This window comes from Parasteatoda tepidariorum, chromosome 11 (assembly GCF_982258835.1).
Source record: "Parasteatoda tepidariorum strain Cologne lab strain chromosome 11, Ptep-v5.0, whole genome shotgun sequence".
NCBI lineage: Eukaryota > Metazoa > Arthropoda > Arachnida > Araneae > Theridiidae > Parasteatoda > Parasteatoda tepidariorum.
Genome location: NC_141765.1, coordinates 83894093 through 83997530, shown reverse-complemented (window position 1 = coordinate 83997530; position 103438 = coordinate 83894093). Strand labels below are relative to the sequence as shown.

General features: G+C 28.7%; 1 protein-coding gene across 1 annotated transcript; it reads right to left on the bottom strand.

Annotated features, from left to right (window-relative positions):
- Positions 1-32126: 32126 nt before the first annotated feature.
- Positions 32127-91086, bottom strand: LOC107446430 (tetratricopeptide repeat protein 38). The gene is made up of 13 exons (XM_016061070.4): positions 90385-91086; positions 84335-84412; positions 84034-84115; positions 80571-80748; positions 78229-78402; positions 76464-76539; positions 72519-72638; positions 68990-69049; positions 58540-58657; positions 54534-54699; positions 45881-46037; positions 41853-41926; positions 32127-34608 (listed from the first exon to the last, which is right to left on the bottom strand). Exons 1-13 carry the CDS (start codon positions 90409-90411, stop codon positions 34554-34556), a joined length of 1365 nt encoding a protein of 454 aa, XP_015916556.1. The 5' UTR covers positions 90412-91086; the 3' UTR covers positions 32127-34553.
- Between the last annotated feature and the right edge of the window lie 12352 nt (positions 91087-103438).

Sequence of the window (103438 nt, the reverse complement as noted above, 5' to 3'; positions counted from 1 at the left end):
GGTTGGAAAAGCTAAATCTTCTTTGTAGTTAACTACAACTACTTTATTACAATTGTAGTTAACTACAGCTACAACTACTTTTTTTTTAAAAATGTAACGACTACAAACTACTTTCGAAATGTAGACACTACTTAGCTACTTTTAGAAGACAAACTCAACTGGAGAACTTCATTTTCACCTATACTCAAAATGATTTTGAATAAAAAAATTGGCCTGGTTGAATATGAGATGATAATAAGAAGTTTTAATTCTTGTTTATATGGAATAGTTTTTCTTTATTCTAAAGCACTTTTTTCTAATTTGTTATTTAAACTTTCTAACTCTATGCTTTTCTCGACCGTGATTTAAGAAATGCGAGGAAATTATCAAATATTTGTGATTTAAATGATCAATGCTTTTTTATATCCTCTAAGAAATAAAGTACAGTATGACAAAACAAGAAACGGACCACCCCGAATAACCTTTAATCTAATGATCGGATCTTCACGCCCTAGGACTCAATCTTAACAGCTCAAAGGCGATGACAAATATTCTAATTAATTAATTAATACAGACGATATTTCAGGTTACGAAATCAGACACAAAAACGTACTTTTTAGTTCCTGTGAAATCGAATTTTAGGAAAGTCAGAAGCGTTTGATTTCTCAGGAACAACTTGACCGATTTCGCACCGATTTTTCCGAGCATCAAACGTAGATATTATTAACGCTAGGCACACAGAGGCAATTTCAATGCTTACGTTGACGGGCCCATGAAAGATTTGCACCAATCACTCAAACCACTGGTCAAACTTACCAGAATACACTTTCCCTTTCATTTATTTTCTCTATTTAATTTGTAACTCCACCTGTGTATTACATTATCCATGATGCATATTTTTAAAGTAACTCTTCCTTCTTTCCCTTTTAAAAATAAACTGAAAGTGTTTATTCTCTTAACGGATTTTTGCTTCTAATGGTCAGCACTTTTTTACAGTTTTAGTCAGTCGCCCCGATATTAACAGCACTGTTAACTGAGCGGAGCTCACCCTGGTATTAACAGCGCTGTTAACTGAGCGGATTGTGTCGCGAAACTTGTTTTGAGTGGCCTACGTGGCCACTCTTAAAATGCAATTGTTCTGAAAAATAAATAAGATGGTTAATAAGAATATTTTTAATAATTAATTTTAAATACTTAATCAGTAAATATTTTATTGCCACAGTTTCTGATAAACGATTATGTTACTTTGAACTACTCTTGGAATTGAGTACCTTAAAATTATTTCTTCTTTTTTTTGTACTTTATTTATTTCCTTATACTTTATTTATTTTACATTTTACCCTAACTCTACAAAATCTATACTTTTTACTCGTTAATATTTTAAAATTGTGTTTTATATTTAAGAAAATCGTATTTTATGTTTAAGAAAAATAAATTATGATAGAAATAATTTAAGGAAAATTAGGCCTTTTAAAAGTGTTACACAATTAGTGTTGTTATCAACAGACTAAGACGGAAGTATGTCTAGATTTTCGGCATTTTGAACACTTTGCACCAATTAAGCAACAGTTTTCGCTTGAAAGAGGCGTGTCTCTAACCTTTTGACCCTATTGTTGAACAAATGAGGTATGCTGCCGATAATTAATGAATTCTAAAGGGCGTCTTTTAACTTTCTCTAAAAGTTTCAAAAAAATCGTTTCTCACTGTCTAAAAAATGAAATGGAAAAAAAAATCGACTGATACTCGTATTTTAAACTAATTGCATTAGGAGGGAAGGAAAAAAATAGCTTTTATAATCTCATCTTATAACCGTCATTAAACAGCTGATACAATCGTGAGTTTACGACTACCAATGTTCAACTCCGCTGCCTTGTAGTTTTGAGCCTAATCCAGAAGACAAGAGAACTTCTGCATTAAGTACTGGGATAAATTTGCCTTCTTGGAAGACTTTTTGAAGGAGCTAACCCGCATTTGCACTGTATGGGGAGGAAAACCACGAAAAGTTACGGTTAGCTTGATGGCAAGGGGACTCTAGCCCATGATCCGCCTTTGTTTTAAGTCAGCACTGTTGTAGGTGTGAGGTGGGTGCGGAGTTAATATCGACCAGCTAAAGCGGAAATTCGAAGTCGGGTTACCTCATTGGGAAGTGAGTGTTCTATCCGCTGAGATACCACGGCTCTAGCTTTTATAATTTACAAATAAAAGAGAAAGTTATAATTTTTTATGTCCCCAAATAACTTTTGATCTAATGATCGGTTTCTGACGTACCAGAACTCAATCTTACTGGTTTGAGGGTCTGACCTCAAGCATGTCAATTAATTAGTGCAGACGAGCTACAAAATTAATAATGCCAATTAATTAGTTTAAGTTACAAACACAAAAACCTACTTTCTCTAAATAAACATATCTGTTTTCGACAGACCCTCAAAATATGAGGACAATCTGGAAAACATGGTTTCCAATAGTCAACATCTGGAGAGCGAACCTTTAATATTAATTTTTCACCTTATTTTGAAAACATTTTAAGCGTATTGATTATTTGTTTGCGTTTTATTTCTAAACTTAAAATGCACTAATTAATTAGCATATTTGATCCTCGTAAATGAAAATCCGATCATTAAATCAAAAGTTATTCAGGGTAATCCATTATTTATTTTTCGCACAGCACATTGGGCGAAATTAAAGAAAAGGTGAATACTTTAATAACTTACTTATTAATTAGATTCCAACGTACCAGGATATGATCTTAATGGTTTGAGAGCTTAACCCCAAATACTAATTTACGTATTCAGACACAAAGATGTACTTCTTCTGAATAAGCATATTTTTTTCGACTCATTTGGATTTACGACCATCAAAACATGAGGGGGGATAGCTGCAACTGCAGACTAGAAAATAGGGTCCAAATAGTTTGATGAGGATCGGTAAGGATCCCTTAATGCTTATCCCTTATTGTAAGGCCCTTATTGTGAATTTCACTTATTCAGGGGTGATAGTGAGTCCAAGTCAAAATTACGGAAAATTTCTTGAGTAAAAAAATTTTTTAAAAAACGGTTTAAATTGAAAAATTAGAAAAAAATTTAAACAAGGTTTTTTTTCCTTTTTCTCAATATTTCTTAGTTTACTTAAAATGTAATTAAAATTTTACACATACCTATGATGACCTGGAGAAGTAATTAAAATTTACAAATATGTCTTTCTTTCTTGAGTTTCTGATTATAACAACTATTTACTGATAAAAAATGAATATTAATCATGAATATAAGCTTATAAAGTATCTCTCTGACTCTCCCTTACGAACAAATAAAATAAACTGTGTAAAAGTTCCACCTTTGAAAATTTGATTTCCGGAAACTTCTGTGATCAATGATTTTTTGAAACGTCTGGACCTTCGATCTCCGGAAACTTCCGGATCACTGTTAGCGAAAAATCCGGAAATCCGGATTTTTTCCGGAGCACAATCAGCCTTGCTTATTGTAGGTATCTCTAAGAGGTTTAAGTTTTTTATTTCTCAAGAATCAATTCTCTTCAAATTTTGGATTTTGTCATTCGAAACTGCTTGGATTAAAATAGTGTAAAAATGTGTATACCTTGCAATTCAGAAAACTTTCAAACTTTTTAAATAATAATTAATTATAAAAATAAATTTTACCATCGAACTCTTCTTAGATAAAAAAGTTTTACGACTGTGTGTAAAAAGTTTCCGACCTTCTTAAAGTATTCAAGAGATATGATGAAATACACAAAAAGTAAAATTAACATTAAGGTGTCCATACGTTTGATCGCTCTACAGAACAAACTAATGCTACCCTAGTTTTCAAACACTCCATTAAAGCTACTCACATTTTTTTTCTCTTTCATTTTAGCTATGGCAAAAAAAAAAGAAAAAAAAAATTTCTTTTTATGGCACTTAAGAAACAGAGATTTTAAAACTTTTCTTACTTTATTTATTTGTTTACATTCTTTTATTTTTTTTCATTTGGCGTCAGTTAGTTTGTTTATGTCGGATGAAAATCGAAATTTCGTTTTCGATAAATTTTGCTTTTTTTAACAATCAGGACGTGGAGTCAAGCTCGTTATTGCTGACTGGTTCAAAACTACACTTGAAATGCGTGTATGAAAGTAGTCGGAGTCGTAATGGCTCAGGGGATAGAGCCTTCCAACCAGGTGAACATGGTTAGAATCCCAACATTGGCTGGTCGATACCAATTCCACATCCGGCTTGTACCGACCACAGTATTGACGTAAAATATCCTCAATGGTAGACGGATCATGGGTTAGAATCCCTTTGCCAGCAGGCTAACCGTGGGAGGTTTTCGTAGTTTTCCTTTCCATGTAACGTGGGTTAGTTACATCAAAAAGTCCTCCTTGAAGGCAAATTTCTCTCAATGCTTGATCCAGGAGGTCCCTTGTCTTCTGGAACGGGTTCAAAATTACAAGGCTACGGAGTTGAACATCAGTACTCGTGAGCCCAAAAAACTCTCGTCGACTCTTCAACAACGGTTATAAAAGTAGTCGGAATTTTAATTTCAAGAATTACCTCATCACAAACAGACGCGAAAACGAGTTAAGTAAAAGGATTTAAATTTTTAGTTTTATTTTATTTTAAATTTTATATAGAGTTCTAAATTTTATTTCATGCTTTGAATTTTATTTCAAATTTTATCTCATTTTAAATTTTAAATCGAAATTTAAATTTTAAATCAAGTTTTATAGTTTCTTTTGAGTTTCGGATTTTACTTTAAATTTAATTTTAAATAAAATTCAAAACTTGACATGGCCTTTAAAATTTTATTTAGTTTTACTTAAATACCGCGAAAGCTATTCTGTCTTACCTTATTTATTTTTTTAGTATTTGAAACAGAATTTACCTAACTTTTTCCGACGCAAACAAATTTACGCAAAATTAACTCTTTGGAGCAAATGGGACACCGGCGTCCCTTATATATATTTTTTTCTGAGTTTCTAATTACAAGCAAAAATATATTTCCGGAAAACAATCTAATAGTTACTAAATAAATCTGTTAGATTATTGGAATTATATTTGTACTAAAATATAAGATCCAAAAAAAAGCAGCTTGAATTTTTTTTTCCATTCATATTCGAAAATTTATCAATAATTGATCTTGTAAATTAAAGAAATTTCAATTATGAATAACTGTTTGGTTTTAGATCTAAATAACTGCAAATCTGAAAAATTATTGTTTAGAAGTAAGCCGTGTTTGAAAGACTTTAACGCGAAAAAGGGCATTGGTGTTTCATGCTGTATTTCATAACCATAAATTATTAAAATGCTAAATGTAATATTTTTCACTTATTTTGACCTAAATTAATACAAAATAATAAATAAAAGTATGAAAAATATGTTAAATAAAAATTCTGCGTCAAAGTGTTAAACTGAAAAATGAAAGGAAATAAATGAATTATATAATGTTACATAAAGATAAAAAAGACTAAGTGAAATTATTGAAGACAGAAATATAGTTTAAAAATGAGTGTTGATCAGGGTTTTGTTAGGATATTTCTAACCTTCCGTTCATAAATACCATTGTAAACAGACACTAAACCTTTCATGTCTCTTTCATATGTAATTTAAAATTTAATGTATAGGAAAAGTGAATATAAGTAAACGTAGAGCAAACCATGAAGTTTCAAATGCTGAAAGAAAAAATTCTCAAAATATCAAAATGCAAACAAATTACGACAAGAACTGAAATTATTTGTTTGCAATTTGATATTTTGAGAGAATATTGTCAGCTTTAGAAACTTCGTAATTTACCTAGGTTTGCCCGAGCTCATTATTTTTTCTAAACTTTAAAATACAAAGGATTTGAAACTGAATTTTCCATGAAAAAATTCTCCTGCGATATAGAGACTCTTCCTGATCATTGTTAAATCAAACGGCCCTACCCGAATAACTTATGAACGAATCATCGGATCTGTACATTCTAGGATGGTTTGATGTAGTGATCTCAAATATGCAGATTAATTAGTGCAGATGATATTTTAAGTTACGAAATCAGACACAAATACGCACCTTCTAGGAAAAAACATACTTTTTTTTTCGACGGATTCAAATTTCTGATCCCCAGAATATAAGGGGTAGCCGCTATCTGAGAAATATGGTCCCAATAGTTTTGTCAGGAGAGTGGTTCAACGTTTAGATCCCTTAATATTAATTTTATTACTTGAGAATTTCACTATATATCCAGAACTTCTTAAACGAATTAAAAAAAATTTGCACTTAATTACAAAATTCGTTTATCTAAAAACAATTCCAGGCAAAGTATAACTTTTAGTAAATTTTAATTATTTTTTATAATTTTTTTTTCATTTTATTTAATAATAGACCATACAATTTTGAATTGTAAGATGCACATTTTTTACATCATTTTAAAGAATGTAATTTTACATAACAAAATACAAAATTTGAGCAAAATCAGTCGAATCCTGAGAAATCGAATTTAAAAAAATACAATTTTATTAAAATTCGCTTTGTCAAGAACTGTTCTACCAATTTTGTTCAAATTTTGTATTTTGCCATTTGAAGATTATATAAAAATTTCATTATATAAAATCGAAAATTATATAAAATCCAAAATTTTTTTGACTATAAAATAAAATAATAAAAATTTATTAAAAGTTTTATTTTGCTATCTCACATGGAATTATCTTTGTATAAATAAATTTTATCATCGTTCAAAAAGTTTTTAATTTGTTTAAAAAGTTCTCGATTTTTCGTGAAATAAGCAAAAATTTAAATTAGCATAAGGGGTCCAAACTTTGGACCGCTCTCCTCACCTAACTATGGGGACCATTTTTCACAGAGTGCCGCTACCCTCTATATTTTGAAGATTAAGAATCCAAATATGTGGAAAAAAATATATGTTTATTCAGAGAAAGTACATTTTTGCGTCTGATTTCGTAGCCTAATTAACAGTTAGCACTAATTAATTAGCATATTTGAGGTTACCCCTTCGAACCATTAAGATAGAGTCCTAGAATGTGAAGATCCGATGATTAAATCTAAAGTTATTTAGGGTGGTTCGTTTATTTTCTTTGCGCACTGTATATATCAAACAATAATTGGATGTATAATAGTGAATAATAGTGAAATAATAGTTTTTATATAATTTAGTAGTGAAGTCTTCAGTGATAAAACAAATCAAATTAACATAGAATTGATACTTACGGAGGAAATATTAGATTTACAATCGCAGATAGTTTTAAAAAATTTAGAAGTTAAATTTCCCCGTTTTATATTTCAATATACAAAATGGAATTCAGAAAGGTACTGAAACGGAAGATATCTGAAAATTAATTAATTATTATTCAGAATTCTCTTCAAAAACACACAATAATGTCTAATATTCTCTCATGGTTAATTCCTACAATATGTTCAAAGGCTTTCCTGATAAATGTTATGCATTTTTAAATTATGACTAGAACACGCATATAAATAATGAATGTTATTTTTACCGTTACCTAAAATGCAAAATAACGTCTAGAAGAAATTGTAGTTCTTCAAAGTTTCAATAACATAACGAACTATTAGTTTTGCATAATACTTCTAATATTGTTTTCGTGAGTTACCCTCGTAACAAACTGGCATGAAAATATTGCAATCATCTACAATATTCAATAAGATTATATACAGAAATCACCGCTACGAAGTTAATTTGTAAATCTTCCCCCAATTCGTGATTAGCCTAGGGAAGTTGGCCATTGTCAACATCAGTTCATTGCCACTCACCTATATCTGGTAAAGACTATTACGTCATATCGGCCATGTCAAGGCTTTTCTCATATTGGTTAAATACGTGCATTTTACTTATTTCGTCACATTTTACTACAAAACATTTATAAGCAGCATTTATTAATACACACCTCAGTTTAGAAGAGAGAACACCATTAGGAAGGTTTTTTTCCCTTACTTTTTTTACATAACTTGACAAAATAGACCATAAAAAAATATTTATTTTTTCAAATTATAAGTTAAAACTCTCTTGTAAATGAGAGAGATACAACGCATGAATACGGTCTTGGAATGCGCCTTCCAAAATCAAATATGGTATTTTAGGAGAGAGAGAGAGAACTCTCGTTAACTTTTTTAAAACTGAACAGCACAATGTGATTAAAACTCGGGTGAATATGGTCTTGGAATAATCCTTTAAATAAATTAAATGGCATTTAAATGAGAGAGATACAATGCATGAATACGGTCTTGGAATGCGCCTTCCAAAATCAAATATGGTATTTTAGGAGAGAGAGAGAACTCTCATTAACTTTTTTAAAACTGAACAGCACAATGTGATTAAAGCTCGGGTGAATATGGTCTTGGAATAATCCTTTAAATAAATTAAATGGCATTTAAATGAGAGAGATACAATGCATGAATACGGTCTTGGAATGCGCCTTCGAAAATCAAATATGGTATTTTAGGAGAGAGAGAGAACTCTCGTTAACTTTTTTAAAACTGAACAGCACAATGTGATTAAAACTCGGGTGAATATGGTCTTGAAATAATCCTTTAAATAAATTAAATGGCATTTAAATGAGAGAGATACAACGCATGAATACGGTCTTGGAATGCGCCTTCCAAAACCAAATATGGTATTTTAGGAGAGAGAGAGAACTCTCGTTAACTTTTTTAAAACTGAACAGCACAATGTGATTAAAACTCGTGTGAATATGGTCTTGGAATAATCCTTTAAATAAATTAAATGGCATTTAAATGAGAGAGATACAATGCATGAATACGGTCTTGGAATGAGCCTTTTAAAATTAAATATGGTATTTTAGGAGAACTGTATTTCTTAAACTCTCGTTAACTTTGTAAAAACTGAACAGCACAATGGGATTAAAACTCGTGTCTATGAGAAAATGTAACGCATGAATATGGTCTTGGAATAATCCTTTAAATAAATTAAATGACATTTGGTTTAAACAGCTTTCAATATAACTACTTTAAAATTGATCATCATAATGTAAATAAACTCATGTTAAATGAAAAAAGTACAGTGCATGGAAATGCTTCACTTAACACTTTCTCAAAATGAGTGATGTTTATAAATATTTTAAAATTAAATGGATGGTTGACTGAATATAAACAATAACAAGCTTCCTGAAACCGGAAGAAATTTTGAAAACTTCCGGTGTATCCCTCCGCTTGTATTATGCTTACGAGGTGATATGTGAACAGTCTTAATATTCTAGATTATTGTGATTTATGTTTAAATTTAAGTGTTATTTTACCACTCATAAGAGTTTTTTGTAAATTATTAATTCTAACAGGTTGTGAGCCCAAAACAAATTTAACAAACAGCATAAATAAATCGTTTGCCATGTTTTGAGTGCTATCCCTTATTTGGCTATATTTGTGTAAAATAGTGCCGTTTGTTATAGTAATAAGCATAGCAAGCTTGCGGAGTGTTCCAAATTCTTTTGTTGTTGGTTTCGTTGAAAGTTAAATTGAAAAAACGCGTAACATTGAAAGCACTATAAGTATAATAGTTTTGGATGGCGAGTTTTTTCAAGCTCAGGTGTAAAAATCAGTCGGAAGTAGTAATCCAGAAGTCTTAAGACGAATTTTGACCCCCAGCGACATTTGCGCTTTACACGGTCAACAATCTATAGCATAATGCATTCAAAGATAAAAAAGCCATGGAGATAGCCTTGAAATGAGCTTTTAAAAACTTTGTATGACACTTTTCAAAAACAGCATACTCTCAACAACAACTTTAAAATTTAATAACATAGTTATTGTTTTTTTAAATTACTTAATTAATATAGGTTCATTTAGTTAAAGCAATTTACCCTCAATAGGCATCCATTTTGCTGTAAATATTGTTAAAAATGAGTCCTTGCCATCACAGAATTTTATTAATTAACCAACACCGCCGAAACCGAAAATGGAAGAAATGAAGTATTTTCAAGAGCTTTACTTTTAACATAGTTGTGAAGTGTCAAAAGAATGTAATAGTGAACTTTATTTTGCTCTTAAATAAATAATAAGTGCAATAAAATTAGCATACGGTTAACCTAAAAAATATTGGATTGATTTCTATTTGATTGAATTAATTGATAATTTAGCCAAATTTGCATATGTTAACAGCTAATTATTTTATTTATTTTTTGCTCCTAAATTACATTTGTCAAAGATATGTTGATTACTTTCAGTAGACCAGGGCAATGTGAGGCTTATGACTACATTACTAAAAAACAATAGTGAAAAACCTTATTCATTTATAAAGATCATTAATATGAAGATCATAATATTTTATAAAGTTCATTAATATGAAGATCATAATATTATAAAGATCATTAATATAAAGATCATAATATTATGAAGATCATTAATATAAAGATCATAATATTATAAAAATCATTAATATGATGATCATAACATTATAAAGTTCAATAATATGAAATATATGTTAAATTTTCATATAAATATTCATTATGTACGTTTATTTTATTCAAATCAACATAGCTTAATTTTCCAATATTTTTCCGGTTGACTTTATATGAATTTTATTGCACTTATTATTTATTTAATAGCAAGATAAAGTTATTTATCATATTCCTTAAACATTTTACAAAAAAAAAAAGAAGGAAAGAAAAAGAAAACGGTAAGGGTAATTCTTGAAAATACTTCGTTCTTCCCATTTTCAACCGCGAAAATTGATTTTTGTCCTAGTGTACACCGGGCAGCGGACGGTGCACGGATTATTATTTATTTTATAATTAATATGAATTTTGCTTACATAGGCTTAGACTCAAAATATTTTTCATTGTAGAGATTGTGAGAATGATCTGAAACAAATTGTTCAAAAATAGTGCCACAATTCTATGTATCATGCGAATAGTCTTAATTACTAACTTCACCGTTCCGCGATAAAACACTGATATGTATTTCACCGGTCCTTCCAGTATATACGGTTGACTGGATTAACCAATTTAAATTTAGTTTAAAACTTGTGGAACAATCTAAAAATAAGCACGCATGTTAAGATATATATATATAAATATATACACAAATTAATAGAGTTAATAATGAAGAGAAATATGGATAAGTTCAAAATTTGAAAACAGAGCAATAAAGATTTAAAAATATGAAGAGCCCAGAATCTATTTAACTGATTTCGTTCAAATGTTAGATATCGTCATTATAAATTGTGTAGGGGTGAAGAGGGTTTTCCTGACCTTTAATTTTTTTTTTTTTTTTAATGTAAGATATTAGGTTTTATTCTGAGACACCAAGCATAAAATACAGCTATAATACTGTAACCCAGTCACTGCAAACAGAAAACACCTATTTTCCAGACTGGAATCGTCATCAAGTTCTTTGTTAAATGTTAATAGTTTTATCTTTAACCATTAATAGTTTAATAGTTTTTTAACATTAATTTTTAGTTTTATTAATAGTTTGACCATTAATAGTTTAACCCTTCATAGTTTAACCCTTAATAGTTTTTATCCTATTCTTCTCAATTCAAGTTTTTTACCTTTCGCTCAAGATTACTCGACATCTAATAAACCTATCAAATTAAACCTATTAATTTTAATCTATTATTAAGTAAACTTATTAATTTGCCTATTAAACTTATTAATTACTGCCGTGCAGTTGAAAAATCAACGTAAGCGACAAAAAATTCAAAATTGAGATTTTTATATATTTGGGATCTTTGTATACTAAGCTACATATTGCAGAAGAATTTTTTTCAAAAATAAATTTTGTTTTATCAGTTTTTTGAAATTCTATTTTAGCTTTCATAGCATTAGCAATAGAAGGAAAATGGTTATCAAGCCACTTTTCTCGGAATCAATCACGAAGCACTTGCGTTGTTTTTTTAATTGTACGGCATGCTACTTATATTCATACTAGCAAGTGAATATTGATAAATATATCTTTTGAGAAGTTCAAAATATTTTTTTTTATAAAAATCTGAAAAATTTGTTTTTTTTTTTAATTTAAAAAATACTTTTTATTTTTCAATTTCTTTGAGTTAATACTGTTTTAAAAAGAGCATATCTGACTGTGTTTCAAGACGAAAGTGAGTTATTACCATGTTTTTATAACTTTAAATTTTAGCTCTAAAGAAAATAGAATTATAAAGGTTCTCTGCATTGTTTCAAAGTGTTTATTGCCATTAGACTTTTATTAAAAATTACATTTTGCATTGAATTAACTTAGGATAAATAAGTTTCAACATTATGTTGATATTTATTTTCATTCCCATTAATCCTTTGTCGTAGAATTTTAATTAAACGTATTTTCATTATTTTGTATTAATTTAGGTTAAAATAAGTGAAAAATAAATTATGTTTAGCATTTTAATAATTTATGGTTATGAAATACAGCATGAAACACATGTGTCTTTTTCTGCGTTAGAGGTAGAATCTTTCAAACACGGTTCACTACCAAACAATATTTTTTTTTTTCAATTTGCACTTATATGCAATTATTTCGATCTTAGAGAAACAGTTATTCTTCATTGAAATTTCTTTAACTTGCAAAATCAATAACTGATGAATTATAATTGAATAGTATTTTTTTCAAATTTCATGTTTTTGGATTTCACATTTTAGCACAAATGGTTTCTGTTAATCTAACAGTTTTTTTAGTAACTATTAGACAATTCTTTATAATTAAAAAATACCAAATGATATTTTTGCTTGTAATTAGAGCATCAGGAAAGAAATTAATATAAAAGGGGCACCGTTGTCCCATCTACGTCAAAGGGTTAAATAATTCCAAAAATATTGAAACGGACTAATAAACTTCGGACAAAAAGTTTTCGCAATTTAGTTGAGTCTGTAAATTCGAATATAAAAAGTCGGAATTCATGAAAATCAAATATTTTTATTTTAAAAAAAATATCTTTTGGATTCCGATATTGGAACTTAAAGTATATTCAGCACTAAGGTCTACCACTAAGGTACAAAGTCTACCAGCATCGAACCATTAAGATTGCATTTTTCAAGAAAGGTACCCTATTTGTTACTTTCAAATCAAGCTAAATTTTTATACTGTTATTATTTTTGGTAACGAATTCAAATATGTAAACAAAAATTTATTTTTCATTGGTTGCAGAAATATAAATTATGGAAAAACAATAAGATCGGGAAAAAAAATTTGAAAAGAATTGCAGAAATTTCGCCAAAATGATAATTCGCGACAAATAATGAAATTGGAACATGCGCATAAATAATTAGTTTCATACAATTTCTCGTAGAAGTTCTAATTAAACTATTAATTGATACTAATATTTAACTCAAAACAACAGAATTTTTGTTCTATTTTTTTAATTCAATCTTTTAGTTTTAGCCTTTTAAAACGAACATATTTAAGGTTTTAATTAAGGAGAAAAATTTTAAATTGACTTTTTTTTTAACCATCTAATAGCATTCGTAGACTTGGCGCGCCCTATATTTGACTTCCATAAAAAATTAAAATTTATAATATGAAACAACAACATTGCGCCGAAGCGATATTCGGATATTAATAATCACTAATTTAATTTTAATTTGAGAAAATTAAATTATTAAATACGATAAAAAGTTAGAATTAAAGTACTGTATACATTTACCATATTGTAATGGAAAAAATTTTCAGAAAATAATTCATTATCTTATACTAATTATATTCAGAGTTTAGTTGAGAGTTTTTACTTATAAAGTGAATTAAAATTTATTTCATAATTTAAAAAATATGTCGAATTTAACATCTACTGTTATTTTTTCTGGTGAGTGCGCCCTCAAATCTCGTTCACTCCCTGCACTGAAGGGGTTGTTATTCACGCCACTGCAGCAAACAATGCTCTTTGTCGGCGAAATGAATTTAAATTAGTGACGCAATCAAGGTAAATATTGTAATTTCTTCATAATTTGAACACTAATACTTAAGGACAATCAATTCCATATCTATTATCAATTCCATATATTATCAATTCCATATTTAGCTTTATGAATAAAGTTTAAGGTAATTGTGAACGTTATGACCTAAAAAAAAAAAAGAATATATTTAAAATATTTAATTAGAGGAATGAAAATTTTAAATCGCTTTATCATTAATAATCTTAAATTAGCGTCGACAGTTAAATTCGCAATCCTTGAGCTATATCTAGTCTAGTTATGAATTTATTTCTGATGTATATGTATAAAATGAAAAAGATTAAAATAAATCGAATTATGGTTTACTTTAAAGTGAAATTTTAAAAGAAATATTATAAACGTTGAAAATGGTTATTATGGAAACATATTTATTTTTTAAAGAATTTTGTTTTTCTGATTTAAAAAGAGCGATAGAAAATACTAATAGAATATTTTATAAATGCTTGTTTTTTTATAATTTGTCCAATATATTGTTATTCGAAATTTTATATTTTCTTTTTAAAAAATGCCTTTTATATTTAATTGGTATTTTATTTGAAACAATATTAGAAAGGCAACCGTAAGATTAAATAAACTATGAATTATAGGTTGGATCTAAATATAATTAGAGGTTTCAAAACTCATCATTGGTTATAAAAGGGTTAACTCGCAAAACCCTTCAAACTCTTCCACGGAACCTTAAGGTTCCATGTTCCGTGAAACACCATTTGGGAACCGCTGATCTAGAGTATATAATGCCGCTATTATTAGGCGCATTGTTGCTGATACCGGCTGTTGAGCCATTCTAACTCAACTCATAAATAAACTGAGAACTTATCAAACAGTTCCATTCAATTAATAAGTTAAAATATAATAAGAGTAAGTTTGCATATAAATAAGGTTAAAAGAGGTCACTAAAAAAGGATGAAAATATTGTTGCTATTGCTTGAAGGGAAAAGTCATTCATCAAAATCGTCAAAAGCTCGGGGTCAAAGACTCCAGATCATATATATATAAAAAAAATAGACCAGTTCATGTCTTAAATTGTGCTTAACGAGGGATTGGTCACTCCAATGAGTTCAGTATAAATTTTGAAATAAAACATTAAGTTTTATTTCTTTCATGCTACTCATTTTAAATTTAAGTTATTAGTTTAAAAAGGCGAAAGAAATTCCTCCTATATTTACAGTTGAATCATTCATAAAAATAAATAAATAAAATAAAAAAAATTCAAATTTTTTTTTGTTATGTTAAAATAAAATAAAATTAATCAATATTTTTGTATTTTTAATCAATATTAGAAACAAAAGCTACAATGATTTAGTTCTGCGATTAGGAAAAACATATTATAACTCATGAGCTGTGAAGTCATTTCTGAGAGACAACTCCAATACCGACTCACTTACACTTCCCTAAAATTTTCATAATTGACGAAATAAATTTTACAAAATATATTTATACAAAATACTGATATTGAGTAATAAGTAAAGATCTGAATATCAGTATCTCACTCTATCAGATACATAAACATCTCATTACTACAACATGGTTTAATGAATACTCATAAACTCTACGAAACTATAACAATGATACATTATATTCATTTTCAAATATTTCTAATTAAATTTTTATCTTAGAGCGATTCTTTTGTTATGTGTGTTACTTTTACACGACATATTTCAACTTTAACACTCATTATAATAAACTTGTGAGATAATTTTAATGTTTTTCTTAATTTGTTGTTAAATGTACATGTGTTTTAAGTTTGCAAAAAGAAGATAGAAGGTGCAAATTAATTTGATGTAGATTTGTAAAAAAATCTGAGATTTCGTTATGTGTGTTACCTTTTATAATGCTAGATATTTGAAATTTTGAATATATTCATATAATTCTGTGAAGTATAAATAAGTCAGTCGTAATAAGTCAGTTTATCAAAAATGCATTAGTAACCTTCAATTTTCTTCATTGATTGATGTATTTATTGCTTACAGTAAGTAATACATGATTATTTATTTTATTTTTAGATGGCTTTTGTATTTATTTCTTTTTTAATCAGAGAAATTGATTATTTAACTAGCTTTCTTAGCATGATGACTTAAAATGCAAATAATTCCTCTTATTATAATTAGATATCTAATATTAAATTCATTAGCAGGTAAGATTATACTGATCAAAGAAGATAAGTAATTGTTTTGAAAATATTTTATGTGAAGAAGGAAAGAAAGATTTGGTCATTTAATAAACAATAGTCTTAAAATTGGGTTCAGACAATAGAAGCTTAAAATTTGTGGTTTTTGAGTTTCTGTTTTAAATACATACAATATACATGCTTATTCTGCAATTTGTATTTTGATAAACAATTTTCTTAGTTTTAATATTTATTCTTAGAAGTATATTTTACCTGCCGGATAGTAAAATTTAAATTTTCTACAAACTGATCATCCACTTTATCGATCATCCACAGACTGATTCAAATAAATCTTGCTTTTACAAAATGTAATATAGAACAATATTTTTATTAGTACCGAAGAAGGTAAGTAAATTCTTTTTTATTGTTTAAATAATAGATACTAAATTACAATGAAGAGTACATGAGTTAATTTGAATAACATGCCTTTGTACTAAGACTTATTTAAATAAATCAGTCAAAGTATTTTATTCATTGTTAATGCATGTTTATCTGGAATAATATTAGACCTATTTGTTGATTTAAAAATTATTTTGGGCAATAGATATTGATTAAATGAAGGCTCATTAAATAAAAATAGCTCTTAAAGAATATAATAAATTTGACCATTATTTTTGAATTTATCAGACTTATAAGTTAAAACTCAGAAAAATGTCTGTAAAATCTTTTTAGAATTTCTTAAGCAATTTTGCTCATATTTTGAAGAAAAAAAATTTTTTTAAAACAATTTAATATCTAAAGTATGATTATGATTTATTCTATAGAAAATCTAAAATAAAACGTATGTTAAATATCTTAAGTTATTTAGTTCACATAAACCTATATTTTAAAGATATCTTCAGATTATACTTTGAAAATTTTCTTCAGATTCTATTTTGAAGATTTTCTTCAGATTCTATTCTGAAGATTTCCTTCAGATTCTATTCTTAAGAATATCTTAAGTTATTTGGCCCACGTAAACCTAAACCTTAAGAAAATCTTAAGATTATATTTTGAAGATTTTCTTAAGATTTTCTTCAGATTCTATTCTTAAGAATATCTTAAGTTATTTGGCCCACGTAAACCTAAATCTTAAGAAAATCTTAAGATTATATTTTGAAGATTTTCTTCAGATTATTTTCTTAAGATTTTCTTCAGAAAATATTCTTAAGAAATTCTTAAGAATGAATGGGCCAAATAACTTAAGATATTCTTTAGAATTTTTTTTAAGAAATTCTTAAGATTCTTTTTAGTGGGGATGGATTGATCTTTTCAATTAAAATCTTTCATTTTGGTTAATAAGTAATGCTAATGATGTATTAGGCATGAGTTGATTAGTTAGCTTTGCAAACAAATCAACTTTTTTGTATAACAACACTATTGTTAAATTGATTTTAACTTTTGCTCCCCTCTAAAGATTTTGTACTACACACCTATCCCATACAAAGCACTTCTGCCATGTGATATGGTAAAATATTTCCAAATGAATTTCTTTTTTATATTTTGATTGACAAAAGATGAATTAATTCAACCATATATTTATTTTTAAATTCTTAACTTGGTTTATCACTATAGAAGGCTTCTATTAGTTCATCTTCTGAAGTAGAATCATTTTGAAACAGCTTTTGAAACTGTCTTAAAATAAAAGTGCAGACATTGTTTTACCTTTGTCTTTTGCATCGGAGAATATTGTAAATGAAGAAAAAGTATCGTCTAAGGAAACAGCTGCTGTGAATAACGGAACAGAGGCTAGATAGCATAATGCTGATTGAAATTCGTTTTGGTATTCAAAAGAATATGCCATTGCAAAGTCAACTTGAACTACCCTGATTTTAATGCAAGATATGTTCTTTTGGAAGATATCACCTCGGATTTTTTTAACTCTTACGTATTATTGAAAGTCTCTTAGAAACATTGTTAGATAGTTCTTTCGTTTCATTGACAGTTTTCTTCCTTAATAATCCAGACAACCAACTCTTGTTTCAATGCAAGCATAGTATAAACAATCTCACTTCTGGAGAAAATTCATTTATTAATAACTAAGTTCTTCTAAAATACTCAGTGGTGAACCTTTTACACAGAGACCGATCAAGACAAGCCCAAAAAATTTTCCTGCCCCCTAACAAAATATTTTGAAATTACATTTCTGAAGAGTTGTCCTAACAATAAAAAGAATCTATAGAACTGCATGATTCAAGAAAAACATTCTGAAAAGGTTTGAAAGCAGACAATTGACAGGAGATTATTCTTCTGAGATAAAGTTTACGCATCTAAATATTAAAGGAAAGTATAAAATGTTGTGTGAAAATAAAAATAAATTGGTGACCACAAACAAGTGAAATCAGTGATTTTTGCTTAAGTCACTGATTAGCTGAATTATTTTAAACATTGCAGCCTTCAATCTACAGCCTTACATATTTGTTAAGAATAAGCTTTTAGTTCTAATCATTTATAAGAGACATTGCGAATACGCATTCTCGTTGTATTTGCTTAAGCCGTTGGAGAAAAAATTCCACCCATTAAAACTCAGCTGTACTTTCGAATTTGATAAGTGCAATTTTTGCACGCGTTATCACAATATAAAGAAAATTTAAAATTAAAAAACGCCTTTTTTTGAGAAAAACTGTTTTAAAGTAATATTGTAGACTCTTTACTAATCTTTGAGGCCCCCCAGAAAGTGTGGGCCCTTGGCCCGTGCCTATTGGGCCTAGGTGATTATCAGGCCCTGCTTTTACATCATTATCATTCTGTTTTGAAAGTTCAAGTCTAACTTTTTTTATTTCTTACCTTTGAAGTGCAGAATCCGATGCTCTTTTCTTTTTCTCCCCATTTTCTTATTCTTTTAACTCCAAAAAAGGACATTATTTTAAACTTATCCATTTTATTATAATTCAGCAAATGCAGTCAAAATATTCCACTAAATCATAATCATAAAACAAATAGAAGTTTCGGAAAACAATTTCCAAAATTATCGTCTTATCATGCTTTTTTTTATTAATGCTTATACCGACCTGATTTTACAAAAAGCCTCAATCTTACAATTCCTTATTTGCGGCATTGAAGTTGGGCGGCGGTTATAAAAATTTTACTAACATGATTTCAATTTCTTATTGAAAATAAATAAAGTGTATAAGTACCTCTAACATACATAACAGTAACACGCGTAACTTTTTGTTACGTGCGTTACCTTGAATGAAATTAATTCTTAAAATTTAACTATGGGCAGTTTCAATTCGAGAATTTTTTCCGTTGAATATTTTGCCTCCTTAATTTATAAAACAAAAATTTTAAAATTTTCTATCTTACTAAAGTTTTTACAGATATAAATGCAAAATTATGTTACGCGTGTTACTGGGAAATTAGATTATCTTGATTAATCAACTTTTAATGATTCAAAAAAATTTAGGCCATTTTTTTTGTTTTTACGATAATTTTGAATATTTAGTCACTCAGGACGCCCTTAGCAAAATTAATTTGTTTTTAGAATTTATGAAACAAAAGATAACTTATAAATAATTTAATTATTAATATAATAAATAATTCAATCAATCAATCAGAAGCTCAAAAACGTTCATATGTAATAAATTAAGTTTGAGGTAAGTTATGGTTTTCAAAAATATTCATTTAAGTAATATTTTTGTTCACTTAATTATAAATATTAAATAATTTTCATAAGATCAAAAACCTTTTTTCTTCTTTTAACCTAAGGACATAACAACTTGAATCGAACCGGAGTCGGAGTCAAACAAATTTATTCCAGACCGACTTCACAGCCCTCTATAAACAACTGCTTCAGAATAATTTGGTATTTTCGAGATTAAATAATTTATTCAGTTAACTATAAAAGTATAATAGCAATGGTTATATTTATTGCAGTTATACTAACGCTCTATACATACAGTTGACGTTTCTTTCGTTTTTTCTAAATTTTGGTTTTATGCATGCGTATATAAAACCAAATAATCTTGTTAAATGCATATGTATTTCTGGCCTGTACTTGTTTTTCATGCCTGCTTTTAAAGTTGTGTACTATTTTACCAAAAGTAGTTGCATTAATTCATTTTAAGTACTCTTACTTAAATCATTACTTAAAATATGCTACGTTCCTACATATGATGGAGAAAAGTATCATCACAAGAAAACCCGATATTAAAAATGTATAGTTACGCCATCTCTTGAATACTCAGAGAACTACAAATTGCCAAAAAATAGCAATGATTTTTTCTCCCTGCGGAAATGATTTTAGGATTTGAATTTTAATTTCTTCCATGTCTCATTTTCATGCAATGCAAATGTTTATATAATAAAAAATTATTTTTCAAAAAATCATTAAGCTAAAATACGAACGCGTTATTAAATATTTAAAAAACAGAATTAACTAAAAAGGAATCGTTTAAGTTTAGAGCATACGTAAGATGTATATCGGGTCAAAAATGCGCGCCGGGCATAAAACTTTGTCTTAATATCGTGATTAATTCTATCTGTAGAAGTGGACAAGAAGCCATTAAGGAAATATGCAGTTATATAATTTAATTAAATGGTATAAATTTATTTCATTGGAATGTAAAGTGGGAAATCGTTACTCACGTTTAACGTTAAATCCGAGTTGTACTGTAACTTGACTTGATTTAAGCAAAACATATATATATGTATGTTTTGTTAAAATCAAGTCAAGTTACAGTACAACTCGGATTTGTTGTTGTTGTAGTTAATTTACGTCGCACTAGAGCTGCACAATGGGCTATTGGCGACGGTCTGGAAAACATCCCTGAGGACGATCCGAAGACAAGCCATCACAATTTTGATCCTCTGCAGAGGGGATGGCACCCCCGCTTCGGTAGCCCAACGACCTGCACGCGAAGTCGAGCACTTTACGGTATACGGTACGGTACTTTGCGGTATAGAATAGTTTTACGAGGACCCATACCGCACACCCTCGGTCCCTACGCAGACTGATCCAAGTGGTCTCCCACCCGCACACTGACCGCAGCCAGTGATGCTTGACTTCGGTAATCTTCTGGGAACCGTGTCTTAACGATCAGTCTACTACGGGACACAACCCGGATTTAACGTTAAACGTGAATGACGATTTCCCACTTTTAACGTCTTTTCAACTGAGCTCCCTTTTATTCAATTACGTATACTTTTTCCGGGACGTGGTAGCCAAGTGGTTAGACATTGGACTTCGTTTCGAAGGGGCAGGTGTTCGATCCTCGACTCCGATAAGACCCACCGAGTACATGCGATATACGTGCTCGTAAAATCCTGTGGTCGGTCGATGAACAGTACCATGGATACAGGGATCTGGAGAAAATTTCCTTCCCCTTCAGATCTATGTATAAATTGAGGAAGTGGCTTCACAAAATTGTGATCTCAGAAAAGAAGCAGAAAATTCATCAACAAGTTTTAAACTTAACTCAGTTACTGTTTAAATAGTAATACTAAATAATAATAAATAGTAATAATAAAATAGATGACTTTACAAATTTCCTGATAATTGACTTTTATTTACTGAAATTTTGAAAAAATAAAATATTTAAATAACAAAAAAAATTAAAAAAATAAATTCCTAATTTCATAAAATACTAATTGCGTGTTTATAGAGAAAACTTATTCCATTTTTTATCTATCAATTAATCCATTCATTTAGAAGTGTATAAAAAATTTTAATTAAAAGAAATTTTTATAATTTTTTGTGTATAATTTTTATCTACTTCATATATGCTAATAAGTATTGTTTCGTTACCTTTTTTCAAACATTAAATTGATTGAGACCAAAACAAAGTCGAATAGATTAATAGCTCAATTGTTATGAAAGTTTTTAGCTGTAGAAATTCCTTTTCCCTAGTCTAGACAAGTGAGACTTTATTTCACGTATATTTTTTTACGTTAAATCAAATACAATCAAAATAAAGTTGATAGGACAGATAGTTTTTGAAATATAAGTCGTGTGCATAACATGTAATAAGTAAAAAATATCATTTTCATACATGAAACCCTCATTACTTCTACATTAGTCTTACCAATTAAATAAATTATTAATCAAATTTATTAGTCTAAATTATTAATTTTGATTTTGGTCATATTCGGTTCCATCATATAACATATTGTCTGTATAGGATAGGTCACTTATTTAATTATTAACGCTTTGTTGACCAGTAATTTTATGCAGAAACCATGATGACACCAGCTATTATTTTGTATTTGAATATGGAAATAAAATAAAAACATTTGAAATAAGCTCCAATAACTTTTATTTATACGGAATAGAATGAAATTAAACTTTGGTCTTGATGTGCAAAGCTTTTGCAATATTCTATATCATCATGGGTGTCATAAATTGAAATAAATGATTCAATTGCCATGACTCATCATCGGTCAATAATATTTTGGGCATGGAAAGACGAGTTAACTCGTAGCCAGACGACAATGTGTTAAGCACTTATGAGGGCATAAGTGCGCTTGTCGATGGAAGGTTTGCCATGTTTTGTCAAACAGCAGTGCTGTTTAGAAGTGACAGGGTGATATATTTTATTTATTTCTTCTTTTTACTACTGTTTTAAGTAAACAAAATAACTTTTGATGTTGTTATAGCTTACATAAAACTAAAAACTAAATACAAGTTTATTTTTAATTTTTTTTCTTATTATTATTGCTTAAAGCATTTGTTATATTTTAAGTCTTAGGCCATGAATCACAATAAGTACATGGCAACAGATGGTTTGTACCACGATTGTTTAGGTTGGATTGGCCAATAGGTGTGGATTGCATTAAAGATAGTTTTAAGTTAATAAGTATTATATTCTCACACAAATTTTCATTTTGGAGGTAAGTGAAAGGACATACAGAAAAAATTAAAACGAAAGAAATGAAATATAAAGAAGCTATCAATTTTAAAATAGAACTTTTTTAAAAAAAAACATTTTTTAAGTTTATTAAAGAAGTAAAAAATTTATTATTTTATACTGTCATCAATATCAACCAAAGTATTAAAATTTTTCAAAGCTGTTTCAATAATTTTTAAACGTTTTAAAAGTTGGATGGTAAAAAGAGCCCCAAAAGATCATTATTTATAAAATTTATTAACTGTTTTAGGAAATTAAAATTATAAACACATCAGATTTCCAACTTTCTATTCATAGCAGATAGCAAAAATTTCCCATTAAAAAGAAGTTTTTCCTCCCTTTTGTAAATCAGAAGTTTTATACAAAAGATCATTGTGAATTTCTGTATAATTTTATATTTTAAACTATAATCATCATAACAATCATTTTACAATATTAAGTTTTTATAATAAATACTTTTTTTCATTTTTCAAAAATCTGCTAATGACAATCTCCAAACTAAAGTCTTTTAAAGTAGTAGATCAAAATTAATGTAAGATAGTTTTTGTTTGCTTGCTTCTATCCTATTTTTACTCTCTTAAAAAATAAAAAATCCATGTATGTAATGTAATAATTTTTGTATTTTGAAACTATTGTATAAAGAAAAGTAACAATATATTTAAGTCATCTACACATAACATGACATATTTTCATCAGCAGTGTTTAGTAAAAAAATTAAATATTAATAATTCTAACAAATACTAAAAAAATGCAAAATTGCTACTCATAGTGTAAATAATTTACAACGTACCAATGTCAAAAACTCCTTTCTAGACGACTTACATAATTCCTTTTGCAAAAAAGAAAAAAAAAGAGTTTAATAACTACATCAAATACCTTCAAAATCATTTAAAGTGAAGCTCAAGTATTCAAAAATTTGAAAAAGAAACTACACTAAACCTTTTTTTTTTTTTTTTTTATATAAAACACATTCACCATTAAAAAAAATATCATTGAACAATTTTCTACGTATATAAATTGTTTTCACACGAGATAATTTATATTTATTAAAAAACATCCCACAATCAAAGATATATTACCACTCACATAAATAAGTTGAGTTAAATACGTCCTCAGAATAGGCTGTCTTGATATGTGACAACACACTAAAAGTGTCTTTTCTTCAACCTAACATTAAATTCCAGGATTTTTAGAAATGTTTGCGTGCCAAATTAAAGGGGGATACTCAAATGCAACCCTAATATGTTCTAAACAATCTTCCTTGTTATCTTATATATCATAGAAGCAGTTACTTAAGAGAGAAGTAACCCAGGTACCTTTAAAATTAGGATGAAAGTCCTAAGGCATCAAAAAGAACAGTACCGTAAACCGGGGCGAGTCTACCCATTTTTTCAGTTTGCCAACTTTCAAGTGGTCAAACTTTTGTAAATATTAAAGAAAAAAGGCTTTTAATAGGTATTTCGGAATCGCTATTTATCCCTCTTTAGAACTGTGAAATCGATTTTAGAAAATATTAACAGTTACGCTGTTACTGTATATTTTTATAGAACTGCTGACAAATCTCTCGTATGGGGCGAGTCTACCCACTCGACTAAAATGAATGTTAACATTGTAAATAATCAAATTTTACTATTAAATTGTTATTTTAGTTACTATATAGGATATTTAGGAAGTAAAATTCATAACTTTATTATATATTCCATTTTTTTATTCATAAAACAACACAAATTGAATGTTTGATAGATTATCACATTTTGATCACAGTTTTGTTTTTATAATCATTAACATTATAAAATAACATTTTTTTCTGATTATTGTTGATAAAAATAAATTTAAATTAATATTGTTACTGTTTGGCCATATAATGTTTGTTAATATTGTTACTGTTTATCCTTTGGAAAGCTTTTTCCATCTCAGGTGGCATTTTTTTGTAACATTTAAATCCATTTGTTTTGCGAATATAATTTCGAACCATCTCTAATAATAAATAATAATTTATTTAACTTGCATTAAATAAAAAAAGTTAATTTTGTAATATAAAAATTGAAAAAAATAGGTATAATAAACATATTTTATATTTACATTTATATTTAACCTATAAATTTTCTTATTAATAATAAATCAATGCAGAAATTTATTTATCAAATTTATCAATGCAGAATTAAAATAATATACTCAAATTCATTTAAAATGACTTAATTTTAATATAGACAAAGTTCTAAATTATATTATTATGCTTTATTAAAACTAAATACGAATGGGTAGACTCGCCCCGCGAATTCTGGCTTTTTGTTTACAACAGCAAAACTTACATTCTTTTTGGTTTTTTTCATATAAAATTAATGTAATCTTAGTCTTAGATAAGTTTATCATTTAACCAAAGTGAAAATAGTAATAATAATAATATACTTACGGAGCACCAACTAAAAGTTTGCTGATTTTCATTACAAATCTCTCAAAAGACGTTTGAACAGGTCGGTTAAAAAGACACCAAATAAATAAAAACGGATCAAACTACCACAGCGCCATCTTCCTTAGAGTCAGAACTAAGTCCTCCGTCGGTAAAAAAATTTTTATTTGCAATTTAAAATAGTGAAAATTAAATAAAACTAAAATGGGTAGACTCGCCCCGGTTTACGGTACTATACATTATTTTAAACGTTATAGTATCTTCAACATTTGGAATGATAAATAGGATAAAATATTAAAGATAAAAAGAATAGAAAAATAAAAATTTAATTAAATTGGACAAATTCCGCTTTATACACTAAAAAAAGAAAAAAAACATTAAATAATATGCACAGTCAACTTTAGGATCATTTTTTAAATATTGAATTTTGTCAAAAAAAGGAAACCCCAAAACCCATGCCCCTTGCTTCAATTCACACAGTTTTACATTTACTCATCTCTTTCCTGTCCACAGCTTTTACTTCCCATCGCTGACAACGTGGGAACCACGTTGAAAAGGCCTAAAGTTAAAAAAATTATTAAGCAGATGGAAACACTGTGCCAAAAGGATGTTGAACCCAAACTTAAGCATTATCTTTTCACACTAATCACCAAAGATTCTCGAAAAATTAAAAAAAGGCATTTTTTAGTCATCAACTTTTTGTGTGTCCAACATGCCATGGATAAACTTCTTATTTTTCCTTAATTTATGAATCCTACTAAACCATTTATTGTCATATTTAGTTTACACTTAACCTATTATTGTTCATTAAGTTCTCTTTCATAGAAAATACTTCTACTTAATCAATTGTTTATCCATTGGTGTCATTTATAAAATCTAATACTATGTTGCATTTAACATTATAAAAAATTAATTGTAATAAATAAATTATAATAAATAAAGTGCAATAAATAAATTATAACAAATAAATTATAATTAATAAAACCTAAATAAACAAATGAGATCCTTGAGTCAGGAGGCAAGCCTAATCATTGATTTTGAGTTGTGTTTAGAAAAGATTAAGAACCCCCCCCCCTGCCTTCGAAAAGCAGCATTTACAAAAGTATCTTCATTTTAATCAATCCTCATTCATTTTGTTAATTTAAGTTGTTATACAGTTTTGTTGTTTAGTATGTTTAATAAGAGTAAAAACAGTGATTAATTGAACAATATAATTGTGAGGAATGCAAAATAAAAAACATGATAAAAAAATATGTTTATTATGTTCAATTTGTGTAACATTTAATCCTAGAAATACAACAGATTTTCATACACATGAGCAACAAAAATAAAAAACATTTAAACCATTAACACCGAAAATTTGACAATTTAACTTATATACAAACAGCAAATCAACTGCTTTATAAAGTTGAAAAAAAGAACACAATTTTTATCACAATTTGAAATGTAGTACAATTGAAAGTCATTTCACAGTAAATATTTTCAGCATATTAAAAAATAAGATAAGTGAAACACAACTATTTTTGTTATACTTTTTAAAAGTGATGAAAATAGTTTTTAAGCATAATATAAACTGTAATTATTCCATCAACATAATCACTTAGGAAATGTATTAAACTGACTTAATAAGTTTGTGTCACTTAAGCTCTCCCCCAAAAAATATCTATTAACTGAAAAACGTTGAGCCCAAACTCAGTTCAGGGCACATATTGGTTGCTTTTCCAAAGGAAATACTGTACTTGGCAGGGAAAATTTTGTACAAATTTTCCCAAGTAGTTAGAAGGCTGAAATGACAAGAGTTGTAAATGAACTTTTTTAACTCTAAGAAATTTTCTTATTCTGATAGCCTTCTTGCAAAGTCCATTCACTGTAAATCCAAAATCATAACAGATGGAAATCTGTCATACACCTGCGAGACTTAGAAAGTAACTTTTAAAACTCTCATAATTATAAGAAGTCCATAATAAAAAAAAGGTAATCCTTTTCATTCAATTTTTAATTTTTTTCCATAGTTAATCAATAAAAAAGTGTATAATGTGGAAAAATTTATTCAATCGTTCCTTTTCGACGTTACCTTCATTCTGAAATTTAAAAGATAAATTCCAAGAATAATAAATTCCTTAGGAGATAAATCAGATAAAGTGTAGGCAATGTTGGCCCTTTATTAAAAACAAATTCTGGTAAATGACAGAAATAACTAAATTACTTAGGAAGAAGAAGTATGCTATATTTTTACTGACAAAGGAGAACTCAACCAAAAAACATGTTAACATAGCATTACAGCCCCTCATAATAAAAATACAGTTTTACTCATATTGTAAAATTGTCATCTATTTTTTTCCAAAATTTGTAAATAAAACAGCAAAGCATGTAGAAAATGTATATAAATATTAAAATTGAATAAATGAAACTGCTTTATACTTCAATTAGAAAAGTTAGTTAACATTATTGGGTAGTGCTCTTTTTAATCTGGATCTCTGATATATATTCATACCCATACTTGACAATTAATGTACATTTATTTTAAAATTAAAAACTGAAATATGCAAAGAATTTACTGAATTGCATATGTGTATTTGTTAATGTTGTCCACAATTTCATGACTTATTATCAGAATTTAAAATTATGAATGTTTAAAATATGATCTAGTACAATAAATTCTGTGACCCTACTAACAAGGGAAACTAGGGAAGTGTGACTCGCCAATTTCGAAATAAACTAGTGGGATGTATGCCTTATGAGGAATAATTTTAGGGGGCAACATTCGTTTTGGCTCATAGAAGGTCCTGTGAGAGATAAAAATAATTCAATATATAGAAAAAACGGTATTTTATTACTTCAATGCAGACTATTAGTTATTGTAATTGTCTCATACTCAAATTAATTTGATAATTAATTAATTTGCTAATTGATAAATTAATTAAAATTCGTTTCGGCCCATAGAAGGTCCTGTGAGAGATAAAAAATAATTAAATATGTAGAAAAATCGGTATTTTATTACTTGAATGCAGACTATTAGTTATTGTAATTGTCTCATACTCCAATTAATTTGTAATTAATTGGATAATTAATTAATTTGCTAATTAATAAATTAATTAACATTCGTTTCGGCCCATAGAAGGTTCTGTGAGAGATAAAAAATAATTAAATATACAGAAAAATCGGTATTTTATTACTTCAATGCAGATTATTAGTTATTGTAATTGTCTCAAAATCCAATTAATTTGTAATTAATTGGATAATTAATTAATTTGCTAATTAATAAATTAAATAACATTCGTTTCGGCCCATAGAAGGTCCTGTGAGAGATAAAAAATAATTAAATATACAGAAAAATCGGTATTTTATTACTTCAATGCAGATTATTAGTTATTGTAATTGTCTCATAATCCAATTAATTTGTAATTAATTGGATAATTAATTAATTTGCTAATTAATAAATCAATCAGAAAATTTATTAATAATTACCACAAAACTAATTAGAATTTGAGACAATTACAATAACTAATAGTCTGCAATGAAGTAATAAAATACCGATTTTTCTACATATTTTATTATTTTTTATCTCTCACAGGGCCTTCTATGGGCCGAAACGAATGTTTCGCCCTAAAATTATTCCTCAAAAGGCATACATCCCACTAGTTTATTTCGAAATTGGCGAGTCACACTTCCCTAGTTTCCCTTGTAAGACACAAGCAATTTACAATCAAAATCCATCATCGAGTCCAAAAAATGTAATAAGGGTATAACTGCAAAACTGAAAATAATGTATTATAAAAATAGTAAAAGCATCAAATGTAACCACTATACACTTATTGTATATAAAAAAATATTAAATGAAACAAAAGGAAATTTGTTGATGCAAGTTAAATATCAAATGAAATCCCACAATTCATTTGAGATGAAATAAATTATAAAGTAACTTTGAGATGAAATAAAGGAATGCTGCACAGAATGTTACAATGAGAGAGAAATAATATTAGCTTCCATTCAAATTTGTCACATATAATTGTTCTGGTGAGATTTAGTTCATCAGATATTGTGAGAGTTGACTTGTAATACACAAAATTTTAATTTTGACAGTATATATCTTAATGAACTTCTTGCGATCATTATTAAGGAAATTATAAAATTAAATGATTTTATGTGAAATTTATAGTATAAAGTAATGCTCATAAAAATGAAGAAGAAACCTGTATGCAAATAATTGTTTTCTCTGCATTTAATGAGGTTATTTTTGAAAAACCAATTAGATACTGTTTAAGATATTTTTAATTTCATGATTTCAATTTTGCAAATGGAACTATATTTCACCAAAATAAGTAATTTATGATATCATCTGTAATTTTTTTTCAGTTTGAATTTAAAAAATTTGAAAGTTTAATACATTTTAAGGGCTATATTGTGTACAATATAAAATAAATTAACTTTGTAATGATTATTTCATCCAACACTTAAATTTAAAAGGTTTTTGCTAAATTTCAAATTGTAGTATAAATATTTCTCAAAATTCATGTTAAAAAAAAGATGGTACATGGCCAAAATGAATTTTTTTAGTTCTTTAATAGTTTCGTTATAATCAGAAAAACAAAGAATACTCATTAAAAATAAACTACCCAAAATAATTTTTTAACCTAATGCTCAATTTTGAACAGTTCTAAAAATGTGGGAACATAATATTGATTACAATTTCAAGCTCTTACAAAAAGTGAAACTAAATTTATTTCACAGTAAAAGTTTTAGAAAAAATTTATATGAATATAAATTATTGCATAAGTTTTTTTATAAATAAATTAAAAAATTACTTTTTTAACAAGGACAAATTACAGATATCCACACTGTTAACTGAGCAAAAGTAACACCGAAAAAAAAGGAAAGCTTCTAAATGTTTACAAATAAAAATAAGAGATAGAATGGTTACTGAACAATATTCTCGAAATAGCTACACCAGATATTTTACAAGCTGAAAAACTTTTAGAAAAAGTAATCTTGTGTATCGAGGCATGTATAAATATAAAGATCGAAAGAGCCCTTTTATTTTAAAAGAAAATAGATTAAAAAATGTAATTTCATTTATCCATTTTTAAAATTATTTTTTAAATATTTTAAAGCATTTTATAAACTTCATATGGAATATATTGCAACAAAATGCTATTTTCTCATACATGAAGTAGTGAACAGTCTAAAATGCATAATAATTGGAAAGCTGATAATTTTCCCTTTAAGTTTATTGTCTAGATTAATCTAATGTTTTGAAGCTAAATGAAAAAGTTATTGTATTGTTAATTTTTTAGATCAAAATTAGTGAATACTTAGGGCATTAACACAGAATTTTAGAATATTGATAGTTAACGTTATTGCTTCCACCCTTTGAAAAATGCCCATTTACAAATATTAAATTGTAACCTGAATGATTTAAAGGATATGCAATAAATATGCTTTAAATGAAGAGCAATAAAATCAAACAAAAAATGTATTTTCTTTTAATTAACATATCTTTTATGAACCTATTTGGACTCTTGACCCTCAAAATATGAGGTTTACTCGGAAAATGCTCCTCTAATAGTTTAGCCAGGAGAGCAGTTAAAAATTTGAGCCTCATTTTAAGTTATTCTAACATTTTGCATTATCTTGAGACATTTAAGCTAATTGCATTAATTAAAAATTTACTCACACTATTAAACCTTGCTGTCTTACAAATAATGCAAAAAGCATTTTTTTTGCGTGTTTAACTTAATAATTATCTAAACATTATTACAAATGTATAAAAATTTTACACCAAATCAAACTATATAATTTTAAAAGCCAAAATCTAAATTTTAAATTAAGATTTGTTAAATACTTTTTGAGAAATAACATTTCAATCAATTTATTTCACATACAGATATTTTGCATTAAAAACCTTGTAGTTTAATGAGATGTAAATATGCTGATGATACATTATTAAAGACAATAATTTTAAATAAATAACATACATAATCACATAATTATGAATGCATTCATAAATGTAATCCCTTAAAGTAAGAAACAAACACCTATAAGTGCATTTTCGAAATCAAAATTTATTCAAATGCACACTATTTGTTAGTTCAAGAATAAAAATAGACAATTCAGTACTAGTTAGTAGATAGAATGAAAAAAAGGCAGTTAATAGTTTCTATTTGGTAAAAAAAAATTTAAAATATTTTTAAAATTCACCACAATGATTAGTTTTCTATTTTTCAGCTAGAAGAGTCATAATTTGTTCTGCACTTTTACTTAATGACTGCAAAAAGAGTCATCATTTTAATTTGTTCTGCACTTTACTTTAAAACTTGCATTTTAAATTAACCCTTCCCTTAAAATAAATAGCAAATAAAACAAGTTCTGCAAACAGTATGTTTAATATCCTGAAAAAGATGCTTTCATACAAATCATAAGAGCATTAGTGATAAATATGAAAAATTTAAATTAAAACAAGCTATTTTAACTAGAAAAGATTTATTAAATGAACAACACACAAAGCATATATTTTACTTAAAACTTATAATATTATTAGCAAGTATTGAAATACAATTGCACATGCTGATTTAATTCTAAAATAATCTTAAATATTAATCTATGTTTTATTGAGTTGAATGAAAAAATCATTTTTAATAAGCTATATAAAACAATTATAGTTTAAGGAGGATTATATTTACAAAGAATGTATTCCAGTTTATTCCAAATTTATTCTGAACTTTCACTTTTTTGAAAAATATAAAATTACAGTGAGATGGATAGCCAACTCAGTAAGAGCAGTATAACGGTTTTCCGTACGATAAAATATGAGTACTGGTGAAATTTCAAAATAAAGAAAGTTTAGTCAAGAGAAGATATAACAAATATTTTTATTGCTACCAATTTATTTAGTAGATACAAACTGTCATGAAAAGTTTAGTGATACAAACTGTCATGTCTCTACAATTCAGGAAAATGTAATGATAAGATTTAAAAAAATATTTAGCAAAAGAATAATTTTTTAAAACAAAATAAATTTTCTTTCCATATAAATTTAGATAAGGCAACAAAAAAAAAAGATACAAAATATGTTAAAATCAAATTATCTCCTAATTAGGAATTTTATTTATTGAATTTTATACTTGCCCCAGTTGTACTTGGGCCTGAAATTTTCTACATTGGTCATTTTTTGTGGAACAGAAAAAAAAGCATAAATATTCAAAAATCTATTTCAAGCATAGAATTCAAAATTTCTAAAATCCACTTTTAATTTTATTTGACATTAGAACCACATAAATGAAACATTTTTATCATATGATATTTTTTAAAAAAGTACAGTGGGCTGAAGAAAAAAATTATATCACCCAGAAAGACTTTTCTTTCTATGATTGGATTTCAAAGGGTAATCCTTTATCTTTTTAGTGTTAATTGGCAAAAGTCCAAAAAAAATTTTATTTTAAGAAACAATGTCGTCATTTTGAATGACAATATATGAAATTTGAGTTAAATGGGTCAAATAGTTTCTGAGTGATAAAATTTCAAACAGAAATAAAATTTCAAATTTTCATTTCTCAAGAACTTATCAAAGCATTTTGTTCAAGTTTTGTATTGTGTCATTTAAAATTACTTAGTTTATAATTATACAAAAATTCCTATACATCATAATTTTAAATTATTTTAAAGTACAGTTGATTGAAATTACAAATAAACAATACAAATTATTTTTTACATAAGATTATCTCGGGGGGAAATAAATTTTATAATTGCAAGCAAAATGTTTCAGAATTGATGAAAAAGTTCCAGAGATATAGTGAAATATGCAAAAAAGTGCAACTAACATTAGGGAGCTCTATTTTTTTTTTTTTAATCAGTCTCCTGATAAAACTATCAGGACCACATTTTCCAGATTCAGACTGAATACAATATCTTGACTGTCGAAAATCCAAAGACCCTAAAAAAAGCCATAGGTTTATAAAGAGAAAGGGCATCGTGCCTGATTCTATCAGTTAAATAATAGTTAACACTAACTAATTAGTAAACTTGAGGTCGACCTTTTGAATTATTAGGATTGATATTTAATGCTGAAAATCCAATCATTGAAGCAAAAGTTTGTAAGTACAGTGTCTTTTGGTCTTGATTAACACTGTAACTAATATCCACTTAAAAAATTTAAGAACCAGAACTCATCTTGAAGAATGGAGAAAGTTTGAACTTTTCATTGTCGTGCATGAAAAACATGTGCATGGAAATAAAATCTTGTAATGAAATCTAGAAACACTACAAACAAAAATATAAAATATGTCTTGAAAATCAAATAATCTTTAAAGAAGATCAAAGTAAATTGGCAATTGAAAAATTTAAATGTTTTATGATAATGACTTTAAAGTGTCCTATCATAACTTTGAGAAGAATTCTTTTTAAAATATTTTACAATAGATAACAGCTAAATATAAATTTAGAAAAAAAAACTGAAAAACAAGAACTCACTTTTTTCTTTACTATGTCCTTAAATATAAAATAATGGTGACAAAATTATAATTATGAGGGAAAGAAATTTAGCATCACTTTAAATTTTAAAAAAAAAAATCCCTTCAGAAATTGAATTAAATATATGTAGTGATAGTTATCATTACATCATATTCTTTCCAGAAATAAATGTTAAAGAATTTTACTATGACTTTGAACTTTTTCTCAGTTTCTGAACATTTCTGCACTAGATTTAATAATATTGACCAAAACTTAATTGAATTTTTAATGTAAAATAATATATCTGAATTGAACTCACTCAATTAAATCAGACTTTTTTTTATAAAATAATTCAACAAATATATAAGTAGAAATTACTTCATGCCTTACAACAACAAAAAAAAATATACATGATTCTTTTTTATAATTCTCACAACCAGACTGATAGTAAATATTATGTGGAATTTCAACAAGTTATATATATTTATTGCATCAATATAAAAATGTTAAATATCTATTACAAGATACACTCTTGTAGTATGAAACAATGACTTGAGGAAATAAAGTTATTTTTCAATATATAAAGCTCATTTTTCAAACATCTAGTGCATTGTTTTAAAACTTGTGCACAGTTTAAATGAAGTCAGTCTAAGTAAAATATGTTGGCTTATGTACCCAAAATATAATGAATAAATTAAAACTCTGGAATAAGTATAATTTTACTTATAAATTTTGTCACCCTTACCCATATCAGGAAAAGATGTAAACAAAAGAATGTTTACAAAAAATACTTCACAATGGAAAAATACAAATTTAAAGCATCAAGGTAAGATCAATCTGGCACTTGGCTGATGCTTTTAAATCTTGTTCGCTCACTCAATAGTTGCCTACAAATAAGAAAATGAAATGATACAAATTTGGAAAATGAGTTTATTCAATAATTAACATCTCTGTAATATTATGCTACACTGTAATATTATGCGTTTTTTTATGCACAATAAAAAATGATCAATAAAAAATAAATATAAATTATGAATGCATTCTTAAAATCACACACAAAACAAATATAATAAATTATATAGTTTTAAGAAAATTGTTTCATTATTTTTTTCCCATTAAAAGATTTTCAAATAATGGGAAATTTTATGTCATTGGATAAAAAATGTCAATTAAGCAAAGCATAAATGCTTAAACATTTTGATTTTCTTTTTAAGCATTACTCTGTACACTAGTTTAAATATAAAAAGAGTAAAATTTCAATAATAAAAAAATTAAAAGTTGTAAATGTCATAACTAAAGCTCATCTAAAATTCCAAATTTTGTTATTTGAACTTTAATTTTAAAGAATTGGAAAAATTTGAAACAAAGGAAATAATTACCTAAGTATATTTTATTATTATTCTTTTATTACGTTTGAAAATTTAGATAGATTTATTCTTAACTGAACTGATTGATTATTCTAAAATTTGGTATCCAAGGGTTGAAGTCAAAGTATGTATGTTTGTTTTTTTCCCACTATTTCTCAACTAGATTGTACTGTTATACTTATGAAACTGAAAATACAAGACCACATATTCGTAAAAGAAGACTATGCCTTCTTTAAATAAATTAGTCCATTTTACTTTGATATTTTTGTTCCACAGTTATATTCAGTGTATTTATTATGTGTCATTACTAGACAGCGGATAATATGCAATTGCATACGTGCATATGCAATTCCAGATTTTAGCACTTTTTGCCATTTGTGCATATAAATGCATAAAAAGGTATATTTGCTCTTATAAATCCATATTTTCAGCATTTTATGGCTTTTCCCTCCTAAAACCATATCACTATTCTTTTTATGTTAGCATAAGGAACGCTTTAAATTTTGTTTTGTCGTTCTTTATCACCTGAAAGGGTCAGCTGGATTGATGTTGCTGGGGGTGATTGCAATCACGTGAAAAAGATGTAGAAATGAGGTGTGTGTGGGGAAGGGGGTACAAAGGGCCCACCCAAACAGACATTCCTCATAGAAACCTCAGAAAGGGATGGTCAGATATTCTATGAAGGGATGTCTTTTCCTGGAATAAATAATTGTCAATCTGTGTGGGAAAAATAAGGCTTCTGTGGTAGGTAGAAAATGACCTCCCTTTCCTGTGATTGATTAGTTAAAAGGTGGAGTGAATACATTTTCGGAGAGAGCTGCTATTCTAACATATTTCGATAGTCCATCCGATAGATAGATAGTTTCAACATCCATCAGTTGAATACGTAGTTAGTGAAGCTTCGAACGTGATTTTTGACTGCTAAATTTTATAATATGCCAAAAATTAAGTCGACTAAATCAAATTTAATGAAGACGTGGATTTCGGACTATGGGAAGGACTTTACAACCGATGGGGAAATAGTATTTTGCGTGATTTGTCAAAAACACATTTCCTGTGAAAAAAAGTACCAAATTGATCAACATATAAAGACTAATGCTCACTCCGCGAAGAAAAAGCAGAACACAAAAGGATTTGTTCAAAGTTTATTAACTATTCTTGTTCAAGCAGCTAAAAAGGAAAGTGATTTTTCTAGTGATTTATGCAAAGCCTTAGTAAGCAGCAATATTCCTTCAAAAAAGTTAAATAATCCAAACTTAAGACAGTTTTTAAAAAAATATTGTACCGATCAGATCATTCCTGATGAATCGACTTTAAGAAAGAACTACCTTCAATCAATATATAACGAAGTACTGGGTGATATTCGACGAGATATTAGAGATGACCCTAAATGGATTGAAGTGGATGAGACGACAGATAAGTGCGGTCGCTATATTGCTCATTTTATTTGCGAAAAAATTTATAATATTCCTACTCGACCCATCTTCTAGCAAGCAAAGCCCTTGAAAAAGTCAATCATTCAACCATAGCAAGGTTTGTCAATGATTCTATCAGATTATTATGGCCTGATAGAGATGGTTCTGAAGATGTTTTGATTTTTGTCAGTGATGCCGCTCCGTATATGGTCAAATCCGCAGCAGCACTGGAAATTTTTCATCCCAGAATGCTTCATATTACTTGTTTGGCTCATGCTGTTCACAGACTGGCTGAGACTGTTCGAGAAGTATTCTCCTCTGTGAATGATTTAATTTCTAGTATCAAGAAAGTTTTCCTCAAGGCACCTGTGCGCATAAAATTGTATAAAGAAATGTATCCTGATTTGTCCTTACCTCCACAGCCTGTGATAACTAGGTGGGGTACATGGATTGAAGCAGCACATTTTTACGCTAATAATTTTGATGCAATAAAGTCAGTTGTAGATGCAATTGACAGCTCCTGTGCTTCTTCAGTTTATGTCACAAAAGAATTACTACAGGATATCTCCTTGCAGAAGGATTTGGCCATAACTGACACTAACTTTTCTTTCTTAAGTGGAGCAATAACAAAGCTCGAAACACGAGGTCTTCCCCTGGCTGAGGCCATATCCAAAATTGAAAAAATTCAACAGTGCATCAATGATCTTCCAGACTCAGTTGGGAAGAAAGTAAAAGAAAAATGGTGGTTCGTTCAAAACAAAAATTCGGGTTTTGCAGCAGTGAAGAAGATAAATGATTTTCTTAATGTAAACGGAACTGAACTTCCAGAGAAAGTAAAACCAATGAGTACGAAATTGTACAAGTTTTGTCCAATAACATCGGTTGACGTGGAGAGGTCATTTTCTGCTTTCAAAATGATCTTTGATGACCGACGACATCAATTCACTCTTGAAAATTTGGAAAAACACTTAGTTGTGTATTGTAACAAAAATGATTCAGTTTAATAAAATCTTTCTGGAAAATGCGATGATTTTTCTTCTCTCATTTATCATACTTCAGTTTTAGGCTTTCTCTTCAGAAATGCATAGATTTAAGTAAGAAATATTTTGATTTTCTTCCTTTTAACAAAAAAATGCTTTAGCTGTGTTTGTTGGAAAAAGTAAGTAGTAGTATGCAAAAAATTTTCAAAAATTTTTCACGACAAAGGGCTTTCAAATTTTTTTTTTGAAATTATCAAGGGATTTGCTTGAAATTTTCAGGATAAATTTATATTGTTAAAAAAAACTTTTATACAAAATTTCAAAAAAATATTTCAAAATTTAAGAAATTAAAAAATTTAAATTTTTCAATTTTTTATGTTTTTTTTATATTACTCCTCGCGTCTGAAATTTTGTCAAAATGACAAAATTCTTTTAAAATATTACATATTAGGTAATATTGAAAAAATTTTTGGAAGTACTTTTTTTATTTTTTATTACAGAAACAAATAACATTAAAGAAACAGCAAAAAGCCTGCATTTTTAGGAAAAAATCATGATACCTCTATAAAATATCATGTATAAAAAAAATACTATTCACTTAATTCAAAAAACGTTTCCAACAAAATGTTAATAATATTCATAAATATATAGCATTAAATTCTCAGGTCAATAGAATGAAAATTCATTACGCTGGAACAGTTTGAAAATTGTAAATTTCTCAAAAAAGACATTTTGAAAAAAATGACTTTTAGTACTTTTTCATTGCAAATTTTACATCTGAACAAATACTTCTTGTTTTTAATATAAATACCTATAAATATTGTCTAATGAACTAGTTTAATAATTATATACTTTAAATTTTTTTTGAAAAATTAACAAAATATTTAACTAATTTTAAATTAATTTTAAACTAAACTAATTTTAACAGTTACCTGCAGACAAAAAAAGGTAAAAAAAAGGGGCGTGGTCAAAACTGAAATGGCCATAACTTCATCAATTTTGCTCTTATTCCAGAAATGTTTTTTCAAAATGTTCAGTTAAATGCCTAAATTTCAAAAATATAAAATGTAAAATATCTATTTTTTGACAAATTTTTGCTACTTTAAAAGTCCCTTGTCACCTTGTTGGACTTTTAATTTCTATTTTAAATGCATATTTCTTGTTTTAAGAGCATATATTCAAGTTTTTAGTGCATATTTGCATGCATATTTTGTCCGTTTTTTAGTGCATATAATCCGCTGTCTAGTCATTACCAAGTTCATTATTACTGAAATATATAATTATTAAAATCATTGCCCATGATGTCACTCTGCATGAAACACTCTACCGGCATCCATTAAATGAGTGGGACAATAGTACCTCCAGGGTTGCTACTCAAATAAAAGAATAAAAGTCCCTGACTTTTCCAGCTTTAATAGATATGTTTTTTAAAACTTTCCAGTCTAATATCACAATATGTACTGACAATGTGTTGGTCAAAATATACAGTGAACCAAAATATTTGATATTTGTATTTTGTACATTATATTGCATATTTAATTTTTAAAAAACTAACACTAGTCCATGTAAAAATTTATTACAGAAAATTTTATTTCCTTGAAATATCTGGAAAAGAAATTAGGTCTTCACAAAACAAAATTTAAGTAATGTATCAATAGATATTAATGTATAAATTTTTGTCTTTACAAAACAAAAGTTAAGTATTCTTAAAATTTGTTATTAAAATATGAAATTAATGTTATAATTAATAGGAATTAAACACAAATCAAAAGTAAAATGATTAATGATACAAAAAGTAAGCTTTATCTTCAAATCTTGCTGACAGGGAATATATTAAAGAGTAAATTAGAAAAAAAAAAGAAAACTAGAACAGAAAAAAAACATGATTTATTTTACTCTCAATTATAAAATAAAAAATAAATTAAAGATATAAACATATGTAGGAGGGAAAACAAGACAATTAAAAATTTAAAGGGGAAAAATACAAATTATGTATATTACCTTCCATTATCTTTAAATGTAATAAAATAATGAGAAATAAAAAAGATTAAAAACTCATTATATCTGTCCATTTATTATAAAAAATAAATTTTTGGAAGAGATATCAGAGGTTGAGATGGAAATTGGGGTCATTTTGCAGCCTCTTGACAACACTCAAATTCTAAAAAACGGATTCGTGACATAATTTAAATTTTAAAAAAAATCACAAAATTCTAATTAGTAAAAATGGCCCATTCACATAATTACAATTTGTGAAAAAAGCCTTTTCACGAAATTGTTCCCTGAAGAATTCTCAGAAAAAATTACAAGAAATGACGAGATTCTAAAACAGTATCGCCACAAATCAAACATGTTAAAACTCAAATTCAAAATACATATGTAGTAATATCATGATAGAAATATCGAAATTCCGAAAACCATATACTGTGTACCATATACCAAATTGATTATCACCCGATGACATGAAGCTACAATGGAATTGTCTCGATTCAAATTCATCAAAGATTGTTAACTTTAATTAGAATGTCGTAATCACAACATATTAAAAAAATCACAATTCGAAAAACCATGTGACAAAAAAGTTATAATTACCAAAAAGACTATCCCCTATGATATTAAGATTTAATTATCACGAATCGAACAACTTATGACTCGAAATTGAAATTTGATGTAATAGTATGGTATTTAAAATTTTGGGATTTTAAAAACTAAGTGTAAAGGCCCGAAAAATTATAAGTTAGGAAATCTATCATCAAATGATGTGAAATTATGATGCAATTGTCAGAAATCAAATATATCAGAAAGTGTTAACTAAAATTGAACTTCGTAATAATATTATGATAAAAACATTGGAATTTAAGAAATGAAAAGTTATCTGCCAAAAAATTGATTGGAAATCTAAAGAAATTTACAATGGAATCTTCACGAATCAAGCATGCCAAAAATTGATTTGTCAGATTCATAAATTACACAACATTTTATTAGAATAATAACAGAATTTGGAAAAAAATTTAAAAAAAGAAAAGAAAAACCTAGAAAAGAAAAATATAAATTATTAGAAAATAATATGGATTTAAAAAAACCATGAGAAAGGTGCCAAAGAAACTGGCATCAAACGAATGGAAATTACGATGAAATCATCATGAATTGAATGCATCAAAAAGTCATAACTCTAAATCAAAATTCAAACGTCATAGTAATAGTAATGATATTGGAATCATAAAAACAGTGTTAAAGGAACCAAAAAATTAAAAGTAACTGGGGATAAGCTATCCTCAAACGAGGTAAAATTATGATGAATTGTCAGGAAAAATAATAATATTCAATAAAGAATTCAATATAAGAATTGTCAATAAAAAATAGTGAATGTTAAAACTGAATGTTCTTCCTTAATGAAAAAATTTGCTGAAAACAATTACCATTTTTTACAAAAATGGGACCTAAAAAATAAAACCTGAATCGACCCCAGAATATATTAGTACTGCTTCATAATTTCTATGTGGAACAGCAATCCCAATGCTTCCTACGAATTCTAAACAAGTGACAAGTCTAATTAAACATTAAATTCATGACAAGTTTAATTAAATTTATTTATCAAGCCTAGGTGATAAAGGATTAAGCAAACATACAATAAAAAACATCAATTTATAAAACATTATTTATCCCAATAAATTTCTTAATCAAAAATTAGAATAGATCATCTGAATTACATAGATCCATCTATCTGTTCTGGATTCTAGCAACCAGTAACCCTTTTTCCATCTGAAAGTTTATAAGACGTAATACCATGGCATGGCATGGCATGATACAGCTATGTGAAATTTGGCTGCATGCCAAATGAGTGAAAATGAAGCTCTAACGTTAGAAAAGTGTACCATGGAAAATACTTCTGCAAATATTGCACACTTGGTGATCGCTAAATCAAAACCTCTGGCTTTTCCATATTTTGACTAAAAACTGTTAAATTCCCTAACTTTTCCTTGATATTTAGGACTATTTCCAAAATCCCTGAATTATCCCAGTTTTCCTAATTTTCACTCAATTTATAAAATTATTTTCCATGAATGATATTAAATGATATATTTGAATATAAATGCAACTAATAAAAAATTTAAAATTATGAATGAAAACAATCTTATTTTTATTAAAAAAGTAACAATAGGAAGAAGAGTAAAAAAATTAATATAAAATGTTGATTTCTTTTAAAAATTATACTCTTCTAAGTAAATTATTATCGATAAAACATAAAGAATAAAGAGAAAAAAATTATAAAATGCATATAAATACATCTTTTAAAAAAACACAACTGTCTTTTTATATTATTTCTAAGACAAAATTTAATAACAAATTGTTAAATATATTTATTTACCTTAATACACTTTGGTGGTGTTTACAAGTTGATTTCATAGCAGCAGCTATTAAGAGTATGTTAAACATATCTCTCTGTTAAAAAAGAAAAAAAAACATTTATGGTTTGGATGATAATAATAATAAATTTAGTTGTATTTTAAAAAAAGATTAAAGAATAAAAAAATTTATTACACAGATAAATGAAAAGTAATATAAAATCTTGTTAACCATTTTTTCTCAACATAAAATTACTACAGAAGAACCAAGTTAATCTGATCTTGTACTGGTTTTAGATAGGTTTTAAATAAATAAGTATGTTATATTTATTAACCCAGTGTTTTCACTACAGCGCGAGAACGCGAGAATCTCGCATATTTTTTTCTTTTCTCGCATTAAAAAATGATTACCGCGAGAAATTCGCGCATTCTATAAATCAATTTCAAAATTCGCAAATTTCTCGCATTTTGGAAAAAGCTTCGAATTACGCCAATTAGAATAAAATCCATTTCACTTTTCTTCCTGGATCTTTCATTATTTTCAACTTTTGCCCCGTTATCTAGATTCCCTATTTACCAGTATTGTTCAGAACTTTTTCGAACAACAGAACACAACCCCTCCGAACCACGGAACCCCTTTCAGAACACATTTCTCTGCAACCACGTGTTTACCGCAGGTAAGGTTTTTTCATGTAAGACGTTCAAATTTTTTATGCACTAATGTAAGATGGACAAATACCTAGTAAAGGCAAAATCTTCTATGATGATGCAGCAAGAATATTCAATGCTTTAAAAAATAGAAGACGTTAAAAATGTATTATAATGAAAGAAATTTTTTTTTCAAGTCTATTTGTATTTTTTCAGTTTTTAGAAATCTCACTTAACTTTCTGAAATCTCACCCTGTTTTTGAGAAAGGGTGAGAAATTCTCACCCATTTTTTTTCTATGATGAAAACACTGTTAACCCCTTAAATACCAAACCATCTACAGTGTAAAGTTGTGTATTCGGAATCGGAGGGACTTCCAGAAGTCCGTATAATAGATTTTTCCATATAATAGACCCCCAAGGTAAACAAAGCTTAAAATGATTTAATAAACGATCTGAATCTAAGAAGCAAAAAACAAATAAACATTATTTTTAAAGGGAATGATGTTTTAGCATTAGAATATATAATCAATCAAATATAAAATATTAGAAAAAAAATATTATTGCTGGAAATATGGAAAACGAAAAAAATTTAACAGTTATGAAAATATTAATCCGCCATTTTGAACTAGAACGATTCAAGCACGAAGGGGAAATTCATGTCATTCTGGAACAAAGCTTAAAATGATCTAAATCTAAGAAGCAAAAAATAAATAAACATTATTTTTAAGGGGAATAATGTTTTAGTATTAGAATATCTAATCAATAAAATATGAAATATTAGAAAAAAAATATTGTTGCTTAAAATATAGAAAACGAAAAAAAAAATTAAATATGAAAATAATAATCCGCCATTTTTAACTAGAATGATTCAAGCAAGGGAAATTCCCGTCATTCATTAAGGTGGGTAGGTGGAGGAGAAAAATTAATTTTCGCCTTATTTGTGAAAGAAAATAAGTGTAGAGAGGAGATCATTTAAGTTGAGGGTGGGAAGTAACTAATTATTGTTTTCTCTCCAATCATTGGCTATCAATCAAGCATAAAGGCGGGGCACGCTTGGGTTCCCTTAATTTTTTCTTTTTCCCCCTAAATATTACATGGTATGAATGCTTTGTTTCTTAAGGATGTGTATCCTTTTAGACCAATTCAAATTTTCCATTTTGACTCCCCCTCCACCTTAACGCTTGCCCCATTTACCCTTTTTAACAGTATTTCTTCTTTCAATAAAAAGTTCCAGGAAATGCCTCTTTTACTAGCCACCTGCATGGGAAAGGAAGGGGGAGGGGACTCAGTTGCGGTCTTTTGAAAACAAATCTCCCTCTTTTTCCTACATTCCAAGGGAGGAACCTCACTAACTGTCACTCAATGGTCTTGATAGATCTTTACTTCCCCTTTCTGGTGATTTATGGGTTCGATGCATAAATCAGAGTCTCATTAATGTCCCAAGTCTCATTAATGTTTGCTTATATTTTAACAGTATATTAAGCTGGGATATAAATACCTAATACTAAAGAGACACCCAGATAAAAAATATATATATACAGAATTGTTTTGTTATTTGTGTAAATTTAGGTTTCTTTGTTAACTTTCTTATAAGATCAGAAAGAAATTGGATCGGGTGAATAATCCTTAAAATATTTATTTCCAATTTTTTACATCATATTTTTGCTTATAGATGTTAACGTCTTGTTATTTCCATCAAAAATATCTCTTGCAGTTCAAGCGGTGAGAGAATCTGAAAAAAAATATTACTCTGGTAAAGTTTCCAGGAGTTTCCTGGCTTAGAGTGGTTCACAATTGCAGTATAAACTTGAAGTAATTAATACAGCATGTTGCAGGAAGTCCGCAATTATGACACATTTCCAAATCACCATCAAAATGTTAATATTAAAGATGCAAAATTTTTTTAGTTAAAATGAAATGAGATTTGCTAGTCTCCTGCTACTGCCACTATTTATTTTAGGGAAATACACATTTCTACTGCTTAAATAAATATTATTATATGAAAAAGGGCAAAATGAAAACATTTTCATCTATCTCTGGAATCATTTCACTTTTATCATACCTGGCAATATGTTCCAATTTATCAGAATATTTTTGTTTCAATATGTAATAAATTTAATTTATAATGATTTTGTCCACCACTGCATACAAACAACTGAAGCACATATATGAAACCTATTCATTTTGCTGAGAAGTTTTTAAGTTAAGAAGTTTGCAAAAGTGAACAAATTAAGTTAAACTTAAATCGTTATTTGGCCACCACTTTTAACATTCTAGGAATCTAGGACTTTTGTGTTGACAATTTTAAGAGTCCTACCGCACACTTCAAAAAGAATGAGCTTTTTCTTAAGCACATAATTACAAAGCCTCCTTATTTCCCTTCTTAACAGCTTATTATTGAAATCACTATTCATTGCTATGAATGGCCTCCAAAGCTATTGCAATTCACTTCATTTTTTCCTTACATCTTGTAAAAACTTCCAGCCTGGTTTAAAATACGTAGGAAAAAAGTTTCTTTTAGAGTTCTTTTCTCCTTAAAAAAAATCAAAATAGTAACTTAAATATGTTTTAACATTAAATATGTTAATATTACGTTAAATATGTTAACAACAAGCTCACTATAACATCAATTCTGTATGCAATTGTTAATTGTTAGAATGGACATCTACTGAATATGAGTTTAATCTGTTAATTCAGATTAGTCCATTTAAATAAAGGTAAACAAAAAATTTAAGTACAAACTAAATTCCCACTTATTTGACTAAAGTACGATGAACACCTAAAGTTTGGTCCAAGATACATTGTTATCGGCACCTTGCCAAATGCACTCTTTCATGCGCTATAGTAAACAGGGCAAAATCAACATGTCTTCTGGCATACCTTTTACCTGAAAGCTGAAGCATTCTTATATTAATACATTGATCTAAAGTTCCAGATACACAATCCTTATCTGGCAATGTGGATATTGGCAAACTTTAGCCAGGTTTTCTTGATATAGAACTAGTGTCCTGAAATATTTTCACCTAGTGATTAGCCTGTCTCTAATTTAATTTCCATTTGATTTCATCAACCACATATTTGTGGCTACTCATTGAATTGATACATTATGGAATTTACTCAACTTCAATAAGAAACGTTGCTTATTTTGTGGAAAAGCACCAGATAAATTGCCAACAATCCTCTGTATGCAAGTTTCTTTGACAGAATCACACCCTTGCAAACGAAAACAGGTATACTTCATGTTGAATTTAGAATAGTTGTACAGTGCTTTGTTGACAATTAATAACTTTGACTTTATACTTTTTGTAAAATCAATCATAAATTACTAATTCTATTAATTTTACACATGAATATGCATTAAATTTTGTTTTAATTTGTAAATTATTTAACTGTTAAAATTACCTGAGCATTACTGCCTCCTATTTGAACAATGCTATAGCGTAACGGATACAAAATGTCACAACAATCTTCCACTCTCCCTTCGTCAAATGCAACAATTGCTTCGCATAATGAATAGCCAATATCTCGAGTGATTGTATGATTTACACCAGTTCCATTTCTAGAAAAAATTTGAATTAATAAAACATTACAAAGTAATAATTAAAACAAAGCAGAGAATGAGTAAAGAATGATAGTTGATTTCTATGTAAAATTACTAAAATTAAGGCACTCTTGCAACAGCCAGTTGTTAACCAGAGGTAATATGTGGTCAGCAATAAGCACCAGCCACTTTTACTTTTCAGACAGACTGGTACTCATTGATTCCCAAAGATTCTGAAGATATTATTTTTAAAAAAATACTACAAGTGCTTTTGAAAATACAAGAAAAGTTGGAATTTAAAATCTTTTTTATAAAGAATACAACACATTTTCATAAATATCTTTCAATGTATTTGTAATTGTCAAATGTTATGCATGTTTGTGGAGGTCTGCAGTATTTAATTGTTTTAACTTATAATGTCTTTATCTTTAATATATCGTTGAAATGCCTTTATCTTTTATATATTTGAGATTGAAAATTTCTATATTTTTTGGTACTTTTGACAATGCACTGAAACTTAGAGGGTAAGCTTATGCGCCAAATTTTATAGAACTTGCATATCATGTGTCATGTTTGATTCTTATGTTTTTTCTCATACAAAATTGCCTTCATTATCATTTTTTGTAATGAAAAAATAAATATTACTGTCAGGCAATGAAAACTAAATAATACTACCTTCATTGATATTTCTGCAATAAAAATTATTATGTTTGATATATATTATTCACCCTCATTTGTATAGCTGATTTCTTAGGTACAGTAGAGCGTTGATTGTGCATGCCATTTGTAATGTGCTACAATAGGCGTTACTACAATTGCCAATCCTAAGCCTGGAAAAATTGTAAAGGGAAGTTATTTAAAAACATACTCATAGCCATTTCTTTCAAAGACGCCCAATTATCTAGATTTTTTACAATTCAGATTGACTTTGGTCCCAATTGATCCAGATAATCAGTGATCTACTGTATTTGGTGAAAAGATATCTAAGATTTCTGTATTTTCTGATATGTATAAAAACTTTTAAAATTATCAAAGTACATTAAAACTTAAAGGGACAGACAAAATAAAAAAAAATATAAAATAGGACATGCAGTCACCATGGTAACTGCATTAAGTTCATCTCCATATTTTTTTATGAGGTAAATTGTTGCTTCCTTTATTTAAGGTAATTTAGTTTAAAACAGTACAACTTTGATATCTCTAATATCTAGGGTTAAGAAAGAATTTGAAATAAAAGAGTATTTGTTTAATTAAGAAGATGGTAAAATAAAATTAATGGTAGAGTAAAACTACTTTTATAATAAAAAGTAGGAAATTAAAATTAAAAAATAAATTTTATAAATACAAAGTTTTAATTTCCATGTGTTTTGACTTTTGTTAGTTTAATGTTCATTTTAAGCAAATGATGCTATGCCAATCATAACTTTCAACTAAAAAAGTGAATCTCTGATAATATCACGTATGGGCTAGCTGCAATAAAAATAAATCAACTCTTTAATAAAAACACCTAAAATCCTTAAAAATGTTACACTCAGGAAATTAATAGGAACTTTAGCAGTAGCAAACAGAGAATATTTTCTTTGAGAACAAAATGATATATATCAAAAAGATTTTTCTTTGAACTTTAATGAATAACTCCTGAAGTCAGTCTTGGAATTTTTAATTTAACTTTACACTTTTTATTTCAGTTTCAATTGCACTTCACAACTCTATTTTAAAAAAGACACTCAATATTTAATTCAATCTCAATAGATACTTTATGCAGCTTTTCAAAAGAGATGAATCTATTTTTAAATTAAAAACGCATCACTAACAAAATAAAATGTTAAGATATTTAAAAAAAGGTTTTATGTTTTTTATTAGTTTTGACCAACTGAGATTCAATTTACACTCTTTAATGAGCAAATTGTAGAGAGTTCATTCATTAACATTACTGTATTTGTATTTCTTTGCTTGGACATAACTATTAGTTTGAAAACAAAATTTCATGTTTTGGTATTCTTATTGAAATAAGTTTGCCATCAAAACAAAGTATGGACATTTCACTTCCAATAAGTTATTGATTATAAAAGCTCCATGGCAAAAAAGAACAAACCTTATGAGTAATTTTAAAATGAAAATGAAACTGGCTCAGTCAATTTTTAACTGCACAATGTGTTTTAAAAATAAACAGGTTTGTCAAAAGAGTGAGAGTTGCTTGAACCCCATGGTTATTTGCTATTGAGAAAAAATTTTATTGAGGGAAGCATTGTTTTGCTCTTTTTATCTAAAAACTTTTTATTTTAATAGCTCTTTAAAATAAAAGATTAAAATCAGTATAAAGAAACTTATTCTAAGTTACAGCATGCCACTAATATACAACAAAATAACTAGAAAACAAAATAAAATAAAAAACCTTTTAAAATTTAAAATATGAATAAGTTGTAAAAGAAAATTATGGCATAAAAAATTAGATTCCTTTAAGAGAAAACTATTTCGTACGTAATGTCATTCAATTTTCCAAATTTGTTTTCACTTTAAATATTCATATTTTCCCCAGAAGTTCCAGTATTTCAATGGATTAATACTAACAAAACAAATCAAAGCTTCAGCAATAGGTACATATGCAAGACAGGTAAATCACTTGTTCCTCACTGTCATAGTTAGAAACTCTAAATTAAAAAATCTTTTATTGGCTAACATAATGCAGGAAAATAATGATTCTATTCATAACACAGAATCAACAATAACATATTTAAGTACATGGCCTAATACAAAAGGGACAATTGCAAAGGGGACACATGAATCCAGAGAAATTGAGTATGGTGAACCCTTATGAAATGGAAAATGCAAACTCACACTTATTACTGAGGCCTGGAGTCTCTTTTGAAAGCACCTGTGCAGGACCAGAGTTTTTATTTTTATTATTATTTATTAAACCTAAATTTATGAAATTACTGAAATATGATCTTCAATAATGTCCTGTAAAATGGATAAATGACATGCACATATATTTTTCATTCACATACTTTTTTTTGTTTTAGTAAATTTTTAAACAATTTTTATAATAATGCCCTTTGACTTAATGACTTAAGCTTTAAAGACTTTTGACATTATCTTTTTAATTTTTTTATCATTTTGATTTGTTTAAAAAAATTTTTGAAATATACAGATTTCGCTTGTTAAATTTGTAATTTAATAAAAGAAAGTAAAACAAAAAAAGCAAGAAACTTTTTAATGTCAGATATTTTGATTATTCTAACAATTTGAAGAGTTGTATCGTGTGCCCATTTCAAAGAGAGAGAAAAAAAGAGTTAAAACTAAGCACAACTTCGTTTCTTATTAGGGATTTCAAAAATATAATTTTTTTTTTAATTTAATGAAAATGCTAATCTTCCATTTTTTTAAAAAAATTTCCTCCTTAGAAAAAAAGATCAATTTTTAATACAAATTATAAGAATCTTATCGAACTTTCCATTATGCAAAATGTGAACCTCTAATTTGAACATCTTATTTTTTCGCAACTAGCTAACTTTCCCTTAACTTTAATCAATGATTTTTGCAACTGAAACATTTCTGCACAACTTCCTGTCATTAAAAAGTAGGTTTTAAAAGTATGTTTGTAGCTATTGTTTCAGTACAAGTGACATAAAAATAAATGATTAACTATCATAGTAAAAACTTAGCTAAACATGTTTTTCTTTCAAACATATTTGGCATAAAAAATGTTTCTCATTTAATGGCAATTATACAATTTTTTTAGAGTAAGGAGAAGCTTCATTATGAAGGTATATAGAGCCCCACCAATCCTATCCTGTCTCTGGTCCTGTTCAGATATACCACAGTACATTAAGAATTTAAAATATAGGTACTAACAAGTAAAGCAACTTGATCATGTATTTTTAAAAAATAAAGCTAACCTAAGGAAAATTTCACAAGTAAATCATAAATAATCATAAATTTACCACCACTTTTTACAATTATAGATACAACTTTCATACCTGGAAAAAAAATCATCTAAGATCCTCTAATCCCTCTTAAGATTTTTACAGGGTTCCCACTCTTTTATCAAAGCAAAAATTAAGCACTTTTAAGGACTTGTACAAAAAAAATTAAGGACTTTTTTTCTAGAAATTAAGGACCTTAAAAATGGCATAATGATCAATAATTTATCATCAAATAAAACATTATAGATTAATAATAATAGATTAAAAAATGGAATAGCTTTTCTTCAACTCAGTCATCCATAATAAAAAACTAAATAAAGAAATGTTTAATACAAACAATTTAAATTTAATTAAAATTAAATTGCATTTAATCACCTCACGCAAGCTTTTAAGAATATAAAGAAAAACTCAAAGAATGCAGATTAAACATTAAGATTTTTTATTTTAAAATGGAAAAAAACTGGGTAAACAGATAGAAATATATAAATTAAGATGGTAAATTCATTAAATTAATAAAAATATTATTTTCAGTGACTAATACTAAACCAAGGCAAAAAGAAACTAACAAATATAACTTTATTGAGGTTAAGACAATTATTTTCAACTAAGTAAAACCTAATTATAATAAGCTAAAGATTTATTAAAATCACAAAATATAAAAAATTTAATGATTAAAATCAGAATATATTTAGTACCTAACAATCAGGAAAAAAGAAATAAATAGGAAAAAAGAAAAACTTATCAATTAAAATTAAGAACTGAGAAACAGAAATGATTGTTAAAATAAGAGCTAACATAAATATTGAAACACAGGACAAGGCAGGATGTAATGATCAATTGAAATAAAAATGAAAAAATTCCATATCTAAAAATTGAAAATATAATGAAATAATTCAGTACAAAATTTATTGTGAATGAAGAGGGAAAAAACAACAAAACGTAGTGGAATCAGAAATATCATTTATAAAAGGAGATAAAAATCTTTATAAAATAGTCTGCTTTTAGTTATAAAAAATTTTATGCTTACACTGATAAGCAATACTGCACCTCTGAGGAATTAGAATTTATTCAATTAAAAAGTATTGTGTCTTGTATAGATATTGAAGGAACTAAAATAATCAACGATAAAAAAAATTTGTTTGTAATAATTAAAGTATTGTCTGAAATTATAAAACAATAATTTGTCAAATAAATCAAAGGTAATGAAAATTGGATGCAAATATGGATTATATATATATATTACTATTATTACAAAATAGGGAATAATGAATAGTGATCTAGTGGTCGAATAGTGACCGCCTACCCAGTGATCAAATAACATTTTTTTCAAAAAATCCTCAAGAATCATTATTGTTTATATAAAAATAGGCCAGGGCGTTATAAAATTTTTTATAGCGTGATAGATCGTCAGTCAGACTTTGCGATGTATCGCAATTTAACATACATTTGAAATTTATCAATCAGAAATCTTTAAATCAATCAAAAATAAATATAAGAAATAAATCTATAACAAAAGAAAATGTTAATTCTAAAAAAAATTGCTTCTATATCATCAATAGCATTGCTTAATTTTTTCAATTAAAATAAAGATGAATTGACTTAAGACTGTCTTAAAGATTGACTAGTCTTAAGTAAAAACAAACACAAGCTTATTTTAAATTTTTTTAAAATTACTTAGATTTTTTAAAAATAGTAATAAAACTGTTACAAAATATTTTACATACATTACAAATTAAAAAAAAAAAAAAGAAATGTTCACTTAAAAAAATTTGTTTTAAATTATTTGTTGAAAAAAAATATGCGTTTTAAACATCGTTAGGCTTTTGTTAATTACTTATTTAAAATAATAAAGTTGTATTGACTAATGGTCAAACGGTTTTAATGTAAAAATACATGTAAGTTTCTTTATTTATTTAATATTACTTTCCTATTTGAAAATGAAATAGACTAATTTAAATGTTTAAAAATAATACTGACTATCTAACAAATTATTAAACGAACAAGTATTGAAGGAATTTTTAAAAAAATAAAAATAATATTCTATACTTAAGAGCACTATTGTCAAATTATTGAAAAGCGTTAAAACATTGCTTAACTTTTTATTTAATTTTTAAAAAATTAGTAATTTTAACTAACAGCCAAATTAAGAAAAAAGAAAAGAAAGGACGCAAACTCTGTTTTAATTTCCTCAAAAATAAAAGTAAATTAATTAAATGTAGGCCTTGTTTTAAATTTTTTTAAACTAAAAGCGACTGAAGATTTATTGGTTTAAAAACTAATCGAATTCTATCACATTATTATATTTACGTGAATTAAATAAATTTAAAAAAAACTTTTTATCACGAAGTATAAATTATTTAAATGCAAAATATATAAAATATTAAATTGAATCACTTTTAAAAAGATCAATAAAGAATCTTTTTTTTTAATTCCTGATTTCTTTTCTTTAATATATTAAGTTCAGAACGAAAAATTAAGATAACAGCAATTGCGCAACGATCGCCAAGTAACAGTAGGTCTGCTGAAAATAACTGACAATGTTAAATCCAGACAGAAAAAAAGTGACGAAATAATGCACAACGATCGCTAAGTAGCAAAAGTCTCACTGAAAATAATTTACTTGAAATGCTACATCCCGTCGAAATAAAACGCACAGCAATAGCAAAATAACTTTCCGCTGAAAATAATCTTCAAGAAACGTAAAATCCAAAGGTCAAAAATGGTGGAGAAAGTAACTATGCATCACGTTCTATATTTCAACGCTGATCCTCACTCTTGGTTATTCAATATCACAAAAAGAAAATCTTCTTTGTAGCCAAAAATGTAATGAACACCTTCGCAGCTAGACGAAACCAAATTAGTCTTCGTCAGTGCGGTGATAGCGTTAGCATAGGCAAGAATCCTCGCACGTTAAACCATGAGCATTGTCTTAAATCAGATTCCTGATGCTTCGCCTAGAATAAAAGTTATCTTATTGCCCTGCCGATATGTGTGTTAAGTCAATAATTCGCGATACATCGATTTAAAAATGTCTAAGAGTAGTGATCGTTAAAATTGCTGCATCATAACAAAAACAAGTGTTTTTGTTGGGGTTTTTTTTTTAAAAAAATGGGGAAGCCAAACAGAAATAAAAGCAAAAAATCGTTCTCATTTTTTATAAGAAAAATTTAACGTTGCAGATTACGCTTTGAGTGTTTCTCACAACCAGATCTTTAGAAAAAATTAAGAAAAATAAGGGTCTTTAAAATATGCTATCAAAATAAAAAAAAACACAATTAATCAAAAAAGCAAAAGAGAAACAGAAAATTTTCCTAAATTCTTAAAACAAAACTTGCAACGTAGAAGATCAATTTTCTATTTTACTGGTTATCCAATTATCTGTACAACTTTAAAAGAAAAAGTGGTGATAAAATATATCACAAACGCTGTTAAAATGCCATGCTTTAAAAAAAAACCAGCAAAAGTGAAAAAAGAAAACAAACATTTCACTCTTTTCAAAACAAAAAGTGTCAATGATAAAATGACAAAAATGACTTTCCTGATTAAAATTATACTTCGCCGAATATTCGTAATATCCTTAATATTAAAAAATGGAGTCATTTATAAAATTGAACTTCAGAAGAAAATATGACACAATGAAAAAATACACTTTGCCTTGTGACGATCACTAGATGCTGTTAGCCATTCCTTATATTTTTCATCAAGTGCCCATAAATTATTAAAAACACACTTTCCTGGCATTTCCAACAACTTCACATTTGAATGAAGTATCAAAGCTATCACGTGTGCTATCAGAAGAATTAAATTTCTCGAATCCTATGGATGAAGAAGGTCAATGCAGATCGTCAGCTGATAAAGTATCTAAGTACTGTCTAAAAACAAGTCAAGACCTCTACCCACCTGCAGTATCACGCTCCTCTCTCCCCACACTAAATTTTTTTCTTTCAGAATGATCCAGAAAGAAAAAATATTTTAATGAAAAAAATTAATAATAAAATAAAAAAATAAAAACAATAAGAGCGTGTTTTCTTCCACTTGCTTGTAACCCCTACCCTCACATGCATTCAAAATGTTCTACCCTCGATGCAGAATCTCATTTTAGGCGAAAGACTTACTTTTTAACTGTGGATATTTTTCTAAGATATAAAAATTGTTCCAACCAACTAGTGATACTAGAAATTAAGGACTTTAAAGAACCTTGAATTAAAATTAAGTACTTTTAAGGGCCCTTAATTTTCAAAATAAAAACTAAGCAGTTTTTAAGGACTTTTAAGGAGCGTGGGAACCCTGTTTTAAGATATAGGAGATTCATCTTTCTGTAAATTTAAATGTTGACTCATAGAAAAAATATTATTTGAAAACGATAGTGACTCTATATACAGAGAAACTTGTGTAAGTTGGCCACATAAGAGGTGCAATAACTTAGTGGATTACTATGGTAATGCAATCATTACAAAAATTTATAAAGGTTGATTTGATGTTCATCTATAGAAGTAAAAGAAGAAAAGGTATGAACTTAGAACAATTGTCAACAGGTTAGATTTAGATAATAAAAAATTAACAGTATACATAATATATGTATACTTACTTGATAAATTCTTGTAGTGATGTCAATAAATAATTGGTGGCATCTTTGTTTTTAGTTCCAATACTGGATAATAATAAATGGATATCATTAAAAGCCAAAATATGATCATCAAAATGTGGACGACAAATATCAAAAACTTCCTTCCACCGTTCTCCAACATTCACACCTAAATAAAATTAACATTTTTCACTTTAAAATTAATATTTTTACTTAAAAGTGTGTTTTCTTTACGATGACAAATCATAACCCTAATAGCATTCCTTTTCCACAGATTTTTATTTTTAATCACTACCACTGTTTTTAAAACATCTGTAAACACAAAGCAAAAGAAAATTGGATAAAGCACAAATGACATACCCCCCATAGTTTAGCTTCTATAAACACGAATCTTCTACAGAGTCTAAACATTAAACAGAAAGAAACAAACAAACATGAGCAAAGTGATTTAACCAATAGGAACAGAGGAACAAGTTTGAACAGGTAACAAAAGAAGAGAAATAAGAAACAGGTAAGAGGAGGTTTGATGGGAATCCCATTATGAAAAAGATTAAATTAGAATAGATTTTCAAATACTGAGAAATTGTGGGATACTAAAAAGACCAGTAACTAAATTATTATAATTTTTCAAAACACGGAACGAATCCCAGAAATCAAGTTTGGTATATGAAGAACAGAGTTTAATGATTATGGCAGAAGAAAACTCATACTTATGATTAAATTTCAAGCTTTGCATATTATTGGAATTCTAATCAATAATAATTCATATATGGGTGATTCTCACAAAACATGACAATTCGGACCAAAAATTTTTTTCAAATTTAAAGTCTTCAAAATAATCTAAATTTTTTTTTGTATACTTTTTTAGCTACACTTATTAATATCTTATAGACAGCCGTGTAGTTTATTGACATTTGCTCGAGAAAAAAAATATATAAATTCACCAAATCTTGAATGCCAGGAAAATGACATATTACCTTAGAAATTTAAAAAACAGTCATTTTAAGTTAATAGTAAGTAACTCAACTTAAGCCTTTATGTTAGATGGACCATAAATTGCTTAAATTAATTCTTTTGATCCACTGAAGAAAGAAACAAAAAAAAATTTTGTTGCTGATATGTACAGAATAAAATTGTGTATAATAATCAATCATTAAATAAATAAATAACTTTGTTTACATCCAAGCATATTACAATCATGCATAAACTTGGTATCAGGTTAATATTTGCTTTCCCTCTTTACTGTATTAACCATTAAAAAAGAATTTCTGGTAACACTTCAATGTAGTGGCATTCATAAGCCAGGAAAATGACAGCCAGGATAATGACAAATTCGCCATTTTATAGCATATAACTTTACTTTAATTTAGTATTTTGGCCGAAGACGTTTATATTCTGCAGAAAACAACAGTATTTCTTAAAATAACTCAGATAAATCTATGTAGTTTTTGTTATTAATGATTTCAAGAAGCCAGGAAAATGACAGCATAAAAACCTACTCACCTTGAAAAATTTTTTGAAATAGATTTTGATCCAGAAAATTGGTTCTTTATTCATGCAACAAGACATGTTCAGATAGGAGGGTACCTAATCAATTTATTAACATAACATATTGATTCCTGGCGCTATCTATTTTGGTTATAAATCACTAAATAAAAGTAGCCAGGAAAATGACAGATTTTCATGGGACAAACAAATTATTGACAGAAAAAAAAATTTTAAACAAAGTTTTAGTAAACAATACCCTCTGCGTATATTCTAGAAATGCTTACATAGGATAAGATAAAAAATAATTAGATTTTGAAAAATGCATGGGAAGTTTTGAAGCCAGTTATTATTGGAAATATTGTTTGGGACATGCCAGGAAAATGACATTTTGATATTCAATTAAATTTTTTCAGTATACAAAACAGTCAATGCTAGTGCAAAATCATTTTAAAATGTTAACAGCAATGCTATTTATTAATTTTTTTTTAAAAAAAGTTCTTTTAGTAATACAGTATTAGATCTTGGAGCAAGGGACAGTAAATTTCATGTTTCATGAGAATCACCCATATATATATATATACATATACAGTACAGAACCCGTTATCCGGAAATCAGAAAACCGGAAAACCAAAAAACCGGAACGAAATTCGACACATTTTGCCATTTTTTTTTAAAAATGTTTTTTTCCTCATAAGATTTTAGGATTTTTCTTTTTTTTTTGAAAGATGTTTACCTTACCATCATTTTGGAAATAATCATTAGTGTATTCCTTCATCTTTTTTTCTTCCTTTTAAGATTATTTCCACAAAAAAAATGTTTTTTTTTTTGGGCTTAACAATAAAAAAACTGCTTTTTGTAGCGATTCAGAAAACCGGAAAAATCAGTTATCCGAAATAGCAATGTTCCCGATCGTTCCGGATAATCGGTTCCCTACTGTGTGTGTATATATATATATATATATATTAATACCTATATATACTGAGGCAATATGCAAATATACAGATGGCAGTAGTATCGCATACAAAATGTATATATGGGTAGTGCAGTTACAGGACTTCTGTCCGATTTATTTATCTGAGAATGTTTCTGATGTAATTATGACCACAAGACGACAATTAATAGATTTTGAACATGGAATCGTAGTTGGAGCTAAATGCGTGTGACATTTAATTTCGGAAATATTGAGGAAATTTGACATTCCTGGATCTATTGTGTAAAGAGTGTGCCGAGTATACCAAATTTCTGGTGTTACCTTCTACCATGGAAAATGTGGTGGCCGATCGCCTGCACTTAATGACCGAAACCATTGACTTGTGCGTAGAATTGACAGTATTAACAGGTAAGTAACAAATAACTGCAAGCAAAAATGGGTGGTGGGACAGGGACGTGTCCAATAGAACAGTGCAGCGCTTTACTAACACCATGACATCACGTCCCCTATCCTTCCTAGGCTCACAACCATATTGATTGGACCCTAGAAAACTGGAATTTCTCTAACATAAAATGCAGATATCTTCCACACAGTGCTGTCTTTAAGGAATCTGGTTTAACAACTAAAATACGTCGGGTGTTTTAGGGCTTCTTAAAAGTTGACAGAACAATAACTAATAACAACAATAGCTGTACAAACAGTAACTTTCGCAACTCTTGCCAAAAATATTATACAATTGGCTTCACTACATTGGTGACGATCATTACAAAACTACTAATGCTTAGAGCATGGGAAAATTATAGACTAGGATGGGATCATAAACTGACATCTGAAATAGTGGATAAATTAAAAATTGGCTATCTAGCTTAGGATTTTTGAAATTAATTCAAATTCAGCATTATTTTCGGGGATCAATTACTAAATCAACTACAACTACTCATATGTTTAGAGATGTTAGTAGAAAAGCCTTTAGTTTTTGTGAATTTGTGTGGTTTGTTTTTGTGAATTGAATGCGAAAATGAACTTCAAATTAAATTAGTACAGGCAAAATCCTGTGTCGTTCCTCTAAAGAAGGATCTCATCACTAAAATCAAAACTGAAATGACTATTTTTTTACAATATATTTTTTAAATGTTTAAGTCATTCTAATATATAACCACTGTAACAAAAAGTAAGAAATGATATGGAATGTCTATACCTAATGAAGATTATTTGAATTAGTAATGTGGCAGAAATGGGAAAGGACTAAAATGCAAGGGACAAAATATGAATACATAAACTAGTAGATTTTTCGTATTTATCATAAAAAATAATGTAAGTGCAACAACAAGACACAAATAATGTTGTAGCCATACATAGTAGCTTACATGATTTCATATTTTGTTCTGCTTGACAAACAAAATTGCAATTATTCAACAGTTCATTACACATACAAAATCATACTGAAAATTCAGAGCATAACACATCATGCAATTTGCAATTACTGTTAAATGTTTATGTAATCTCTATCTACCCAATATTCAAAACACAAAAGATAATGAGTCTCTAAAAATGCAAAACGAATTTAAAAAATACAAAAGATGCAACAACCTGCTAATTCAAGACGATAAAGCAATGAAGTGGAATCTACTATGTCTAACATGGCACCAGATTTCATTCTATCACTAACTTCTGAATCAAATATATCTAAAGCAGCTTCACTTTCCCCCTACAAGTATAAATACCATTTTTTTTACCAAAATATTATACAGAAAAATAAAACTCTTTAAATAAGTGCTATTTAACAATAAAAAATAATAACCAAAAAGAGAGAAAAGGGAAACAAAATTTTAAAAAATGTAGATACATACATAATTTAAGCTTTAACAAAAATTGTAACTTTGAGGGTAAAGGCCACACAAAATTCATCATAAACATTGCATCTGGCTCGAGCATCACACTCTGAGTAAATGAATTGATTTTACCCAATTTAAATATACAACTGTTAGGTAAATGTTTTTATGACACAGTCAAACCTCAATGACTAAAACTTCAGTTTCAAAAAATTTTTTAATATAAAATTTTCAATCATATTTCTTATTTAATGCAAAAAAAACTAGTTTTGACAAATTGTTTTTGTTCTTCCCCTAATAATTTAGGTTTTTTTCAACAAATTCAATAAAAAAAGTTAAGTATTAAAAATAAAAAAACATCAAAGATGTTATTTAGAATAATGAATAAAGACTAATGAATAATCATTCAAAATCGTCCTGAATAATGAATAAATATTTATTCATTAGTCAAAAAAATTTTCAATAAAGAATAAATTATTTATTATTTTTAATCATTATTCTTTATTCATTAGTCAAGAGCAAATGAATAACTCCACTGCTACACAAAATTCAGCACTGAATACTATGACTGACTACAATTATGATTAACTACATAAAAAAGAACATATTAATAAGCTACTTGTAATCATGATTATAAGTAGTCACAGTTACAAGTAATAACAATTTTTGATAAAAAAAAAACTATTTTGATTATTAGTAGTCACAACAGGTGATAAAAGGGAATTATAATATAACAAATAACAGTAATAACACGTTTAGCAGTAATCATAATCCAGCGATTACAAGTAATCTTAAATACAAATAATTGTAATAATTACAACACTCATAAATATAATCATAATTTCAAGAGGGCTTGTTGGCATTGTTATCGGAAATGTTGAAAATTGAAAACTTTTTATCAAAATTTGTAAAAATCAGTTTTATTGTTTGAAAGAAAACAAAATGTTTAATCATTGTATGAAAGTGCAAGCACATAAATGTATTATACGCAGACAAATACATTTGTATATTGTATGTACGAACCTACATTGTACGTAGGCAGATACATACACTCCTATGAATTTTTGTACATACACAAGTAGGTTACCCACACAGGTATTATGTAGGGACTGTATGTAAATATGTATATATGAACATACGTTATAGAAAAAAGCTTAAGTACAGTTGTATGTACAGTGAAACTTCTTGTTATGGACACTCCTGCAAAACAAACGCCTCTCAATATGGACATATTTTTGATTCCCCGGGAAGCTTCTATGAACAAACCATAACGTACATGCTCCGCAAAACGGACACTTCCATGACCGGACGCGATAGTCATTTTTATCCTGAAACGTTATTTCTATCTCTTCAAACCAGACACTACTTTTCTAAATTTTAAACAAAAAACCTTTCTGCTTTTTCAGCAATTTTAAAGCATGTAAATTTTTGAGCCTCATCCGTAACTAAAAATATTGTGTAGCTATTTCACAACTAAAGAATCAATCTTTCTCCTGTCCCCCTGCCTTATCTTTACAAAAAAGGAGCAAAAATGATACTGCTCTTGTGAAATAATTCAGTCAGTGGCATCTTTTTATCTGGATGACACAGATTATGAGACCCCTCAAGTTGAAATGAGGTCTAAAATGCTCTCAATGCTTCTTCCCTACTGAAAATTTATTTCATTTTCTTATCAATTTGAAGACTGTATTTAACCAACTGGGGAAAAGAAAGTGAACAGAAGTATAATCTTTTAGGTGTTCATATAAATGAAACATTTATTCAGACACTTGGTAGATAATCAATTGTGAATAATTAACACCATAGGTCCTCTTGACTTACAGGTATGCATTGCTTTTTTTTTGCAAATCCTGAGAGGTTTACTTTCTAGTAGGTATTAATCATGTTTCCTAACAAGTGATAGGTAGGTGTTAAGGGATGCAAACCTAATAATTGAAACTGACTAAGGACTAAAAGTTCCTATTCGGTATCATATATCTAACTTGAATATCTGTGGGAATAGGAAAATTATATTCATTTATCTGTAGCTACATCTAGAATTAAGTATTTATACCAATTTTTTTTTATATATTCCTTTTTATCGAAATAAATATTTTGTTAAATTCAAATAAATATCTTTGTAGATTATTTATTTATATCTCTGAAAATAATCTAAAAACAATTTATGGTGTTGAACTTCATTATTAGAGTACCCTTCCTATAAACAAACAACTCTCATTAACAGACAATTTCTTCATACCCAAGAATATCCGCTTAACCGATGTTTCACTGTATTTGTAAATACAGAGGTATGTCGCATGTACATGCATTCGTTCATACATACATGCATTATACATACACAAGTACGTATATTATACACATATACATACATTGTATGCATTTACAATGTAAATATGTATTTACAATTTATGCAGATACTTCTGTACATGCAATGTATGCATGTTGCAAGTGTGTACAATGCACAAAACAATGAACACCTGAATGATTTACCCAATTATCGATAAAATTTCATAGAAAATAAAATCGGATTTAATTAATAGTGAAGCGAAGATATTAGTGAATTTTTTCTTTTAGGAAAAAAGTTATATTATCCACACAAAAAAACTATATTTTCTTTTTTGTATTCTTTGCGTTCTATGTATGGTTTAAATTTGCAATGCCATTTCTCAAAATTAATTTATGCATCACTATTTAAAATAAAAAAAATTTTCTGTGAGTTTCATAATGAGTCTTATGAGAAATATATGTTTATTCTTGAACCATTTCAATATATAGGAAGTGCTCATTACAACTGTACTTTACTCGACATTTAATGATTACTTATATTGCTGTTTTACAATATTATTCTATACTTTACCCACCATATTCTCCAGAACTGGTGCCTTCGAATTATTATTTGTTCCGCTCACTGCAAAATGTTTTGGACTGTAAAACCTTTACTTCAAATGAAGAGGTCAAAAATCACCTGGATCAGTTTTTTGCCAGCAAAGACCAAAAAGTTTATGAGGGTGGAATCATGTTACTACCAGAAAGATGGCAAAAGGTGTTGGACCAGAAAGGCCAATATATAATTTAATAAAATATTCATTCATTACACGAAAATTGTCTTTCATTTTCCTCCCAAAAAAACTAAATTATTTTCCAAACAAAACAATAGATACAAAATGAAGAAGAAAAAAAATTTTATATAACTGATGTATTTTAAAAGATACACATAATACACACATTTTGCATGCTACTCTAATGAAAACAAAAACAATTTTTATAACATATTTCTATGATTACAAAGTTATATGTAATTTGTCTCTGATGACTATTCTCTGTTCAAATGTAAGATCTGATAACCTATTGCTTTTTAGTAAATTTGTCATAGTAGCATAGGTAAATAAACTTTCCACAGGTGCAGAAGACGGAAGAGGCGTGTTAAATCTCATAAATACAGATTTAATCGGTTCATAATAGTTCAATATTTGTGCATTATTTCTTCCGTCATTGAAAAAATTTGTTTCCTGCATTTCGGCTTCAGAGGTACAGGTCGGCTTCAGGCCTGTATAGTTCTTTCTTCTCCAAAGAAAAAAAAGTCATTGGTACAGTTATTCATGAAATTGAATTTCATCTGTTTTTATTTCATTTGTATCATAGAATCTTCATTTGTATTTTTATTGGTAATTCCAGAGAAACATTATCTTTAAGAGCAGTTAGTAATTTGTCATGTTTTTCCTTTGACATGCAAGAAAACCATCTGTTTTTAAACTTAGGATAAGTAAAAGCTGCTATTGCAGCATTTATTGATTCTGTAGAAGAAAAAATAAAAATATGTTCAAATCGCCTATTGAGATTTTCAAGGAGACTTTGTGCTATTGATTTACAATATCTAAATTCTTGCATGTTCAATTGTTCTAATTTGCGTTTAAGTGCCACTAACGTGGGTACGAGAACTCCATAGTATGCAAACGTTTCAGCTTGCAATATATCTAAAGCTTCTGCGATAGGCCTAGTATAAGTTAGATGTTTCTCAATGTATCTGATTTCTTCATCAAAAATAAAAACTATAATTTTCAAAGCCTAAAATAAAAGTCCAAATTTTGATTGGAATTGCAGAATTTTTCCTAGCACATGATACAGTTAATTCCTTCGAGTTTCCCATGGGTGTGGAAGTGTAAAACCTAATAAACTAATTACAATTTCTGTAACTTTTGGGCAAACTACTGCTCTACATAATACGTTGCATTTGTTTATGACATTCATATGCGTACGCCACAAACAATTTGATGCCCTTCATTAAGTCAGCAAATGAAATAAGATTTAATGTGTGTACTACATCTTATATGTTTGGGAAGGTATGGTAACTGCGGATTTGTTTTGTCATTTTCTACGCTGTTGGTTACATTAATTTCAGTAAAGGAAATTTCATCATTTGAATCAGTGTTTAAAAACATACCATTGTCTTTACTGATACATGCTCATCACTAATCTCATGTTACCTAATTGCTAGCATGTTATTACATAAATATATATTTACAGTACCTGTCAAAAGTTTAGACTCACTTGTATATTTTTCAGAACTTTCAAAAATAATTATATATTTCTAGCTTAAACTTGCAATTTATCAAATATGAACATCAACAAACTTCACAAAATCCTATTTTCATTTAAAACTGTTCATTATTTTTTCATTTTGTATCTATTCTGTAATTGATTACGAAATGAACAAAAGTGCATGTGAATACTTATTCTATAAAAAGTGTAATTTATTTTTAAAAAATTCATTAATTTTAATTTATAAACATTTTACTTTTCCTCTTCTTTTGTAAGGTTCATTATAAGCTAATTTCATGCGCATAACACACTTAAAATATTGATATAATAGCCTTAATTTGCCAGAATAACTTGGACATATTAATAACAAAAGTTAACATTTTTTTATACAATTTATTACAGAAATATGGGTCAAATGCTAGATATAAGTGCATAAACAGGTTAAGTTATTATTGCACTTCATGGTTAAGGCTATTAAAGTAGACAAATTGGCCTTAAAAACTAATGTTTCCCACAACACCCCATTTGTCAGAACTTTGCAAAAGAAGAATGAAACTGACCAAAATAAGAGCCATCAACAGTCCGGGAGACCTAGAATAATATGCAAACATGAGGATACGTTTATCTGCACTCAAAGTAAGCGGCAGCGGTCTCGAACAACACCAGATATCCGTGAGAAATTGAGGATTACTAGGCAGGTGGCTGAGTGGTAGCGCTTCGCGCTGTCGTGCCACAGGTCCCTGGTTCGATCCTCGGGCCTCGAAATTGTGTGGAAACTACATTGCATCAAAAAAAAGTACTGAAAGAAAAAAGTACTGAAATACGTGGATTGGTCCCCTCAATCCTCCGATATAAATCCTATTGAGCTATTGGGGGTGAACTAAATAGAATTGTTAGAAAAATGCGATGTACCAATCAAACCAAATTTTGGAAATCTTTACTTAGTTGCTGGAATCAGATCTCAACTAGAACATTACAAAAGCTAATAGAAAGAATGTCAAAAATATGCACTGCTGTGATTAAGGCTAAAGGAGTATATTTCAAATAATCCAAGATTGGATGAAATTCATAAGTTATATATAAAATATTATAGCATACCTTATCGCATAAGTGTATCTATAAATATCCTATGTCAAAATAGGATATTTATAGATACACTTAAAGTCAAGTTAATTTGTTGCGATTTTCAGTTTAAAAACTTTGCTATTTGTTCAATTTTAAAAATTCAGGAGTGAATCTAAACTTTTGTACTGTGTATATATATATATATGGGCAATTCCATGAAAGTGTCAACTTTTAAGTGAAATTTCTTTTTTATGAATTGCATATTTAAATTTTAAAAATATGTTCAAAAATAGCCAAGTCTACATATTACTGTTTAATTTTTGATAATTTAAAGTTTTTTGAATCTGGCAGCATTCTAAAGTAATCACATGGCTTCACATTTGTGCTCAAATTGTTTTCTTGAAAAATACTTATAAAATAAAAGAAATGTATCTTTCTTTTGCAATATTTTTATAAAAATATGCATATAGTACAAAATTTAAACATTTAAAACATAGCCTTTAAGTCATTTTAAGTTTAATATATTAAATAAAAGTAACTTTTTTTTGTGTCATTCCGTCACATGTTTTAGTATATTTTTTTAAATAGCAACTGCGTTTTTGAATGAAAATGTGTATATTTTGGAATATAAAGCAGATGTGACATAAGAATCAATGAGAAATTGTAAAATTCTATGCATTTGATTATTAACTTCCAATAATTAGCGTGACGGAATGACACATCTTCGGCGATGGAATGACAAAACGAGTCCTTGAGAAGCTTAGTCAAAAACTAGGGAATTATTTTTTTTTCAGTTAACCTAATGGCTAAAACAGCTGTTGAAAGACAGATAAAATGTTGAAAAAGACCAAGATCCCCATGATATGATGAAGAAAAAAAAACAGAGAAAGAAAGGCAGAGAAGAAAGCTTCCGCGACAAAAGTTAGACTTAAAAAACTCAGAAGTGCAAACGCTGTTGTGCGGAGATTGTGTAAACAAAGAAAAAATCAAATTCTACCAATCTCTTCACATACAAATAATTTAAATTCCCTATACAAATTCCTGCAGAGTCTTGGTAAAGCCATAAAAAAAATTGTACACTCACCATAAAAAAAATTGTACACTCACTTCCAAAATCACCAATAGAGGTAAAAAAATTAATTCGGTCTTTATGTGAGAAGTATTTAACATCGAACTCAAAAGAAACTAAGTGAGAAAAGTAATGTTGATGAGCTGTTTAATTTGGTTAAAAAAAAAATTTACTGTCGAGATGATGTTAGTTACAAGCCCCCAAGTATGAAGGATTCAGTCATAATACAAACTCTGACAGAGTAACGAAGAGTGCAGATGCAATATATACTTATGGCCTTAAAAGAGGCTTTTCATAAAGAAGCATATATTGATGTAAAGTGTGTCTTATCTCATTTTTGTTCTTATTCTCATTTTTGTTAAGTGTATTTCATTAATACCTCACAGCACATGCACCTATAAATACCATGTAATTGTGATGTTGTTCTAAAAGGCCAAACAAGATGTTGGCTACTGTAAAACGGTACATAATATGTAAAAGAATTTTATGATTTCATAAAGTCGAAGCAACAAATCGTTGAAGCTTTGTTTTTGTCCAGCTATTCTATTTAAGAGAGGGCAAAAGAGAATGACTTCAGCTAGACAATTGCTACATTAGCATTGCCAGGAACAAGAGACCTGCACTAGATGCTCATGTAGTTGAGAAGCGAATCATCAAAATTGGAATGCTTTTTAATTTTAACCAAAACCAAGTGTATGATTTGAAAAGCCACTGTTTTGAAGAGGAAATGGAAAATATGATTGAAGAGTATGCGGTCGGCTCTTTAATCATTGTCCCATACTGCGAAAAAAAAGAAGGCACATTTATATGTAGCGCAAATTACTTTGATAAACAAAGACGATTTAGATGTTAAAGTATTTAAAGAACATGGGACAAAAATTGATTTATGCATAAATTTCCTGAGAACGAAGATAAGATGTGACATTGGCAAGTTAGATATAAAACCTCTTCTGAGACAACCTAATTTTCAAATTGTTGAAATTTTAACTGATTCTTATGTAAATATTAATCCTGTTTATCTGTTACATTCTGTTTATCATTTACATATTAATAAAACATTTTTTAAATGAAGACTTTCTTCCACTAAACTTTTTGTCATTCCGTCACGGTCATTCCGTCACAGCAAATAGATGTTAATAACTGATAGCCAACCTGAGGTTCATTTTCCAAATTCACAATTTACATTGCTTACCCATTATACTAAAAGTAAAAAATAGTTCAGGAAAATAATAGTTGCAAAATTCACAGAAACTACCAGTTCTAAGCGGCATGCCGAAAGCTTGGTTGCCAAAATGTCATTCCGTCACACACGTAAAAAGTTCATAAAATTAAAAATAAAAAAAAATAAAAAATTCTTTTTTTTTTAGTTTATGAATCACATTATACCAATAATAATGATATGCATGAGAAAAAAACATGTTTATTTGAAATTAGATGCATAGAAACTTCAATTAATTGTCATCATGCAAGTCAAAATGTCATTCCGTCACATATGGAATTGCCCATATATATATATATATATATATATATATATATACATATACATATATATATATATATAGTGTTGGTTTATTAAATATACCTTTTAAGTTATCATGATTCGTCAATTGGGATACCTCGTTAAAGATGCATGCAGCTTAACAGTAGGTATGAACATACAATGTACATTTCTACGTACAAAAGTGCATGTATATGCGTGAATACAAAATACATACCATTTATGTATGTACGTGTGTGTTTATTGTACGTATGTTGTATGCAATTCAATGTTAAAAAGTTTTAATTTAGTAAACCAAACAATAGAATTCATTTAGATATACAATACATGTATTGTCATAAAATGTAATCAATTACCAACGATTCTGATAATAATGTAATCAATCCCACCTGAAATTAGGACAACATTTAATAGTGCTGTTATCATATATATTTCAATTACTTAGAGTATTTGTAAATGTTAGGCTATGATCACTGAGAATTATGATTACTTGTATTTATACTTCATGATGACACATAATTTCTGACAACAATCCTAGGGTTTAATTACTTATAATACTGATTATTTGCAATCACTTTTTGTTGTGATAAACAATCATAACTGTTTATAATGAGAAATAATTATTTGTTACCATGATGATTACTTGTAATTATGATTACAAGATGTTGATTACAATGTAATCATTATTATCTGTAATTAATTACATTTGTTTGATGACATATCGGCGGGAAAGTTGCAGTAAAATGACATGATATTTTAATTTTGTTCCCAATATTCAAAAAAGTATTCAGAAAATTTAGTGAAGACTAATAAATTTATTCATCAATCATTATTCAAAAATAATGACTCAATTTTCATGTGAATAATCATTCAGAATAAATTTATTCTGTCTAAGTTTAGTCATGAGTAAAATTTCCATGAATGATGTCCAACACTGGAAAACATACATTTTCAAAAATAAAAAAAATACAAAAACTATTCAAAAATAGGCTAGGAAAACCTTGAATAAACTTTAAAGGAAGGAACATAACGACTGCAAGGAATGTGACGCAAACAAAATTCCTACTAATCTGTCAAGAGGGGAATTAAAATCCTTGTTCAAATTATACCTTCAGTCAGTTACTATGACCTATACTTCCTATTATTTATATTCTCCAGTTTTTTGACAGGGAATGAGAAATGAACAGGAATAAAGAAAGTGGTCATCAGAGCAACAGTATTGGGTGAGTTGTGGAGAGTATAGACTTAGGAAGTCTATTGGGAAAAGATGGTTTTTATTGGGTCATAATTTTTGCAATGAGGATCAAGTGAGATAAGGGTATTGGCAACATTTTGATAAAGATTGTGGTGGTAATCGTCTACCAATTTCACGTTAAAACCCCCCATTGATTTCATATTAGGGTGCATTCTGGGAAAAATCCTTATAAAACAGACAAAATAAAAGCAGAGAACATCATGAAAGTGATCCCAAAGAATAGATTCTTTATGATGTTAAAAAAAAAGGTTGGTGATGGCAAAGTTTTCAACAACTTAGTTTTTTTTTTTTTTAACTTTAAAATTTTATCATTTAAGTCACGTCTATATATTTGTAATTTTTAAATTTATAAGCACCACACCAATCACAACTGAAATTAGGGTGCATAAAACTAATAGTTTTTACTACAAAAAATAACAAGCATAGTAAATATTAACAATGAGTTTACTTTGTAAGAATTAGGCCTGTTTGAGCCTTGTTATATAATATCTATATTACTTTCTTTTAGCATTTAATATATAGGTCAGAAAATTCAAGATCATTATACAATAACAAAATAAATTAAACAAGGTCTACAAGGTTTCCAAAATTTTATATATAATGTCCCCTATTGAAAATATTGTATTAGAGTTTAATGAAAAGTGTGTTTCTACACAATTCTTCAGGGACTAAATAAAGAGCACAATGCACTATTAACAAAAACAACTATACCACTAAATAGCATACTATGGTATTATAAGTATATTTTGCTGAACATATTTTCCAATATTACAAAATCTTACCTTTTCTATATAATACAAAGCCCAGTGCCAAAAATTATGGCATGCTAACAAACCACAGACCTGTAACATTTAAAAGGAAGAGTTCAATTTTATGATATTTATTAAAAGAATATTTTAGATCTAACTAACCAGCACCACACTAAATTCATAAGTAATTCAAGGATACTTCATTCAATAAACCAATACAAATTTTGAAAAACTACCTAATTCTTTTTCCCATACTGTTTTCAACCGTATAGATAAATTAATAAAAAGTATTTTTATACATATTTTTTTTCAAAAATAATCATTTGCAGAAATTAATGTCAATGTTTTCACTTACTTCAATATGCTTTTTAAGGAAGGAAAAAAAAATTTTTACATAAGTCTTAAAAGCAAAATTAAGGAAATAAGGATGCAATTAATAAAGGAAAAAATGAAAACTCAAATGGAATTAAAGGATGATAAAAAAATAATTTAAAAAATTTAAACACAGGGCTGGAAAATTATAAATTAAATTAACCATTTTTAGACAAAGTTCTTAAAATTGTGACAATTTAAAAGGATGATTTTTGTAGAAAATATTGACTTCAAAAAACTTAAATCTTGAGAAGCAAAATTGGAAAATGATTAAAATATCCTTAGTAACATAATAGTTCAATCATATTTTCAAATAAAACTTGAAATTTACACTGTCATTTTCAGAAAAGATTATCACCAAACACTGATTCAGCCCCCCATCAAATTTTGACAAAAAAAATTTTTTTTTTAAAGGGAGTGTTTAAATGATACCAGCCGTAAGATGCCAACTCTAGTTGGTTAAATTACATGCCTTATCAAAAATATTTTTTATCATAATAATGGGATAGATACACAATATAATTACAAAAATAGATTTCTAAAATATATTTAGTAACTGCATTTTAATCTGTTTGATTTTTGTAAAATGTCAGCACAATTGTAACTTGTAAATTAAGAATGCTCATAAATCGTTTAAACAATAAACAAATAAAATTATGATAAACGAAATATTAATATGAAATTCAATGCATTTATTACAGATTTACAAGCACATTTAATTATGTCAGTTTTATAATTTTCTTCATTAACATTACAAACCGGGAATGAAACAAGAAATCTTTGCTTTCCTAAAACGAAAACAAAACTAAGCAACTCAATATTAAACCAGTAATTTCTCACCCCCTAAGAAAACTAAGCCATTCCTCGATTTTCTACTCTTTATTCACTTATCTTTTTTCTACCCCTCCATATCTGTTGTCATTATCGGAGAATGAAACAAACTGAATTCTATCATCTGCTTGAATAATAAGAAAGCAATGCTCTTTCCTTTTTTTTACTATTCATTCTCTCACCATTTCCCCCCCCCCCCCCCATTTATCCTTTTCCATTTCATCTAGTGTCGTCAATTTATAGTTTTGTCAATTTACTTCGTATTTATTCATCCAAAATCGCATACTGTAAGGAAAATAAGCACCTTCCCTTACTACTGGCGACCCAAACGTGATATGATCATGTCTATGTCGATGGGCGGTCCACATTGAACAGTTGACTAGCTATTTGTGACTGCTATTGTTTCCCGAAATACTTGCTGATTTTTTAAATTCACAAGGCTTTAAACAGTGATGTGCCTTGTTTCCAAATTTATAATGGTACCAACATAGCTTATAACGAGAAGATTGGGGGTTGGGATCTCGAACGGTCTCGAGCATTTACAGATTTATTTTGAGATCTACCCCTTGCGATGATTCATCGCAAGGGGTAGAGGATTCATGTGATGATTCATCACAAATTTCCTTGTCAATTCTGCAATACTAATCTCCAAGGAATTAATATTTTCGTTATTAGTGTTATTATGTTCAAAACTTTTATCGATACTCTATTCACTGTACATGATTCTGTTGAGCTAAATATACCAATGATTTTATCTGCCATCTCGGCAATTTTGCCCAAAGAATCAGAGTTTAGAGATAATATCGCTTGAACCTGCCGAGGTAACCTCTGTAGCCAAAGTGATTTTAATAATTCTTCAGAAATGAAAAGTTCAGCCAAACCTTTCATTTGTCGTAACGAGTCAGATGGACGTTTATCGCCAAGATTAAGTTCAGTCAGTACCTTTTTCAACCTGGCTTCTTCAGTATCTGTTAATCTATTCATCAAAGCATTTTTTAAAGTATCATATTTTCCATTCATTGGCAGGTTGGACAAAATATCCACAACAAAATCTAAGACATTTTCTTCAGAGACAATGACAATGTTATACTTAGTTAAAACATGAGTAATATTGCCGTTAACAAACGGTGCTTTGAGTTGTAAAAACCATAATTTAGGTTTATGTCGCCAAAAAATTGGTGTTTTATCGCCACTTTGTTTACTTCTAAATTCACATTATCTTGAGTTGATGAATTTATATAATCATTTGTGCCTTCCTCCATGTTTAATATCAAGTTAAAAAAGAAAATAATAATGATATTTAAATACACCTTGATATAATGATATTTGAATACAAACCTTTTTTCATCCAATTAAATTCTTTGCAATTTTGAAGTAATCACGTCCTGTGGTCACCAGTTGTGTGGGGAGTAGATATCGACAATGCCTACCTTCATCTATCAGAAGGTACCTCAAGATTGAATCGAGTTCGTGTGTCTTATATACTAGTGAATTGGTGTTAAATAATCGTAGTGGTAGTTACGCCACACCAGTATAGATACGATACTTTTTAAAAAAATCACAACTTATCTATAAATGTTTAATGTTGAGTTAAGCAAAGTTAAAAAGCTAAAATGTTTTTCATTCAATTGAACAATAATTGGGTTTGGCTTATTGCCAATTAAAAAAATAAAAAGAAGGATTCAGAAAAAATGTATTTTAAGTTTAATAAAGACATAATAAGTGAATCATAGTACTAGATAAAGTTTTATATCTTTGATAGAAAGAAAAATTCTGCTCAAAAAACTAAGTTCTGAAACATTTTTAATCAGATAATACGTGATTTAAACAGTTTATAATCAGCACAGCACTCATAGTTAAATAAACAGAATGAAATTTTCCAGTTTTGACTAAAAATTATCAATTAAATAACCATGAAAAGAGTGTTATTATAACAAAAGATAAAATATCTTTCAATATATACAATTTTGATGCTTGAATAAAATAGTGGTTGTAAAAGAATGTCAGGATCAAAGAAAAATACAACAATATGATACCTAAAAAATATCAGATTTTTGGAAAGATACTGTAAAAGTTTTACTCTGAAAAAAATAAACAGCACTGTAAAATTCTAAAAGTTAAATATTTGGAAAGTTTTGATGATTTTAAAAAAAATTTCAGAATAAGTTTCATTAAACTTTAATTCCAACATTTTCTTTCTACGGACTGTGATAAACATTTAGTGATAATTTGTATGAATTTAAATAATAGTTTTCCAGTAATAAACCTAGAAATACTTGATTTTATAACTCTTTGTTTCTTCCTATCTCAATGTTAAAATAAGTGTACCTAAATTTAAAATGTCAAAATGCTAACAAACCTTCCAATCTTCCACAGTATTTTGAAGAAATGTAACACCTTCATCTACTCTTCCTTCCATTTCAAATACATGAGCTAGTGCATGAGTAGACCATGCATCCTTTGCATTAATTTCTAAACCCTATAATTTAAAATATATAATATAAAGAAACAATACATTATATGTAAAAAAAATGAAAAAACAAATTTTAAAATAATGTCAATATAGAGTACTCACACCTAAAACCTTGCCAGACCAAACCTCGATTTTGATCATTAAAAGAAAAAAATTCCCCTTCATATTTTCTATACACTCAATGTTTAAAAAAAAAACTTATCTTGACCAAAAAAAATTCTCTTTGTTTGACAACTTTTCTTTCCAACAGAAATTTTCAAAATAACAAAACTATTCTGCAAAAATACTTTATGAGAATACTGCCAAAATCACAAAACTACATAAAAAATTATAATTTAATAGTAATTGTTATTTAATATAATTAATAATTTAATATTATAATTTATAATTAAAATACAATAATTTAGTATTTTCACAAATACAGTCAAACTGAAATAAAACGAGTCCTGATTTAGCGAAACCCAGATTTAATGAAGAAATCAGAAATACTTTGTTGATATAATATTAAGTGTATTACTCATAGCTCACTTTCAACAAGCAAACCCCAGGTTTATTGAGCAATATTTTTGTGATTCATAAAATATCTACATAATTACACATCTCCAGCTTAAAAAATTCCTCTTTTTTTTCAGGACAACAAATTCCTTTTTGATTGGAACAGGGCCAGATTTTATAGACTAGCAAGTAGCAAATTGCTAGTTTAAAAATCAAATGCTAGTTACAGAAAACATGGTAGTGAAAATTGGCAATAATCTTTTAGTCTAGTTTTGCAATTGTTTTTTCATCCTTTTACAAGTGGTTTTTCAAACTCTGATATATGTCATTATAATAAGTGAATTTTGAATTATAGTTATCACTTGTGACAGCTCAAAGGCACTCGACACACTCAAATAATGATAATTCCGTCGTAAATCTGGGTTGCTTCCTGACACAATAAATTGGTAGTTATTTATTGCTTTGTAAGCCATTTCCATATGGATTTTAAAATTCCAAATTTAATTGCGATGTAATTAGGAAAAGCAAATTTATATTAGAATAATAATCACTTTTTGACCTGATTGTTTTGCAACAATTCCATTATAAATCCACATTGCTTCCCAATAATTTTTTTAACAGTAAATTATTGGTTTTTCGGCCATCTCTGCATGGTGTTCTCTAACTCCAATATTTTTTATACCTTATTGTAACACCTAAAGTTGGAATTTGAATTATAACTACTTTTAACTCAATTTGTGAGGTTCTATCATAAATCCACATCGTTTTTCAGCATTTTTTCATAATGTTTTCGAATTAAGACTTTTTAATATGATGTCATTGGGACACACTAGTTTCGAATTTGAGTAACTACCACTTTACTTGCTTATTTTTTACTATTCTATTGTTAATCCACATCGTTTTCAGACAGCTTACTTGGCAATACTTTTTCGTTCTTACGGCCTTTTTCACATGGTTTTTCAAAAGCAATAGTTTTAAAGCAATGTTATGAAGACACATAAATTTCACAATTGAGTATCACTTTCTGACACTTTTAATCACTTTTTAGAGTGATATACTTGTGGCTATGCCATCGTTGTAAGTCAACATCATCTTCCCTACATACACTTCATTTTTGTAGTCATTTCCACATCAGCCTTATATACACTTCTTTTTGCAGTCATTTACACATTAAATCTTGGTATTTAAAACATATTTGTACTGCCGACTAATTTAAGTAATAAAGTTTTGATAATAAAGACTAATTTAAGTAATAAAGCCCAACTTGCGACTATCAAAATTTACTTTCGTTTTTAGACCACTTCACTGTTTTCAACATGGTTTTTAAAATCTCAATGATTTTAATACATTATTACAATACGCAAAATTTTCAAAAATGCAAGGTACTTTAAAAAATCAATTCCCAGACTGTGTATATTCATCGCAATAATTTACCCATTAAAAGCTATAAATATTATGAATTCCTAAAGAGTCACACCCTTTCTTTGGGAACTCTATTATACCAAAATATACATGTGATACATAAATGTATAAATGTCATATTATACTAAATAGATAAATGTTATATAATACCAAAATAAAGTCCTTTTATTCATATAATTTATTTTAATTAATAATTTTAAAAAACTGCATAATTTTAAAAAACTGCAAAAATTTAATTAATGAAACAAAAATTTACAAATTTTATATTTTGTCAAATTTAGTGCATTATTTTGATATAATGAAACAGATATTTTTACAACAAAAATAGCATAAAACAGCATTATTTTAAAATATTAGTCAGAAAATTCACAAAAGTTACCGTGTGAAAATAATATTTTGTGGAGAACAAACACAACCCTTTAAAATTTTATCAAGAGTAAAACAGGGTTATATTCTCTCCTCAACAATCTTTTAATAGTCATTGATTGGATTATGAAAAAAGTAGATAACAACAATAAGGCTATAAGATAGTCGCGAATGGAATATCTCAGTGACTTGGATTTTGCAGATGATCTCAGTCTTCTAACAAGCAACCTACAACATACGCAAACCTATACAAATACCCTATATACCGCAGCAAAAAGATGTGGATTAAAGATTAACAAAGACAAAACAAAGATCATGAAAATTAACTCAAAGCAGAATACCAACATATATCTCAAAAAAACTGTCTATTTGAAGAAGTTTTACCTACCTTGGATCAATTATTAATGGCAGAGAAGGTACAGATAACCAACAGATTGAATAAAGCACAAAGTGCTTTTGCTATTTTAAATAAATTTTGAGCATGCGGGACTACATCAAATGAAAAAAAAATAAGAATATTGAACTCAAATGTTAAAACAGTACTTCTATATGGATCAGAAACAATGTACAACTTGAAAACCAATACAAATAAGTAACAGGCTTTTATCTACAAATGTATCAGAAGAATTCTTAATTTAAAATGGTTTCACAAAATATCTAACAATGAATCATTCAAAATCAGTAAGCAAAAAGTAACAGAAATTAAAATCAGAGAACGCAAATAGGGATAGATTGGACACATTATCAGAAAGCCAGAAAAATTTAAAGTAAAACATTGGCTGGACTGGACATTTCAGGTAAACGAAAGAGGTGTAGGCCTAAAATGATATGGAGCAGAGCTATTATCAATGAATTAAAGACAATAAACAAAACATGGAAAGAAATAAAGTTTTTGGCTGCCAATAGGATGAGATGGAGAGTCACGACAAAGGTCCTATGTTCCCTATAGAGTAAAGAGGTATAAGAAAAAGTGGTACTTGAACTTTCATACAAGTATAAACATTTAACGTTAATCATTTAATAAACCTTTTATAGTAATATGTTTCACAGTAACAATTTTGTTTCATTTTTCACATCACAAAATATATTACAATACAACTTCAAAAAATGCTGGTTTGAACCCTGGTTGTGCTACTGGCATTTTTCCATGCTAACAAATTCTGCTACTGTTTTTAAAAAATTAAATTGTGCCTTGATGTCAATGTTTTTTGGGAAATCAGTCTTATCCCATAAACAATAACACAACATAGAGACAGTATTACAGTACAAAACAAATTGACTATTTTTTGGACTGCGCAGAAATAAAAATAAGAGTGCCATATTTATAATTTAGTAAGTAGGGTAAGAACTTTTATGACTTTTTAACAGATTCATTTTTTCTGAGCACTCATTTGCAACGAGCAAATATTACGCTCATTTCAAGCGAGTTCCAACGTTCTAAACCAGAGCCTTAATAAAGAGAACTGTTATAATTATACTAATGAACAAAAAATTATTTATCAAAGAAATTTCTGTGAAACAGAAAAAATATATTAGCATAAAAATTACCTTTTTAGCATTGTTTTCTGCTTTTTTGTATGATTCAATTTCAACCAATCCAAATGCATACATTCCAAATAGGTGGCTAAAATAAAAATACACTAACTATAACATTTATAGCCAAAAAATTAAGAGATAAGTATAAAACTAATCATTCATTGATAACATGCACATACAAAACTTAACAAAATTCCGTTTTGCTTTAATTACTCATTGATTATATCAATTGAACATTGTTGACATTAGATATTATATGACACAACTCTTCAATTAGTGGTGGGGAAACCAGTAACCACACGACAAAAAAAAATATTATTAATCAATGAAACATCATGAACCCTTGTTATCACTTACATACACTACCTGACCAAAAGTATCCAGATACCCAGCGGTACAAACTCAAGAGTCAAGGGGCATATATTAATATGATACTGGCTCCCCTTTCGCATTAATGACAATCTGCACATGTCAGGGGATTAATACCAGTTTTTGATAGGCCATAGGAATTGACTTCCAAGCATTCATCATAGTTGAGGAGTGTACTGGTAATGAGAATTGTAGATTTGGCTGGTTGTGTTTTAAATTGTCCCATAGGTGGTTTATAGGATTTAGGATCAGGACTCTGAAAAGGCCAGTCTAGTTTTTGAACATCCATTTCATTAAACTGTGGCTGTAGAAGTTATGAGTGAATTGAAAAATTATTCTGCGGGAAGAGAAAAGGGCCTCCCAGAAATATTGCCACAGAGTGGGGAGAGCAACAGCGTTCAGAATGTCCACATACAACTCAGAGTTCATAATTAAAACCAAGGACAGACATGTCAACCTCAAATTCAAAAAGCCTGAAATTTTTTGTGACTACTACATAGCATGATAAGCAAAACAATAATAAAGATTAAAAAAGTGAGTGATTTAGCATTTTTGTTAAAACTTTATAAAAAAAAAAAAAAAAAGCTGTTTGTTTTTACAAAGAAAAACAGAATTAAGTCTGAATTTTTGTTACTTGGCTGAATATTTTCTAACAAGTTGCATCGTTAGAAAGAATGATAAATACTGCCAGCTTTAATCGACCCACACACTTTAAGCACTACTTTTCCTATATTAACTTTACAGCATTTTGTATTATATTGTTGAACATATTGTTTGAAAAATATTACCAAAAGAATGAAAAAATTCTGAAAATTTCATTTAAAGCAGATAATTAAAGTGTTATTATAGATGCAGAAAGAGAATATTCAGATTACTAGTTTAATAAGTTTAACATACTTAGAAATAGAAACCTTTCTGCCATTTCTGTTTATTTTGTAAGCCATGATAAACAAGAATATTGTACTTTTGTTTGTAACTCAGCAGCTTACAAATTGCATCCTCAAAGGATGCGTGTTACACAGGTTACAGCTAGGGGAAATAATTAGTACATAGTCTAACCACCTGATGTTGTCTGGCAAAAAAATAAAATTTAAAAAAATAATAACTTTCAAGCAAAATTTTTACAAATTTGTTTAACATAGATTTTGATGTTATCATTTAGTGCATATTCCTTAATGAGTTTTTTATAACTGAAGTTTTCAATTAAGAAATGATTTTCAGATAATAAGAAAAAACTTAATTTTAAAAAGGAGAGATTGTATAACTAAAACTCAAAGAATTTTTTGAATTCATTTCACAAAAGTAAAGAAAACAGGAACTTCATACTAGGATACATTCTAGATTTATATTAGGAACTTCCGTGTTTTCTCTCTAGCACAATCATTCTGAATTATAATATAAGTTTTACCCATAAAGAGGAATATCAGGAGACCAATGAGGAAGAACTCTTTCAATAGAATCTTTCATTTCCTTTTGATAACCCAAATAAAAATATGTATCATGCGCCATTTTAAGAGCTAAAATATCAGTAGGATGTTTCTGTAATATCTCATCCCATATCACTGTTGCATCAATCAGATTTCTGAAATTGAATAAAAAATGCATTCAGTTGAAATTAATAAAAATATATTTCACTTAAATGAATAATAAGCATTAAATGCATTGAATTAAATTTCAAAAAATTATTCATAACACAAATCTTGAAATATTGACCATTATTTATTTACATACATCATTAGTTTTCTAGCATCGCATATCTATTGCAGAAGAGTTCTAACTTGTTTTGGAGAACTAAAACCGTTCTAGTCTGAATGAGCCTGAGATATACGTTGAATAAAAGCTAAATTTTGTGGCCACAAAGATAAAGAAACCAAACGAAAGTAGCGGATCATCAGAATTTTTTATACCTTATAATTTCTATATTTCTTATATTTCATGACTGAATCAAACATATATTATAAAGCAGTAAAAAAAATTTATGTAAATTTTATCATGAGTCTAACCCCAAAACCAAGTCTTTTTAGTAAACAAACCTGGGCCTGCATCGGACTTAGAAGAGAGAAGGCCTCAGCACCATAAACAAGAAACTTGATCTTTTAGTAGACCAAACAATGACATTTTTCATAATGTCGGACTACTAAATTAATCCAAGCTGAGGTCTTCTCTCTTCCAGAAAGTGCTGATTGGACCCGTGCTGAGATTGTCTCATCTCTAATATCTATGACCTAATTTAATTGCTCATTAACTCATTATAATACTCATCTCTTTATACTATGAAGATAGAAAAGCGGTGGTTCAGGGGATAGAGCAACAGTGGCTAATTGATACAAATTCTTCTCTCAGCTTGCACTGACCAAAGTGCACACGCAGAAAATTTTAATGTGTTGTGGATAGTAATAATGTATTCAAAATGTCAAAATGGTTAAAAAGAATAAAAAGTAACAGCAATAACTGCTGATAAATTTATCAGAAGTTAATGTGGATTTATGATCCAGAATCGTCAAAAAACTGCCAAAACACGATGTCAATGTGGATTTATAAAGGAATTGTTATGAGTCAAACATGACAAAAAGTGATAACTTAAATACGAAATTTGCGGGTCAAAATAAAGTATTAAAAACATCAGATTTTGAAAAATCACGTGGAAAGGGCTGAAAAAAGTATAAATACTAACTGAAAATTATCATCCAATGACGCTAAGTTACAATGTAATTGTCACAAATCAGACGCATCAAAAAATGATAACTTAAATTCGAACTTAGTAATAACAGTATATTAAAAATAGCAGAGTTTGAAAAATTATCTGAAAGAGGTCAAAAAAATAATAGATAACTTCTGAAAGACTTGATAAACGACTTGAAATTTTGATGGGATCATCACAAATTAAAGGTATCAATAAGTGATAACTCAAATTTAAATTTTGCATGTCATAATAATATTGTATTAAAAATATCAAAATTTGAAAAACCATGCGAAAAGGACCGAAAAAATTATAAATAGCTTTCGAAAAATCTATCACAAAATGAAGTGATATTGGGCTTAAATCATCACAAATTGAGAGCGTCAAAAATTTATACCTCATTTCAGAAATTCGCTCATTGTTATAGCATTTTATTAAAAATATCGGAATTGAATAAAACCACATACAAACTGCCAAAAAATTATTAGAAAAACTAACATTACAATGATATGCTATGAAAAAAAATTACAATGGAACCATCACAAATAGATCAAAAATAAATATCGCAACCTCTGGTCTGGCCAATACTCATAGTCATAACTCGACGTCATAATCATAACTTCTGATCTGTTGTATAACTAGGCCAATGTTATAATTGTGAGAGCAAAGGCATTTTAAAACTTAGGCATCAAAAATAACGACTGGGTGTAATTTCTAAGAGTCAAATTTAAATATTTAGGTGCAAATAAGACTACCAACCACTTATGTCAAACCCTGACTGCAGGTTATATTAATAAAATCAAGATGTAATAGAAGTACATAGAATGTTCTGATGAATCTTCTTATATTGATTCTAAACAGTAGAAACTAATTTATACCATCTCTATGAATTATAAGAGTTATTGTTTTCATTATTGTGATACATCTTTTGCTTTTAAATTTGAGCACTTTTAACTTTTTATAGTTTTCAGACACTTGGGATATCTCTACAGAATATTTGCTAATTTTGTTTAATAACTTAATATTCTGAGCTATCTATCTAAAATCATAATTTAATAATATTAGCATACCCAGAAGCCCAAGATGAAAGTGCTTTTACATGGTCTTTTTCTCTAGGAGTTAAGACACAAGCTTGACTTTCAACCATGTGTTCCAAGTTCTCAACATCCTTTTGAAAGTTTTCATCCAATAAAACACTTCGCCCAGTACCAAGCAAATCAAAACCGACTGAAAGAGCTTTTCCCATTACTGAAAAGAAAAAATCCACATTATCATAAAATTGGGAAATTTTTTAGTTATACCATAATTTAAGACTTGAAATATCATTTAAATATTTACTTTTTAAAATAATTTTTAAATATTTTGTCAGACATACATGCATTATAAAATACTACAACTTTTAATAGAACTGAAAAAGAAATTCAATCAACAAAAAATTTGACTTTTATCAAGTAAACTATAAAGATAAATTTTATTTTGCATTCTTATAGCTTCCATACGTCATATAATTTGAAGCATTTTGGTAAAAAAATTCAAACAAATTGATTCTCAACAAATATTAAAATAACTTACCTAAAAAAGTAGTGGTGTTTTTATAGCTGCATTATTTTTAGCTGATTATGACATGCTTAATTGAACATGGTTTAAATTAAACTTTGAAAATGTTTCAACTTAACAATATTCGAAATAGTATTGACTTATGATTATAAGATTTTCTTTCAAAAATTACAACACTCCGCCAAAAGCCGTGGTGGCTCAGGGGATAGAGCTTTCATCTTCCAATCAGGTGAACCGGGTTCGAATCCCAGCAATGGATGGTCGATAAAAATTTTGCACCTAGCTCACACCAACCACAGTGCTGATGTAAAAATATCTTCAGTGGTAGACGGTTCTTGAGTCTCTTTACTTTGGAGGTAAATGTGGTTTTATTCTCCATGAAAAGCAAATGCGGGTTAGTTCTATCAAAAAATTCCTCCTGGAAGGCAAATTTTTCTCAATACTTGAATACTTTTTCTCAATGCTTGATCTTTCCGGGACAGTGTAATATATAGAGATATTGTACATGCTCTATCACAGTGTTTCCCAACGTGGGGCCCACGCCCCACTGGGGGGCAATTTAATTGTTAAAGGGGGTAATTCGAAGATGGACTACACGACTTTAACCCTTTTGCTCTGGGCCATTTAAATGTTTCTAATTTAAATGTTAAATGGGTCTAAAGATTTCGATGCCAAAATTGAAAGAAAAAAGCAAATTTTTGAATAGTTGCAACCAATTAATATTATAAATTCGTTTGACGAGACCAAAATATCAACTGGGTTTTTGGTGGCGTCAAGTTGACCTCCCTGCGGTCGACGGCAGGCTCCGCGTGAACCCCCGGACGCTTTAAAGTCTCGCTAAACAATGCAGTTGTTTGCATCTGAAAAATAGACGAAATGAGTGAAGATATTGAAAAACAACTTGTTTAAAAGCTGAAAACAAGAAAATTCTCAGTGCAAATGGATGAATCAACTTTGATTGACAGTGTGGCAGTATTGATAACTTACGTAAGATATATTGATAAAGGGCATTTTAATGAAGAAATGTTGTTCTGTGAAAAATTAGAAAGCACCAAAACCTATATATATATATATATATATATATATATATATATATATATATATATATATATATATATATATATATATAATGAGCTAAAACACTACTTAGATGTCAATAATATACCAATGAAAAATATAACATCTTGTGCTGCAGATGATGCTCCTAATATGATGGGCAAGAAAAATGGTTGCTTACAATTGATGAAAGATGAGAATCCAGAAATGATTCTTGTGCATTGTGTTATTCATAGGGAAAACTTGGTAGCTAAAAACATCTCGCCTGTTTTAAATAAAGTACTACATTCAGTAATAAAGTGTATCAATGCTATTAAAGCTAATGCCAAATGTGAGTGTCTCTTCAAGCTATTTTGTGAAGAATAAAATGCAGACCATGTGAGACTTTTACTTCACAGTAAGATGGCTCTCTAAAGGGAACTGCTTGAAAAGATTTTTGGAATTGTTTGATACTCTTAGTGATTTATTAAGCGACAAACCTGAAATGAAGTATCCTTTAACAGTCGATGGTAAAGCATTTGTGAGTTATTTAACCGATATTTTTGAAGAACTAAATATATTAAATAAAGTACTACATTCAGTAATAAAGTGTATCAATGCTATTAAAGCTAATGCCAAATGTGAGTGTCTCTTCAAGCTATTTTGTACTATTACTTCAAGGAACAAATAAAACTCTTGTTGATGCAAAAGCGAAGATATTTGGTTTCATTACCCTTATTGAGTTATGTCAGAAATATATTAACAACAAAGTCTTCGAACAGTTTCATTGGCTCTAAAAATGTGAAGTAAATGATGCCGCTTTACTTGTTATTGTCGATCAACTGAAAACTCCATCGACTGATTTAAAAGAAATATTTTCTGATTTAAAATAAATTGATTTTCCAGCATGGATGGTGCAGCCAACGTTAGTGGATTTGTCTGATATGTTAAATATGCAGTATCAAAAAGAACTCGCAGAAATGCAAAATGATGAGTCAGTTAAAACTTTCTTTAATATAAAAGGAGTGATGGCATGGCTTTGCGAGGAAACAGAAATCAAATACCCAAATTCAACCAAATGTGCAAGAAAACTATTGTTACCGCTTCCATCTTCATGTTCAACTGAATGTGGATTTAGTGCTGTAAATGATTTACTGGTAAAAAAAAAGAAATCATCTGGATATAACACAACGGGGAGATTTGAGACTGAAGCTAACCAAATTGGAACCTAACATAAAATCTCTGTGCAGCAAGCATCAAGCGCAAGGATCTCACTAAATTGAAATATTGAATTATTATAGAAAAATTTTGATTAAAATTATTTCGCATTTGTATTTTAGTTTTTCACTATATGTTTTGAAAATGTACTTACTATGTTTCGTTAACAATTTCCTAGTGATTTCTTCCTAAAACCTATCATTTAAGTTTTTTAAGGGAACAATTCAATTTTTGAATATTAAAAATAACTTATATGTTACATAGGGGGGCATAAGAATTTTAAAAAGGTTTAGGTGGGGCATGGCACGAAAAAGGTTGGGAAACACTGCTCTATCACATTTCTGTGGTATCTAATAAAATTGAGGTAGCTGAAATTATTTTCAAAATCTAGTTGCAGTTAAATTTGTCACTCTCACAGCATGCATTTACATATGGAAAAACCATTGGGCATAGATATTATTTATCTAAAAGCTGAAAAAACCTTTAAATTTTAAATTAACATCGTATCTAGAAAATATTAAAATGTTCTAAGAGACTTCAATATTTAATTAACATAATGAAAAAAATTTTTATTTAAGAGCAATAATATAAAAATCAATAGTTGTAGCATACTCTGATAGTTTTAACATGCATTGTATAAACAAAATCTCATAATTTTTAATCATAGTTATCAGTAAGAGCAGTTAAATTTTTAAAAACAAAAATTTTAAAGTATTTGTTTACCAAAGTTTGGATCAGCTACAATCATCTCTTCAATAGTTTTCGATAATCCGCCAAGTGAGGGATCTTCATACCAACCAACATACTAGCAAAGAAAAATGGTGTTCAATTTGTAAACAGTAACAACTTTTAAGAATCAGAGACAGCATTAAGAATCAAAGGTTTTAGAAAACCAAATTGCATAGAAAAAATGTAAAAGGAAAAGAAAAAAAACAAAGTACATAAACAATAAAGTTATACTTCTAAAACAACCAATGAAAATTCTGAATCATTAAAAAAAATATATTGAACTGTTAAGGCATACCTGAGATATTGCTGCATCATACAATTTACATGCTTGATCATTTGTTGATGAAAGAGGAAGGCCTTCTTTTCTCCATTCCTATAAAAAAGATTTTTATTACTACAATAATGAGTAATATTTTGTTAATTATAATTTTAAAGCCAATTAAGGCCCATGCTGAGTGGGTGGCTAGGAAATGCAATGGAGAAAGGGTGATGAAATTGTCTTAAATAATTTTCTGTAACACTCTCCAGCTTTTGTCTCTACAAGTAAAACCTATCTAAGATAAAGCAATTCTGTAGTATGTACGAATTTTTTTAGCAAGTGATTCAATGGTCAATTATATTCAATTATATTTGATGAAATTTTTCTAGCATCATTTGCTATTAATATGTAACAGAAACAAATGAAAGAATAGTACGGTACTTGATTTCCACGGCGACTGCTGTTCATAACGACGCAAAGATAGAATTATTCTAATTTAGTTTGTGGCTTTGATATCTTCGTGCTTACTTTCAATATTAAAGCAAAAGGATTGTCTTTCCCATAGGATTTTTACCACATAAATTCCGCAAAATAAGACTCTAGAAGATGATGAGCCATGCCTCCATGACTTTTGTTCCCAACATGAAAAAAAATTCTTTTTTTTTTTTTTTTTTGACAACTTTTACACATACTCGATAACAAGGTAGTACCTCTTTTTACTGGAAAAATGAAACAGCACTCTCAGTAAATTAAAAATCTTCGAATTTTTTTTTCAATGTTTAAATTGGAAAAAATTAATTACTATATCACACGATTTGAATGCAAAGCCTAAATGGAACCGAAAGTGCATAGTTACTCTTAGTTTAGAAACTTTTGGATGGTTTTTTTTTTACGTGATTTGGTGGTTTAGCATGATTGCTATGAAAATCAAGTTGTGCTGAATAAACTTTTATCTAACATTTATATCCTAAATAGCTAACATTTATTCAAACTTCTACTCTTATAAGTTAGAACAAGTAATGTTAAAATGTCACCTTTTTAATGCTTTCTGTAACGAATTTTAGTCTAAACTTTTTAAAAAAATTTATATATATATTTTTGTGTGTGTGCATGTGTGTATATATATATACATATAAATTAATTTGATATAAATTTATCTTTAAAACCACACACTTTATTTTTTGCATTCTGTAAATTAGAAAGTTAATTTTAAAATGAAAGCTTAGAACACTGACATATACATTATCAAATTGATTCCATTCTTTATTGATGCTCAGTTCACATGGAAAAATCGAAAAAACATAATTGAAATGCTTTGTTACAAAATGTATTTGTTTGGTGTTTATTTTTTGTTTTCTCTCCATAGAATGAGTATTTCTTGCAATATTTCTCAGCTTCCTATATATCGCATAGTTTGCGAAGCAAGGAAACAGGCTTTACTTCCATGATATTACACCATAGTTTGCCTGCAATACCCAGAATGTTTTTTCATATTTTAAAATATCTAATATTTAATAAACAGTATTATTTTAATTTTAAAAAAAATTAAAATTTTTAAGAAAACAGTAATTTGAATTGATTATGTTAGCCAAATTTTTTTTCTCTCGATTTTTCTTTTCAAGAATAGATTTGATGAAATCATGCACTTAAGTTCTTTACTTTTGTCAAATTAAAACAAAATGACATAGTAGTTCACTTTTAAGATTTTAAACAAAGTAAGAAAGAGCAAACAAAACAAGATAAACTTTAATGCTTTAAATAAACTATCCCAGGTGAAGTTTAAAATTTTCAGCAAAAAACTTGAGGACAGTTATCAATTTTCTTAACTTAAATTATTAATGTGACTTTTCTAAGTAAAATAATTATCAGTTGCTAAACTTAGAAAAGTTGTCATAATAAGTAACATCTTCAAATTTCTGAAAAAAATCTAAACTTTTTAAAATCATTATGTATTTTAAATAAGGATACCTCATTAAGTCCAAGTACAGTAAAATTAACAGGGGTATCTAAGATTGTACGGTATTATTTTTGTTATATTCCTGTTTTAACACTTACCATTTAGAGATTTCCCTTGATATTTTTTGGGAATTGAGAAATTAAAATTCTAGACAAGTTCAAATGTTTTTTAGTTTTTTTTAAAAAATGCTCTGAAATTACTGTGATATTGGACACTGGATCCAATACCGTTAGTAAATTCCTATGATTCACTCACCATGTCACACATAAGTAGTCAGTAGGTGGTCAGCTATTGTTATTGCTGAATTGCCAAAGACGGGAGTCACGCCAAAACACTCAATAGCAATTTGGGAAATTCACTGTCTTTGGCTGCTCAACTCTGTATCAATGTTGTGGAATCCGTTATCTCAGCTATCCATAGCATCTTAAATTATCATTCCGATGTCATTGGGGAAGAGGTCTATTGAGCGCGGTCTTTCCATTTCCCCCCCCCCTAAACTTTTAACAAATATTTACAAGTACTTCAACAGTAGCTGATGCTGTGATACTCATAAAATTTTCAAATTTCACTGGTAACTCAGCTGTCATGGATTTTAACAATAGCTCCTCATCTATGTTTAAATCTTTAGCCGCTTACTACTGTTCTGTCACATACTCTGAAAACTTTTGTTGAGAGTGATCTCATGGATAGGAAAAGTTCATATGCTTCTTTTCTAGAAAGAAAACATTTTGGACCATTCCTTAATTTCCATGCATTCAATGATGTAGAAGGTAACTAAGTCTTTTTTTTTTTTTTTAGATGCTCAAATATGTTATTTTTTAATTTTCTTCCAAATCAAAGATTTTGCATTTTCTATTGAAATATTTAATCCAATTACAAAAGTTCTCATCATCCACCCATGGAGAAATAATGATGTGTGCTGTAGCGCCCACCTATTCTTTCTCAGAATCAGACATTTGTTTAGATTTTTTTTTTACTCTCAGCTTTAAAGTCATAAGGTCAGGTGGGATAAAATGGGTATAAAACAAAAGCATTAAATTTATTTTACTAAAAAGTCTGGTGCATTTCATAAACAATAGATTCACATAGATTAAATATGAAACATAATGTATCTATTTTATTACAACAATGCATTTAAAAGAACATGTTTCGATTTAACGACTTTATCCCTGAGTGGGGTTAAATGGGTAAAGTTTTAAAACTAGTATGTATCTCACTAAAAATCATTTGTAAATATCGTTTCAGAAATAAAAATGCTCGTTAATGAATGTATCATGATTATATTTTAAAAATAAATGCTGAAAATTATTCTTTTTGTATTATTAAATTAAAGAATGGCTGTCCATGGTTATCAATATTAGGTTTCACATCAGATGCAGTATATTTTGCTGAATTCTACACAATTTCATCAAAAAACAAGCTTAAGTGAAATACAAATAAGAAAGCAAAAATTAATATCTATAGTAACAATTTATAGCAGCTACACATACTTTTATTCAATTTGCAAGTTTTTCATGATATTAGAATAAAGTTCATCAACTCATTAAACTAACATACCTACAGCATAATCATGGCTTAAACTAACATATTATATAAGTTGATCATAAACAGTTAGAAAAATTTAATTTTTCATTAGTTTATAAAACTTAAATAAATATGCTTGCTGTAATCCCAGTAAATTTTATTTAAATAAGGATTGGAGGTCCAAAAATGAGATCATTACATTCTGGTACCTAGATATAGAAGAATGATTAGGCTTTTATATCTCTCTGGGCAATATATTTAAACATTAATAGGTCTCAGTAACTTGGAACTAATCAATGTCCTAAGCACCTGAAAACACGTATTTTCTGAGATAATTAAATCAATATTATTACTTTCTTTGTGGGAAAGGTTTCAACTGACAGTGAATTAGATAAAGATCTATTTAAGTATCAGATTTAATAGATAATTCTTTTAATATTACATAAATATCTAGTTTTTAATTTTTATCGACTAAATTTGTTCAGTATTTTGCATATATTTTATACTTTGGTACGTATATCGAGAGAGTAAATTACTCAAAATCAACGTCCTTAAATTTGGAAAAAGTTTTGTCTTTAAATTTTATTTATTTGAGATCTAGCCCTAATTTAGAATATAAATTTTCAAATATAGGTTTAAAGGTGTTTGTGTATTACAGACTATTAATATTTGAAAGTTTTTCTTTTAAACTTCCATGATAAAAAAGAGATAAAAATTGTGGTTAAAAACATGAATTTAAAAATTAGGCCTAGCTGAACCACTTTGACACCTAAGAAAAAATATTTAAGTGCCATTAACTCCTTGCCTCATTCTTATTTTTAACCCAGAACCTAACTAAATATATTAGCAAGATTGACCTATACAGAATATTTAGTGAATTTCTAACAGTATAACGTAACAACTTGTTCTTCTAATACATGTTTTAACGTTTTTTCCTCACACTTCTTTTTTTAAAAAAATTTTTACTATTAAAAAATTGTGAACTACAATTTCTTCATTCAACTTTACCAACTAAGAAAAAATTCTAAAACAGAATTCTATTTCCATACAATAACAAAAAAGATTACTAATTGGTTTCATAGACAATATTAAATTGTATCAAACTAATTTTTTTTTATATTCTATAATCATAAATAATATCAATTTATAAATTATAGAGTTTGCTTAAGAAAATTCAATGACTTTTTCAAGCTAGGCTACATAAATAATTTTATATCACAAAAACTGATAATCTGATAGGATCCTTTCTTTATTTTTCTTATACGAACAAATACTTTACTTTTTCATCCTTATAAAAGAGAGATTAGTATATGATCTCAAAACAAGTTTATTGCATTTCAATTTATGTATCAAGTTAATTCATCATCAATTGTTTGTAAATCTTAGTTAAACTGACAATAATTTACAACTACTTTGCTTTTGAAATGAAAACCTATTGATCTAGTACACCAAATTTTGAAAACCCTATCTAGCAAAAACAAAAGAATTTTACACTTGGGCTGACCCAAAAAACCCCAAGGTATGTTCTTATCGGGCTGAGTCTACTTTGGCGAACCCTGCTTTTAGACACTTACAAGCAGGCCATTATATATCACTTTTAAAGTAATCTAAATTTAAAAATTGGATACTTCATTAGGCAGGGATATCAGAAATCACCAAGTTAGCCCCAATCTATGATCTTATAATTTTTTACCTAGGTCACATTCTAACTGCTTATCGTCAAAACTTAGCAATTTTATATTGACACACTCCTTTCCACTTAACCAATCAGCCATTTCAGTAAGCGCTAACAGATACCAGAAATTGAAATATTTCCACCCCTGCATTCGAATTGTGAAGAATTTGAATATATTTAATATTTGGAGGATATTAAACCTGTATATGCCAACCTGTTACCTGTATGTGCCAACTACAATTGCAAAGACTGCAAAAAGATTTTAATGTAACAAAATTTGACAAAATATGTAGAGCCTTGCCCAGGGATGGTTATCAGTTTTACTCTTTGAATTAATACGTTTTTCTATTTTTTTTAGTTCCTCACTACACTCCTTAGAGTTCACCGAAGCATGACGATTAATTCAGCACAGGTTCCGAAATTTTCTTAATATCTGGCTCCACAATCATCCAAATATATTTTTCATTTACTTAGAATTACAATTTAAAGTACAAATACTACACTGCAGTTGATACAATTAGAAACGTCAATCAACTAATGAAATTGAAGGAGAAGTTAAGATAGTTCTCTAAAGATACTCAGAAAATTTGAATAGTAGAAGTTAATAGCTCATATTTTTAAATTATCAGATTGAACACGTTAAAACTAAGTGATCTACAATTTAATTGGTCAAAACACCGGAAACAAAAGTTATTTTAACTTAATAATCTTTGAATAATTCAATAAGCTTTCAAACCCATATAAAACTAACAATAGGCGATTAAAATAATCAAACAATGAATAGACGAATATGTGTCCAAAATATTTTAAATTGAAGAAGGTACGAAATTTACTAAGTAAATCAGAAATGAGTATTTATTAACATGTAGAAGCATGAAAATAAATAAATGATAACAATTGAACTAAAAACATTTAATACAATAAACTTACAGAAATACCGCGCCAAAATTGTCTCATCGTTGTACCATATCTCAAAGAAACACAACCATTCAGAAGAAATTAAGCTAAGTATCTACAGTTATCAACAAATCACTCATAAAAACAACAGCTGATCTGCCTACCTTTTGCTCACTAAATTAAAGCAACTTTTTGAACTACTGCTGAAATCGAAAATATTTCCTTTAAAATTAAGCAATGTAATTTGGTTGGTGTAGTTCATATTTGCGAGACGCATATGAAGCACTAAAGTGACCAGATCAATGAAGCATCCGCAAAAAATTTTGCGATTTGAAGATTTATGGAAAATATTAATTTATATTATTTCCATTCCAACCCCATTAATAAACTCGTAACCCAACAAGTTTTTTAAGAAAGGTGATTTCAGGTCGCGTTCCAATCATACAGTACAGTGCGCCATCTGGGGAGAAGATCGATTCCATGTCTTGACCCTTCCCTATCCTGCTCTTTTCAATTGTATAGGAAAGCACTCCGATATTTTCCAATTTCATAGTATTTTTCGCGTTTAATTGTCAAAAACATTTCTTTTTAATCCGCACGATGCTTTCTTTTAGAATTACATTCAATGTAGTTTTCATTTCCATATAGTTTCCTACCTTAAACTTTTTTAATCTATTTAAAAATCACGACTGAAACAAACATACTTCCTTCTCCTATGACTCTCCACACGTTAATGGTGAAAGTATGCGAAGTGTTGCCATAGATAGAGAGTTCTGCCCTAAGTCATCCGTAGCCCATTTCGATCACCAACCGTATGGAGGCATGGCCACCGAGAGTCAAGGCCTCTCAGTAGGTTCCGTAGGTTCATAACGTTATCCTCGGAAGTGTTAGCGAACCATAAGATAGCACGGTATTTAGATTTGTATTAAGAGAAAACTATATAATAAATAGTTCAAACTTTTGAGCGACGTAAAATATTTTTGCTTTAGCTAATTTATTTGCACTTAAATATTTTTGGTGGTGAATTTTTACCTTTTTATTAGAATAATTCAATGTTTTTTACCACGTTATAACTCAATAAAATGAAAATGTAGGACTGATGCTTTTCATGAAGCAATATTATGTGTATTTCATAAGAGAAAATAATTTAATAAGAATTTTTTTCCTTTAATTTTAAATCTTGATTCATCATAGCTATTTTTAATATCAAAAGAATAAACTTTATTTAAGTTAATAATTTATAATTTTCTAATATATGCAATCAAATATTAGATTTAATTACAGATTTGAAAATAAGAAATGATACATTTTAATAAGAAAACGAATACCAGACAAATAAAAATGTCATATCATGACAGAAAAGAGATATATAAAGAAATTATAATTTTATTGGCACATTCATAAAAAATTTATTTTGAAGTAGGTTCCAAAGAATTCTTTCAAAATGGTATGATATGCATTTAAATTCCAAGTGGAAGTAATCTAAACATAAACACTGCAAATATTTACAAATTAACGACGTATATAATATTAAAATAGAACAAAATAATTTAGCTAAGTAATAATTTTAAGGTAATAATAATAAATAAATTATAAGTAATTTAGCAAAGTATTTCGATCCTTAGGACTGTAGAACTTTAAAATAGTATTTATTATTTTCAGAAATAAATATACCTTTTTTTTTATTTTCTGTTGATTATTATAAAAAAGTAAAGTATTATAAAAAGTAAATTTTTTTAATCACAAATTAATCTTGATCTCTTTTAATATATCTACCAAAAGAGTTTGTATAAGATTTTCAGATATGAGTTGTTTAGATATAAATAATTCACTTTATTTATATTAGTTTTCTCAGAATTCCAATCTTATTGAAAAGTGGCAAAAAGCAATTCCTTCTGCTGATAAAAGTCTACTGATCATGTTTATGCTTTACACTTTAATAAAGACGATATTGAAATTCATTATCAAGTCAACCTGATCACCTGGTGGTGAATTTTAAATCAATTTATTACTGGGCTGTGCAGTGATATGCCAATTGGTGAGAAACAATGAAAATAATGTTTCATATCAAAATGTGTTTTTCTAGGTTTTGAAACAAGAAAGGGAACGGCATCAATTGAAAACTTTTACCATCCCTTCTAAATCCCCAAATGTTTCCAAGTATCCCTCATCTAATGTGAGAAAAAGGAAACATCCTGCTTCAAGAAATAATGTTTTAACTGGTATATATTTTCATTTTCTTAGTTAAGAAATACATATCCTTTTCTTTATTTCACCCTCTAGGTACTAGGAAATAATTTTTTTTTTTAATATTTCAGATAAATCTGTCAATTCGCCGAATTTAACATCTTCCTCCAATTTGATTACCTCTGGTGAGTAGGTAGATCATTTAAAAACAATTATATTCAATTTTATTGTTTTTTAATGAGTAATGATTTTCCAGGTTCAGATAAGAACCAAGCACTTACAGATCTCGTGCAACTTTTTGCTGGTAATTATTTTCCTGCTTGTTACAAAATCAATTTTTATTTAAATATTTAGCTGGCAACAGGGCTGGATTTTTGACTTCAAAAACTGGTTTTTTGCATAACACATCAAAAACCTGTTAAAGAGTGCCAAAAACTGTTATAAATTGACGAAATCAGTCAAAGACCAGAAATAAGATTCTTTTTTGTCATTTAGGATATTTTAATAGAAATAAAATCATGAACATTGCGCCAGAAAAACGGACTACCCTGTATAACTTTTGATCTAATGACGTTCACGTTCATAATTTTCACGTTCTAGAACTCAAACTTAATGGTTTGAGGGGCTGACATCAGATATGTCAATTAATAAGTGCAGACGATATTTTAAGTTATAAAATCAAATACAAGTTCGCAGATCACCGAAGTCGAGCATCACTGGCTACGGTCAGTGAGCGGGTGGGTGACCACTTGGATCAGCCTGCGTAGGGACCGAGGGTGTGCGGTATTGGTCCTCGTTAAACTGTTCTACCGTAAAGTGCTTGACTTCGCGTGCAGGTCGTCGGGCTACCGAAGCGGGGGTGCCATCCCCTCTGCTGAGGATCAAAATTGTGATGGCATGTCTTCGGATCATCCTCAGGGATGTTTCCCAGACCGTCGCCAATAGCCCATTGTGCAGCTCTAGTGCGACGTAAATGAACAACAACAACAAATACAAATTCGTACTTTCCCTGAATAAACATACCTTTTTTTCGACGGATTCGGATTTCTGACCTCCAAAATACATAGGATAGCCGCAATCTCGGAAATATGATCCCATTTGTTAGGTCAGGAGAGCGCTCCAAACTTTGGATTCCTTAAGGTTCATTTCTCCATATGACGAGAACTTTTTAACCGAATCAGAAAAATTTTACACTCAATTGTAAAATCTTTTTTATCTAAAAACAATTCCATACAAAAATAACTGTTAATAAATATTTATAATTTTATTTAGGAATGTTGAAATAATTTTGAATTATAAGATACACAAATTTTTGTATGATTTAAAAAATTGCAATTTTATATGGAAAAATACAAATTTCGTGCGAAATTGGTCGAATATTTCCCGAGAAATTGCATTTCAAAAAAGTCTGACACTTAAGATTCGATTTCTCAGGAACTATGCGACAAATTTCACATGAATTTTGCCATATAAATTATATTCTTTGAAATGATACAAAAAATAGTATAGCTTACAATTCAAAATTCTTTTGACGATTCTTAAATAAAATAGTAAAAATAATAAATATTTACTGAAAGTTATTTTTCACTTGGAATTACCTTTGGCTAAACGCATTTCATAATTGTGTGTAAAATTTTTTCAATTAGCTTGAAAAGCTCTCGAGATATAGTAAAATACGTAAAAAGAAAAATTAACATTAAAGGGTTTAAACTTGCGCTCTCCTGACCAAACTATTGTGACCATATTTCCCAGATTTCTGCTACACCCTATTGTGGGGGTTAGAAATCAAAATCTATCCAAAAAAGGTATGTTTATTCGGAGAAAGTATATTTTTCAGTCTGATTCTGTAACTTAAAATAACGTTTGCACGAATTAATCAGCATATTTTAGGCCACTTCCTCGAGCCATTAAGATTGATTCCTAGAACGTAAAAATTCGATCATTAGATCAAAAGTTATTGCTACCAATCTCCATTACTAAAATGGCATCATATCACAGATTTGACCACGGTGGCAAAAGAATGTCTAACCCAAAGCCATATGCTACTCTCGACCTAGTTAAGATCAAGGAGGTGTGCCAAAATTATGCCAGCGAAATTGCAACTCCAGATAACATCGACAGAATGATCAGAATACAACGAAATGACATCGCTGAAATTTCTGAAAAACTCGACAGAGGACGGAGACTCAATGAACAAGAGAATGAAAATCCACATCGATATGCATTTATGCTTGAAAGATACTTGGAAATCAAGGAAAAATGAACTACTGAGGAAACAACAACGCCAGTGTTTACTGAAAAGATGGAAACATCAACCGAGCCAAATATTCCCCAGCAGACCGAGAACTTGAAAAGCTTAATACTCAAACTCCAAACAAAGCAAGGCCTTTTTAGGGCCAGAAACTACAGACTCAAACCCCATCCCAGAGACTGAATCACAACCACAGAACTCCATCGACATTGAAACTATTGATACTACTGCTCCGAAACGGAGAAAGAAAAAATAGATGAAAACTTGCGACAACTCGACGTCGCAAGCCCTTGAAACACCGGACGGCGATAACACCCAGCCTGAACCAACTCCTAGTCCCGCAACACCTGTGGAACTAGTACCGACGGAACGTGAGAAAGAAACCGAAGCCCAGGCGACGGCGGATCCTCCCTATTCCACTCCAACACCTAAGGACTCTCCACCGAGTAGAAAATTGAAAACCCTCATCAGAGGATTAAAGACTGATATCGAAATTCCTGAATTGGAGAATTTGATTGGAGAAATTGGAGAATTTCCTGAATTGATGAATACCTAAAAGAATTTGGACTTTTTCCCGAGAAAATAATTCAACTCAAGAGGAGAAGCGGACAGGACCTTAGGCCCCTCCCACTTTCCCTCATCATCCAATAAGAATCCAGAGCCAACAGAAACATCTTTAACATCAGTTCTATGCTAGAGAGAAAAGTTCAGATCGAGCGTTTCCGAGGCGGACATTTTCAAATTCAATGTTACAGAATCTACAGATGCCAAAAATTTGGACATACCCAGCATAGCTGAACAGCAGATCCCGCCTGCCTAAAGTGTGCTAAAGCCCATTACTCGTATGAATGTACGAAACCTATCTCAGAACTGGCGACCAGTGTCTACTGCAACGGTGAGCACCCAGCTTGTTTTTCGGGCTGTGGTGCAAGACCCAGGAAAGTGCCCAAAGGAAAAAAATACTCTTCCCAAAAAAACAACTGATTCTACTAGTCGTTTTTTACGACTTTCTACTGAGATGAAAAAACTCTTAAAAGATGAAGAGCTCGTTAAGCTTCTTCGATCCCTGCTCCCAAAGACTTAGACTATTGGCCAATCACGAGCCAACATCCAGGAAGCCACGCCTTCTCAGCTTTTTGTTTTTTGTAATCGCAGCTTGCTGTGATATTTTTTCTTTAACAGATTATCTTCCTCTCCTAGGAGCGGATAGTGCCAGAATCTTCACCATAGATCTATCCAACATCCGATGAATCGGTTAAAACCGCTACGCGGCTGTGTACCGAGCTACTTGTAATTTCCTACGTTCTAAATGTTGCTTATTATTTGTTGAATAAATATCTGTTTTAATCTTTAATTTGTCAGTACCAATCTTATCTCTACAATGGTGACCTCTGGACAATAGATATACGCATCTAAATTATGATTTACTGAACACAATATCGGCTCCAATTCCGTTAATTTCAACTTATAACTGGACTAGCAATTAAAATGGTCGACGCGGTAAAAATACATTCATACAATTTCGCTGGCCCAGCTCTATGATTTACAATTTGTGCAAGTACTTTCCAACTAGGATGCCCGAAAGCAGTTACAGAAAGTAAGACCAAATTCAACTATATCATTGCACACCTGCGGCCCGATTCAACCGCAATCATCAGAGACGTAATTTTGAACCCTGATGCTACAGATCCCTGCGCACACGTGAAGACAGAGAACTGAACTCAAACGAACTGGTGAATCATCGCAGCAAGAAATTAGAAAATTGCTTGTCGGGGAAGAACTGGGAGATCGTCGACCCAGTGAATTGCTGAGGATTATGAAGCGGGGTGCGGAGTCGCATAGTGTTTCAAACGAATTAATGTTGGAACTTTTCCAGTCGCATTTGCCTGCATCAGTTCAATCCATCCTTGCTGCTATTACCCCTCTGACTTTGGAGAAAGCCGCGGAGGTGGCAGATCGTATCCCGGAGGTAACACCAGCACCGGTAAGTACCTGTTCAGTTTCTTCTACGTTCAGTGAAGATAAGATTTTAGAAGAAATTCGAAAAATAAATTTGAGAATAGATCAAATTTCGCGTGGTAGAAATCAGAGTCGCGATCAAAATTTTAATCGGTGGCGAAGCCAATCTAAAGAAAAAAAGTTTGAACTCTGTTGGTATCATTACAAATTCGGTAAAAAAAAGCCCTAAAATGATCTGCTCCTTGTCGATTTGAAAAAAACGAGAACGGCCAAGCGTAGTGGCGACTAGCGCCGTGCCACATACTTCTCGTCGCCTTTTTGTTCGGGATAGGCGTAGTAAGGTTCATTTTTTAGTTGATACAGGCTCTGATGTAAACATAATTCCGTCATCTAAATTTCAAAAGAGACACTCCTCAAAAATGACACTTTCGGCTGCAAATACATCGCCGATACAGGTTTATACCTCTCAAACGTTTTTGGATTTAGATTTGAGAAGAATTTTCAAATAGTCATTTTTCGTTGGTAACGTTTCAACACCAATCATTGGTGCAGATTTTCTTTATAATCTTAATTTAGTGCCTGACTTAAGTAAACAAACAATACTCGATTTGAAAACTAATCTTAACTGTCATTGCAAAGTGCGTAATAGTAATATTCATTCAGTTAAAACAGTGACAGGTGATACTATTTATCATGAACTCTTAAAAAAATATCCCGATATTACAAAACCGCCTCGCCCTGACCAAGAAGTAAAGCATTCGGTTGTTCATCATATTTAAACAAGAGGACCACCCGTATCTGCCCAAGCTCGTCGTTTTGCACCTGATCGCCTTCGTATTGTTAAGGCGGGATTTCAAAACATGATTGAATTAGACCATATACAGCCTTCTAAAAGCAATTATACGTCTCCCTTGCACATGGTGCCTAAAAAAGACAGTAAAGTGTGGAGGCCAGTTGGGGATTATCGGGAGCTAAATGCACAAACAGTGAAAGATAACTATAATGTACCAAATATTTTAGATTTCACTGCCGATTTGCATGGAACTCGCGTGTTTTCTCATATCGACTTAATTAAAGCGTACCATCAAATTCTTATCCGCCCTGACGATGTTCATAAAAGTGCTATAATTACACCTTTTGGCTTATTCGAGTGCAAACGAATGCAATTTGGTCTTCGCAATGCCGCAGCTACATTTCAGAGATTTATGGACCAAATCACGCGTGTTCTCCCATTTGTTTATGTCTTTGTCGATGACATTCTTGTCACGTCTTGCTCCCCCGAAGAACACCTTGAACATCTTAAAATTTTATTCAAACGCTTACAAGATTATGGATTGAGCTTAAAACAGTCAAAATGCATATTTAGTGTTTCGGAAATAAATTTTTTAGGTTTCGAAGTTTCGGAGTCAGGTATAGATCCTTTATCAGATCGTGTCGATTGCATCATAAATTTTCCTCAACCTAACACTCTCACGCAATTAAAACGATTTCTCGGGTTGTATAATTTTTATCAACGGTGCATACCTAAACCAGCTCATATATTAGTTCCGTTAAATAAATTTTTAGATGGAATCAAATACTCTAAAAAGAAATCTAAACGTGCCGTAAAAAAGTCAGACGAATTAATTCCCTGGACAGAAGAGGCTGAACAATCTTTTACTGATGCCAAACAAGCTCTAGCCACTGCAACTCTCTTACGTCATCCGATCCTTGGAGCACAGTTAAGCCTATGGATCGACGCAAGTGATAGAGCCATTGGAGGTTCTCTTATGCAGCTTAACAACAAAGACTGGGAACAGAGCCGTTTTTATGTTTACAGGGGCCGTGGGCCTGTCCTTATCTGGAGGCCTTTTATGAGTAAATTTAGAGAAAAAAAATGTATTTTAAATAATTTTTAAAAATTATTTTATTTTAAGAGTAAAAACATATAAATTAACTATAAAAGCTTATATACGTTATTTTTATCGAAAATTTAAGGTAACAATACTTTTCGCGCTTTTTGAGAGGCGAATCTTCTATCATATCATCAAAATCAATTTCCTGTAAGACATACATTTTGCTTTGCAGATCAAAATCTGTTAGACTTATAAACATTAAATTATGAAGGTGTGTAGAAAATATGCAAGGAGTTAGAAAAAATACAAGAAAATACAGTTTGATTTTTAGTTTTTTTTTTTATAATCGCTGTTGAAAGACTGACTCAATTTTGAACCAATGTGTACCTAGCCTTGAAATTTTAAAACCAATCCAGAAGAAAACAGAACTCCAGGATCAAGTAGTGGAAGAAAGTTTTGCCTTCGTGGAGGACGTTTTGATGGAACTAGCCCGCAATTGAGTTACATGGCGAGGAAAACCTCGAAATCCTCCCACGGTTAGTCTGATACCGAGGGAACTCTAATCCATGATCCCCTTACCACTGAGGATATTTCACGTCAGCACTGTGGTCGGTAAAAGCCGGGTGTGGAATTCATATCTATCAGACATCACTGGGATTCGAACTCGGTGCACCTCATTCAGAGGAGAATGCTCTATCCCTTGAGTCCAACTTTATTGAGTTATAACTCTGCGGCAGGTACCAATTTTCCAATTTTATTGATTGGTACCAATTTTATTGATCTGCTTAAATTTAATCATCTTGAAAATGCAAATGGTAATTCAATTGTAATTTTTGTAGAAAAAAAAGGAGATAAACCGTTTTTCCTCTTAACTTGCAATGAATGCAGAAACAAACACGAGGGTTAGTGAGCAAAATGAACAGGCAGCGGAGCCTTCCAGTTTTTTAAATAATTGTTAAATTATTAGTTATTAACATGCGTACTTAAAAAAATAAGAAAAACATTTCTCAGTATTAAGAAATAATAATTAAAAACTGTCATCAGCTGGAATAGAACCCACGATCTCACAGTTTTGTGTTAGATTTCATAATCATTAGCCCCAAATATACACACCTGCCTCGCGGATATTTTTAAAAAAAAATTTTTTAATTTAATAAATTAAGTCATTTGGATACTTGAACATAATTCGGCTTATCTTATTCACTTTCAGTTTATGTATATGCACCAAAAATAAATTCAAAACTAGATTAGATATAACACAAAGACTGCAAATTTAACTGTCGGATATAAAACCGTATTTAAGATTGAAAATGATAAAACGATGAAAAATCTACGTTCCTCGAATTAAATATTTTAAAAATAGTCTGTTTTTAGGTTATAATATTCCTAATACCTTAATAAACTTTAATCGTAATGTCGGGGTTCCGCCGATGGAAGACATTTAATATATCAATGGAACTAACACTAACGCTTTATATCAATTAGCAAATAGTTTTAGAATTACAATTATAGAATAATTATCATAAGATTATTATAGAATGGATATAGAATTAATAGTTATTATAGAATGAAAGGTTTTTAAAGACAAATATTTGTTAATGTTTAATATTTAATCTAAGAAAAAACATAACCCGTATTCAAATCTAACGAATAGCCCCTGATAAATTTCATGACAAAAAAAAATAAATAAATTGAAGCCTGATTGATTTCCGGATTTTAGAAATACCTTCTAGTTTTACTATTCAATCAAATTGGTTACGATGTCTTTCATCCCACATGTCTCACTATTGATTCAGCATAATTTGATATCATTTTTGTTTCGTTCTTATTTAATATTAATTTGCTTGCGACACTTATTTTTTCACTACTTTCTTGCGTATTAATTGTTAAAGTATTAATTGTTTTTTGAATTGACAATTTCAATAATTTTTTAGGTATTTAAAACTGCAGCTTATCACGTGAAAGTATTAAATATATATCATTTTTACAATAAAGTAAAATAAAAAAGAATTCTGATCCTCAGGAACAGATATTAAATAGTCTCATGATCGAACATAATTACCTTTTAAACAAATCAAATTTTTTTTTACCTTTTAGACAAAAAATTTGCTTATTTTTAAATGATTTATTAATACTCAAATTGTTTAAAAGATATGACAACGAAGTTTCTTACTTTATTCAGTCATTTACTTATATTTTTTCCATTTTTTTTATATATTTTTATTTTATTAAATTAAATGCACACGTTTAAAATAAAAACAAACCTGTCAAAATTTCATACATAGTTTCGATTTATAATTTTAAGAAATTGTTTCGACTTTGATTAGGAAATTTAAAAGCCTTATTAATAAAAAAACTGAGAAGCCTTATTAACTTTAAACACATAATAACAACAAAAAGGAGTTAAAAATAGAAACAAATATGATCAATAAACAATAAAATCATAAACTAACTAAATAAATTAATTTCGTGTACGAAATATAATATTACAAATAAACATATTTCATATTTAGGGGAAACATGGAAAATTTGGTCATACATGAGTTTTAAAAATTTTTTTTTCCCTCATGTTTAAACACTTTTTTAGCTGATGATCATTTGATTTCAATGCTCTATTAAACAAAATCATATGCTCTTTCTGTCTATTAGCAGTAAGTAAAATTAAAATAAAATTACATTTGTTGTATCAATTTTATCCAGAACAGACCAAATCAAGAGTTTTGGCAAACAGGCCAGTCAAAGAGGGAATTGAATAGTGGCCCGCCATTTAAATAAATAAACAAAAAAATCTCAATGTATACATAAAAAACTGCGCAAACCTTTCACGTTTTCCCTAAAATCAAATTAATTTACCAACATTGATTTAATAGAAACATTTGCTTACCTCCAACGTAAAAGATTTATGTCTTCTTAATAATCCTACGAAAATTTGATATAGAAATTCCTATTTCATTCTCTTACGATTGATTTGAAAAATAACAAAATTATATCAACTACAATAATTAAATAAATCGAACAATTAGGCTCGCTGAAACATTTAGGATGATTAAAGGAATAAAAAGCTTTTATAATATATTTGAAAAAATATCTAAATTTTGTAAGAGAAATCTCAAGACAGATTCTAACAAGACCCTCCCCCTATTTACAGCCCTAGAAATGTCTTCTTCTTAGAAATTTATGACCAGAAATCAAACAAAAGGGTGTTTCTGTGGATATCTGATAATTCCGAAGTTAGGAAAAGACAGCCCCTAGGCAATACTAAGAAGCTAAGCTAAGAAGCTCCTATCTCTACAGCTCACATTTTCTCACAGTGTAAAGTGAGGAAGTTATTTGACAAGTCTGTGGGTGGTAGCAACGAAAGTGGGGATATTTTTATCAGTGGAAAAAGCGTTTCATTGCTCTTTTGGTTAGAAAAGTGAAGAATAACAATTATTTTATATTTGTAAACACTTCGATTAGATTTTGAAAAGCCTCCGACTATGTAAAAAATAAAAAATAATCTGAATAAATCTCTAAATAAAACTTTAAAAAAAGAAGAAAAAAGTGGGATCTGGGGACCCTCTTGAGTTATAAATAATAAATGAGTTAAAATAAAAAAATTAAAAAAATAATGCACTGAGATTTTAGACTTTTCGGGGGCCCCATCCTTAAAAACGGTTCTGACTGGGAACCTATTGCTTTTCTCTCAATGAAGCTATCGAAAAGTCAGCAAAAATGGTCCACCTGACTCTTTGCCATGTACAGTTCAGTCAAGCGCCTTCGTCACATGCTGGAAGGGAGAAACTTCACTATATACACTGACCAAAAGTCACTCATCTATGTCTTCAAGCAAAATCCAGACAAGTGTAGCCCACGTCAATGGCGTCGTCTGGATTTTATCTCACAATTCAGTACAGACGTGCGCCTTGTTAGTGGTGTGTGCAACACAGCGGCTGATGCTCTCTCCCGAGTACCAATCCTATCTCTACAGCTCACTATACAATACTTGAATTATAATTATTACATTAACTATGATTTATATTATACATCACGTATAAAAATGTAGTCAACATTATTAAAACTATAAACTAGGATTTCAGACAGCAAGGTACTATAAAAAACCCTAAGATCAATATTATAGCTGTCGAGTTTATATTATAAATAATAACCATGAGTTGTTAATCCTTATTAATCTAAATATTTTGTTTTAATACTATCTTGCCACAATTTAGGCAGATGTTTTAGTTTAAGTAAAATGAGAGTAGTCCCCAATAATTGTCTACTCTCAATTTGGGATTTTTTTTATTTTTTTATTCTTAATATTTGTTAATACCTAACGCACAGTGAGCAAAAAAAAAAAAAAAAAAAAAAAAAAAAAAAAAAAAAAAAAAGATGTCACCTTTGTATAACTTTCCTTCACTGTATAACTTTCCTTGTATAACTTTCCTGTAATCGGATTTTCCCTTACTAAGTGCCAATCTTAATGGTTCTTGGAGATGACCTTAAATGTGCTAATCATTTCGTACTAACTATTAATTAAGTTACGAAATCGGACACAAAAGGTACTTTCTTCCGAATAAACATAATTTTATTTTTTTACACATTTGGATTCTTAACCTTCAAAATAAAGGGGGTAGCCTCAATCTGGGAGATAATGTCCCCATAGTTTGGTCAGAAGAGCTATCCAAAGTTCAGACCCCTTAATGGTAATTTCACTTTTTGCGTTTTAAGTCATATTTTTAAAATTAAGAAAGCAATTAAAAAAAAAATAATTGTTGTTGTTGTTAATTTACGTCGCACTAGAGCTGCACAATGGGCTATAGACAGGGACAGTGATGACGTATTTCATGACGTCAAACGACGCGTCCTTCCAATC

Bases quoted from the DNA above. Each gene is read 5' to 3' on its own strand.
- LOC107446430 (XM_016061070.4), bottom strand. From the start codon at position 90,411: ATGAGACAATTTTGGCGCGGTATTTCT. The intron at 80,749-84,033 runs GTAAACAAATAC...TTTTCTTTTCAG, and splicing joins TGTAGCTGATCCAAACTTTG to TAATGGGAAAAGCTCTTTCA. The intron at 41,927-45,880 runs GTAATTTTAACA...CTTTTTTAACAG, and splicing joins TAGGAGGCAGTAATGCTCAG to AGAGATATGTTTAACATACT.